At 36.5% G+C, this 144,179-nt stretch overlaps 1 long non-coding RNA gene across 2 annotated transcripts; it reads right to left on the bottom strand.

Annotated features, from left to right (window-relative positions):
* Positions 1 to 54,766: 54,766 nt before the first annotated feature.
* Positions 54,767 to 86,215, bottom strand: LOC140524181 (uncharacterized). 2 transcript variants are annotated; one of them, XR_011973595.1, is made up of 4 exons: positions 86,082 to 86,215; positions 84,637 to 84,682; positions 64,456 to 64,539; positions 54,767 to 54,989 (listed from the first exon to the last, which is right to left on the bottom strand). It is a non-coding gene; the product is annotated as an uncharacterized lncRNA (long non-coding RNA). The 2 variants fall into 2 exon arrangements; XR_011973596.1 differs by having other exon boundaries at positions 54,767 to 54,897.
* Positions 86,216 to 144,179: the final 57,964 nt, after the last annotated feature.

Below are 144,179 nucleotides of genomic sequence, written 5' to 3'. Positions count from 1 at the left end.
TTCCTAACTTTAAATGTAAATGAATTAAACAATCCAATATAAAAAGAGTGGCAGATTAGAAAAGAAAACAAAACTCCACAATCTGTTGCTTACATGAAATATACCTAAAAAGCAAAGCCACATACAGATTAAAAATGATGGGCTAGAAAAAAAGATAATCATGCATCAGATGAATCCAAAAAAGCAGAAGTTGAAATTATGCTACCAGACAAAGGAAAAACAAAAACTTACAATTTAAAATAAGGGATAAACAAGGAAGTAACATTATTCTGAATGGAACCATAGCAACAAACCAATATAAATATTCAATTTAAATGTTCCAAATGCCATAGCATCTTAATATTAAAGAAAAAATGAACTGAATAAGAAGACATAAAGAGTAACACAACAACAGTAGAAGATTTTAGTGTTTCTCTTTCAGATTTGGACAAATCTAATAGAGAGATATAAAAAAAGAGAAAGGTACGATTGAGCAAGTTAATGGAAAATTGCCATATTGTAAGAAATGATGACTATGAAGAATACAGAGGAACATGAGAAGACGTGAACTGAATCAGAGTGAAGTAGAAGAATGAAAATAATATGCACAATGATGTAATAACAGAAATATAAAGAATGACAAATGGGTCAAAATTGAATATTGTGGAACTTAATGACCAAACTTGGTCCCAAAGAAGAGTTATGAACATGTGGTTCTTTCTTTTTTTTTCACAGGTGCTCAACTCCAGGTGAGAGATATTGTTTGAAATTTTAGGCTCGGTTGCCATATCATTTAGTTTTGTTGAACTGCTTTTCTCTCTCTTTTTAATCTTTTGTTACAAGGAGTTGCTCCCTGGTGGGAGTTTATATTGGAAAATGTAGAGTGATGTCAAAACACAATATATTAATTTCTTTTTAGGTTCCTGACATCAAGGAGCTTATATTCTACTGGAAAGAGATTATACCTAACATCTCACAGAAAATAGGCCAGGTTATTTAATGATCAGCTTGTTGAAGTGGGAAATCTAGCTAGATTCAGAATCTAAGGGTCTGAGTTCTAATTCTGACTTTGCTGTTTTTTCCTGTGTAACCTTGGGTAAGTCACTCCTCTTCTCTGAGCCTCCGTTCCCTTAATTTTTGTAAAATTAAAGGGCTGTCCCAGTTTACATCCAAGAGTCCTTCTCAATCTATGGTTTTGTGAAAAATTGTCCAGCATTTGTGAATGGAATCACAATGAGTTTAGTTTTGGTTTTGACTATAGTCTAGACCTCTCCTATAGCTGAAAGCAAGCTCTAACATCTGTTCTTTTAAGCCCTAAATCCTTATATTTCTCGACTCATTTTATATGTAAATCCCTCTGGGAAAAAAAAAAAAGCTAAAGAAAATGACATCAGTAGGCTAGGCATGCATTACACAATGGAAAATGTTGGTCCCCGAGAATCCAAGCTTCATAGCTGTGGCATAAAATAGAGAGATGGACTCGTTCAGCAAATGCAGACTGCTTACTCAATAAAATTGTTGCTTTAAAAAAAAAACAGTGTCTGTGTCCACTCCAATTAAAATGTGGGCAGCTATAATATATGAATAGGCACTGATGTTTTCCAGGACTCAGAAGTGTGAACAGCCCCTAAAATAAGAGAGTAGGTTTTATGTTTGTTTTCTACAAGGAATTTAGCAACTTTGTCTAATCTTGAATTAATGCACCTCTTTATAAACAAAACAACCTAAAATAATTCTTAGAGAAATATAGTGTTTTGCAACCCTTAAAGAATCATTAATTTTAAATTCCACTGACTGATTAGTTTCTATTAAGTGTATAATTTAAAGCTGGAAGGAACTTTAAAGGCTATATAGTCCAATGTCTTCACCTCTCATCCAAGTTCATGAATGGTCATTGTGATTCTCACATTTTTTGTTGACCATCTTAGGATCATAGATCTATTAATGAAAGTGAATTTAAAGGCCACCTAGTTCTATCCTCTAATTTTACACATCAGAGATCCAGAAGAGGTTGTCACTTGCTCAGGCTCCCATATATCAAGCTGCAGAATGAAGACATGAAATTAGGTTCTCTAATGCCACAGCCATAAGTCCCATCTAGGTAAAATCTTACTTGTTGTTGGTCCTTCATTTTCAAAGAGTACTAATGACATCACAGGATGATTTCTTGACTCTTGTGTGAATTGGATTTAAGTGAGGCAAAGTTGGGCAAAGCCTTCAACCTCACTCTTTCTTCCAAAGTCATCAAAGTCCAGTGGCAAGAAAAAAACGAGGATGATTGGCAATGGCCCAGGATGCAGTAGATGACCTTGATGTCTTTGATGTCTGACCAAGTTCTAAGTCTCCATAACACCTGCTTCAGCCATCTTAATTGACTTTGGAACAAATTATTCTCAACTGCCCATTCTGCTGTGGGATTTATTTATATCCTTGGAGTAGATACCCCCTAACTCACTGACAGTTTGTGGCCTATTGTTTAACTTCAACCTGATTTAGCATTCTGCCTAGACAATTTAGCTGCTGTGCATCCCATACCTTCTTGGAACCATAGGTGAGAGTTGAGTGCCAGGTGGACACCAGAGGTGGATGAGTAGCTCTGAAAAGGGCTCAGCAAACCCTCACATCAGAGGTGTTAGTTGTTCTTAAACATGCATATACCTCAAAGTGTTACCTATGGTTGATGAGAAACATCAAAACTTTCAAAGTTGGGAAATAGTCTGGGGTGGTCTTTAAATGTAAAGAAAAGGGCCAATTTACTCAGGAATGAGTCACACAAAAGTCAATCCCTCAACTTACATGGTCTTGGGAAATTCACCTGACCTCTCATGACCTTAGTTTCCTCATGGAGGGGTTGGACTGGATGGCCTCTGAAGTCCCTTCCAGTACTATGCTGATCCCAAGATGATCAAGGTCAAATTCAGAAATTATAATGACTGACCTTGAACGCAGAGAAGAAATGAGGAAATCCACCATTTCCCTTTCATTCAAAAGATAAGGTAATCTTGTAAACACTTGTTTAAGATATTTTCTTTGTCACAACAGAAGTCTAGGGTGGTGTGAAGGGCAAAGAGAGACATAAAAGAAAGTGTTCTGACAGAAAAGCAAAGAAAAGACATCAATAAACCTTTAAAAAAATTAAGTATCAATTTTGATGGGAGACTATATTTTGACTTACTTCTGGTTCCATTGCACATTGAATCTGATAAGTATCACACTAAGTAATTATTTTCATCTGTCAATTCATTCAATAAATGTTTATTCATCATCTGTTATGTACAGACCATTCTGCTAGGTTGCAAAGAAAAGGAATTGTTCTTGCCCTTGAGGAATGATAGCTATTAGCAACAGCTAATAGCTTCAAAGAGCTTAGAGAAATCTACCAAGAAAAAAAAATATATTGGCAAGAAAGTATGGTAAGTATTGTAAGAGAGGTGTGGATAGTGTGCTATGGGATGTCACAGAAAGAAGTTACATTTGATAAGGAGAATCAGGAAAGAATTCAAAGATGGTGACATTTGAGATAGACCATGAATGAAATATGGGAAAGACTGATGTAGGAAAAGAACGGTGTACGAAAAGCGATAGCATAAGCAATGACAAAAAAGTGGTGAAGAATAAGAAATATTTGGGGAACAGTATGTAATCTCTAAAGGATCTGGCAAAAACTTATGTATATGGAGTATATGGAGGAGAGATATAAGTAGCTGGCATGATGTTGTAGAGAGCCTTGAATACCAGGGAAGAGGAATTTGAACTGAAATCAGCAAGTGATAGGTAGCCATTGATAGTTGTTGAGTAAGGAAGTAATACCATCAGCACTGTGGTATCATAAGATTGATCTGTAAGAAGATAGGTTAGAATTGGAGAAAAGTTCCTTACAAGAGAGAATCTGGTAATTCTCATCATCTGTCATTCTATAACATTCTTATACTTTTGCTCTCGTTACAAGTAATATTCCATTGAAATGGTAGGGTGTGGACAATAAAGATATTATGATTTAAGGTATAGTAATTTGGGTGAAAGAGTGTCAGATTGTCTCAATAGACCATACTTGATGTATAGTATTGGACAAGTCCTAGAACCTCATTCTTTCAGTCAACAAATATTTATTTTGTACTCATGATTGAGGAGGGTCTGTCCTAATATTCTATCCTTGTGCTTTGGTGCCTCTAAATGCAAAGGAATCACTATGAATATTTCACAACGAGTTTATGGTCCAGTGGGGGAATAAGACAAAAGTACGTAATTGTAACACACAACATTTCATGATAAGCACATTAGAATGTTGCAGAAAGGGAGGGGGGGGGGGAAGGGGACTTTGTGAGGTGCTCTTTAGGTCTCAATTTCCTTATCTGTGGGAAGAGGAAAATATGCATTTCAAAGCTCCTATTATGTGCTAGGAACTGTACAAAGCTCTTTACAAATGTTATCTCATTTGATCCTCACAACAGACCTATGAAGTAGGTGCTATTATGATCTCCACTTTATAGTGGAGGGAACTGAGGCAGACAGGGGTTAAATGACTTGCCCAAGATCACACAGCTAGTGTCTGAGGCTGGATTTGAATTCAGGCTTTCTTGATTCCAGGTCCAATGCTCTATCCACTGTGCCACTTACCTGTTCCCATCTATGTAATGGTATTAATACCATCCCTACTTGGCTCAAATAATTTTCTTGAGGATCAAATGAGATAAAAATACATATGAACGTGCTTTGAAACACACACACACACACACACACACTATATACATGCAAGGTATTAATTAGTGGCTAACTTACACAACAGGAAAAAATAGCCAAGTTCCATGGTCCTATTCACCACTGCATCCTCCACAATTTCTATAACAGTACCTCAGGCATATGGGAACTCAATAAATATGTACTGAACGAATTGATGAACAAAGAAAAATATTTAGGAAATTCACAAATTAAGTTTCTTTTAGTGTTTCTTTTCTGAAGGGTCATGTTTCTTCTCTCATAGAAGACTCACACACCTTGACTTTACCTATCTGTAGAGAAAATGATAGCACAGCTTTGTTCTTTTGAGTGAAATTCACTGTGATTTCATTTCCTAATGACATTTACTAACATGACATTTTGGTGGCCAAAATATCTTAATCATGCCAAATGACTAACCTTAATAATTAAAGTGTAAAGAGAATCCTATTCAACACATTTTCTAATGGCTTCTCCCTGCTGCATACTTTAGCCATGACCAGTCTTTCTAGGTGGCATATTCATTTACACCTGGGTACCAAAGACTAGAGGCTACACATTAAAATAAGCATCCCACTACTACCATGGGTTACCCATTCTGGCAAGGGGCTACTTTGCCTTTCATCTATTGGGATGAGATAAATTGAAATCCCTGCATGAGACTTCCAGGAAAAGTCTTTGTGATAAAGACAAAAAGGGAGGAAGCTGATTGCAGTAGCTATCCTGGGCAGAGACCTTCTGGACTAGCTGCTGTCTAGTGTTGTCAAAAGTGTGTTTCCAGAATCTCAATGTGGCTTTAGGTCCCAAGGAGATGGAACAGACAGTCTTCGAAGCACAGTGAACGACATTAAGAGGCAGATACGGTAAATTTTGGCTTAGCTTAAGCAGTTGTAGGATAATAAAGAGAGCAAGATTAAGTTGATTAGATACAAGTTAGGGAAGGTAGCTATGTGGTGCAGTGATTAAAGTGTTGAATTTGGAGTGAGGAAGACAAGTTTGATTCCAGCCTCAGAACCTTGCTAGCTGTGTGACTGTGGGCAGAACTTTTAATCCTTGTTTTCCTCAGTTCCTCACCTGTAAAATAGAGGAAGTAATAGTACTTACCTCACAGTAAGATGAAGCTATAAAATAGCATCTACTTCACGGGGTTGTTGTGAGGATAAAGTGAGAGGATATTTATTTGTAAAGTGCTTTGCAAACCTTAAAGAACTCTATAAATGCTAATTATCATTTAAACATTAAAAACAATAACAATAATTATCTGTGAAAGATAGCATAACAGACCCAAGAAACAGGTAATTAGTGATGCAAACCAGTCAGTGATCAAGGGCTAGAAATAGGGATCTGGACAATAAGTGATATAAGAATTCAAAAACAAGGCCATCAGAATTGTCTAGAGTGGTGAATCCATAGGATTTGAGCCAGAGTTTAAAGCTAGTTGGGCTTGGAAAGGTGGAAACAATGGGACATAAAATTCCTGGAAAGAATGGAGGCAGTGTGATGGAAAGGGTTCTAGATTTTGAGTCAAAGAATTGGATGTGAATCCAGATTCTGATAATAGTTACCTGTGTGACCTTGGGGAAATTATTTTTACTCTCAGAACATTAGTTTCCTGATCTGTAAAAAGAAGGGCTTAGACCAGATGACCCCTAAACTTCCTTTAACCTAAAACCCCATAAAGTGGGGACAATTTAGACAAACCCATAGTGAGAAAAGGAACATTGCATATTTAGAAAATAGCAAGTAGATAAGCTTGTCTAGAGAAATTAGTCAGTGAACACATATTTATTAATTGCTTCTCATTTGCCATGAATTGTGCTAAGCACTCATTCTAACACGGGAGGCAACATGTAAATAACTAGGTATGTATGAGTTATATCCACAGTGGATGACAGCATGTGCCAAAGAGCTCTGGGAGATAAGAACACACTTTTTGGATATTTAATTACAGTAAGAGGTATTGGATTATAATGCGCCATTCATAGTTTTTTTTTTCTTTTTATCATCATTAGCTTCTTTGGGGACCAATGGTACACAGGTTTAGTTTGTGAACACCATAGAGGTTTTCTCCCTGAAAAGAGGACAGATTTAGAGCTGGAAAGAGAGCAAAGAAGAAACGTAAGACTATGATCTTAAGAAATGTGGTCTGAATTGCTTTTTAGGAGAGGAGTATAGCATAGTAGAATGAAGGTTCACATCCCACCTTCAAGTCCTAACTAGCTGTGTGACTATGGCCAAGCCACATAGCTTCAGTCTGCTTCTGCATCTGTAAATTTGGGATAACTATACCTATAACTGTACCTACTTTATAAGGTTGTCCTGAAACCAAATGTGCTAACAGATGCAAAATACTTTGCAGACTTTAAAGCCTTATGCAATTGTCATTTTTTCATATTATGACTGGCTATTTAACTCAGGAATATCCAAACTGAATTCCTCCCCCCATCCCTACCTGTGTGATTATTTATTAACTTATTATTTGTAAGAGCTTGTAAATTTGTTATCCTCCCCCAAATAGTTTGCTTCTGTAGACAATGTACCGCTTTCGCATTTCTATTTTAAAGTTGCTCATGCATCTGTAAGAAGATGGGAGTGTTATGTAATACATACCATTTTTGTCAAAACCTCCTCTCACCCCATTGCCTGATACAGGAAGAAGTTACTGGTGTGAAATGTGCTGTTTTTTGAGTTGAGGGTGGCGCATATGCAGATGAATTTCATACCTCACATTTATAAATGGGCCCATTATTAAAAGACTATAGACACCGTGTGAAAGAAAAAGATGAAATTCACCTCCATCCCCACTAAATGAATTTCAGCAGTTAGTGTACAAATATATCCTAATGCTTGGCCCCGTTTTAGCCTGTCTTTTGAAATGATACCCTAGAGGGAATCACACAGATTGATCAACTGAAAATAAAATAAAAAAGGAAGAGGAGAGAAAATATTTTTACTTCTAACAGGTAAGATTTAATTTTAAAGTGTCTTGGTACATTAGCAATTTGTCATTTGGACTATTTTAGCTTATAAAATAAATCTGTAAAAGTCATAGGAGATATCAGAAAGGGAAAAATCTCTTTAGAAAAAAAATGTCTACTTCCTAGTTGAATGAGACCTCAATTTAAGAATTCTTTAAGATGTTCTGAAAAACCTGGTTAGCTTTGTTAATCCAATTCCATGATAATCTGGGTTAGGGTGAAGCCCCAGTTATAACCACATTGGGCCATCTAGGGCATTGCCCTAAATGAGGACACTTGGGTAACCAGGTGGAAGATTTGTTACATGTGAGGTGGTTAAAGAGATAGTCCACATTGATACAATATGAGGAACTAGTTGTATTGACTGTGGGCTCAACTTTGTGAAGTTGCAGTCACACTGCACATCCCTAGACCTTCTTTTGTTGTTAGACCAACAGAGGAAAAGGAGAGGCATATCTATCATGCACATGTCTTCTGCCACTGGCTAACTGAGCTGTCTGTCAATCATGATAAGGTGGCCACCAGAGGATACTAGTCAATTCACATACAAAAAATGCAGTTATATCATTTCTTCCAGTCCTCATTTCTTTATATAGTACCATCATTGGTACTTATACTCACCATTTGCTTTTCCTTTTCCTTTTATATTATTACAGATCCAATTATTCCAAGATCATAGTGTTTCATGACTCTATCCCAGATAGCATTATGGGCCAATTATATGCTAAAACAAAGTATGTACTCAATAAATGCCTTCTGATTGATCCATTAAAAAAATGGACTTTTGTGACAGAAAACAGTTTGGAATTATTAATAGCACTCTTTTTCTTTTAATATTGGTAGCAGTTTTCCCAAAGTGATACATCTCAACCTGTCTTCCTCAACATTGTCTACTGAGAGTACTATCACAAAGGCGGAGAGCTATACTGACGGACTAACCTAGTGGGCTGTCTATTTAGCTGTATACCATAGTCCAAATGCAACTCTAGCACACCAAATAATTTTGAATATGTAGGTGTATTATCTCTGTTAATATTTTATTTTAAAAGTTCCTATTAATATTCATTAATGGTGTTGGACTATAGTTTCCTCTCCCTCAATTATCCTTTCCTGATTTGACAATTACTTATTTGTCTCATAAGAGGAGTTTGGTAAAGCATTTTCTTTATTATTAAAAAAAAGTTTTCATAGAGAGATTAAATTCTTAGTTTGATATAATTTACTTAAAAATTCATGTGACCTAGAATATTTTGCTTTGGGAGTTTCTGGTTTACTCAAGTTCTTCTAAGATAGAGTTGTTAAGGACCTTCTTCTCCTGTTTTGATGATTTATACTTTTTATATTTTATGCATATTTACCCATTTTCTTTAAATTATCAGTTTGGCTAACAGTTACTAAATGCACTCGTTTCTGAAAATTTTCTTTATTTCCATCTTATTTCTTATGTATTTAGCATTCTCAGCTTTGGCACAATTCTTTCAATTCAAATTCACCTTAATGATTGACTGAGTTAATAGTTTATTAATTGTGTTAGTCTTTTAAACATAGGTTTTTTTCCCATTAACTCACTAGAATTTTGGTTTTTAATTTCATTTCTCTTTAGACTTCTACAATTTCTTTTGAGGTTGTTTTTAATCAATCAGTCAGTCAATATTTATTAATGGGTACTATGTGCCAGGATACAAAAAGGGACAAAAGATAGTCCATGACCTCAAAATTCAGATTGCTAATTCGTAGTTTCTGTTTTTTAAAATTATTTGCTCAATTCATTTATTATTTCTTTTGCTCATTTATTTTTTATACAATTTAAAATATATATATACATATAATATGTATTTCTTCTAAGAATTGCTATAGCTACTTCTATCTTTTGATATATTGCTTCTATTATTATAATTTTCTTTAAGAATTGTTATGTCCATTCTATTTGTCATATTATTACTTAATCAAAATTTAGGTCTGTATCTTTTGGTCATAATTCTAATAATATTTACTATTTTTTTGCTTTGTTGTGAGATATTGACATATTTATAAAGAATTGCTGAACATTTTTTTTCTACATTATTTATGAATTCTTTATATCCATAAGCATTTTATAATGAAAATGATGATGTTGAAAAAGTATATTCTTTAATATTCTTATTCAATAATCACCATGTCTATCAAAAATAACTCTATCATTATGCTTATATCTATAAATTTTCTTAGAAATTTTTCTATTATATTTTTCAAATTCCAATGTCAGTCATTTATTATTATTGTATCACTACTTTAAAAATTTCTATCCATTTTGAACTTAAATACAAAGAGACAAAATAAATTGTATCACTATTAAGGTATTTTTGCATTTACTACCTACTGTGATCATTTCAGAGTCCAGATATTTCTACTATCCCTTCTAGCTCTAAATCTATAATACTATGGTCATTTCCTTTAGCTTTTCCTTCGAGTATATTGACTCTGTGCCACTTGGCTCACTTATTTTTAATGCTGGTATTATTCCATCATCTATGGTGCCTGTAAATATATTTATGTTTCACACTCTGTATCTCTTGACAATTTCCATTTTTATTCTTGATTTATCTAAAATTATGCTTTAAATGATATTTTTTTCTATTTGCTTGAGCCATAACCAATTTTATTCTATCACATAGTTTTAAGTGTATTGGTCCTTATGTTTTGGAGGCTTTTGATGTAGGAGCTTTGGCTCTGGTTGTATGTTTTGATCTCCTTTGTCACCAAAGTAAGATTCTGTAGTCTGAGGTGTTTTTTATACTTTTTGCTCATCTTCCCAGCCAAATACTTGATTTTTTAACTCTTTGACAAAGTAGAACTCTGCTTCTAGTTGGAGTGGGTGTGGGTGTGGGTGTACTGTCCCAGGCTTCAGAGGTTTTGTATCAGACTCTCAATCCTCCACCATCTGTGGGCCCAAAGCTCTGTTAGAAGTCACTGTTTCTGCTGCCCCTGGGACTGCCACCTCCTCCTCTGCAGCAACAGGGCTAGAACTGGACCGCGTCTGGACTGTGTTCCTCTTTCACCCAGGTCCCACAGAGTTTTCTCACTGACCTTCTATGCTGTCTTTGGTATTTGTGGCTGGAGAAGACTGGAAACTGCCACTGCTGCCAGCGATTCAGTCCCCTGAGGCCTGCTCTGATGGTGTCTGTGTGCATGTGGCCCTCTCCCAGCCTAGTGCAATATACCCTTCCCATTGACCTTCTAGGTTGTCTTGGGCTGGAGATTTGTTTCACTCTGTCATTTTGTGGTTTTGGTAGCTCTCGAAGTTGTTCAGAAATTTTTTTACAAGTATTTGGAAAGGTTTGGGGAAGACCTCAAGCAAGTCCCTGCTTTTACTCCACCATCTTGACTCCACCCCCTTTATGTTTTAAGCATGCTTCTATCTTTACATTGCTGGGTTTTCAGTTCTAATCCAGTCACTTTATTCTTTTTATGGGATAGTTTAATCCATTAATATTCAAAGTTAAAATTATAATTTTTGCCTCAATCAAAATAAAATATTTAAAAAATAAAAGTATTGTTTTTAAGGTTTTTTTGTTTTAAATGGCCCCATTTCAATTTCCATTGTTCCTTTCTATATTCCTAGCTATAGCCTTTAAAAAATCAGAGTTACTTACTTGTTGCCTATTTTAATAAAAGAATCTAATCTCAGTCTTCCCTCATAGATATCTTTATCTCACTTCTAACCCTAAACAGAGATTTTTTGATTATACTTTTGTGTTTTCTCTAACATGGTCATTGCCCAGTCTAAATAAGAATGTAGTTAAATCTCCCACATAAACTTTGTTTGAATGATCTTTGTCTGTGAAAATCCCTTTAAAATAGCTTATCCCTCTTCCCACTCCTTGCTTCCTTTTATACTTCTTTAGAGGTTTCATCTATAGATTTTCTTCCCTTTTTGTTTGTAAGACCATGAATTCATATTACCTGTTTCCAAAATCATCAATTTAGGTAGGAGACATCCTAGTATAGTAAAACAAACAAGATCTCCCCAAGGTCACCCCACCCTTCTGATCCTCACATGCCATGTTTCACAAAATGAAGGAGTTATATGATTATTTCAAATGTCTCCTTCCACAATAAATCTTTTTGTTTTATATTACAGTTATTTCAGTATAAACCTCTGCATCTCTACTGATAATCTCCTTCTTATAAGATAGTTAAGCAAAGCCAACCAACACATTGGCTATATCTGATTGTCCATGCCACATCATCAGTTCTCTAGCATCAGGACTGATCATTAAGATGATATGAAATTCAGCTTCCTTTGAGTATTCTTTCCATTTATATTATCAAAGTCATTATGTGTATCATTATCTTGGTTTAGTACACTTCATTCAGCACTAGTTCTTATACATTTTCTCATTTTTCTCCTAATTCCTCATATTCATTGTTTCTTATTTTTAGAGCATTACATTTTTACAACATAATTTGTTCAGCCATTGCCCAGTTAATGGATAGACACTTTATTTCCACTTTTATGTTAACACAATAGGCACTGATAGAAATATTTTAATACATACTAGGCCATTCTGCTTCTGTCCTTCTGCATGTCTAAATCCAGTAGTGGGATGGCTAGGTCAAAGAGTAGAACATTTTATTTGTATTCCTATGATTTCATTAAGTTTCCCTTCCTCCCCTCTTCTAAGCTTTGCCATCTGATAACCCTCATGGATTTTACCTATAAATGTTCTCTCTTTGCTTTCTTAATGATCTGTGTGGAAAATGAAACTTCTAAAAAAATCTCACCAGCCTTCTTCTTTATTCAGAGACAATTAGAGTGTGATTCAGGATTTCCCCTTACCTGCCTCCATTTCCTTACCTTTTTTCTGAATGACAATAAATTGTGGCACTACATTCCAGGAAATCCTGTTTCGCTCCCATCTCACTACACCTTCTGTCTTCTAGGATATTTATATCTGATTCCTTTCATGGATGTTGTTCATAAATGTTCTCTCTTTTAACCCAATGACTGTCAGTTGAGACTTTTAAAAGACAGGAAGCTTGTCTTTTTTTTGAAATATGTGGACACGAATCAGTGTTAACCTTTGCTTATTATGTATTTAACCTTTCTTAAGTTTCTTTTATTTGGTAAATTTTCATGTCACATATTCTACTACCTCTGAAGTAAGTGGGAATGATTAAAATTCCTCCTCCCCTCTGAAAATCCATTTTTTTCCCATTGAGGATTAGGTTCAGTTTTTCAGAGTGTGTTAATTTGGGGAATATTAACAAATATCATATTTTGTAATAATATCTTAGAGTACTTTATTTCATTTCTTATAGTTTGTGAATAAAATTACAGTATTCAAACCATTTCCTCTTCTTTTTACTCCTTATATTCTTATAAACTTCTTTGTTTTATATTGAATCTCTGAAACTTGGTGCTCATCTTTCTTGGTGAGTTAAATTTGTTGTTTTTCTAAGACTGTCCTATCTAAGGCTGTCTGTTTTCTCTGTTTCCAAACCTGATTAGCAATTTTCTTGTATGATTCCCTGAATTATAGCATTCTGAATTTTTGTAACATACTGATTGTCTGGAAAACAAATGATTTTCAGATTGTCTCTCTCTAGCCTACCATCATATTCCATTGCTTTGGTTTTTAGAGATCTTATGGGTTTTCCTAATTTTGCTATCTTTTGACTTTGATCTAATATTTCTTATTGAGATCACTGTATTTGACATTCTACTTGTTTTTCAGAGGGGCTATTTCTTTATTAAAATTATTTACCCTTTCCCCCTACACCATCAATTTCCTTCTCAAATTCTTCTTAAAGGGCTATAATTTTGTTCATTATTTTTTTTTCTTTTTTAAAAAAATTTATTTGTTTTCAGTTTTCCACAATCACTTCTATAACTTTTAAATTTTCTCCCCCTCCTTCCCCAAGATGGAATGCAATCTTATATGGGTTCTATACGCACATTCTTATTAAGCACATTTTCACATTAGCCATGTTGCACAGAAGAACTAAAAAGAACGGGAGAAATCATGAGAAAAAACAAACCAAAACAAAACATAGCACAAGAGAAAATAGTCTGCTTCATTCTGCATTCTGACTCCATAGTACTTTCTCTGGATGTGGATGGCATTTTGTATTGAGTCCTTTGGGAATGTTTTAAGTCCTTGCATTGCTATGAAGGGCAGAAACAGTCCTCACACACTGTGGAACTGCTCATTTCACTCAACATCAGTTCATTTAAGTCTTTCCAGGTTTTTCTGAAGTCTGTCTGTTCATCATTTCTTATAGCATAATAGTATTGCATTACATTCATGTATGACAGCTTGCTCAATCATTTCCCAATGGATGGGCATCCTCTCAATTTCTAGTTCTTGGCCACTACAAAATGAGCTGCTATAAATATTTTTGTACATGTGAGTCCTTTTCCCATTTTTATGATCTGTTTGGAATATAGTCCTAGAAGTGATATTGCTAGGTCAAAGGTAATGCACATTTTTATAGCACCTTGAGCATAGTTCCAAACTGTTCTCCAGAATAGTTGAATCCGCTCACAGCTCCAAGAACAATGGTTGTTCATTATTTTTTTAAAAAATCATTTATCTATATCTTATCTATTCTAGGACTTCTTGAAGTTATTCCAATCTCATTTTTGGGAATTGGGTTGTAATTATTATTCCTTTCATTGTGCTTTCTTTAATTCCATAGTATTTCTTCATTTCATTGTAAGTTCTTTTTTAGTTTACTCATTTTTTCAATCTGTCCCATTTTCTATAGGGGTATTCCTAATGAATATTTCTTTCATTTCTCATCTTTCTGTTATTATTTTGCTTTATTTGGCATATCTCTTGTTATTTTGCAGTGATAAAGGGAAGCTGGGCTCATCTGTGGCATTTGTCTACCCACCTTATCAAAATTTTCTATGAATTTCATTTGTGCTTCTATGAATTTATGAATTTTTGATCGTTAAAATATGTTTAAGAATAATAACAATTAAATCATTTTTGGATAGTATAAAAATGTAAAGCAACTTTTATCTCTTTTTCTGCCACTCTGACACCATTATTGCCAAAATGAAAGGGGGCCTCACAAGACTGATAGCTGTTTTGTATTAACGTTCACTTTATTAATCTTTGTAGCCACTCCTAACCTTCCTTCTCAGAGAGTGCTGGTCCTAGAGTGAGAAAGACAGACCTCTGTTCTAATCTGGCCTCAGGTACTTATTGGCTCTGTGACCTTGGACAAGTCTCTTAATCTCTGCTGTTTCAGTTTCATCATCTGTAAAATGAGTATAATAATACTACATACCTCCCAGGGTTATTGTGAAGATCAAAGGAGATAATACAGATAAGATACTTTGCAAATCTTAAAGCATTACGTACACGGTCACTATTGTTGTTAGCTCTTTGTCTTTTAGACGTACATTCTGCCCATTATCGTCTTGGATTTTCACAAGGACTCTGTGAGGTTGGCAGTATAAGTGGTTAGAGAGAATTTCATCTGAAAAAAAAAATCTTCCTGAGGTGCCAAAGTTTCCTTAACCATAAAATGGGGATAATGATACCATCTACCTCACAGAAAGGTTGTGAGGATCAAACGAAACAACTTTTATCCAGTGCCTAGCACAGTACCTGCCGCAAAGTGGGTGCTATATACATGCTTGTTCCTTTACATGTAAATTATACACTTACACACACCCAGACAGACATACACACATATATACATATATATATATACATATACATATATGCATGTCTCTCTACACACACACACACACACACACACACACACACACACACACACACACACGCAAGCACTCTGGTGGACAACCTTCTAGAAAATGAGATTTCTCTGTGCCACCTGGCTTGGTCTTAATTTTGCAGGCCTGATCTCTCACCAGGTCACAATGGAGGCCTTTTGAGTTTGATAAAAACTGACTGAACTTGCGGTCTACCTCTATAGCCTGTGAGAGTTAAGGGTTACCACCATGCCACAATTGAATCATTGTAGGGGTCCTCCCATGGAAGATATTTAGCATACACAGAAAATAAAGAATACTTATACCTATAGAGAAAATTCAGAAGTAAGTGTTCAAACAAATCATACATTACATCTTGTTTGGCTTAATGGGTGAAATTTGAATATCAATCCATTGTAATTTAAGAGAATTCTGGCAAACATGTCAAATTAACATCTATATTAATCTTCTTTATGTTTGACACCAACCCAGTCTCTGTCCTCCCATTAAAGACAATGAGATCAATCCATTTTACCACTATGATCATCTATGAAGGGGAGACAATAAATTATAAACTTTCTATCTAGCATCAAGTCAGTATCTAATTGCATTTTGATTTGTGTCTTGACATGTAGTTGGACTGTTATGAATTGGGCATGTGAAGTTGGATGAGTCATATTTGCCTAATTATAATTTGTAATTGTAAAACATAACATAATCTAATAAATGATTTTAAAGCTATGTTGACTATGCTTAGCCAAACAGAAAGAGGTTGTCATAGCATGATATAATGGCAACTTGGTTGAGATTCTAGAGAACTAGGATTCTTTTAGTTCCATATCTGATGCCTAATAGTTATGGGACTTTATGTAACTTATTTGCTTACTCTGGGCCTGAATTTCATCATTTGTAAAATTTTAGCAAGCATTTCAATAAACTCTTACTATGAGCCAGCTGCACTGTGGGATACAAGCAAAAAAGAAAGATGATTCTTGACCTCAAGGAGCTTATATTCTAATGGAGGTAACAGGTAAAAGGAAACCAATACAGAAAGGAGTGGTGGGGGTAGAGAAAGGTACCTGTACTGTGTGGGGCATGGAGGTAAAGTCCTGAGGGTGAAGAATGACTATTCTGGGCCTTTCCTCAAATTGGAGGTGATGGAATCCTAATAAAGCTGCCCCTGGCCCCAATATTCTAACTTCCTTATAGACTCCACTGAACAGCAGGCCCACTGCCCCTACCTAATCATTCATTCACCCCCTCCCCATACATTCAATATTCTAATTTCATATATATATATATATATATATATATATACATATACATATGTATATATATATATGCCTCACTGCTCACCAGAACAACAGGTGTGTGTGTCCATGAACTCATATTTCTCACAGAACAGCAGGCGTGTCCATGCACTCAACCATAACCCTATCCATCTAGTCTCAGACAGGACCAAAATACTCAGCCAATCAGAAAGCAGCACCACCAGGATGCCCAAGCAGGATGTGGACCCCAAAACAATAGAAAGGACTTTCCCTGAGTAGGCACCGGTACAATAAGAACAAAAGCTGTCCTTTAGGTGATAATATCATTATCATACATACATGCCCCTCAAATGGGTTTTTCTATACGCATTGTGAGTAATTGCATGCTCACTTCCATTGTGGCTGGGAACCCCTTCCCTATTACCTAATCCCTTAACAAACCCCTCCTGCCTTTTTAATATTCATGTATTATTATTTATTATTAATTAATAATATTATTACAATATGTAATTTTATCTTTGCCCTATAAAAATCCAGCTTGCTTTCTGTGAAGTGGCTCCTCTTGAAACTTAGACCATTTCATGAGAGGTGTCAATCTCAATAAATGCCTATATTTGGATTAGAGGTGGTCTGATTCTAAATTCTTTGAGGTGGTTCTACCACAACACATCACAAAACCACAACAGAGGTTCTGGGAGAAATTCACCACTGGGTGAGAGAGAAGTTCAAGGGCTTCAGGAAAAGGCAACTGAATCATGATAACAAAGTCTAGAGAGAGAAGCATGGCTGATCTGTGCCCTTCCTCAAAATAGAGGTTCCAGGTGGAACTCATGAGGGGGAAAAGAGGATCACAGGATATTAATATACCCCATTTAGACTGCAGTTTATGGGTAATCAATCAATCAGTCAGGTTTTATTAAGTACCTACTATGCAGCAAGTGCTAGGCTAGGTGCTGGAGATGGAAAGAAAAAAATGAATCAGTTCCTTATCTCAAGGCACTCACATTCTATTGGGGGAAAATATTTTGTAGGTGTTATGGTAAATGCAAGTCAATAGCAGCTGGGGAGTCAGGAAAGGCATCATCACATAGGAGGATGTGCTTGATCTGAACTTTAAAGAAAGATAGGAATTCTGAGAGATGGAGGTGAGGAAGAAGTACCTTCTAGGGACTGGAGACAGCCTAAGTAAAGGCAAAGAGTCAGGAGATGGAATATGTGGGACAGAGGGATATGTAATTGGAATATTTGGATTGGAATTGGATAATAATATGGATTGGAAAGTTAAGTTGGACACAGGCTGTGAATTGCTTTAAAAACCAAACAGAGGCATTTGCATTTGTTTCTTTAGACAACAGGGAGCCACTGAAGATTATCAAGGAGGGCGATGACATGGCTAGATATGCTTCAGGAATATCATTTGGACAACGAAGTGGGAGAAGGATTGAAAAGGGAAGAAAATGGAAACAGAGAGACCAATTAGAAGTCTATTGTAATAGTCCCTATCAGAAGTGAGGAGGTTTTAGATAGGTAGTGAAAGCATTGTTTTACAAGTGAGGAAACTGAGATCCAGAGAGATAAAGCGATATACCCAAGGTAAGTGGCAAAACAGGGACTTGAATCCAAGCTCAGGACTCTTTCCATTAATTAGCTTATAGCTACTTCTCTATGCTACAGCTGGGGTGGGGGTTGGGAGTAAGAGCAGATGTAGACTTAATTTCTAATAAAGTCTTTCTCAGCTCTTTTGTTCTATAATTCTAAGATTCCCTTAGTGTTGTTGTCCTGACAGAGATTATAGGAGGTCTTGACATAAGTCTACATTCAATGAAATGAAATTCAAGTTAGCAATAAATGACTGCTTAGGTCCTAAGAGCAGATTCATTTCCTTAAATACTTACTACACAACCATCCAATTACTATGTAAAACACCTTGGGATGCCATTGATATGAAAGGTGATTTTTTTTTAAAAAATGTCATTTTGTACTAGGTTTTTTTCTTAAGGGCTACTTATCTCAGAGTGAATGCTAAGGGAGAGTACTTAATAATTATTTTGCATTTAAACAACCTGCCTATGAAACCTTGGGTTATATTTTTCTACAGTCCAACTCAAGTCTCATATGATATGGCAATCACTGTAAATGTTGACGTATTAACTGCTCCAGCCTTGTAGCTTGTACACACATGTGTATGTAATAGGTCACTGGTAAGTCATCAAACGCAGAGTTCCTGTTTACCACCCCCCACCATCATTCCCCTCAGCAGCCAATATTATGAAAATATTGCATAACCCAAAAGAAAAATGTAAGATGCTTGAACTTTAGAACATTCATTTAGGACTCCAAATTTTGGGCCAGCTCTGCAAAGAGGTAAAGAGTGGGGAGAGATGGGAGAGAGAGGAAAAAAAAGGGGAAAAATAATACAGAAAGACAGAGGATAAAGACACATAGAGAGAGGTAGAGACACAGAGACAAAGACAGAAATAGACAGAGGAAAAGATAGAAGGGGAGAGGAGGAGAGAGAAAGGGGAGAGAGAGAGAAAGAGAGAGAGAGAGAGAGAGAGAGAGAGAGAGAGAGAGAGAGAGAGAGAGAGAGAGAGAGAGAGAAGAGAGAGAGAGAGAGAGAGAGGAGAGAGGGAAAGAGTGGGAGGTAGGGAACAAGAGGGAGAAAGCCAAAGAGAGAATTGTTTCCCTCCTTATAGATGTTGGGAAGGGCATTTGTGATTTCAGGTGCAAACCCCATGAGATTTTACATTGATTCCACATGGACTGGATTGATCTGAAAGCTGGCTGGACCTCAGGGATCCAGACTTTTCATCTGCTTAAAAAGACAAGGTTTGTTTCTAAAAACTTGGGTTATGTCAATAGGGAAGAGGACGTAGACCACAGACGAGGAGGACTATGCGTGGGAGAGGAGGAAAATATTCTGCTTACCACTTATGAACCCAAACTGCCAAGCTCCATACGGCTCTAATAAGTAACCACTTGGTGTTTAACGTTTTACAGTCTCATTAAATCATAATTTAAAGGGTGCTTTTTTCCCCCAGAACAAATAAAACTCTGTTAAATTCTAATAGGGATCTTTGGAACAGCTGTTTTTTGCTATGGCATGTGTAATGACCTTCTAATTGTATTAGATGTGGAATGGAAATGTTTACACTTCCTTTCTTGTCTAAAATGTGCTAAATAACAGAAGCCAAAGAAAAGAGATTCATTACAAATACCAAAGTTATTAACCCTTGTTTTCAAAGGAATGCAGGTCATTAGCAACGCAAACCTAAAACTGGGGCTATTACTGGAAGAAGGGTTGAGCCCTGGACAGAGTTATGAATTGGGCAAGTTGGTTGCTAGCCTTTGGTCTCATAGTTCTGCCTCCTTTTGTCACTTGCATGGCATTCCCTTCTTCGTTCCCAAGCATTCATTCATTCATTCATTCATCCAGATTTTATCAAGCATACACTTTGTGTCAGGCACTGTGGTGAGGTGGAGGAGATGGGTTTGGAGTAGTAAGATATAAGACAAAAAAAGAATTCAGCTCACTGCCCTTAAGTTCAAGTTTACATTCTAGTGGGATTACATTTTAGTTCTCCTGTGCTTTACATACCTACTCCCTATTAAAATCCACTCTCAGATCTCTCATTTTGATACTTATGAAAGAAGGTATTTTGGGGAATGTGTAAGAAGCTTTCTGGGTCTTCAAACACCTTGTACTGGAAGCAATAGGAGGATCTATAATTAAATTTTTACCATGCTGTTGAAAATACATAAAAACCCTTGATTATTGAACGATGTGCTTAGTCATTTAATATTTAGCAAATTAAGCAAATCTGTTTTTTTTTTAAATGTTAGTGGTGTCTTTTGTTTTTACATGATTCTCATTTTCCAATATATCCTTCCTCCCTACCCAGAAATCTCTCTCTTATAATACGGAATAACAAACTAGAAATTATATGTTCTGTCAGTGAAATATGAAAGCATATGTACTATTTTAATCCATAACCCTCCACATCTGCAAAGAAAGGAGTGAGGTGCATTCTCATATCTCAACTTTAGGGTCAGTGTTGATCATTATAAATTACACAGTATTTAACTTCAATTTTGCTCATTCTTTTTGTCATTTACATTTTTGCAGTCATTGTTTACAATGTTTTCCTGATTGTACCTTCTTGCTTTTGCATCAGTTAGTATATATGTCTTCCCACAACCTCCTGTATTTTTCATGTTTATAATTTCTTCAGGTGCAGAAATAGCTCATCATATTTTTGTTTGATAGCAGTTCATAATTATTTGCATAATCATAGACAAGCAATTCATGTAGAGGCTGAGTGACCTGAGGAATTTTGTGTTCTGTAGCATCTGGAGGACACCTCATCTCACATAATCTATCTCTCCTTCAAGGTACCCTTAGCAGCTACTTTCCTTGCATGATCCTCTGTTAGCCCTCTTGTGTTTGTGGGTGAAACTAGAATGTTCATACTCATTGGCAGCCTTATGCTCAATGGACTAGGCAGATGACGACTAAGGGAGTCATCTAATCTTTGTGGTTTTTAAAAAGGGAATATGGAATGGTAGGGAGAGTGCTGTATTTGGACTTGGGGCCAGGAAGACCTGAGTTCGAATTCCATCTCTGATACTTCCTAGCTGAGTGACAAATTGGCCTTTGTGTGATTTCCTAGCTGAATGACAGAAGACAATTCACTGAATCTTCCTGAGCCTTTTTCCTCATCTGAAAGATGAGAGGGTTGAAGAAGACAACGTATCTTCCAGCTCCAAGTCATTGATCTAATCTCCAATGCCAGTTAGAGGCTTGAGTTTCTATGTGGGTTAATTTGGTTAACAGTGCCCCTTGACCAAGAATATCTACTTGACCCTAGGCCTAAAGCTCCCATCATTATCAAAATATCCTGCTCAAGGCCTTGTGTTATCCCTATTGGTTCACCCATTATCGGAATTGATCTAAATGAAACTTACTGTCACTAGGGAAAGAAGGGAGCTGTAAAGACCTCCAGTGAGGCAGAGGTCAAGTAAGTTTTGATATGGAGTGAGGTAAGGAAACATAGTAAAAAAAAAAAGGTGGCTTATGTTCTACATTTCCTAAGCCACATAGAAATTAGAACTTATTCATTTTTTAAAAAGGTAACAACAACCAAAAAAACTCTACAAACCACATCCATTGCTAAAGGTGACTGACTCTTTCCCCATTCTCCAGGACAGCAGCTATAAATATCCCATAAAAAAAATCAGAAGACCCCAGCCCTGCACGGTGCTGTCTGTCACTGAGGTGAATGAGAGACAGGGTATTACTGAAGCTAGCTGGTTAAAATTTTTTTAACAACATTTACTTGGTTCTCCAAAATGGCTCTAATTTCATTCACTCTTCACCAATGGGACTATCCTAGCTCCTCTGAGGTTTTGAGCTGCATCTCATTTCCCATCCAAATGACTGAATTTTTGTACTGGGCCCTGTAGCTTTAGTTCACTCTGTAACCTCAAGTTCTAAAAGAGCATTGCTTTTTCTTAGCTAAGAACCAAAGAGAGAAAATTATTGAATGCTCATCTCAGCAATCATCTGACTCAACCTGCTGATTTTATAGAGGAGAGATGGAGATTCAGAGACTTCTTACAGCCTCTTTTAAATAGAACTTTGTTGGACTCTTTGAAAAACTGAAAACCCTGAATAATTTGGCCCCAGTCTACCTTTCCAGACTTACTTCAAACATTATGCTCCTGCATGTATTTTGCTTTCCAGCTTACCTGCTGTTTCTGGTAGAGGCTATTCTCCCTCCAACCTGCATATCCTCAAGATATTTTTCTCATTCCTGTGCTGTCTCCTTTGCCATCACTTTTTGGAATCCCCAGGCCCCTTCAGGTGACACTAACTTGTCAGTCCTCTGGCCATCCTCTCCCCTACATCTCCTTCCTTACTCCCTTGATTTGTACATACCTGCAAAATGCTTTAAAAACTTTAAAGAGATATAAAACCATTGTCTATTATTATTGACTAGAGTTATGGACATGGCACATGATGCAAACCTCTGGAGGGTAGAAACTGTTTATGTTGTTGGTTTGGGTTTTGTGAAAATTGTTATTTCATGTGCTCAAGATATGGACTTGGGAAAGACCTCAGGAGACATCTAATCTAATTCCTCATTTTAGAGTTGAGGAAATAGAGGCCAAGGGAAATGAAAACATTTGCCCATTGACACACAGGTTAAGTAAGAATCAGATGTGGGATTTGGACCCAGGTCATTTATCGCCATAGTTAGGGCTCTTGCCACCCTACCACACTACCTCTTTCCCAGTGCTACAAGGTATAGTGCAAGGTGTTCCAATCTAGAAGCCCATGCATTCCCTAGACAGTACCAAAAGGTTGTCAAGGCAGGATCATTGTTCTACTGAAACTACTCTATTTCATTTCATATATACATATGTATATATACAATGAACTGTATATTTTATTTCCTTTCATATTCAATAAAGTATACAAAATGGTTTATGGAAAATCAAGGAGTCTAGAAATTAAAAATGGCTAGAAACCTCTGATGTTGTAGATAGAAGCCTGGTTTCCAACCTAGGAAGCCCTGTGTTCGAGTCTTAATTCTGACAAATGGATTTTAAAAATATATTATGTATATTTTATTTTTAATTTTTGAAATAAAACAAGTATTTCCATAATATGGCATAATAAAAGGATGATTGCACAAGGAACTGCAGATCCATTATGTACAACTTGATATTCCTTTTAAATATATAATAGTTTTCATGTAAATTTCTTTTTTTTTCTTCTTTCTTCTCCTGGAGATGGCTACCATAGACACAAATAGGCAAATATATGTAAGGTAATTCTATACATACTTCTATTTACCAGTTCTTTCTTTGGATGCAAATAAGCTTTCTTCATACGTCCTTTATAGTTTATTTAGGTATTTGTAATGGTCAAAATGACTTATTTGCTCCAAGTCATTCTTAAAATAATATTGCTGTTACTATATACAGTGTTCTCTTGGTTCTGTTTATTTCACTCTTCATTATTTCAAGCAAGTCTTTCCGTGCTTTTCTAAGATTATTGAAGTCATCATTTATTTCTGACATATATGGATTGAGTGACCCTGTCTGCTTGACTTCTTAATGCTTCAGCTAATTATCTAGGCCTACAAATTGCAGAATAACTGCCTCTCTGCATTTATAAAGGGTCTTTCCTCATTGGGAGTTTAAAGAGGCAGCAGGATATTTTGGATAGAAGGCTTGTCTTACAGTCAGAAAGACAGGTTTGAATTTCACTTATGTGATGCTGGTAGGCAAGGCAGTTAACCACTATGAATCTTAATTTCCTCACCTGTAAAATGAAAGATGGGCTTGATGAAATTTAAGGGAACTTCTCACTCTAGATCTATGATATATTAATGAAATCACAGGTCTGGTCTCCCTATCTTCCCTTTCCTCCCCACCGGCAGCTAGGTGGTGCAGTGGATAGAGCACCAGTGCAGGAGTCAGCAACACCTGAGTTCAAATCTCACCTCAGACACTTGACACTCACTAGGTGTGTCACCTTGGGCAAGTCACTTAACCCCAATTGTCTCATCCTGGGTCATCTCCAGTCATCCTGATGAATATCTGGTCACTGGATTCAGATGGCTCTGGAGGAGAAGTGAGGCTGGTGACCTGCACAGCCCTCCCTCACTCAAAACAAGTCGAGAGAAAGTCATGTCATCATTTCTATGATGGCATGGCCTTCTTCGGCAATGAAGGACGAACACACACTCTTCCCCACCCCAAAGAATTCTCAATGTCTAGCACAATGTCCTACACATAACAGATGCTTAATACGTGTTCTTCGTGTTCATTTAATTACAATGAATGAAGTTATTGACAGAAGGCAATAACTAGGATAGATTTCTAGTTTTATGCTCATATATATACATTCATTACGTATTTATATGAATGTATACACATAGGCAAATAATAAACTAAAATTACTAAGGGGGTTGAAAAGAAAGGGCATCCTCGTAGCAATAAAGGAACTTATAATCTAATTGCCCCTACTGAGGGTCATGCCAAGCCTTTGAACTCCTGGAGATGTGATGGTAACAACACTTAACTGGGAGTCAGAGAACTTGGGTCCTATATTGTTTTTGTTTTTTTTATTTAGTTATTATGTCACCTTAGGCAAGTCACATACCTGGTTGGGACTTCATTGGAAAAGGAATTCTTAAACTTTAGCATGCCATGGACCCCTTTGGCAGTCTAATGTAGTCTCTGGATCCTGTTCAAGGATAATTTTGTTAAATTGAAAATAGGATTAAAAAAGAAGCAATTATATTGAAAAGCAGTTGTCAAAATATTTTTAAAAATCAAGTTCATGAACTTAATTAAGAACCTTTGGTGTGGATGATCTTAAAGGTCCCTTTGACTATCTAACATCCTGATTTTGAATTATATAGCTGGATAACTCTGTAGCCACTGAAGGCCCTTAGCCAAGTTGTTGTCACATTAATCACAGGCAGCCTCAGAATAGGTTATTTACACTTGTGTCACTTCCTTCAGGATTCGATTACTGTAATTCCACATCGCCTCGTTTGCACAACAGGGCTCCTTATGAACTCCAGCTGGTGGATGGGGTTGCTGGATTCCTTGTGAAGATGGGATGATTCAAACTCATTTCAGCTACTTCCTCCCTTAGCATTGGTTCCCAGGCATTCAATTCCCTGATTCTGAAATGTCTCCTTACCCCACTCCTGCATTTTTGAAAACCATTTAAGCATCCCTGACCAAGGATGTTTTGGACTGAATTTTAACTCTGATTTCTGTGGTCAAATTCTGTACGATCAAATCATTCAGGGTTTGTTCAAATGTTGTGCAAAGCCTAGGCCTTTAGTGGCAAGATCCTTATTTACAGACTTTCTCATTGGAACTGTCCGATGCTGAGATTGTATTGATTTTTTAAAAATTGAGGCTTCTTGACTTATCTCATGCTGCTTAAATTGATTTTTTCTGATGGGTTATTTGGCTTCTCTACTGATTTTTCCATTTTCTTTTATTAACTTGGGGGAGGGATTTTTTTTTTCCCCCACCACCAGTCAACCTGGAGTCCCTGGTTACAATTCTTCATTCTGAGTCCCTAGTTCTGGGTGAAGAGATCCAGTCTCTTTAATATATACATCAAATCTCCCAATATTCCAAGATAAAAATACTATTTAATGTTTATAAGAATGTCCTAACTATTACTAAGTTTAAACTGTATTTGTTTTATTGTAGGCAACATGTTCTAACCTAATTCAGTTTATTTATTTTTTCCAATCTCTAGCCCCTTTATTTTTTTAATTTTAAAACATTTCTATTTAAAGTTTTGAGCTGCAAATTATATCCCTCCCTCCTCTCCTTCCTCTCTTAGATGATATGCAATCAGATATGAGTTATACATGTACAATTATGAAAAAAAATTCCATATTAGTCTTTTTGTACAAGAAGATGAAAGAAATAAAGAAAGTGAAAAATAGGATATTTCAGTTTATATTCAGTCAATGTCAAAGTTCTTTCTCTGGAGGCACATCCTTTGGGATTGTCTCGGATCATGTTGAGAATGGTTAAGTCATTCACAGTTCTTCAGTGAACAATATTGCTGTTACTGTGTTGTACAAAGTACTCTTGGTTCTGTTTGCTTCACTATACATCAGTTCATGTAAATCTTTTTAGGCTTTTCTGAAATTATTCTGCTTGCCTTTTCTTATAGCATAATAATATTCCATTGTAATAGTATACTATAGCTTGTATAACCATCCCCAATTTGATGAGCTTTCCTTTGATTTCCAATTCTTATCCATCAAAAAAGAGTTGCTATAAATATTTTTGTACCAGCCAGTCCTTTCTCCCCTTTTTGGGATGTCTTTGGAATGTAACCTAGCAGTGGTATTGCTGAATCAAAGGGTAGGCTCAGTTTTATAGCCTTTTGGACATAATTCCAAATTCCTCTCCAGAATGGTTGGATCAGTTCACAACTCTGCCCACAGTGCATTAGTGTTCCAGTTTTCTCACTTCATCTTTAACATCCAACATTTTCCTTTTTTTTTGACCAAATAACCATTCTGATAGGTATGAGGTGATACCTCAGAGTTGTCCTAATTCAGTTTTAACACTGCTATTTGACTGTTATTGCCTCTGACAAATCTGTTAGTCATCTCCCAAATTAAGTACATTTCCTTCTTTCTCATCAGTCAAGGTTAATGAGGCATCTTTCTGCAAGATTATTTACTTGATGAGACAGGTATACTCTAACAGTCTTAGTGAGCATACTATTTCTCTCAATGAGCTCCTGAGACAGGATTGAGCCAATATGCTTCTTTGAGAAGAGGAAATCATTTGCCTGTCTTATTCAAAGGAAATAATTTAATTTCTCTGCTTCCTTTAATCACCTCTCCATCTTATCCATTTGATTTTATGGTGGATATAGTAGTCTGACATCATTCTTTGCATGTCATTTCCATTCAGTATATGGAATTCATTAGAGTTTGGCTTTAATCTTGACCTCCAGTTGGTCCATGTAATACAAAGCCAGATCTGTAACTAGGGCTGGACAAGAGTTAAACAAAACACAATATGGAGATAATTGGACATAGTTAGAGATTTGGACATAGCTAGCAAGAATAAGTAGTTAAAAGAGAAATATAGAAAGCTACCAGAAAGTGTTCTTCCCTTGTCACCAGCTATAGCCCTACCTGAGTGAGCTCTTTCTTACTTTACAACTGAATTTCTCTTTTCTAAAAAGTTTATTTGAGGAGTCAAAAAAAGGCTAGCTGGTTAGTTTAGTTTTTTAGAGCACAAAGGTAGCTTCATAATACTCTATGGCCATAGACTGTACTTCCAGGTCTTTCAGATAGGTGCCATTGTTTCCAAGGGAGACTAAGCCATAGAATTCACAGAGACATTAGAACTATTGGAAAAAATAACTTTGGCAGTGATGCAAAAATTTGAGGTGAAAGCAAAGGGAACTGACTGAAAGGTGGGCAGAATGAGACTGGGACTTAATCTGGATTCTAGTTTTGGCTTTGACAGTAATACTTGTATAATGTCAGACAAATTTCTTCATCTCTTGGAGCTTCAATTTCCTTCTATATAAAAAGAAGGGACTAGTAAAACGACATGGTGTGTTGGAAAAAAAAAAGCCAATGGATTTGAAATGAGAAGACCTGGGTTTGAATTCTTTACTTCCTCTGTGACCATTAGTGAGTCTCTAATCTCTCTGAGATTCAGATTCCTTATTTATAAAGCAAGAGAGTTAGACAAGATGGTATCTAATGGCCCTTCCACTTCTAAGTCTTATAATTCTATGAATAGGACTTCTCTAATATTCTAATTTTCTGTGATTCTGTGGTAACAATGATTCAGTAGTGTCATCTTTATATGGTAGGGACAGCTTTTTCATCACATTATCTTGAAAAGTAGTATTGCTTTTAAATCATTTTCCTGGAAAACTCTTACCATCTGCCCTTGAATCTCCCATCAGTCTCCCCGTCTACACTCACTACAATACTCAATAAGGCTCTTAGAGTACACTTGTCTCATCAGGTAAATAATCTCACAGAAAGATGCCCCATTAGTCTTGACTGATGAGAAAGGAGAAAATACACTTAAGTTGAGAGATGACTTAACAGATTTGTCAGGGGCAATATCAGTCAGATGGCAGTAATTTTAATTGAATTAGATTATTTTCTTCATTATAAGGGATCCAAAGGGCAAAACAGAATGAGTGATTATGTATAGATTTTTATGATGATTATTAAAAAAACAGATACCTTTTGAGATCTCAACCCAGACCCATTACAGTATTGGCTCTGCTTATCTTTAGGATTAACCTTGATATTCCAAAAGCAAGTAATTCTTCATGGAGTATATTTACATTTGGTAATCTCTATGACACAAAGCCCGTCCCCTAACTTGGGGGAATGTTATATCTAATATACTTAATGAGGATATGTAATGATATGTAATAATTTATATGAATTGACACATGTATTGTATATAATAATGACAGCCTTTCCTGCTTACCAAGAAGCAGTCATCTCAGATGCATTTTCCTCAGTTCCAATTATTTAGATTAGTGGTTGTCTAACTTTGAGGCTGTGAAGTCTCGTTTTCTGAGTTGTTTTGATTCCTGGGAAGCCCTAGCCCCTGCTGTGTTGGAGGGGCAGGGCCTAGAAGTAATAGAGAAATCTTGAATTAAATATATCTGCAGCAAGTAATCTTCCTTTCAAGGAAACCCTAGACATGCCTTGACTAGTGCATATAGAACTTGCTGTTTTTAAGCAATTTTAAAGATTGAAGGATGAATTGTGAAAAATGATCTATAAATGCAATACATATCAACAAATAAGTGTATGCAAATCAATCACCAAAATGTTACACACAATAATTTCTAATGAATAATCTACAGTTGATTACTAGACTCTGGTATAGAGACAGTACGGTGGCACATAGAGTGCTGGACTTGCAGTCAAGAAGACTTGAGTTTAATCTTGCCTCAGACAGTTACTTATTATGTGATCCTGGGCAAGTCATTTAGCCTGTGTTTATCCCAGTTTCCTCAACTGTAAAAAGGAGATAATAATAACACCTATATGAGCAGCAAGGTGGCACAGTAGATAGAACATTGGATCAGGAGACAGGAAAAATCATCTTCCTGAGTTCAAATCTGACCTCAGATACTTACTAGTTATATGATGCTGAAGAAGGAAATGACAAACCTCTCTGGAATCTCTGCCAAGAAAATCCCAAATGGATCATGAAGAGCTAGACATGACTGAAAATGACTAAACAACAAGAGCCTGTCATGATTGTTGTGAAGATCAAATGAGGTAACACTTATAAAGCTATATAAATATGCAACATTTATATAGTGCCTACTGTGTACACACAAAGTCTGTGTACACCCATGGTAGACACTATAAAAACTTATTCCCCACTCAGCCCACAAACCTCAGTCTGAAGTGCTAAATGCTGTGATTAAAAACCATTAACAGTCCTCAGTCCAGTTTGGTTTCTCTGCAACAACTCTACCAGTATGCAATCATTCATAGGACATAGTGGCTTAAAGGAAGAAAACACAGATCTGAGAATCAGAACTGCAGGAACTCCATGTTAGAAGAAAACTCCATGTTTTAGTGCAGCCTGTACTTGAATAGTAACCCCCTCAGCAACATCCCTAGCAAATGATCATTTCCTAACTACTAATGACAGTCTATCATCCTATTTTGGGATAGCATTAATTTATTATGAAGATTTTAGGTAGATTGAACAGAAATCTGACACTGAAACTTCTACCCATTACCCCTAGGTCTGTCCTTTGGGACCAAGTAAAGCAGATCTAATCCTTCTTCAAATACCTGAAGAAAGCTACTAAAATCCTCCTAAACTTTCTCTTCTCCAGACTAAGTATTCCCATTTCTTTCAACTTGTCTCCTCTCAAGCTCTTTCGCTGTCAAAGTCCTCATCTTTGATCCAGTTTCCCAAGGTCTTCCCTAAAACGTGGTGTCCAGAACTGAATATGTTACTCCAGATGTAGTGGGACCAGAACAGAAATATAGAGGAATTATTTCCTTCCTTTTTTTGGACACTATGCATCCCTTATAATTTTACCTTTTTATAAACTAAAATCACATTAATTTTTTTGGTTCCTATGTCATACTGTTGACTTACACTAAATTTGTAGTCCACTAAATTCTTCAGGGCTTTTTAGACATAATCTGGTAGCAGTCTAAAGATGCCTTTTTTATTTTATACTCAGACAATTTTTTTGTTTATATGTTTTGTCTTAAATTTGGCTCAACTAGTTTGCTGAGATGCTTATGAATCCTGATTCTGTTGTCCAACATACTGCCTATTACTAACCCCAACTTCCTGTTATCTGAAACACTGATTCACATTCATATATGCACACACACCTATCTTGCTTTCTATTTCAAGCTCTAGGAACATTAATCAAATCAATACTACCATCGATTCAGGAAAGATATGTCCATTGATCATCCCGTAGTTCTACCACCATGCCTGTGACTTTCCAGACCAAAGCACTGTTACTTGGCCATGAGTCCTCTATATGTGCTGTTAAAATGCAAACTCCTTGAGGTCAGGGACAGTCAGTCATTCTTCTGTTTCTTTCCCCTTCAGTTCTGATTTCAGTGCACTGAGAATAGGGACATTTAATAAATACCTTTTCATTCATTAATGTAGACCACCCAATGAATTGATTTTTTATTTTTAATCTGAGTATCACAGGAACAAGGTCAGATTTCTACTTGAGAAATCCTTTTAGATTGGTTTAAATTTATTGATCATTAGGCTTTGGGACTAAACATGGAATTAGTTCTTAGTCCATCTATCTGTACCATCACTTAGCCAACGTTGCTCCAACTGATCCATCAAGATATTCATAAGAAATTTTGTCAAAGATATTGCTGAAATTCAGGTAGGCCAAATCTATAATATTCTCCTGATGTGCCATTCTAGTGACCCTGTCAAAAACAGTTAATTTATTTAACTTTATCTGTTATTGATAAAATAAGTCATATCAATTATTACTTCTACTTATAAATATCTATAAAAACTTTCTTTAATATGTTTTGTTTCCAAGAATGGAAGTCAAGTCACTGGCCTATGGTTTAAAGAATACTCCCCTTTCTTACTGCTTTTGATAATTGTGACAATACTAATTTGCCTGTCTAATCCTAAACTATCTCATTTATATTTTTAAAAAAAATTTTTGAAACATAAGTGTTAAGAAAGTCTTTTGTTTTTCTATCACAATTACTTTTAGCTGTCTAAACTACCCTCTACTCCATTCCTACCTTAGAATTGAAACTTCTCTTATAACAAAGGACAGTTAAGTAAAAATACACAATATGATAACTGTCTGATGATGCGTGCAATATTCTGTCCTAGAACACTATCAATAGGAAGCAGCCTAAATTTTTTCAAGGACTACTGATAGTAACCTAGCCATCAAACCTGATAATACTATTTCAGCACCCTGGAATTTAATTTGTACAGTCCTGGTGAGTTGAACTCATTAAGAAAAACTACGGGCTCTATTTACAATTTCCTCACTTATTTTCAGTTTAATTACCTATGAAACATTTTTGTTCTTTTTACCCTAATCTAAGGAGTGGTCTCTTTGGGAAAGAAAACAAAAGAAAGATAAGAATTCAATAGTACTGTCATCATATTAATATCTTATCCACTCCCAGGCAATAGTTCTAGCCTTTCCTCACTATTCCCTTTCCTCTTTATATAACCAAAGGATTCGTTTTTGTTATCTTTAGCATTCATCCCCAGCCGAATGAGATCTAGACTTTACTCTCTTTTCACTAAAGATTCCTGAAAGTTTTTTTTAATTCTTCCTTAGTTCCTTGCCTTTGATTTTATCTTCATTATATGACTTTCTAACAAGTTACATTGATCTCTGAGTGATTGTTACACTTTTATCTTATTGAAATTGTTTACATGTGTTCAGTCAGAATTTTGCCCTTAAGAACATGGAATCCCTCTTGTAACAACTTCCTTAGTACAAATTTAGGATATGGGATGCTACATATCACTTTCTTTGAGTTCTTTGAAAACTTTGGTTCTAAAATCGATGGTCTGCATAAGACTTACCTGATGTCCTCTCATTAATTTTGTCACTCCTTCCCAATGTTCCCATAATTTCTAATTTGGCAACCAGTACTTCCTCCTCGTTGGTCAGAATCCATTCAAAAATAGCAGGTGCCTTTTAATTTCCATCAACTCTTAAAAACTTCAATTTTTAATTTGTCTTATTGATAATTTTATCAGAGAGAGTTCTAGATGCCTTGACAGTTGGGGGGCAAATAGTGATCATAGGTTTTAAAGTACCAGATACGTAATGATTCATCATCACAACTCATTATCCAATTCCTCTTCCTGGTCAAGTGGTCTGTTCTATGAATTCTTAATTTACAAGGGGTCCTTTACTGCAACCTTAATCTCATCTTTTTCTTCTGAATAAGATATACCATTCCATAACCATATTTCAGGCATTAGAATTTAACAAGTCTCAGTGATAGCTATGAAACTGACCGTACAAAGGATATACACAGCCAGTTTTCAGAGGAAAAAATTAAAGCTATCTATTGTCATATAAAAAATGCTGTAAATCGCTATCGACTAGAGAAATGCAAATCAAAACCACTCTGAGGTACCACATCACATCTATCAGATTGGTTAACATGACAAAACAGGAAGATGATAAATGTTGGAAAAGATGTGAGAGAACACTAACTCATTGCTGGTGGAGCTGTGAGCTTATCCAATCATTCTGGAGAACAATTTGGAATTATGCTCAAAAGGCTGTATAACTATGCATACCCTTTGACCCAGCAATGCCACATCTAGGTCTGTATCCCAGAGGTCACAACAATGGGAAAAGAACCCACATGTATGAAAATATTTATAGCAGCTCTTTTTATAGTGGTGAAGGATTGGAAATTGAGGGGATGTTTATCAATTGGGGAATGGCTGAACAAGATGTAGTATATGAATGTAACGGAATGCTATTGTACTTTAAGAAATGGTAAGCAGGTGGACTTTAGAAAAACCTGGAAAGACTTATGTGAACAGATGCTGAGTGAAATGAACAGGACCAGGAAAACATTATACACAGTAACAGTCACAGTGTGCAATGACTGACTTTGATAGACTCAACTCTTCTCAGTAATGAGAGCATCTAAGACAACTCCAAAAGACTCACGATGGAACATGCTATCCACATCCAGAGAAAGAACTTCAGAGTCTGAATATAGATGAGGCATACATACTATTTGCTCTCCTTTTCTCTTGTTTAATTTTGTTCCTTCTTTCCCATGATTCCTCCCATTAGCTCTAATTCTTCTTTACATCATGACTAATGTGAAAATATGTTTAATTTGAATGTATAAGTAGAGATTATATCAGGTTGCATGCTGTCTTAGAGAAGGGGGAGGAGAGTTAGAGGGAGAAAATTTAAAATTCAAAATCTTATGAAAGTGAATGTTTAAAACTAAAAATAAAAAATTAATTATATTTTGAAAAGAAATTGACCATACCTCCTCGAATTAAGATCTCTGGTTAATCTGCATATTTCATTCATACTCTGCATATTTGTATATTAAAAGATGAGTCTATGAGATTTTGTCCCTGCCCTACTTCTTGGATTTCATCAACTGAGGATTACTAGTCTTTTTTCACTGTTATTGATTTTATTCTGTTTTATATCTACTATTTTGGGGCCTCTGGTTTCACACACACACACACACACACACACACACACACACACACACACATGCAATCTATCTATCTGCCTATCTACCTACCTATCTACCTACCTACCTACCTACCTACCTACCTACCTACCTACCTACCTACCTACCTACCTACCTACCTATCTACCTATCTATCTATCTATCTATCTATCTATCTATCTATCTATCTATCTATCTATCTATCTATCTATCTATCTATCTATCTACCTATCTATCGATCTATCTATCTATCTATCTATCTATCTATCTATCTATCTATCTATCTGTCTGTCTGTCTGTCTGTCTGTGTGTCTGACTGTCTGTCTGTCGTCTGTCTGTCTGTCCGTCCGTCCATCCATCCATCTGTCTGTCAGTCCGTCTGTCTGTCCATCCGCCTGTCCATCCATCCGTCCATCTATCTATCTATCTAACACATATATCCATATATCTATATATGTGTTTTAGATAGAGAGATGAGGTTTTTTCTTTCACTCATTTTCAAGTGAAAGTCCTCTTGATCAGATTTGCATGTCTTTGATGAATATATTTTTACTAGCCCTTGTTAGATTTACTACATCCCTTGCAAAGAATACCTCATTCCTCTATTTTAAGTAATGGTCCAGAAATTCAAATTCTATTTTCATACTTCATCTTCTTAACCAACTGTTCACTTCTAAAATTGCCTTTTTCTGTTCAATTCCCTACCTGCAATTCACAACATTGGTGAAAGCAATCCCAATATTCCCAAGTCTTCACTTTCTTGCTCAGACCATAATAATTAGTAACAATTTTTTTTAGGCTTTTTCTGGTGGTAGCATTTATACCCACGTAGATAATTTGAATTAAGTGGTAGTTGTCAGGTTTCGCGAGTATCAGGAAGCACTCTGTCACATACTAGGACCACTGCCTCTTCCTATTGTTCATGAAGGATTGCTATATGACCACATTCATCAGGGATTCACCAACCATGATGGCTCCATTGACAGGATCAATGGAGGAGCTAGCCGAGGCACAGTGCAATTCAGATGGACTGCATGAAATAAATGCAGAAAGAAACACTTCCTATCCTAAAAAACTTACATTCTAATGGGGAAGACAACACACAAAAGGAAACTGAAAGAGTAGAGGGGGCAAGAAGGGATTCAAAAGAGAACATAGACAAGCGTTGCACAGGATGGGAAGGTATAAATGAGCTGCACTGAACAGGGAAGAGGCCACATCTATGAGATCACAGATGCATCCAACCAGAGAGGAACTTGCAGATTCTTTACTCCTGATTACAAAGCATCTCATTGCTTTGAGGCAAGTGGGAGGTTGAAGAAAGAGATTAGACACATTAGCATGTGTCCAAAATGCCATATATCAAGCACTTTTAATTATTATATTTGCCCAGAGGAAAGAATACTAAACAGGGTTAGTGATTCATCATCCTGAAGTGAGGAAGTAGAAAACGCTTCCAGTCCTCACTGGTCCCGAGACATACCTGTAAGCTTAGCCTGGCCAGTATGGCACAGCTAAGGGTGGGCCCACTTGAGAACTTGGAGTTGAGTATAATTATTTAATAATTATCATAATAACTAACATTGGCAGAGCCCTTTAAAGGTATACAAAGTGCTTTATACATATTATCTCATCTGATTTCATTGATCCTCTTAACAGTCTTGTGAGATTGGTATTATTATTAGCCTCTACTCCCCCCCCCCCTTCCCAATTTTCCTACATGAAGGAACACAAATAGGTAAAATAACATAGCCAGGGTCACACACATAGTAAGCAAGTATTTGGTCCTTGTCTCAGCTAATCTCTTCCACTTCTCTGGGCCAATTTATGAGAGGAGCTGTCCCAGGTGCTACACTAGAATGATTCCTACATCCAGATCTCGGGCTTGAGGAGGGTAGATAGAAGAGTATTTCAGAGATGGAACCACACACTCTTGGAAAATACATCAGTCAGATCTGGAAACAGGACACTTCCAAGTGGAAAGAGTTATCAGTAGGGTTTGGCACACTCATTGAGTTTCATCACAATGCATTTACTATTCCTCTCTTTATTAGAGGCAAAGATTTGTGTATCCAAAAGAAAATGCTATGGAGAGATTTTGAGGAGATATCAAAAAATTAAATTTTTATAATGCCAAATCATTTTACCATCCAAGAATAATACAACTTTGGTTCGTAGTTATTAGGGGAAAAATAAGAGAAACTTAATTTGCGTGCAGTTCACTATGCTTGCCTCTTTCGAGGGGTTACAGTAGTGGTTAACTTAAGACCAAGAACCTTCACAATGTAAATTGTAAAACAACCCTAAATGAAGTTCAGAAAGATTCATATTACTTAGTGACTGTTCTTTTGGAGCTTTTATTACTTCAAATTCCCCTTTATTTGATAATTTAATACCTTTAATATCTTAATTTTATTTTTCAATAAACAGAACTCCATTTTTTCTCCCTTAATTTCCACCCTCCTTCATACCTAGTCAGAAGTATATTCTCATTGTTACTGCACAATGATGATTGGTCATTATGCTGACCAAGGTTAACTCTTTCAAAGTCGTTTGCCTTTGAAAGGTTGATGTTATTGTATATACATTCTTCTGGTTTATCAGCTCATAGAAGCCTTCCCAGTTTTCTCTGGCAGCTAAGTGACAGAGAAGATAGTGTTGGGCCTGGAGTAAGGAAGACCTGAGTTCAAATTCAGCCTTGATCACTTTTTATTGTATAACCCTGGACAAATCATTTAAATTGTGTGTGCTTCACTTTCCTCATATGAAAAGTAGTGATGATAATAATTACACCTCCCTCCCCAGGTTGTTTTAAGGATAAAATGAAATAATACCTATGAAGTTCTTTGCAAATTTCAGAGACCTTATGAATGCTAGCTATTAAACCATTTTTCATCATTTTTTTGCAGTACAATAGTATTCTTTTACATCCACACACCATAATTTCTTCAACTTTTCCCCAGTTGATTGGTACCCCTTTTGTTTTTAGTTCTTTGCCACCACAAAAAAAGATATGCTATAAACATTTTTGTACATATGTATTCATTTCCACTTTCTTTAGTTTCTTTGAGATATAAACCTAGTAGTATTGGGAGGTCAAAGGATATGCATAGCTTAGTAATTTTGGGGCACAGTTCAAAATTGCTCTCCAGTTTGGCTGTACTAATTTAAAACTCTACTAATAATATAGTTGGGTGTAAATGTGCCCCATTTCCTAAAGTCATTCTATCAGTTGGTCTTTTCCTTTACTGTCATCTTTGTAAATCTGACGGATTGAAGGTGGAACCCTTAAATGTTAGCATGCCGTTCTCTAATTATTAGTCAAAAATATATGGCTTTTAATAGTTTAGGTTTATTTCTTAAGAAGCCATATTTTCACATTCTTTGATAACTTATCAGTTGGAGAATGGTTTCTATTGTTATAAAGTTGAATCAGTCATATATATGTGTGTACGTATGTATTAGAAATTAGACAATTGTCAGATTCTTACTGTGAATCATTCTTTTTCCAGTTATCTGTTTCTCTTCTAATTTTAGCTGTTGCTAAAAAAATTCTAAATTTTATGTAACCAAAATTACCCATTTTTTTCTCTGGAACCATCTCTTTCCCTTGTTTGGTCAAGAATTTTTCTCCTATCTATTAATTTGAAAGGCAACTTCTTTCTTATTCAACTAATTTATTTCTGTGATCCTTTATGTCTAAGTCATGGACCCAGAATCTATTTAAAGCTCATATTAGTAAATGTTGTGAGCTGTTGATCTTATTTCTGCCAGCCTGATTTTCAGTTTTCTCAGTAATTTTTGTCAAATGGCAAGTTCTAACTTCAGTAGCTGAAATCTTTGGGTCTAATTTAATATGAGGCTACTGTGTTCATTTGGTTTTATATGTTATGTGGGCTCACACATGTCTGACGGTCTTCTATCCTGGTGTCACAAACTTCTATTGACCTCCTAAGTATTCAGACTGGAAAAATGTCTCACCCTGACTTTTTATGAGCTCTGCCACTCTAAAACTTGATTTGGATGTTATTTTAAAGGTTTTTGGAGGGGAATATTGAGAGAGTTCAGCTGGATTACCTCTAATCTGCCATCTTGGTCTACTGTATCACTTTTTCTTTAAAAATAATTTATTTCCTTCATTTTCCTCTTTAATTCTCTTCTCTCTCAGTCTATTCTAAACTTTTATTCTTTGATTCATGGTCCTCTTATTTTATTTATTCTTTCTTTTGTCTCAGTTTTCCTCATAAAAGTAAAGCTTCTAAAGTACCTATTTTGTGTTTCATGTTATTGCCTTGTAGATCTTGTCCCTTGATCTGTTGTTTTCATTCTCTCTCAGTGTTATAAATACCAACTCCTAAAGAAGTTAGAAAGGACAAAATATTTTTCATGTCAGAAATTTTCCTGTGTCTCTTGATTGTGGAGTCCGTTTCTACTTTTGATCCTCCCCATGATCATTTCTTTCCCATTTGATGTGGAATTTCCTCTCTGGTTGCATATTTTTCTACTTATTTGGATGTCAGTTCTCCATGGTGGTCAAATTCTACTTCTCCTGAGGCAGAATGCTATCCATGAAGGCCATGGAAGGATCTCCTTGAGCACTAAATCCCTGCAGATTTTTAGTGAATGAATTTATTTAAAAATTTTTGAATCACTATATATTAATGATGTTGATTTATAGTTCTTTGCATTATATTTCCCTGATTTAATTACTAGGACTATATTTGTATCATAAAAGGGGTCTGGTAGGATGCTTTTCTATTTTTGAGAATAATATATATATAGTACTGGTACATATTGTTTAAAAGCTTGACATAATTCCTCTGTGGCCAACTCTCATTACAGAATCTATTTATTCATAGGAGCATTCTTTGGTGGGACCTCTCCCCACCTCTAAATTGAGATCTTTCCCCTTTATTTCCTACTGCTTTACTCTCCTTGCCATCTCACCCATTCTCCTGCAGCCTCCCTTTTGAGAAGTTATTTTTCTCTTCACTGTTTATTATTGATTTGTTTAGGATGCGCCACATATTCCCTTCTATCTTCTTTCTCCATTCTTCCTTTTTATGAGCTATCCATTCTGTAATTTAGTCCCAAACAAAACAAAACAAAAAAACAAAACACAACAAAAAAAAGATTCATCTGTAGGTGGGGTGTAATGAGGTTAAATTCATATAATTTCAGGTTTGCTCCTGCTTCTCTACTTCTATTTAAATTCTGCTTTCATATTTCTTTCCTTGGATACTTTTAGAAAAAAATCCTTTTGTTATTAATGTGTTAATCTTCTTCTTCTCATTATTTCTTCTCCATAAGTGTCATTCTTTTCATAGTTTACCTCCTCTATTTTCTCTATTTGATGATATTTCTCCTGGTCTCTTGCAGAATTTATTTTTGCAAATAAAATTGTTCAATTTAACTGTTAGATTTTTCATTTTGTTAGTAGAACTTTTGTTTTTTTCTGTCAGCAATTTGTGGGTTTTTTTTCAATAAACACTTTCCCCCTCCCCTGTATTAATAAGTTATGGGCAGTTTTCTTGTATCATTTCTTATAGTGTCTAGTTTTTTATTTATTGTATTCTTCTGAGATACCTATGTATGATCCTTCAGTTGTTTCTACACTGTGAGATCACTGTACTGTTGGTAGAGACATCATGTGTTAGTTTAATATTATTTAATATGTTTTTGCTTCTTTTCTTTCAGATTGTCTTTTTCTCCTATATATCTGTATTCCCATACAGTTGTTGTCTTCTTTGTTTCTATGGAGAGACTCATTACTGTGGATTCCAGTTTTTCTATCTGTCTATTTCTACTATGTGGGCTACAAACTCTGTTCATTCTCTCAAATTGAGTATAAACATCTCCAAACAAATACTGCAAGGCAAAGGAAATGAAATAATACAGGCAGAAAATCCTATAGATTCCTAAGAGGAATGACCAATTGACCCACAGTAGAAAGTTATTAGTGGTTCAAGAGAGAAATAATGATCATGAGGGGCTAACTGGCAATGTTGTCACTCATACTCCAGAGCTGGGTCACAGATCCACTGTAGACTAAGGAGAGCACAGGTTTTATTCTGAGCAAAGGACAGAGAGAAACATGGTGTAGCTGTATGCTTCTCATTCTGGAGTACCTCTGTCTTTTTCTCTATACTGCACCTGGCTGGAAAAATGACTTGATGTGACTTTTCCTTGGATTTCCTAATTAGGATTCATTCTGGTATTTTTGTAGGTCTTCATGGAGTTGTGTGTAGGGGAGGGAGAAGGATACATCTGGGCTGTAGTGCTTCCTTTTCCTGGGCATTGCCAGTTTTCTTGATTTTTTGTCTTACCACTGGACTGTGATGACTTTGGAGGAGAGAATGAGGTTGATGACTTTGCACAGGTCTACCTCACTTAAATCCCATTTACTCACAAATTAAGATATTAGCCTCATGATATCATTGGTCCTCTTTTAGAATGAAGGATGAACAATAGGGACTTCTTCCTCCTACTTGACCATCATGGCTAGTATCTTCTTTCCCCCCCTCCCCAAGAGCACCCAGACAATCAAAATAGAATGTTCATTTGAAATATTGTCTTTGTATAACGTTCCTGGATCCCCTTGGAAAATAAAGGCCAAAAACATCTCTTTGTTCCCAGGGGAGCTGTTTGTGCTGTATTCAAAATGGAAGTGTGGCAGCCTAAGATACATGTTAGCATTTATTAACATTTCCCATTTAGGAAAAGAACTTATTTGTACAAAAATATTTACAGCAACTTTTTTGTGTGGTGGCAAAGAATTAGAAATCAAGGGGATGCCCATCAATTGGGGAATGACTGAACAAGTTGTGTTACATGATTGTGATGAAATACTTTTGTACAATAAGAAATGACAAGCAGGATGGTTTCATAAAAACTTGGGAAGACTTATATAAACTGATGCAAAGTGAAGTGGACAGAACCAGTAGAACATTGTACATAGTAACAGCAGTATTGTAATGATGATTCTACTGTGAAAGACTTAGCTACTCTAATTGAGACAATTAGACAACTAAGACATCTCCTAAGGACCCATGATGAAAAATGCTACCCACTTGCAGATTGAAGCATACTTAAAAAAACTTTCTTTATTTTTACTGTTTTATTTTATTTGTGTTTTCACAACATGGCTAATATGTTTTGCATGACTTTACATGTATAATTGAAATCAAATTGCATGCTTTCTCAAGCAGCGAGGCTGGGTGAGAGGGAAAGAGAAAATTTGGAACTCAAATTTTAAAAAAAGTATTAAAAATTTTTAAATGCAATTGGGAAATATTTAATGAAATGAATAAAATAATTTTTTAAAATTGCCATTTTTAAAAAGCACTCAAATCAACATCTTTAGTAGTAAAAGATAATAGCTTATTGCATGATGATTATGATGAAATAGCACAAAATCCTTTATAGACAAGATGATTTGCTAAGAAATTAATAATGTGGGGACAAATTCCTCTGGATACCTCTGAAAGGAGAATCTGACCAAACTTTGGAGGTGCGGAATCCAGTGGGTGACAGACTTTGACAGATTCGGAGCCCAGGTTAGAGTAGAAGGTCCATGGGAAGAATCTCTTCTGCAGGGGTGAGCCCCCAGCGCACAGCACAGCGCAGTCAGCGCAGTGGGGCGGAAGGGATCTGAGAAGCCTGAGAGTGGCGGGCGGAACCAGCAGAGCAGGAGACCAGCCAAACCGAGCCAGTGAGAGCTGCTGAGCGCCAGATATCAGCGCAGCAGCCCTTGAAACCTTCAGCCTGAAGACTAAACTTTGGTATATCAGCGCAGCAGCCCTTGAAACCTTCAACCTGAAGACTAAACTTCGGTAAGTCACCTACTTGAACTTCTGGGAGCCGGGATGGTGGAGTGATCAGTAAATGCTCTCTCCTCCCCGCTGATGTCCGTGAAAGAACCATAAAATATTTCCCCAGAAAAATCCTGGATCAGCGGGAACAGCAGAAGGGGGCAAATAGTCTCATAACACCAGAGGCTAGGAAAATAGCAAAGGGGGATTCTTCCTACTGTGGCGGAGGTGATCTGGAAGGACAGAGGACCCAGGGCAGAGAAAATTCGCACTGAGACCCAGGCAAGCCTCAGCACCTGGAGAGGAGCCCCAGGATGGGTGGGAACATGCATTAGCATCTAGGCGTGCCTCAGCCCTCCAGGGGAAAAGGGAAGACAATAGGGAAGCTGGGATCACCATCCCCTGACCTTGCCTTTGCCTCAGGTCAGCTGAGGAGATCTCCTGTGACCAGACCACTCCTCCCACACACATAACAAGCTAACCCCAGGGTTGATCTGGGAAACAAAAAACAAAAACCTGCTTTTAGCTTCTTCACACATCAGCTCAACACAAAGTTCTGTACCTTCTGACTGAAAGAACCAGAAGCTACAACACTCAGCCAATATCATGAATTGGAAAAAGCAGACGAAAAGTGAAAAAACCATAGAATCTTTCTATGGGGATAAGGACCAAAACACAAACACCAAAGAGGTCAGAGCTGAGACTGTACTTCCATCTGAAACTTCAGAAGGGACTATGAATTTCTCGCAAGCACAACTAGCTTTCCTGGAACAGCTGAAGAAGGAAATAAAAGAAAAACTGGCGAATGATTTTAAAATTATAAAAAAAGAATTCATTGATGAGAACATCACTCTGAAAAGGAAAATTGAAAAAATGGAAAAGAAAGTTCAAAAATTAACTGGAGAAAATAATTCCCTAAAAGGAAGAGTTAATCAAACGGAAAAGGAAACCCAAAACCTAATTGGGAAAATTGATCAAATGGAAAAGGAAACACAAAACCTAACTGGGAAAATTGGTCGAATGGAAAAAGAAGTACAAAAATTAAATGGAGAAAATAGCTCCTTAAAGGGAAAAATTGGTCAGATGGAAAAGGAGATGCAAAAGCTAACTGAAGAAAACAATACGATGAAGATTAGAATTGGGCAAGTAGAAACTAATGACTCAATGAGGCAACAAGAATCAGTCAAACAAAATCTAAAGAATGAAAAGATAGAAGAAAATGTAAAATATTTAACTGGAAAAACAACTGACCTGGAAAATAGATCCAGGAGAGAAAATTTAAGAATTTTATTGGCCTGCCAGAAACCCATGATGAAGAAAAGAGTCTGGACAGTATCTTCCAGGAAATCATCAAGGAAAACTGCCCAGAACTACTAGACCCAGAGGGCAAAATTGTCATCGAAAGAATCCACCGTTCCCCTCCCGAAAGGGATCCCAAACTCAAAACCCCAAGAAATATCGGTGCCAAATTCCAGAGCTATCAAGTGAAGGAGAAAATACTACAAGCAGCCAGAAAGAAACAATTCAAATATCAAGGACATACAGTCAGGATCACACAGGACCTTGCAGCTTCTACATTAAAAGATCGAAAGAATTGGAACCCAATATTCCGTAAGGCAAAGGAGTTGGGGCTTCAACCAAGGATCAACTACCCAGCAAAGTTCAGCATAACATTTCAGGCAAGGAGAAAGTCATTCAACGAAATAAGGGATTTCCAGAGCTTCCTGACCAAAACACCAGAATTCAATAGACAATTTGATCTTCAAATGCAGGTCTCCAGAGAATCATAAAAAGGTAAACAGGGGGGAAAAAACAAAAACAAAAACTTGCTACTCAATTAGGGCAAACTGTTTACCTCCCTATAAGGGAAGATGATACCTGTTAATCTTGAGAACTGTGCAGCTATTACAATAAAAGGGATATACATAGAGGGAACAGGTATAAAGTAAATGATGTCATGTCAAAAATATGATTTAAGTATGAGAAGGGATTGTAATAGGAGGTGTGAAAAGGAGGAAGCAGAAAATGGCAAATTACATCACAGGAAGAAGTACAAAACTATAGTAGAGGGAAGGAGGGGAGGGAGATGAGCATTGTTTGAGAGGTACTCTCATCTGATTTGTTTAAAGGAGGAAACAATAATCTTAAGTAGATAATCCTAACTAGCTCTATAGGTAGTAGGAGGGGAAGGAGGAAGAAAGGGGAGGGAGGCTAAAAGGGAGGGAAGAAGCAATAAGAGTAAAGGGGAGTAAAAGGGAGGGGGGCTAAAAGAAGGAGGGGAAGGCTGCAGGAGGAGGGGGAGAAAAGTGAATACTATTGAGGAGGGGAAGGGAGACGGGAGAGCTAAAAGCACAAATGGTGGGAAAGAGGATGGAGGGAAATACACAGATTGTAATCATAACTGTGAATGTGAATGGAGTGAACTCTCCCATAAAATGGAGACGGATAGCAGAATGGATTAAAAGCCATAATCCAACAATATGCTGCTTACAAGAAACACATTTGAAACGGGGGATACACATAGGATAAAGGTCAAAGGATGGAGCAGAATATATTGTGCTTCAGCTCATGTAAGAAAGGCAGGAGTGGCAATCCTAATCTCAGACAAAGCAAAAGCAGAAATAGATCTAATCAAAAGGGATAAGGATGGAAACTATATCCTGCTAAAAGGCACCGTAGACAATGAAGCAATATCATTACTAAACATGTATACTCCAAGTGGTATAGCATCCAAATTCTTAGAGGAGAGGTTGGGGGAGTTGAAGGAAGAAATTGACAGCAAAACTATACTAGTGGGGGACCTCAACCTCCCCCTCTCTGAACTCGATAAATCTAACCTCAAAATAAACAAGAAAGAGGTTAAGGAGGTAAATAAAACTCTGGATAAGGTAGATATGATAGATCTTTGGAGAAAATTAAATGGGAATAGAAAGGAATATACCTTTTTCTCAGCGGTACATGAAACATTTACAAAAATTGACCATATACTAGGACATAAAAATATCACAATCCATTGCAGAAAGGTAGAGATAATCAATGCATCCTTCTCAGATCATAATGCATTAAAAATTACATGTAATAAAAGATAAACCAAAAATCAATTGGAAACTAAATAATCTAATTCTAAAGAAGGGTTGGGTTAAAGAAGAAATCATAGAAACAATCAACAATTTCGTTCAAGAGAATGACAATAGTGAGACAACATACCAAATCTTATGGGATACTGCAAAAGCAGTTATTAGGGGAAGTTTTATATCTTTGAATGCTTACGTAAATAAAATAGAGAAAGAGGAGATCAATGACTTGGGTTTGCAGTTGAGAAAGCTAGAAAAAGAACAAATTGAAAATCCCCAAGTAAATACCAAATTAGAAATACTGAAAACCAAAGGAGAGATTAATAAAATTGAAATTAAGAAAACTATTGAATTAATAAATAAAACCAATAGTTGGTTTTATGAAAAAACTAATAAAATTGATAAACCTTTGGTCAATCTGATTAAAAAAAAGAAAGAAGAAAACCAAATTACTAATATTAAAAATGAAAGGGGTGAACTCACCTCCAATGAGGAGGAAATTAAAACAATAATTAGAAACTACTTTGCCCAACTTTATGCCCACAAATTCGATAATCTAAATGAGATGGATGAATATTTTAAAAAACACAAATTGCCCAGATTAACAGAAGAGGAAGTTGAATACTTAAACAACCCCATCTCAGAAAAAGAAATTGAACAAGCCATCAATGAACTCCCTAGGAAAAAATCTCCAGGGCCAGATGGATTCACAAGTGAATTCTATCAAACATTTAAAGAACAGTTAATTCCAATACTATATAGACTATTTTTGAAAATTGGGGAAGAAGGAGTCCTCCCAAATTCTTTCTATGATACAAATATGGTTTTGATACCCAAACCAGGAAGAGACAAAACAGAGAAAGAAAATTATAGACCAATTTCCCTAATGAATATAGATGCAAAAATTTTAAATAAGATTTTAGCAAAACGAATACAGCATCTTATCACTAGATTAATACATTATGATCAGGTAGGATTCATACCAGGATTACAGGGCTGGTTCAATATTAGGAAAACTATTAGCATTATCGATCACATCAACAACAAAGCTAACAAAAACCACATGATTATCTCAATAGATGCAGAAAAAGCTTTTGACAAAATACAACACCCATTCCTACTAAAAACACTGGAGAATGTAGGAATAAAGGGAACTTTCCATAAAATAATAAGCAGTATCTATCTAAAACCTTCAGCAAGCATTATATGCAATGGGGATAAGCTAGATGCATTCCCAATAAGATCAGGGGTGAAACAAGGATGTCCATTATCACCACTATTATTCAATATGGTACTAGAAATGTTAGCTGTAGCAATTAGACAAGATAAAGATATTCAAGGAATAAGAATAGCCTAAGAAGAAACTAAGTTATCACTCTTTGCAGATGATATGATGATCTACTTAGAGAATCCCAGAGATTCAAGTAAAAAATTACTTGAAATAATAAACAACTTTGGTAAAGTTGCAGGTTACAAAATAAACCCACACAAATCTTCTGCATTCCTATATATTAGCCACAAAGTCCAACAGCAAGAGATAGAAAGAGAAATCCCATTTAAAGCTAGGGTAGACAGTATAAAATACTTAGGAGTTTACCTGCCAAAACAAACCCAGGGACTATATGAACACAGTTACAAGACACTTTTTGCACAAATCAAGTCAGATTTAAGTAAGTGGAAAAACATTAGTTGCTCATGGGTAGGCCGTGCTAATATAATAAAAATGACAATTCTACCTAAATTAATTTACTTATTTAGTACCATACCAATTAAACTATCAGACAATTATTTTCTAGAGCTGGATAAAATAATATCAAAATTCATTTGGAAAAACAAAAGGTCCAGAATATCAAAGGTACTAATGAAAAGAAATGCTTGGGAAGGTGGCCTAGCGCTACCAGATCTCAAACTGTACTATAAGGCAGCAATTATCAAAACCACTTGGTATTGTCTAAGAAACAGAGAGGTAGACAAGTGGAATAGACTTGGCACTCAAGACGCAGTAGGCAAGGAATATAGCAACCTTCTGTTTGATAAACCCAAGGACCCCAGCTTCTGGGATAAGAACTCACTGTTTGACAAAAATTGCTGGGAAAACTGGATAACAGTGTGGCGGAAATTAGGCATAGACCCATACCTGACACCGTACACAAGAATAAAGTCCAAATGGGTACATGATTTAGGTATAAAGATTGATACCATGAATAAACTGGAGAAGCAAGGAATAGTGTATTTATCAGATTTATGGAGAAGGGAAGAATTTTTTACAAAAGAAGAGATAGAAAGCATTATGAAATGCAAAATGGATAACTTTGAGTACATTAAACTGAGAAGTTTTTGCACAACCAAACCCAATGCAACCAAAATCCGGAGGGATGTAGTAAATTGGGAAAGAATTTTTACAGCTAAGCTCGGGGATAAAGGCCTCATTTCTAGAATATATAGAGAACTGACTCAAATGTATAATCATACAAGTCATTCCCCAATTGATAAATGGTCAAAGGATATGAACAGGCAATTTTCGGAAGAAGAAATTAAAGATATCTATAATCATATGAAAAAATGCTCTAAATCACTATTGATTAGAGAGATGCAAGTCAAAACAACTCTGAGGTACGACATCACACCTATAAGATTGGCAAACATGACAGAACAATAAAATGATAAATGCTGGAGAGGATGTGGGAGAGTTGGAACACTAATTCATTGTTCGTGGAGCTGCGAGCGCATCCAACCATTCTGGAGAGCAATTTGGAACTATGCCCAAAGGGCTACAAAAATGTACATACCCTTTGACCCAGCAATGTCGCTACTAGGACTGTATCCCCAAGAGATCATAAAAATGGGAAAGGGTCCCACACGTACGAAAATATTTATAGCAGCACTCTTTGTAGTTGCCAAAAACTGGAAGTCAAGGGGATGTCCATCAATTGGGGAATGGCTGAATAAATTATGATATATGAATGTAATGGAGTACTATTGTGCCATAAGAAATGATGAACATGAAGACTTCAGAGAGGCCTGGAAGGACTTATATGACCTGATGCTGAGTGAAAGGAGCAGAACCAGGAGAACTTTGTGCACAGCAACGACCACAGTGTGCGAGAGTTTTTTCTGGTACACTTGGAATTTCGTAATAACGCAAGAACTTCTTAAAAAAAAAAAAATCCCAATGGTGGTTCTCAAGGCAAAATGCCTTCCACACTCAGAGAAAGAAATATGGAAGTCATTCGCAAAATGTAACAGATCATGTTTGTGTATGTGTATGTTTTTGTGAATCATGTTTTGATTTGTTATATGATTTCTTTCATTTATTTTAGTCTGACTACATAGCATGACTATAGTGAAAATATACTCAATAGGAAAGTATATGTAGAACCTATACAGAATTATATGCAGTCGTGGGGAGGGAGGGGGGTAGTGGGGGGTAGGTGTAGGGGGGATAAAATCTCAATTGTATGGCAGTGATTGTTAAACATTAAATAATAAAAAATAAAAATAAAAAAATAAAAAAAAATTAATAATGTGGTCTATCTAAGCAGATGTATCACAGTTTGGAGCAATGTTTGGAGCCTCTAGAAAACACAACTGAATAGTCTAAGATGGCACAGCAAGTGAAAGATCTAAGTGTGCTAACTGTAATGTTATCAACAGAATGACTTCTCTGGTTTGGTCTCCCTATTTTCAGGGAAATTTTCTATTCATTACTTTCATTAGCATAAATGTTTTGCAGACTACAGACCTCACTCAGTACAATCATAAAAATGTAAGTTTTTATGGTAATTCACAAATGAAATTAATTTGGTAAAAAGATAGAGCTGTTGAAAATAATCAATGAATTCATACATCGGTCATATAATGTTGAAAATTTCCCTGATTACATTATTAAATTCAACATTTCAACCTTTGAGTTTTGCTAACATGAAGAAATTGTCTTTTTCTCCCTCCTAAATTAGTCAAAACCTCAATATAGTTCAAATAGCAAATTCTAGACCCTCTGAGCTTCCTTTCTAAGAGCATGTATCATTCTGTACATGAGGTAAAGGAATAATATTGGAAAAATACATGCTCCCCGACCCCGAGTCAGCTCTAATGATAATAATAATGACTAATAAACCCTCATGTTTCTATGATCTCTTAAGGTTTGCAAAATTCTTTTGTCACAATAACCCTGAAAGATGAGCAGCTCAAGTATTTGAGCATTTGTAGGCTATCACCTCTAGTTTACAAATAAGAAAATTGAGGCTTACATACTTGACACTGGTAATATCACATATTAGAGGAAGGACTCAAAGACAGGTTTCCTGATCTGCAGATCAGTGCTTCTTTCTAAAGCATATTTTTAGTAAGAATGTTCCAAATTGTTTATAAGATGGCAGACTATATCCTTAAAAAAAGTATAAGGCATTAGTTTCTCTTTTTTGGAGGCGTATGCCCAGAACTGTACTTTTATTGGTTTAGAGATCTTCCAGTGTAGAATCTCCATTCCTTAATATTGATTGGCAACTAAGTCTTGGAGGGATCCCTGAGGCACTGAAAATTGAAATGGCTTGCCCATCGTCAGACAGCTAACATGTGCCACAAACAGGGTTTAAACCAAGGTTTTCTGGATAACAATGTTATACTGTACTGCCTCTCTTCATTTAGATATATTTATTTTAAAAAAGAGATGTTATACTAATTTGAAAACTTTTATTGTTTAACATTTTGTTTTGTGCGTGTGTGTTCGTCCTTTGCTGCCAAAGAAGACCATACCATCAGAGAAACATGACTTGCACTTGACTTTGTTTTGAGTGAGTGAGGGCTGTGCAGGTCACCAGCCTCACTTTTCCTCCAGGGCTATCTGAATTCAGTGGCCAGCTATTCATCAAAATGACTGAAGATGATCCAGGATGAGGCAATTGGGGTTAAGAGACTTGCCCAAGGTCACACAGTTAGTGAGTGTCCAGTATCTGAGGTGAGATTTGAACTCAGGTCCTCCTGACTCCTGCATTGGTGCTCTATCCACTGCACCACTTAGCTGCCCCCACATTTTGTTTTAGGATCATGGAAAAGACAGTCCATTTAAGGTAACTTAAGAAACACTTTATTAATGTGTCACATTTGGTTAAAATTTTTCAAAAGTCAAATTATTGTGGGACCAGACAGTTAATATCATTAATTCTTCCATATCCATATAGGGGTACTCAATCTTTTTTTGTTTGTCATGGACCACCTTTGGCAGTTTGGTGAAGCCTAATGAACATCTTGTCAGAATAATACTTTGAAACATATAAAATAAAATGTATTGATTATGAAGAAAATCAATTATATTGAGATACTACCATCAAAATATTTTAGAAATAGCAAGTTTATGAACCACAGGTTAAAGACCTTTGTCTTGGAAATTTGTTTTAAATCCATTTTGAAATAAAGATGACTGGAAAATATTGCCAGGTATCCTCTTCACAATGGCAAGAACATAAGAACGAAGTTCCAACCATTCTTTTCTAACTGCAAACTTTCTGATTTTTAAAGTGTTCTGACTTCACGTCAATGAATGGTTGCTTGTATCACCAGGAAGAGTATCTACATTAAATGACATTACAGAACCATTATAGTATCTGATTGCATAGGGCAGTGGTTATTAACATTATTCCTTATGTTATTATTATTGTTAATAATAATAGCAACAATCTTATTTTGTTTAAGCAATGTTTTCATGTTATCTAATTTTAACCTTTCAACAGTCTTGGGAGATAGTCATGATCTCCATTTGACAAATGAGGAACCAAGGGCCAAGACAGGTTAAATGATCTAAGGATGATTCAGTGGATAGTGGTAGAATTTGGAATAGAGCACAGAGCCCAATGCCTAAACCAGTGTTCTTGCCACACTAACACTGAGCCCAACTCAAGCTGCTGCTATATCCCTGCATCAGTTGAAGCCACCCAGAGGTTCTGAACCCTTGTGACCTTCCTTCCAACTCTCCATTTACCAATTTGACTTTGGGCCAATCATTTAACCTCTCTTGGCTTCATTTTCCCCTTCTTTAAAGGGGACTTGAATTGGATGAGTTATACAAGTCCAGGATTCTGGGATTCTAATTTATAGGGACCCAGCTTAAAGGTCTAGCACCCTTCTGCCACGTGACCATGACTACCTTCACTCAATAGGATTTAGATACTGACATCTAGAGTGATAACAATTCTTTGTTACACTCTGCAGCAGGACAACAAAAAATGGCACTGCCACCTACCAATAATGTCCCCAAAACTACTGCCATTCAATGGTGGTAGAGGGTTCATGCAGCTTTCAAAGTGTATGTACACATAACTACATTATTCTTCTCAGAAACAGCACAGTCAGATTGAAAGTTCATCTTGCAGGGATGAACTATAATGATCTGCTTGAAATCTGGAATCATAGTGAGAGAGCTAGTAATGAATGTGGCAGAGAAGATTGTCCCTGGCACTACACACAGCTGGCCAGTTCTGCTTTAGTCCTACTGCTAGTTGGATAGCTCTTCTCCTCATTCTGGGGTGACTTCCCCAACCCCCACCCTAGACTTGGCCAAGACCTCCAGAGTCTTGGTGGGAATGCCAGGATCTCTGTGATCTATCTGTCTCTCACATGCCCAGACACCAGCTGAGACCATCTGATGCTGTCCCCATTGTCTCAGCAGTCACCAAACATCTCACCCTGGGTGGTCATTTAGCATTATCCTTCTGTGGCTTCCTGCTCAGAAATACCAGGCAGGCTTCCGTTCTTGAAATCCAAGCCAAAGACTCCAATCTCCCTTTTCTTCTCTCTTTCTGCCCTACCCCCAATCCCCGCCTCTAACTCTCTGCTCCTTGCCCACCCCCAAACCCAAGCTTTCAAGCATTAGGTTGGCATGCAGACTATTTTTAAGTTATTGAACATCTTTGGCAAAGTACCTTGAAACATTTCCGTTGCTATTAAAAGGAGAGATAAGAGTCAGGGAGGTTAAATATCATGCCAAGGGGGTACCTGCTTACTTAGAATAAGATTCCTTTTCTTTCATTTCCTTGCTTTATGGGATCATATTATTTCCAGTTAAAACATTCAATTTCTTTTCTCTTGCCTTTTCAAAAAGTCCCTCCCCACATTGTTTTCCCTGTCTAGCACACCCATAACTAAGAAAGACCCTATAGTCTTCTTTCTGAATTTTGTATTTGGATCAGACCTCTGGTGTTCATTAGTACAGGGAACTCCTGGGGAAACAACTCCCTCTACAACTGTAGACAATCGAATTCTCTACAAAGTGTAGCCTGAGATAATCGCCAGGGATGCTAAGGTTAATTGATCTGCCCAGAGCCACAGAACCAGTAGGTGTCAGAGGCAGTTCTTTCTGACTGTGAGGTCAGCTGTTTATTCGCTATGCTTGAGTTGGCTATCTTCTGTCATGATAATAGTATTTAAAAAGCTAAGATTAGCTTCACAAGCAATTATTAAGTATTTACTACATCAGGCACTGTGCTAATCAATGGGGATTCAATGAAAGGAAAAAACAAAAGAAACTTAAAAAAATATATAGTGGATAGTACACTAAGGGATGAACACCAAGGAGACAGAACTGATCAGGTAGGCCCTGAGATATGGGGAAAAGAGTCCAGGTATCAAGACCTAGAGGCCAGCAGACTGGGAGACATGGTGTCTACAGGGTTGGCAGTCAAAAAACAAATTGAAGATCTAGAAACCAGAAAATTAGGAAAAAGGCCATAGTGATTGGCCATGGTTGGGAACAAGATTTAAAGTCTAAGAATCAAGGAGTCAGCAAGGTAAAATAAATAACTAAGTATTGGGGGTGGGGTGGCATAGGGAAGAGGGTGAAGGAAAAAATGGGTTTGTAATCCAAGCAATACAGATGAATCACCAGATAAGGATAAAAAAATAAACTTTATTTTGAGGGTAGGATCTACATACCTTTTGGCCCTTTCAAGATTTATTGCTTGGATGTGGAAGGTCCTGAGTCAACTGGTGACTGTAGGTGATAGTTATAGCCTTGGAAGGTGGTCTCTCATCTATATTGAAGCAGGAATGGGAGGGCTGCAAGTCAAAGCCATGTTCCTAAAGAACTGGCCAGAAAAGAAGATGTTCCTCAGCATTCTCCACTTGAGGCTCCCCCCTCCCCATCGAAATGTGAGTTTCAAAAAAAGTCATGAAAAGCCTGCAGGATTTGCTGACTGTTGGCTTCATTTAAGGACAGTCAATTAAACCAATTAAAGAGGTTAACTGACACTTATGAGTTACTGTGTGCTCCTTACCTTCAAGGTCATAGCTCAGCTCACTAGATCCCTGCCAAACTACAGCAAACGGGAGGGAGTAAGAAATCATCCCTGTCAATGACAGATTTCTAAGCAGATGATAAGTAAATCAAGATCCTGATGTGAAATAGTCAAGCTTAAAAACAAACAAAGAACAAGGAAGACAATATCAAAATATCTCCAGGTTAAAAACATATTGTATATCAGGCTTATTGGGAGGCAGGCATAGAAGCCCTCCTGAGGAAGTCTTAAGTCATTCTTTATGCTTTATGAAAAGACGATAGGAGGAGAAATGCATATGCTTTGAGCCAACCAATACCACCATGGAAGTCAATTCATTACTTTAAGACAAAGCAAAGACGAAGACAGAAGGAAAGATGACTGTTGTTGAGTTGCGTCAATTGTATCTGACATTTTTTTATCCCTTTTGGAGTTTTCTTGACAAAGATACTGGAGTGGTTTGCCATTTTCTTCTCCATTTCCTTTTGTAGATGAGAAAAGTGAGGCAAACAGGGTGAAGTGACTTGCCCAGGGACACATAGCTAGTAAATGTCTGAGGCCAAATTTGAACTAAGGAAGACTCATTTTCCTGACTTTCGACCTGGTACTCTACTATGCCACCTAGCTTACTGTTAGAACTAAAATGGAAGCTTGTTCCTGAATCTGGGTTTAAAATAATAGTCTTTGAGTTTGGTCTATAAATGAATGAGTGTGTGTGTGTGCATGTGTGTGCATGTGTGTGTGTGTGTGTGTGTGTGTGTGTGTGTGTGTGCATGTACATATACATCTAGGACAGAAGGAGGTCCTTCAGTGAGCATGGAAGAAAATGTATTTATTTCAAAGAATCACTGATTTCAGTCTGGAAGAGACGTCAGACATCAATGAGTCGAACTCACTCCTTTTACGGATAGTGAAACAGGCTAAGCTAGGTTAAGTGACTTGTCCAATGACACATATGTAAGTGGTAGAGCCAGAACTCAAAAGTCTTTAAACTCCAAACTCAACATGTTTTCTATTATGCAATGCTACTTGTCAATTTGTGTTATTAATGCCCTTGTTAAACTGATGTGTTCACGAACATAACATATTAATCATCACTGATGGTTTGTTTCCTCTAGGAAAATCTCCCTGATTTTCATCATTTCAGCATCCTCTCAGCTCTTGTGTAATGCTCTGTACAACCATAAGAAATCATAAATATTCCTATATATGTTTCTCTTGTATGAGTTATCTTCTAGTGCTTCTTTGGGTCTCTGCTCACTGCTCAAGAGCCTTACCACCTAGACCAGAGACCAATCCCAAGGGGGTTTACTCATTTTTATCTCTGGAACTTCTGCTCTAGGGCCCTGCTATTTTGATTTGTGATGGCTACTCCTGGACCACTATTTCAGGAAGGCCCCAGATGCAGTTCATTTCATTCCCTAACTCCTACCATCATCTTGGCAGCCTCCCCAACTACCTTGTCACTGAGTGGTCTACTTTTCACCCCAATTCTCTCTCCAATCCTGGAATCATGATTCAATCAACTCTGCCTTTGTTTCTGGAAGAGATGTGTTAATCTGCCTTGTAATGGCCTTATACACCATCCTTGAGTGTTTCCCAACAACCAAGCCCTTATATGTGTGGTTTCCTCTTATCAGAATGTAAGATCCTTGTGGGCAGAGACTTACTTACTTTCGCATTTGGATCCCCAGACTCCTGCTACACAATCCAGTGGTAGCACAGTGTTTAATAAAAGATTTTTCTTTCACTCACTGTGAGTGCTGAAGGCAGCTGGCAGGCTCCTCAAGGTAAACGCTTAGCACAGTGTTCTGCAGAGAGCAGGCACAAGGTCAATGCTGTTGACTGTCTGAGTGGATAAATCCAAAGATGTTTCTGAGATTTACGCTGTGCCTAGATGTTTCTGGGAATAAGAGTGTTCTCTCTTAGTCCAGATGAATGGAAAAGGAACATCCTTTTGGAAGACTGCTTATATGAACCCTCCCTCACCCTTTTATTAGTTGACACGGTAACAAATGAGAGTCAAATTGTTTTCTCTTTCTTTTCCTATCAATGCTTCTCTGGCCCTTATCACCATACCTTGCCCATAGGAGAAAATTAAATGAATGTTTGTTGAAATAAATCAACTGATTTGTCCGTAAGCATGGCTAGGTGAGTTTGTCCATTCTTGTTATAACTGAATTAGGATCTGAGAAGGTAAGGGCAGGGCCACAACAGCTACAGCTGTCCACTGAAGGAATATTGGCATGAGGAAAAGCAGAATAATTAACTTTCAGGTAGCTATAGCTTGTCAATGACTGATGAGCTGCTGAAAGACAGAGACTTAGCAGAATTTTACTACTTTGGTGAAGCCACAGTCATTAGTTATGGGATCTGATTAAACACGGGAACTCTATATCATTTCCCAAAATTAAGGGATTAAGTGACCAGTATTTACCAGGAGGCAGCTAGGTGGCTCAGTAGATAGAATGCCAGATTTGCAGTCAGGAGGAACCGAGTTTGAATTCAGACTCAGAAACTTAATAGCTGTGTGACCTTGAGCACATGATGTAACCTATACATGTCTCAGTTTCGTATTAAAATGGGGATAAGGATAGCACACACTTTCCAAGGTATCTGGAAGCTACTCTAGTTTTTGAAATAAAACAAAATTAACAAAACACACACAAAAGACCAAATGAAATAATACATGTAAAATGCTTTGCAAACCTTAAACAGCTATATATAATGTTTACTATAATTTTGAGTAACTAGTAGATAGTCAGCATAGTGCTAGGTACTATGGGAAATGCAAATCTATATCTGTCTATCTATCTATCTGTCTGTCTGTCTGTCTATCTATATATCTAAAAATGATCCCTGCTCTCAAAAACCATGCCAAATGACTTGTGATTATGGTTTTTGTGTTTTGTTTGGACACATCCTTCAGTGTTGAAGAGATGGGCTCACTGTTGCAGTTGGGGTAAGTAGTAATAATATTATTCTTCCATTAAATAGTTTTCCTTGTACTAGAAGGCAGTAGTATGGGCAGCTCCCTTCAGGGTCACCTTCATTCAGAGAACTTTGGAGATAGATATCTTCCCCATTATCACAAAGAGCAGGCAACAGAGCCATAAACTGAACTCAGGATCTCTAATACCAAATTCAATATTCTTTCTACTATATTACACTTCCTAAATTATACCACTTACTCAGCTAGATAGAAATAGGCTATGTATGGATAAGATTGAGGAAAATAAGTTGTCACTAGGGGATCTTTTTCAATTCAAATTGATTATCCAGTAAAGTTCTCTGGGCATCCATAGGACAGTATGGATGAATACATGAGATGACTGGCACTTGTGGAGCATGGAGGGTAAAACAAAGGTAAGTAGGGACTAGAGGGCATGGAATTCACAAACTTCACTTACTGGATGATTTGGCCTAAAGCACTGAGAACATTAATGATCATAAGTTCCTTAAAGGCAACTTTCATTGCTCACATTTCCAAATCCGAGTACATAGTTCTTGATGATCAATTAATCAGTGAGAACCCTTCAATACAAATTGTGTTCAGAGGTCTCTGTACTGTTACTGTTTTTTTAATGGAAATAAAGTATTATTAATGGAATGAGAAGATCATTCCCATCCATTAATAGGTCTATGTGATGAGCTTAAGTCACATGGAAGCCTAAGTCACATGAAGCCTGTGGGTAGAGGAGCTTGCTGAATGGGTGGAACAGGAAGGGCTGGAGCAGGAGGGGTAGAATAGGAAGAGGCAGAGCTGGAGCAGAGCTGAGAGGGAGTTGGTCAGATAGTCAGAGCTGGGAAAGACAGAGAAAGGAGGCAGCTGGGAAGCAACTAGCATGAGTGAGAGAGCTTGTCCATGATTTTGTTTAAGAGAGCTGGTTTGAGGGAAGCCTGACAGAGGGAAGGCTTGGCAATGGTAGTACTCCACTACATTGTTATTGTGTATAGATTTCTTTGTTGCTATGATGGATTTGATTTTCTGGTGTTGGGATTTGGCTTTTTAATGTCTGAATAAATGTTTTTCTTCTGCCTTCTATATGGAGTCTGTTGTACTTTGTGATTCAGAACTATGCTGGCATATTTAGTCCCCTTCAGTGCTGTAAATATTGCCTTGGCGATACAGTCTCACAACAGAGAAATATACTTAGTGTAGCTACCTATCTGACCACAGGGTTGTTCCAGTATCTTTTTCTGGACTGCAAATTGGATCACTGTTGTAAAGCCACCACTCCATTCTCCTACTAACATGTCAATGTATTTCTTTTCTATTTTTATTTGATTCCACATTTATTTAGCACTTATCACATGTAAATCATTTTGATAGAGCTAAGATTTGTTATTAATTTTTTTGAGGGGTCCAGACTTACAATGTCATCAGAGTGAGGAACTAGTCCTATATCTCCTATCCTTTGTAACTAAACTCTTCAATAAAGCCTCTGATAAATCAATATAAATAAAAAATAAAATAAATCTCTGATAATTGCTTCTACTTTCTCTCTTCTCACTGTCTTCTTAATCCATACAATCTGACTTCAAACCTCATCACTCCACTAAAACTGCTCTCTCCAAATTTACTAATGATCTCTTCATTGTCAAATCCAATGGCCTTTTCTCAATCCTCATTATTCTTGACCTCTCTGTAGCCATTGACACTGTTGATCACTGTCTCCTCCTTAATACTCTTTTTTTCTCTAGTTTTTTGGAATACCAGTCTCTTCTATTTATCCGCCTACCTATCTGACTGCTTCTTCATCTGTCTACTTTGCTGGATCTTCTTTCAGATCTGCCCGGGGCGACTCCCGGGCCTTCGCCTTCTACTTACCTATCCCTGGTCTTTGGACGTCTCCGGTCCCTCTCCCGTTTGGGGGAGGGCAATAAACAGGCAGAGCACCCGAAAGGAGTTGCAGTCAGCAAGCTTTATTGTGTTTTCTCCCCCAGCTCTCGTGGTCATCCCCTTTTATTATCCCCTGTCTCCTCCCCCGTACCTCCCATGGGCGGGCGAGCTCCTCCCAAGTGCCTCCCCGTGGGTGGAGCCAGCCTGTTACCAGGGCCATCCCAGTACCCCACAAGGGGGCAGGTTCGGACCTTCAGGCGTCTCACGGTCCTCACGGGGGACCCTGGTCCAGAGCTGTCCCCCAACACAGATCATTACTTCTAACCATAGATGTCCCTCAGGGTTCTGTCCTGCGTGTCTTCTCTTCTCCCTCTATATTACTTCCTTTATACTTGGTTGTCTCATTGGCTCTGCTGTGTTTAATTACCATGTCTATGCTGTTGATTCTCAAATCTATCCATCCTCCACTCAACTCTCTGCTGACCTCCAGTCTCACGTCTCCATCTGTTTTTCAGACATCTCAAACTGGATATCCAATAGATATCTTAATATGTCTAAAATAGAACTCATTATCTTTTCCTCCTAAACATTCACTATTTCTGTAGAGGGTAATACCATCCTCCCAACCCCTCAGTCTTGCAAAACTAGGACTCATCTTGCACTCCACACTATCCCTCACCACACACCCAATCTCTTGTTAAGGCCTGTCAATTTTACCTCACCACCTCTCTCAAACATGCCTCTTCTCCCTTCTGACACTGCCAACATTCTAATGTAGGCCTTCATCACCCCAAGCTTGGATTAATGTGGTAGCTTGTTGGGGCATCTGCCTGCCACAAGTATTTCCACACTGTAATCCATCCTCCATTCAGCCACTAAAGTGATTTTCCTAAAGCATAGATCTGACCATGTCATCCCCTACTCAACAAACTCCAGTGGCTCCCAGAAAGGAGCAAGTATAAAATGTTCGGTTTGGCACTCAAAGCCCTTTATAATTTAGCCCCCTTCTACTCTTCCATTCTTCTTATACTTTACTCCCTGATACACACTCTCTGATCCAGTGACACTGGTGTTCTGGCTGTTCCATAAATATGACATTCCTGTCTTTTGGATCCAGGCATTTCTCTGTCTTCCAATACTGAAATGCTATCCCTCCTCTGCTCTGACTACTTCCTTCCCTGGCTTCCTTTAAATCCCACTTAAAATCCCATCTTTTCCTGAAAGCCTTCTGTAATTCCTCTTAATTCTAGTGCCTTTCTTTTGTTAATTATTTCTTAGTTATCCTATATGTAACTTGCTTCCTATATATTTGTTTACATGTTGTCTCTCCCATTAGATTATAAACTCTTTGAGGGCAGGAACTGTCTTTTGCCTCTTCTTGTATCCTCAGCACTTAGCATAGTGCCTGACAGATTGTAAGTACTTAATAAATGTTTATGGATTAGCTGATTGATAAGCAGCACCTTGTTCAAGAGAAGCACACTAATACATTGTTGGCGAAACTATGAACTGATCCAAGTGTTCTGGAAAACAGTTTGGAACTATACTAAGAATGTTACTAAAATGTCTACACCTTTTGATTAGACATTCCACTGCTATGCCTATGCCCCTAAAAGGTCATAAATAAAAAAAAATAGTCAGTATACAACAGAATATTTATAGCAGCATTTTGTGTTTCAAAGAACTAGAAACACAATAGAAGTCAATCATTTGGTGAATTATATATAAAATGGTGGTAAGTAATAAAATAATTCTGTATCATTAAAATGACAAATATGAAGAATCTGGAAAAGCATAGGAAGACAGATGAATTGATGCAGAGCTGAGTAAAGTAACAATCAGAAAAAAACAATTATATACAATAACATTAATGTAAGTGGGAAGAAAAAAATGAAACTGACTTCAAAATTGGCCTTCCATCTGCAAGACGATAAAAACTAAAAATAACACAGGACTTGTTCTCAAGGAACTTACAATTTAATAGGCAAGAAAAGTCATGTACAAAAATAGCTATGATATAAGAGAATATATGAGAATTATAAAAGAGAGGTCCAAAGATAAGTCAAAAGAAATTTGAAGAGGGAGAGATCACTTTCAGCTGAGGTTGAGGAAATGTTTCACACAGGAAGTATCATCAACAGGTGGCTCTAGGGGGATGGGGAAATCCATTCTAGGTATGGAGAATGACTTAAACAACCTAATTATTCTTTTAATCAATCAGTCAACAACACTTAAATATCTCATATGTTCCATATACTGTTAGTTGCTGGAAATCCAAGGATAAAAGTGGAACAGTCCCTTTCCTCATAGAGTTTGAATTCCACTAGGGGATACAACACATAACATATGTTCATATTAAGCATATGGAAAATGAACAACAAAGGTTTTCTTGTGTTTTATGGGTGTTTGCACCAGGTTTGGGTTTGTGAGTATGAATATTTGTGCATGGACCAGAGGCAACTAGGTACCACAGTGAATAAAGGAAGATTTGAGTTCTAATTCTGCCTTTGACATTTAATGGCTAAGTGACACTTGACCTCACTTAACTTCTCTCAGTCTCAATTTCCATAACTGTTAAATGGAGATACTAATAGACCTACCTCACAAGGTTGTTATAGACAATGTGTGAGATTTTATATATATATATATATATATATATATATATATATATATATATATATATATATATATATATATATATATATATATATATATATATAATATTTTTGCAACCCTTAAAACACTACGATTGTTGTCATTCAGTCGCTTCAGTCATGCCTGATTCGACACATTTGGGGCTTTCTTGACAAAAATGATGGATTGATTTGCCATTTCCTTCTCTAGTTTTCTTTATAGATGAGGAAAATGAGGCAAACAGGGTTAAATGACTTGCCCATGGCCACATAGCTAATAAGTATCTAAAGCCAGATTTGCACTCAGGTCTTCCTGATTACAGACCTGGTAGTCTACACACTGTATCAACTTAGGTGCCTTTAAAGCACTATAAAAATTCTTAAAATGAGAGTGATGTCAATGCATTGCAAATCCTACTAAACTAGAAAGGCTTTGAACATGGGATTGACAATGGACTGGACCTGAAAAATTGGTTTAGGTAAGTGCAGAGGGGCTCATCCTCAGAAGTTTGGTTTTAGAGTGATGAGTTTTTCAGTCATAAAAAATCATCCAGAGACTGTGATTTGTGGTTGTAAAGGTCATACCCCATGGATCTTTGAAGTTTTAAAGTAACCCCCTCCACTCCCCTCTATTGTCCCTTGGTTTATCAGCTTACTATTAATGTGGTCTAGCAACAAGTGTGCAAGACTAGCAGTCAGGACACTAGGGTTCTGTCTCAGATTCTGCCCTTAACTGGCTAGATGACCTTAGGAAATTTACTGCATATCCGAGCTAAGATCCTAGAGCTGAGATAATTAGCTCCAACTCTGTCATTTCAGAAATCAGAAAAGTGAGGTCCAGAGAGAGAAAGTATCTTCCTCCCCTATTTGGGACACATTCTACCAAATGAAGATAAGAATGACTACCCAATGTGTCTTATTGGGGCATTGTATAAAAAGGCTGATGAAATAATGCATGTGGAAATTATAAATATTGTTCAATTAAATAAATGATGTATTACCTTTTATGTTCTTTTTTGGGGAGGAGGGGAAAAAAGGATCTGTTTTTATGTCATACATACACATACATTTACACATCCATCCATCCATTGGAAACCACTCTTCTTGGTCTAGACTTGGAGACCAATCTTTAAATGAGATCTTTTTATAATGAGACCTTTTAGATGAGGATCAAGTCAGAGACATCATATTTCAAATTTCTAATGAATAATACTGTTTCAAGGATATAGGGTAGTTTCTGCTTAAAGAAGGATGAAGACAAAAAATGATTGAAGCCTGAGAATCAGTGTTTAATAACTTCTACTCTGAAAACTAGGAAAATTTCCCTGAAAGTCAAATATACCAGGCAAAGTCTTTCAAGGCTCTTTCTTGACCCACAAAAGTGAGAATTGCTTTTTAAGAAAAATCCTAGAAAAATGGCTTACTACTCTTCGTATTAGTCTGACCATGCCTATGAACCATTATGGGATGGAATAATTCCAGGAACAGAATGGAAAGAGGATCAGGAATAGAAGGGAAAGTGTTGTAAGCATTTCTACCAGACAATAAGAACCTTGCAAGGAGGAAGCATCTGGAGTTGAGTAAATAAGAAGACATTTCAATAAAATTTATTTGCTTGTAACTGACTTTTTGAGATCTCCATTGGAATCTAAGGACTAGACATTAGTACAGTGTCTCTGGTGATGGCTCATTCTTGAACCTAGAATTCTGGGACTCCCATCACATAAATTGGTATCCCTGATCTTTCCCCTAGCAGGATAGTACCTACCTTCACCTACATGAATAAATTGGCTAACACTTCCCTTTTCCTCAAAGGAAGGACCAGGGCAGACATTCCAGATGGTGACAATTTCCAGAGCTTGGTGTTCAGGTTTGTTGATTGTTTCTAATGCCCCGGGTTCTCTCAGAATCTTGGGTATAAGCTATTCAACAACTCACTATTGACATCTCAGCACTGCCTCTAAAGGACAGCTCATAGCAAGTCTCTACTAAGCCCCTTCAGCTATGGCATTACACAATTCTTTCAAGAAATGAACCATTCTTCTGAGGAATTTGTTCAAAGCTCTCTAGAATTTCATTATTGTGGCAAGGCTAGATAATACATAAGCATCATCATTCTAACTGCCCTCTAAGCCCTGTTCTGCTGTGCTTTGAAGCAGGACACAGACACATGTGACTCTAAAAGTGTCCTCGCACAACACTACAGTAGTAGGTAGGTAGACTATATCACATCTTCCTGGCAATGTTTCAATATAGGTGAATTATGGGGAAACTGGAAGTAGCCCCAGTTCAATTTCTAATGTTCACCATAGTGCTTAGAGACATACATATATGTAAGTCAGTTCCAGGAATAGTCCTGAGTATTCTGTAATTCCTCAATAAGAATATGCTCACTCTAATGATAATCCCCGTGTTGTACATACTTTAGTAAGTGATGTATTTATTTGGAATTAAGTTTGTGATATTAAGGTATTTTGTCCCACAGTTTAAAGATACGATTGTTCAAAATATTCACCCAAGGCATCTAAGCATTTTGGTGAATGAGCCACTACAGACTGAAGCGCATGGTCATGTAGATGGTGAAAAAGCAATGTAAGCTCAATCAAGGTGATACATTACCTTCTAATAGTGATGGTGAATTTCTAATGCATGCAGATATGCAAAGCATACCACAGGTATAAGACTAAAACTAAAAAGAAGAGAATATTACAGGTATTTCTTCAGTTTCCCTTTGCCCTAACCATCTTCCAAGGTGTTTCCTCATCCTCAGAAGACTGACTTGGTTGTTGACCACATTGTGTCATCTCACCAAAATCATTCAATAACCTTGAAATTGTTTTTCTGGGTCAATGATCCTATTATGAATTCATATCTCCAATCTGTCAGAGCAGTATTTCTGTATCTTCTTAAAACCATGGCTAAAGCTGTTCATTGTGCTACTGAATGTGTCTTATAGGAAAGCCCACATGACAAATTTCTGCTTGAGTTTCATTCTAGCAAAGAATAGTCTCCTGGGATAAGTTTCCATACAGGCTTATGTCAGAAAATGAAAACTGCAACCCAATTTTTTTTTTATAACTTTGCTTCCAGGAAACTTGGAACTAATTTATATTACTTAGCCCATTCCATGTCCTCTCCTAGCATCTGTTGTCATTTTGGATAACAGGACTTAAAATCCAAAGAGGTTTTGGAGATGAGAATAGTGATAGATGAAATATATATAATACCTGAAGGTTCATGAAGTGAATATATAATATTCATAATCTTACTTGCTATTCACAATAACTCTGGGAAGAAGATATTACTATTTTATTGCTATTATTGTTTTATGGCTGAGCAAATAGACATAAGAATGTAAGATGAGTTATCCAAGGTCACCCAACTTCTGCCTGAAACATAATTTAAACCCATGTCTTCCTGATTTCACATCTGGTACTTTACTCACTACATTGTGCTGACCAAAAGTTCTTAAGATGGGGTCTATGAACTTAAAAAAAAATTAATAAACGTATTTCAATATTTCAATGTAATTGGTGCCCTAAATAATCCTATGTACTGGATGTCTTTGAAAATTTTATTCTAATTGAGTCCATCCTCAGGCTTCAACAAATTGTCCAAGGGGTCCAGGACACTCCCCCAAACTTAATAACCTCTAGATCATCTAGGTCCAAACTTAAATTTTTTTTTAATTTTTCTTTTAAAATTTTCTTTTTAAAATTTTTGATGGGTTTTACTTATTTTTATATTACAGCTATTTAAAACATATCAACTGTGTTGCCTACCCCTGCAAGTCATCCCTGAAACAAATATTTAAAAAGAGAGAAAGCAGTTAACTAGCTAACATGTTGGCTACGTTTGACAACACACACATTTTCTATAGACAGTACCCCTACCTCTATAACGAAGGGAAAGCAGAATGTATCTTCAGTCTTCCCCTGGGTCCAATCTTGAATGCCTTTATTCTTACAAATGAGTACCTAGAAAAGTTAAGCAATTCACTCAAAGTCAACAGATATTAAATAGAAAGTTCAGAATTCAAATTCAGGTCTTCTGACAATCCAGTGTGCTTTTCATTATAAGACTCTGGCTTTCTTTAGATCAGAGGTGTCCAATAGTGGACACCTGAATTCACACTCTGAATTGTTTCCAACACCAGATTAAAATATTATTGGGAAATGTTTAACAAAATAAATAAAAATAGAATAGAATGTACATAGAAAATATTAGTATGTGGTTTTCTAAGTCAATAGGCAGTAAACAAGGATCATTATGTACTGTTTAGAGGTGCTATTTCTTTGAGTTTAATACCAGTTCTTTAAATGATCTGTTTAGTTTTTTCCTCATCTTGTTTTGAATAATGATAGCTAGCATTTACCGTAACATTCTAATGTTTGCAAAGTACTTTACAAACATCTCATTTTATCTTCACACCCACTCTGGGAAGTAAGTGTTAATATTGTCCCCATTTTACAGATGGGAAAACTGAGGCAGATAGAGGTTAAGTGACTTGTTTGGGGGTCACAGAGCTAGTAGCATTTAAGGATGGATTTAAAAGTAGGCCTCCCTAACTCTAGGTACAGAACTCTTTCTATTATGCCACCTAAACATGTACAATGCCCTAAATCCTTTTGGAAATACATATGGCGGAAATTCCAAATAAATAAACAAGGTCTTTGTACTTAACAGCATTTTCTGATTTCCAGGAACACTTTTAGATCACTTGTTATGCAAATAGACAATTATGTGGTACAGTAGATAGAGTGCTGGGCCTGGTGCCAGGAAGACTCATTTTCATCAGTTCAAATCCTGTCCACAGACACTTACTAGCTATGTGACCTTGGGCAAGTCATTTAACCCTGTTTGCCTCAGTTCCTCATCTGTAAAATGATCCAGAGAAGGAAATGGCAAATCACTTCAGTGTCTTTACCAAGAAAACCCCAAATGGGGTCACAAAGAGTTGGACATGATTGAAAAATGATTGAACAATAAGCCATGCTAAATACTGATGTTAGAGAAGTTGAATTTTTTTTTTTATCAATCTTACAATTAAGGTGAGCATTGCCAAAGTCTGAAAATAAGCCAGAGTTCTTAAAGGCTTAGTAGATTTTACTAAGACTAAATATTATACCAGTATTTGAGGCATAGGTCTTTTGTTTAAGGGTCAGACAAGTGAAGTGAAGAGATAGCTGTTGTTAAACAGCTGACTTTTAGGTAATAAATTTTGGGAAATACAGCAACTCAAAGACTGTCTACTAGGGATGGAGGGATTGTGTACTTTATCTGTGAAAGGATCCGTATGAATGAAATCATGGGATTTTTGAATTATTGAAGCATGATACAGCACTAACATGAACCTGTCACATGAAACTGTAATTGATGACATTTCTAGCTACACTTGTGAATATCTTATCAATTTCCACAATCTGTATAATTATATTGAAATACCTTGCGCATATTTATTGATTGGCTGATTGATTGGGGTAGGAGGTCAAGCAAGAAAATGAGGAAACAACGTTACCAAGAGGTGAGGCAGAGAAAATAAAGATTAAAATTATGGAAGCAAGAAAGGAAAGAAAAATCCTGAGAAGTGGAGAAGTAAATAAAGAGCAGAGAAAAAAGGAGAGTAAACAGGTTTTTAGCAAAAGAAAATCAATGCAAAATATATAAATATAAATGAGAGAATTCAGGGAGAAAAAGGATGAGATAACAAAAAGGCATAAATCAAGTTAGAAAAAATGTATGTTGTATAATTTCAAAATTTATGCAGAAAAAAATGCCTTTAAGGGAAAAGACTCCAAAAATCAATGAGTAGAATTATCTCAAGAAATATGCCAGAAGGGAATTAAAATGAAAAGAAACAATGGGAAGCCAAGACAAAGTTGATTTGAAAAAAATATGTATTTTTTTCCATCTATAGCAAAATCTTGATTCACTACAAAGCGTAATTCCAAGTAATACAATTTTCTGGATAACTGAGAGTTAGCTTGAAAACTTTTGTTATTATTTGAATGCTTGCTGAAAATGTTTCTAATATATATTTCATTAGATCTTAACTAAATTAAGCATCTTTCTTTAAAAAAAATGACTAAAGACTTTACTGGACCATCATACATCATTACAAAGATACATGATCATTGAACAGGGTTTTTGAATCATCAAATCATACGATCTTCTAAATGAACCTCAAAGAACCACAGACTTCTTTGCCTCACCCACCCCTAATAGTAGTTATCTCTCCAACACTCCTGCCAAGTTACCATTAGACTTCCACTTGAAGACTTCCAGGGATGGGGAGCCCACTAACTCCTTAGCAAGTTTTTCCTTACATCAATCCTAAATTAACTTCCCTTCAGCTTGTACTCATTGCTCTGAGTTCTGCCATCTGGGACCAAGTAAAACAAATCTAATCTATCTTCCATAGGAAAGCCCTTCAGATAGTTGATGACAGCTACTATAGCCTCCCTAACTCTTCTATTCTCTAGGATAAATGGTCCTAATTCTTTCCATTGATCCTTATATGACATGGTTTTGAATTACTTTCCCTGGACATGCTCCAACTTTTCAATGTCCTCTCTAAAATGTGGTGCCCAAAATTGAGTACAGTACTCTAGAGACAGTGTAAGGCAGAAGAGAATTGAATTACAATTTCTTTTATTCTATACAGTCATCTGTTAATGTAACCTGAAATTGATTTGACTGTTTTACCTTAACTTTATATTTATATTACTATATATATATATATCATAATCCACTAAAATTATCAGGTTTGTTTTACATGATCTTCTAGTTAACCAAGTTGCTGGATACCTTTGATGCTTAGTTTGTGAACCTAAAATGTAGGACTTTATGTTTGTCCCTCTTAAATTTAATCTCTTTTGAATTTGCCCATCGTCCTAGCCTGTCAAGAGCTTTTGGTGTCTTGACAATTCTGTACAATATGTTAACTATCTCTTCCAGTTTCACATCCCCTGAAAATTTGATAAATGTGCCATCTATGCCTTCATTCACATCATTGATAAAAGTGTTACTAGAACAGAGCCATGAGGCACTCTATCAGCCTTCAGGTTAACATCCATCCTTTAGTCACTATTCTTTGCTTCTAATTATTGAATCTATTCCAAATTTACCTTATTCTGCTATAATCCAGACCACATCTTTCCATCTTGTTGAAAAAGTTAATGTGTCTTTGTAAAATGCTTTGATGACATACAAAATAACGATTATCCCAAAATATCAGTCTTTCATCTCTCTTTTTTCCCTCGAAATTTTCATATTGCCCACTCCTTTGGGTTGAAGGGCCAAGTTAGTTTTCTTAAGGTATTTGGTAGTCATTTTTACCTTGTTGCTAGCTAATTTATTAATAAAGATTGGTCTTTCAGTCATTTCGCAGGGATCCAATGGGAATGGAACATGGGACATGGAAGTTTTTATAATGGCAACGAAGGTAATGATGTTAGATAAGACCAAGAGAGAAGAACAATGATGCAGTGGGAGACTGCATGTCATGGAAGTAATAGAAAGGTGCTGGGTGAGCTATAAGTGCAGAATAGAGAGGGGTCAAAGACCAACCACTTATTTCATAATTTTTTCAGGGCTTTTTTTCTGGGGATGGGAGCTCAACACATTTGACTTGCTAGCTACTTAGCACTATTGGGGAATCTGAGAATGAATTAAAAATATCCATCTCAGAAATTTCTTTGACAGTGCTCAAAGGGAGAGATACAACTGGAGCACAGAAAGATGATGAGATATGCTCAAGGTAAGACAGCAGGTCAGTGGTGAAGCTAATATCAAAACTCAATATTGACATCTTTTTTTAAAGAAATTTCCCTTCATATATTGGATTTTCACTTATGAAAATGATAAACACTCCTTAATCTTCCTGAGTCACTCTATGAACTTAACTAGTCTAGTACAGGTCAGAGGGTTGGAGAGAGATTACATTGCCAGAAGGTATCTGGATCTTTGCAGGAACAAACCCCGTCTACTCCAGGGCATGTAGGATCATAGATCTTGGACCAGCATGGTCTAACACCTTTATTTTACAGAGGAGGAAAGTGAGATCCAGACAGGTTATTTTGATGGAGGTCACGCTGGTTATAAATGAGAGAGGTGAGATTTGAGTTCAGTTCCTTGGTTCCAAATTCATGCTTCTCCATGAATGTCCCTCCTCTCTCTGAATAGGAACATGGAATGATTCCCTCATTTTGTTTATGTAGAAGGTGATATAGGGAGCTAGTTATATGAGGGAAACTAAGCTAAGTACATGTAAAAATAAACCAAAAGGCCACATGAAAAGAATGGGGATAAAAGTAGTTTCAGTGTTCAATAAATATTCAGTTCAACGAATACTTATTAAGCGATTACTACAAATAGAGTACTGTCCTAGGTGTTGCAGATAAGATGAAAAACCACACAGTCTCAGCCTTTCAGGAGCTTATAATGCAATGGATATGTTTGGGTGAAAGGAATATAAATGAGTATAGGAAAATCTAAGCAGTGAAGAAATGTATAGGGAAGACCTTGGAACTGTATGATTCTAGTTGTCTCTTATTTATATGTCCTGAAATTCATTGCCTCCACTGGAACTTGGAGATTGTTCATCATTATGTCCTATAATCACGGTCCTTTCAACAGCTTTGGTTTGGTTATGAGATTTCTGCTAAGGAACGGGTTTAACTAGATGGCCTTTGAGAAACCATTCAATTCTGAGATTTTGCCATCTTAAAATAGAAATACTCTACTCAATAACCAATAAAAGCTGGCATTTATATAGAGCTTCTAGTTGGCAAAAAAAAACAAACACTTTACATACATCACTTTATTTAAGCCCTATATGGTAGGTACTAAGGCCTTATTCACCCTATTTTATAGATGAGAAAACTCAGAGGTAAGTGACTTGCCAAGATTATCCACACAGCAAGTAAAGGATGGATGTGGGATTTGAATTCTGTGTCTTTCTAACTCCATGTCTGGATTTCCAACCATATGATAACACATCGCCTCTCACCCTGAATCACATTGTCTCACGCTGACTCTCACCATCCTCCCATTCATGATTTTCTCTAACTTTATCACCTGTAATCATATACTGCCCATGATCTTAAGAGACAAATTAGAAGAATGGTTGAAAAATTTTTAAATGTTAAAATTTGATAAAGTCCTTCATTGATAAATCCAGATGTAGAGGATAACTGGATATCTATCTCATCTCCCAGTTCAGTCTTTTCTTTTGATCTCAAAATGCAAACACTGAGGTGACTGACTCATGCCCTAGTATCTTTATATTCATACTTCCACTGTGCACAAACAGAAAGAATTATAATTGAATACTTTATTATGATGGGTTAAAAGGAAACTAGGCTTAGAAGTCTCAGAAGCTGATCTGAGCCTGGTTTGGCTTTTAGCCCACAGCACCTACAATTATTATGCGATGATTTTTATTTATCTGTTTAGTGCTCCCACTAGGCAGAGAGGAAATCTAGTCGTAATTTAGCACTCATGGTTAGGCAGCAAGCTCTAAATTGAAAAAGTTATTCAAATGGATAATGAAATGTGGCTGAGTTCCTAATGTCCCACTCCATGGGAAAATTGCATAAATCATGGGGCTTTACAAATGGCTTACAATTTATAAGTGATGAGATTATTCTGGATTTGGCGGAACCATGTTATAAAATGGCATCACCCCAGGAAGGGTAGTGGACCTTTACACTCACATCCCAAAGGGGAAATGTGGTTGCTGTACTTAGTCTTAAGAAGGCTAGAGTCAACTTCTAGTTAGTATGAGAAAAGTCTTTATGCACTGATGGTCATTGATGATAGGAAATGAAAGCTGTCATTAAAATCTGAAATCCTGGCTGAATGGGCTAATTGGAAAGCAGAGGAAAGAAGGCAACATATCTAGGCAGTTAATTACTAGTGTGGCATCATGCTCTAAAACAGAAATTGACCACCTATGTCCTGGGTGTCCCACATGGCATGCAAATATTTGCAACTAGAAAGTACTTAATAAATGCTTTTTCATCCATTCATTAATTCATTCATTTCTTAATGGTATGTGAGTAGGTTGCGTTGGCATAGCAGAAAGATGCTGAATTTGACTTCAGAGGATATGGTTTTGAGTCTGGTTGGACTAATTAGCCTGCAAGGTCTCTTCTAGATCTAAATCTGGGATCCTCTTGTCTCTTTTGAGAACTGCTGGCTGTCTGATGTCATGGAAAAGTGGTACACAGACACCATGACTCCATTAAACTTGCATCATTCAGCAACCAGTTACCATCTTCCACCTGCTAGAAAACCACCCAAAACATACAAGCAGAAATGAGTTTAACAGTTTGTTGTTTCTGTTTAATCTGGTGTTTTCTCTTTGATGGACAAAAATCTATTTTCTCTGTCTTCCACCTGTCCTACTCCCCACTGCCTGACCCAAGGAGGAGAAAAAAAGAAAAAAAAATCCTTGTGACAAATACAGTTAAGAAAAAATATTCTCATAGACTGTTTCTAAAAAGCAAATGTCTCAAACTGTACCCTAAATCCATTACCTTTCTTCCAGGACATGAGTATCATTTTGGCAACTTTTAGAAAGGTTCTGGTACCATCTCTAGAAGAAGGTAGAGAGATCTTCTCAAATTGGTTCATATATAATAAGCCGTCCCTTGCCTATACTAGACTGTTCCCCTGAAGTGAGATCCCATTGAAAGAAAGTATGTCTATATCTCTATAGATCTCTATAGAGAGAAGTATATGTGTGTGTATGTATATATATATATATATACATATGTGTGCATATGTATAAACATTTTAAAATGATACCAATTTTAGCTTGCACTCAAGTTTTATCCAAGCCAGATTTGAGGGTAAAAGAGTTCTTTTGTCAGGAAATTTTCTCCTACATCAGCCATTTGTAGCTTCTTCCACATCTTCTACATGTACTTAAAATTAAATACTAAGAGAGAGTAGCCAATCTTGCAGCAATTCTTTATGGACTTTTTTGTACACTGGGGTCTCATCATGACTTTATCATCTATAAAAAGGAACTTATCATAACTGTGATGAAGCAGCTTTATATCTAGAGGTAGCTGACAGAAGCAAAAACAAAAACAAAAAACAATCATGGATTTGGAATCAAATAGTAAAGTTGCAAATCTCTGGTCTAATATTTTCTGCCAAGTTCCTTTCACTCTAGTGCTCAATTTCTTCATCTATGCAATGGGGCAACTAGACTAGATATGCAAAATTCTTTCCAACTCTAAATCTGGGATGCTTAGTTTAAAGTTTTGTGCAATCTATTTTAAAATAATATTCTAATCATATTAATAATAACCAGCATTTATAAAGCTCTTTAAAGTTTGTAAGCATTTTGCAAACATCTCGTTTCATCCTTACAACCACATAAGGAAAGTGAGGCAGATAGTTTATTGACTTCCCCAGGGTCACAGAACTAGCAACTATCTAAAGCTAGATTTGAATTCAAGTCTTCCTGAATCCAGGACCAGCACTTTATCTTATGTACCACCTAACTGCCTCTTCTAATTTTTCTTGCTGGAAAAAATGACCAGCCCTTTCTTAAGTTAGAGTTGTAACTATGAGGGAAGATATAGTAGCACAGGAACTTCAACACCAAGTCAAATTGCAAGGAAAAAAATTGCCAACAGGTCTAGTGATTTTGACACCAAGTCTGATAAGGGACAGTTAAAAAGATTCTAGGGTCTATAAGACATTTACTTGCTAGGTGTGTGACCTTGGGCGCTTCACCTCTGTTTGACTCAGTTCCCTCATCTGTAAAATAAAAACAAAACAAACCTCTTACCTCCCAGAGTTGTTGTGAGGATCCAAGAGGATTGTAATTGAAAAGAGCTTGGCATAGTGTCTGCCATATAGTAAGCACTACATAAATCTTATTTATTATGATTGCTATTTTTATCCCTTTGAAGCAAAGTACACAAAGAAAAGTATTGAAAATAATAAGTTAAAGATTAGAGAGAAAGGCCTCAAATTATACCTAAGTGATTATTTCTTGTTTTCCTTGTGTGTCATGTCTTTACTATTCTGTTCAGTAATATAACTTACAGTTGCTATACTTATATTTTTTCAATAGAGTTCCATTTTTCATCATCAGAAAAACATGTATTTTGTAGAAATTCCTAATTCTGATGTTGATTTCAGATTAAACATATGCCTTGCCATTCAGAATCTTAAGATCATAAACAAAATGTCTTTTGTCACCATACCTGGATTGTATGACAAGTACCTAAGAGGAAGGTAAGTGTTGAACTGGCAAGTCTAACTTAAGTCTAAATCCTAAGACAAACATTAGTCTTGTTAATTAATTAATTAATTAATCTTGAGTCCAGGATTGGTTACCAAAAGACCTCATTATTTCAACATCTATCTCATAAAATTAAGCCTGACAGAAAAAGAACATTCTGGTAGCTAATCATAACTTTACTTTTACTGGAATTAAGATAGAAAATAAACCTCAAATTGCATAGCATAAAACTAGAGATAAACCACAGGACTTGCACCTCTGCTTCGTGTGTGTGTTCATCCTTCATTGCCGAAGTAGACCATGCCATCAGAGAAATGATGACATGACTTGCACTTGACTTTGTTTTGAGTGAGGGAGGGCTATGCAAGTCACCAGCCTCACTTCTCCTGCAGAGTCATCTGAATCCAATAACCAAATATTCATCAGGATGACTGGAGATGACCCAGGATGAGGCAATTGGGGTTAAATGGCTTGCACAGTCACAAAGCTAGTGAGTGCCAAGTGTCTGAGGTGAGATTTGAACTTGGGTCCTCCTGACTCCTGCACTGGTGCTGTATCCACTGCACCACCTAGCTACCCCAACCTCAGCTTCATATCTAACTCATAAAATTGTTGTAAGGATCAAATGAGGTAATATACGTATAGCTCTTTGCAAACTTTAAAGCTCTATACATAATTATTATTGCTATTATTTTTCAGATTTTTATTTATTTAATTTTTAATTTATGAAATAAAACATGCATTTCTATGACATAGTATAATAAAAAAGGTTGTTGCACGTGAAACTGCCAATTTATGTACAACTTGCTATTCCTTTAAAATATATAATAAAATTATCATGTAAATTTCTTTTTTTCTTCCTCCTCCACCCCTACCCTAGAGGTAACTACCATTACACACAAATATGTGTGTATACATATCCATACATATATTCATATCTGTAAAATATATACCTATATATGTAAAATCATTCTATACATACTTCTATTCATCAGTTCTAACAATTGAAAACCCAGAAATTCTTATTATATTTCACGTTATTAGACTTAACCCATAGTTTTAGCCTGTTCCACGTTGTTTTAGACCCTGCTTCTGTCATATAGTATGTTAGCTATGCACACCAGCATCATGTTATCTAACACTTGGCTAAATATGGCATATATGATTTTATTCTAAGTCACTGATAAAGACATTAAACAGTGTAGGTATAAGGACAGATCTCTGAAGCACTTAACTAAAAATCTCCTTTCACACTCATACCAACTTATCAATTGGGTCTAGTTATTTAATCAGTTCTGAATCAAACTAATTTTACTGTTATCTAGTCTATTTCCCTCCTTGTTGTACATGAGAATACTGATCAAATGTCTTCATGGAAATCTAGGTTGTACTACAGTGAAAAAAGGGATGGACTCGGAGCCAAGAGAACACTTGATTTGAATCCCTTCTCTAATACTTCTGACCTACAACAGTTTACTTAACTTGTCTGAACCTCAGTCTCTTCATTTGTAAAATGGAAACAATAATACCTAGAATATTTATTTCACAGAGTTGTGGAAGAATCAAACAAGATGATATATGTAAAACATTTTGCAAATTAAAGCACAATACAAATGTCACTTACGTTGATAACGACAATGTGGTCTGTAGCATGCCTCTGATTGACTGATCTAGCTGGACTGTCAAAAATGGCGACGAGGAAAGGAAAATCATCATTAGATCCAGCAACTAAGTGACTCTTAGATTGTGACTGCTTGACAATTTTGTAACCTATGCCTATATTTCTTCACATGCACTGTAGCCCAATATCCTGAATTCTGGGCTTATGTAGACCTAGTTCACACCTTCCCTCTTACCCCCAAATCATACCTCTTTGACCTTCTTCTTCTCTGAAAACCTCAAAATAAATCTTGAGTCTAGACCTTCACTAATGTGCATATAAGGATTCAGAGTTCCCATGCAAGTACTCAGAGTAACTGTGCATATTAGACATAGGATAACTTTTATTGCATCCCACAGAAAGAATACAGAAATCACAAAGGACTCATGATACTCCATAAATAGTCGATAGTCCCACCTCTATCTGAAGCTCTCTCTCTCCTCACCTTTACTGCTTGGAATTGAAAGTTTCTTTCAAAATTCAGATCAAATACCGTATTCTATATGAAGCTTTTCCTGACTCACCTTGGTATTAGTGCCTCCCTCTTGCCATTATCCTGTAGCTTTATATTCATCAAGTCACTTAACCCCAGTTGCCTCATCCTGGGTCTTCTCCCATCATCCTGATGAATATCTGGTCACTGGATTCAGATGGCTCTGGAGGAGAAGTGAGGCTAGTGACCTGCACAACCCTCCCTCACTCAAAACAAAGTCAAGTGCAAGTCATGTCATCATTTCTCTGATGGCATGGTCTTCTTCAGCATTGAAGGACAAACACACATACACATGTATTTGTCAGTAAGCATGTCTATCATGCACCAGACACTATGTTAATTGCTGGGGATACAAAGATAAAAGATAGTCCCTGCTCTCAAAAAGTTAACAATCTAATGAATTTGAGTAGGTTTTACATACTTCTATATGTGTCTCCCTTGTCTGAGTACAAACCCCTCAAGAGATGGACCTGTTCAGCTCTTTTCTTTGTATATTCAGCACCTAGCTTGGTACCTAACACACCACAGAAATCTGACAAATACTTATTCAGTGACTGGTAATCCTATGATTCTATTCCTTGAGTCCTCTGAATCCTTGGAAATCAGATCTCCCAAATTCCAGTTTACATCTTAGTTATTCTTTTTAACTCTCGCTATCTTGAATTCTAAGACAGTTACTTTCCCCACATGGTTTCCACTACTTCTTCAGCAACCAGCTCCTACATGTTGGTCACATTTAGCTGTAGAAAAGAGTTCCCTTACCACTTCTTCTATGTTTTGAGGAGGAGAATTGGAACAAGTTTATATTTTTTTCTGTTTCATAGACTTTGGCGGGGAGCTCCATCACATGTCTGCAAAATTAAGTTCCTTATCATTATGATATATTTTTGTGCCAATTAAAAAAATCTATCTCCTGAAATGTTATGTATTTTCCCCTTCTGACCAGGTGGTCTTTAGTATACTACTGTGAGTATATATTCTTTCTATTTCTATATATTCTTTTTATATCTACCTATATTGGCCTTAACCTATAAAGTCTCCACCATGCTTTCTTCTTTTGCTTTAGGTTTTCTCACAAATTCTTCCTTCCTTCCTTCCTTCCTTCCTTCCTTCCTTCCTTCCTTCCTTCCTTCCTTCCTTCCTTCCTTCTTTTTTCTCTCTCTGTCTCTGTCTCTCTCTTTTTCTTTTTTACATATCCTGTTCCTTTTGAATAATGTAAGCAATTTATAGTCATATTAAGTTCCTGAGTTCTATGCCACCAAGGCTCAGTGATAGAAATGGAGAATGGTCAAATTTGCCTGTTTGCATTAGGATCTCTATCTAATAATAATTATAGCACATTAAGACTGGTGAATTGCTTTACAAATATCTAATGTTATCCTCACACCAACCCCAGGATCTAGCTGCTATTATTGTCCCCATTTTTATATATGAGAAAACTGACAGAGGTTAAATGACTTGCCCAGGGTATCAAAGCTAATGAATATCTGAGGTTAAATGTAAACTCAGGTCTTTCTAACTCCAAATTCAGCACTCTATCCACTGTACCACTTAGCTGCCTAGTTTGTACACTTATGTGTAAACATGTGAGGCCAGGAGTTTCATTTCTATCCTATAAATTACTTAGTGAGTCCATTTCTTATGCTGTAGCTACTGCTTTCTAGATCTGAGGTGATAGATAGAAGTTTATATTTTTCTAGCTCCTATTCCCTTAAGACTTTAGAGTCTTCTTGATCCAATTAGCAAGATTCCAGACAACTATATTTTATAAACTCTCCTTGACCGTGGCCAAGTCCTCATCATTCCTACATTTTAAGCTTTGATCCAGAAATTAAATTCAGTTTTCAGACAATAACTTTTCAACCAGAAGTTTACTTTTCACAATTTCCCTTTATAAATCCATACCTTAATATGTCAACAGAAAGAAATAAGAAAATCAATACCTGCAAAGTCTTATGGTTTTTTTGGCAAGGGAGGCAAAGCCATTATGGTAGAGAAAAGGCAGAAAATCACCTGAACTCTCCCAAATTGTGCTCCAAACCACATTAAAATAATGTCTCAAATCTAATTCTGGAGTTGCAGAACGAACAAAAGATGGGGTGAAACAATTTTTCAGTGGAAAACAGCAGGAAGAACACATCTTACCAATATGGTGATAGGGCTTGGAGGACAGTATAACACAAGCCATGCCCTGAAAAACTAGAAGCAGGCCTTGGAGGTGGCTGCAACAGCTGCAGCAGGAACTTTGAAACCTCTCAGCATACCAACAGAAAGGGAGTCAGGCAACTGGCCAGAAAGAGATTATAAGGGGACCCTTTGCTGGCACTGGGTTCAGGACTCTCTTGCATTGTCTATACACAGTTCTTGATCACAGTCCCAGGGTAAGGAGGAGCACTAGTGCATTGGCACTTGCAGCTATAGGGGAGCAGGGGCTCTGGTCACAGTTCCAGGGTGGAAAAGAGGGCTTGATCACAAGGAAGCAGGAACTCTGGTCTCAGGTTCAAGGCAGAAAGGAGCACTGGTGTTTGTAGCCACAAGAGAGCAGAGCCCTGTTCATAGGACAGAGAAGAGTGCTTATGGTCACTCACAAATCAGAGCACAGAACAGGAGACTAATGACCTTACTTCTTATATTATGTCACCATGGAAGAACTGAAAACTTACAGACTCCACAACCCCGCCCCCCCATCCCTGCCAGAATTAGCTCTGAAAGCAGCAGCACAAAAAACTTGAAACCTGGGACAATGCTCCCTCCACCCAGGAAGCAGATCCCAACTTTAATATAAGGTTCAAAATGAGCAAACAAAATTCGTCATGGAAAAATGAGCAAAGAACAACAACAAAAAAAGAATCTGATTGTGAAAGTTACTATGGTGACAGAGAAAATCAAGATACAAACTGAAAGGATAACAAAGTCAAAACAGCTACAAAAAGTGTCAAAATCTGTATTCCTAGAAGAGCTCAATATTTCAAAACAAATCAAATAAAGGTAGAGGAAAAATTGGGAAAAGAAATGATAGTGATGCAAGAAAATTATAAAAAGACATCAACAGTTTAGCAAATGAGGTGCAAAAAATACTATATATGGAGAGAGAGAAAGAGAGAGAGAGAACTGAGTCAAATATATAAGAATACATGTCATTCCCCCACTGTTAAATGGTCAAAGGATATAAACAGGCAGTTTTCAGAAGAAAATTAAAGGTATTTATAGTCATATGAAATGCTCTAAATTACTAATGATTATAGAAATGCAAATTTAAACAACTCTGAGGTACCACCTTACACTATCAGATTGACTAATATGACAAAAATGGAAAAATGACAAATTTTGGAAAGGATGTGGGAAAAATTGAGACATTAATGCACTATGGGTGAAGTTCTGAACTGATTCAACCATTCTGGAACTATGTCCAACAAATAATTAAACTGTGCATACTCTTTGAGCCAGCAACTCCACTACTAGGTTGGTATCCAAAGAGATAAAAAAGGGGCAGGAAGAAGGACCGCTCTGTACAAAAATATTTATAACAGTTCTTTCTATGGTGGCAAATAATTGGAAATTGACAGGATACCCATCAATTGGGGAACAGTTGAACAAGTTGTGATATAGGATTGTAATGTAATACTATTGTGCTATAAGAAATGATGAGCAGGGTGCTTTCATAAAAAGTTAGAAAAACTTATATGAATTGATGCAAAATGAAGTGAGCAGTACCAGAAGAACATCATATACAGTAACAGCAAAGTTGTATGATGATCAACTGTTAATGGCTTAGCTATTTGCAGCAATTCAATGACCCAAGATATTTCTGAAGAACTTATATAGTTAAATATGCTATATACTTCCAGAGAAAGAATTGATGGAGTCTGATTGCAGATCAAAGAATACTTTTAAAATTGTCTTTTTTTTGTTCTTTGTTTTTTTCTGTTGTCACATGGATAATATGAATTTGGATTTTCATCACTACACATGCATAATCTATAGCAAATTGCTTGCCTTCTTGGAGAGGGAATTTGGAACTCAACATTTAAAAAAAATGGTAAAAATTGTCTTTACGTGTAATTGAGGAAATAAATAAATGAACAAACAAATAAAGAATTATTGGTCAGGAATTAATTACCAAGGTCCCATCTACTGGTATTATTTGTTCCCAAATATGTCACCAGAAGTGCACAGTGGTCATAGGTTTAACATGTCTTGGGAAAATTTTGTATATCTTAGATTCCTCCTTCAGGAACTTAAAAGACCATCATATTTATTGTTAATATTTGCTTAATTAACAGTTGCCTTAATTATTTCAAGAGGTGGAGGAGATGGATAATAGCATTTTAGAGCCACAAGCAACTTCTAGGATCATCTCATGGGACACCTTCATTTCATAAAGAAATTGACACATAAGACAGTATGTCCTTAAGACCATTATACCATTCTCTACTTTTCCTTTGGAAGGTTTCTCTACCAATAACTTTTTCTATTTTTTTCTCTTTCATATTCAATCTCTCTTTTTCCATTGGTTTTTCCCTACTGCTTACAACTATGTCCAGGTATCCCCAGTTATAAAAGAAGTTCTCAACCTTTGAAGCTTTCATTTTACCTATTTCTTTCCTTTCACAAGTATGTAGAATAGCCTAGAATTGTAGCCTTTACGACTTTTCCATATGTTGATTTCTTAAGCTTTTGCCATGTTTCTGATCCTACTACCCTTCTGAAACCACTTTTTCCAAGATCACTAACTAGTCAATTGATAAATCCAATCATCTTCTCTTACTCCTCATTCATGAGAGTTCTGCAGCATTTGACATTTTTTTTTACCCAATTTTTGAAGATTTCCCTTTCCTGGGATCCTGAGATATTGTTATCTTTTCACTATCCTTTTGATGTATGTATATATATGACTGCTCTTTTAAAACATTTTTAGAAGGACATTTTTAAACAAGCAATACAAAGGAAATAAATGGAGGAAAGTATGTCTAACAAGCCTAACTTTAAATGCAAGGGGATTAAATAGTCTAATAAAATGAAAAAAGGTGATAGAATGAATAAGAAATCAAAACCCAACAATTTGTTGTATAAAAGAAACAGAGGTAAAAAGTGAAAAACACTTTTAAAAAAAAAGTAAAAAAGTATAAAAGACACTTAAAGGATGAAAATGAGAGAGAACTAAAATTTACTATGGATTAGATAAACTGACAAAAGCAAATATTCTAATGATGCTATCACACAAAGCACAGATAAAAATTTACAATATCAAGAGAGACAAGGAAGCAAATTATATTGTGCTTAAAAGAAATATGGAAAATGAACTAATATCAACATATAGAAGCTGATACAACATCTAAATTCATAAGAAAACATTAATTGAATTGCAAAAATAGATAATAACCCAATAGTTACACAAACATTTAATGATCTTTCCTCAAAGTTAGACAAATCTAAAGAAGGAAAAATTAGGAAAAAATGGAATTGAAAAAACTATTGGAAAATTTAAAGCTGAGAGGCATATAGCATCTTCTCAGTAGAACCACCAAAGAATATACACATTCTCTGTACCACATGATACCTTTATAAAAATTAAAGCATGTCCTAGTGAACAGAGAAATTTTAATAAGTATAAAAAGCTGAAAGACTAAATGTGCCTTTTAAAGATGACAATGCAATTAAAATCATAATGAAAATAGTAAAGATAAGACAGAAATTTAGCTGGAGAAATAATCACATCCTGAATAACGAATGGCTCAAAAACCAAATCATAGAAACTATAACTGTGAAACAAAATGATGATAATGAAATAACAAAATACAGAAGAAATTGAATATATATGAAAATTAAATGCATGTTATAATCACATATGTGCATACAACTACATGTATACATTATACATACACATGTGTGTATACATATATACACATACACACTCATACATATATATATATATATATATATATATATTCAAAATCCAGGAGCAAATAATAGGAAGGGGAAATCTACTCAAAATGACTACAAAATATAAATATCTGGGAACCCATCTACCAAGGAACAAAAAAACCTATATAGATAAAATTAAAAACTATTTAAAGAATTATTGTTGTAGTTCAGTTGTTTCAGTCATATGTGACTCTTTGTGTTCCCATTTGGTGTTTTCTTGGTAAAGACACTAGAGCAGTTTGCCATTTCTTTCTCCAGCTTATTGTATGCATAAGAAACTGAGCAAATAGTGTTAAGTGACTTGTTCAGGGTCACAGAGCTAATAAACATCTGAGGACAGATTTGAGCTCAGGAAGATGAGTCTTCCTGACTTCAGAGCCAGCACTCTATCCACTGCATAAACTTTCTTAAAAGTGTATAAAGTGATTTAAATCATTGGAGACATAGCCATTGTTCACAATTGACCCATAGCAGTATAATAAACCAGATGATACTACTTAAATTTGTTACATATTTAGTTCTATACCAATCAAATTACCAAGGAGATAATTTAGAGTTATAAACAAAAGAATGACAAAATTCATTTGGGGAAACAAAAGTTCTTAAATCAGAAAAAAAAATTATAAATGAAGGGAAGATACCTTAACATTTTAAATAATTCTACAGAGTTGTTAGTTAATGGACAAGTAGATGAGCAAAAGGAGCAAAGAGAATATTGTATAAAATAATACCAATATTGTTTTAAGAATACCTTTGAATAAACAATTTTGATAATTATAAATAACTACATTAACTACAAAGGACCTGTGGAGGATGCTGTCTACATCCAGAGAAAGGACTGATAAATAGAAGCAGTATGGAATGATTTTACGTGTGTGTGTGTGTGTGTGTGTGTGTGTGTGTGTGTGTGTGGATACGTACACATTTGTGTCCAATAGCAGCCATCTTTGGGCAGGGAGAAGAGAGAGGGTATAAAAAAAGAAAAAAAAGAAACTACCTTATAATTTTAATATATATTTAAAAGGAATAGCAAATTGTACATAATAGATTTGTGGTTTCATATGCAATTATCTTTTTTTAATTCTATTCTACTATAGAAATGCTTGTTTTATTTCTGAAGTTAAGAATAAAATAAATTTTAAAAAAATAAAAGAAAGAAAGAAGGTTTTTATGAAATTCTTACTATGTGCCATGTGCAGTGCTAATCACTTTACAAATATTTCACTGGATCCTTAAAATTTCCCTGGGAGGTAGGTACCATTATATCCCCATTTTATAGGTGAGGAAATTGAGGCAAACAGATGTTAAGTGATTAGCCCTGGGTTATGCAGTTCATAAATCTGAGGTAGGAAGCTGGAGTCGTGAGTCTTAGGCTGGTTTGAACTCAGGTCTTCCTAACTCCAGATTCAAGTTTTTATACCCTGATTTGATCTCTAATAGTCAATAATTAAGAACACAAGTTCCTTGCAGAAGAACTCCCTAACTGCTAATTCTTCCAAAATATTTCTGCCACCATCCTGAGTATGCTCAGGCTTATTTCTCAAATTTATCATAGCCTTTGAGCCAGAAATAACACTTCTAGAACCCCAAAAAAGACTGAAGAAGGAAGAAAAGGATCTATATATATACAAATCATATTCATGGAAACTTTTTCTGTAGAAGCAAAAATTTGGAAACATTCTCATCTATTAGGGAACAGCTAAATTATGGAATGTAATGGCTAATGTTTTGTCCAAATGTTGGCTATAATCTCATCTTATTTTGCACGTCATACCCTTTTTAGTAGATTCTAAATTCCTTTAGGAGATGAAATGTATAATTTTTCATCACTTTTATATTCTTAGTACTTTGTATAACCTAAATGTTATGGGTCTTAACAAATGTTTGTTAAATTGAATTCAAGGCTACATAACCCATTTGGTTACTTTGAGAGGGTACTGAGCATGTCTTCCCAATCCCTTCCCCTGACAGCTCCAGTTGTCATGGATTGGGTCATTTTCCCCATATTATCCCAAGGTTTCCATTTTGCATAAAATGAAACCACATTTCTGATTGTTCAATTTTTCTTTTAAATGAATGATTGTCTATGGTCACCCAAGTCAATCACTCAAACATGGTCCCTCAAGGTCACCTTGTGCGGCAGCAGGTTGGAGTCTAAAATTTTATGGCACTTAAGTCTTTATTGTTCTATTTCATTCTTGTGTATTACACAAAGCAATGAAGTATAATGGGAAGAAAACTCATATGGGAGTCAGAGAAGCTAGGTCTCCATCTCTGCCACGCCACTGTATGATATTAATCAGGTCATTTCTCATCTTTGGTCCTCGGTTTCCTTCTCTGTAAGAAGATATTGTTGGAATAAACTGTCTCTAAGGTTTCCACCTGGTCACAACCTTAATGAATAAAAAGCAAATGATCCATGAACAAGACTATACAGGGAAGACTTATAAAAGAATGCATCCTGAACATAAACTAGAAATTGGAAATTGATTAGAGAGAAATTTAAAGGCCATTTAATTTAATTTAAAGGTTTAAATCAGTAAGTCTAAAGACTAAGCTTAACTCACATGTAGAACTAAGAGTTTTTCAGAAAATAATCATCATTTTATTATCTTATCTCTGTTGTCCCTGCCTTTTAACTCCCAGCATTCCTCAGCACTGTATATGAAATGTCTGACTTTAGAAAGCAAATAACACAAAAAATATGGATTAAGCTGATAAAAAATAAATAATTCAAACCATGATTAGATTCACTCTGTTGTGTAGCCTGCACAGCAGGTGGGGAATCCTTGAGAAGAATTAGGGAAAGGTTTAGGGAAAGCAGATTAATGAAGAAAAGATTAATGTATTTCAAAAGCAGGACAAAACATATTTTTAAAATATCAATTTTTCCACATTCAACATGGGGTGCGAAATTCAAGTGCTAAGTTAAAAAATATTAGGAATGTGTCTTTGTAGAATAATATATGAAGCACTCACATGATCTGCAAATCACAGGTGGAATAGGTTTAATATTAACAAATATTAAAGGTGATTAAGTTCTAATTAAGAGGAAGCCATTGTTTGGGCATTACAATACTTCTCAAGGTAGGGAGCATTTTTCTTTATTTTCTTTGATTAGTCTTTTCTTCTCTGAAAATTCAAAGGATGCCTTGCTTACCTGTTTTCCTGCAGATCTAAGAGGATGTTTCTCTAAAATCCCTTTATTCAGATGTCAAGGAGACAGACTTGGAGTGAGGAGACACCTGAGCTCCACTCCCCTTTCCCCTCCCCAACTAGCATAAAACAGCAAGATGGGATGCACAATTCTGAACCTTACTGACTGAAAAATCTGGGTTTCAGGTCTCTTGTAGTTCTAAATCTATAGATTGTATGAATCCTGCTTGAGTCCTTTACTAGTCATAAGAAAAAGGGACAGCTAAGTGCCTTAGTAGGTAGAACACTATAATAATTATAATTACCATTTATATAGCACTTACTATTTGCTAATCAGGAAGACCTGAGTTCAGATTCAGTCTGATAAATTAATTAGTTAGGTCACTTTGGGGAAGTCTCTTAATCAAGTCATCCAATCCCTGTTTGCCTCAGTTTTCTCAACTGTAAAATGGAGATAACAAAAGCACCTACCTTGCAAGGTTGTAGTGACTGTCAAATGACACAGAATTTGTCAAGTGCTCAGCACAGTTCCTGACACATAGTAGGCCATGTAAAAATGCTTATTCTCTTACCTCACTGTGGTCTTGGGTAAATCTCTTCACTTCCCCCCAGTCTCATCTGTAAAGGGAAATAACATGTGACTTTTATAGGAGTATTGTAAAGATCAAGTTGTAACATATGAGAAATATTCTATAAACTTGGAAGAACTTTATATGTCAATGTTTTTAATGCTTATTAGGAAGGTAACATTGTGTGATGGGAACAACGCCTTTATGAAAGTCAGGGAGATCTGGATTATGGTAATGTCTCCGAAACAGACAGGTTGTATAATCTGGGGCAGGTCACAGCCTCTCAGGGTTATAAACAATCCTCAAACAAGGAGTCTATGAGCTTATTTTATTCTAAAAAATATTTTGATAACTGTTTCAATATAACTGGTTTTCTTTGTAATTCTATGTATTTTATGTTGTTCCTTTAAAACATTATTCTGAGAAGTCCATAGGCTTCACCAGAATGGGAAATGGATCCATGACACATAAAAAGGCCAAAAAACCCGAATCTAAGACCATGAGTTGCAGGGAAGTAACCAACCTGAGTCAGTAGAGAAAGTCTGCCAACAAGGAAATTCCCATACCAGTGAAATCGTAAGTCCATTTCGTTTTCTGTTCCTAATCTGCATAGATGGGAGGAGCCCTCAGCTGACTGGAAATCAAGATCCAGTCATTAGGGCAAAAGATTCATTCCCCTCCCTAGTTATCTCTAGTTTGCTATACCTGGAACCAGAGGAGGGCAATATATTTGTTCCCGACAACGCCAAGGATTTAAATGTTGCCTCCTCCTTAAAGGCTTTATCTATTCTTCTTCTGAAAATCACCCTTTGTATTTACTTCCTTATGTGTCTGCTCTAAGTCCCTTGGGGACAGCACACCTGTTTTGATTTTATCTTTGTAATCTCAGCACCTAGCTCAGCACCAGAATCCTTGAAGGCACTTAATAAATGGAATGAATTGAATACAAATAACTTTCACTTCGCTGGCCCCTTCTGAGTTCATGGGGACCCCTTCTTTTTGCAAAATCAGAAGGTTTCAGTTGAGGAAGGCAAAGCCTCATTTCAAAAAGAGTGGGGATTTCTGATTTATAATATAGATTCTGTCTATACTTGGGTCACTGTTGCTCCCCTGGCTTCTAAATATCTCCCCAGGGTCCAACCTAAGCTGAATGTTGTTGCAGATAAAGTTGCTCTTTGGTGCCAACCTATTTCCCCATCTTCATTCTCTCCATCCTCCTTTCATTCTCCTCCCTAATACTTACCAGATACCTTAAGTGACTTATAAAAGCTCTTTATCGAGGACCAGGTTAGCCCTTCCTTTTTATCCCACACCAGTAGAAATCCTATCCCTTCAGTACCTTTTACCTCAGCTAATTTTCCTAAAGGAAATGGAGATGATAAGCTAATTCTTTCTAAGGAATCAATGACTGATACATTTTGCCGGTTATTTTCCCCAGGGGCACTTACATTTTCAGAAAAAGACAGAACAGGAATGTAAGCTGCTCTTCAAATCAAATGAACATCTTCTTAAAAAGTGATGAAATTTCAGGTAATGAGGAAGATTTTAATGAGGAAGGGGGAACAGAAAGTCCTCCTGGACACCTCAGATCATAGCACAAAGGTCTTTACTATTTCTACCTTTACTGTGTTCTCCTTTCATTGTCTCTGATTGTTCTTTCTAGCCTTAAAATTCTCTGATTCTTTATGACATTGAGGAGGATCTGGAACTATCCCTTGCAATTAGAAAAAATCTCTTGATTTCTGCAACATACATCTCACAAATAAGGTGTAGAATGGGGGTCATTGCCCTGGGCCTCACATTTTGGTGAATCCTGTCATGCTGCAGGAATCAGGAAGGCATTTGGCATCTGGGCAATGACTTTTAAGGCATCAATGGGGAGAAAATGGCTCAGGAACTAAAGGCCATCATTCTGCTTTTGCCACTACTGAGTGAAATTTTTTAGGCCTTCCTCTGTCCTCTCCACATATCTTCCCTCTTCCCCCCAAAACCACCATTCTAATTGTCCCTAATGCTCATGTTAACCCTTTTATTTCATTCCTTCTATTTCCCTTCAAAGCTGCTGTAAAAATTACCCCCCCCCCAAAGAAACCACCTATAAAACCTCACTAAGGCACTCCTTTGATGCCATACCATGGTGTAAACAGAAGTTCTTAAAGACTTTTGTCAGAGAAGCATAAGCTAGGAAGGGTCTTACTAATCTAGAAAGACTTTGAACACAGAATTAGAGACATACTATGCTGGAAGTAATCTACATTAGTGAAGGTATTTGGGATCACTGTTTCTTGAAATATTCTCCTATAAAAAATATATCTGAGGACATATTGTAATTTCTTCCTGGGAACCACATGCTTCTAGGAATGGCTCCATTAGGAAAAAACACCGAGTATGGAATTGGAGGGCCCGAATTCAAATCCCACTTCTGCCATTTAATTGTGTGATTTTGAGTAAGTTACTCGAGTTCTTTGGGCACAATTTCTTTATCTGTAAAATGGGGGTGGGTGGGTGGGTTTGGGCTTGATGATCTCTAAGTTGTATATAGCTCTCTCTCTGTCCATAAATACACACATACACACACACACACACACACACACACATTTAGAGAGATAGATGCTATATATGATACTGGAAATTTTCTGTAATGTAGTAGTTGTCAGTTATTTCTTGAGGTTCAGAGAAATTAAATCTCATAATTAATAAATGTCAGGTAATAATAAATGAGGTATTTTAACCTAGATTTTCCTGATTCTGTCTAACACTATCTACTATACCGTGCTGCCTCTCACAGGGTTCCATATTCTTTAGGTATATTACATACCACTCTTTTCAGTTCTTTTCAAATAGCAAGTCCTGCCAAGAAAGAGTATCCAAGCCCAGGAAATACTTCTGTTTGTGACATGGTCTTCCACTATGAAGACTCACTACACTGCTTTGCTTTCTGATGCTTTTCCAAGGTGATTTGGAGTTAGAAAGATGGGGATTGGGACAAGCAAAGACAAAAATCCAGGCAGGCACCTCCTACCTTTGTTGTCTTTTAATGATGTAGTACAAAATAAGAGATACCTGGCAGGGGAGCAAAGCAGTAGGAATCACTAAAAAAAGAATTAGGGATTTTTAGAAAAAAAGATTAAAAACACGAAGATTGAGCATGATTCAGTTTAGCTGTGCTTGGGTAGGCAGCATGATATAGTTTTAGGAAGAACAAGATTGGGGGTGGAAGAAATCAGGAAACCTGGGTTTCCATCCCAGCTCTGACATTAAATAACTGAAGAGGCTCCCTGTTCTGCAATCACCTAACTGGGTTACCTTGGAATATTCATTTCACTCCACTAGAACTTAGTGTCCCCATCTAGAATAATTAGGAATTTGAGTTAGGTTATCTTGAAGTCCTTATGGATTCAAAGACAGGAAAAAAAGTTTTCAGAAGGATATTTTTGCTTAACTATTATCTGTGATCTTAATTTATATCTATATTTTTTTTAATTTTCTTTGAACCAAAAAGCATTGTCAAACTTCAGAGGCTAGACCTCTATCTCTTCCTTCCTGGAGGTTACAACCTCAGAGAAAAGGATCTGCTGGAACACAAGAAGAGAGACTTCTGCTAATCGTGAAGTGAGGGTTGTTGGCCTTGCTGAAAGGAACACCAACACCCAGCTGAGACACAGGCAGAAGGTGAGGAAGACTGAAGTTGTCCATCAAAGAGGGAAACTAGTGAATTATGTGTAGAGGGCCATCTAACAGAGACATACCATTTGTAGAAGAGCCTCATGGCAGAGAAATCTGCCTAATCCATTCTAGTAACAGCCAAGCTCAATGAGTTCCTTGACCCAGCCTAGAAGTAAATTGACCTATCAGAGAGGTCATGTCCTTTGTGAAGCCAGACCAATTAAACAATAGAGCAACTAGACAACCACTAATGCTGAATGGAATGAAGTTAGTGAAGACTTCTCAGTGCTTAACAAGAGGCTTTGAGTAGATGGTTAGGTGTAAGTTCTGGTTTCCCAGAAATCATGTGACTTTTGGGAATACAAAAATTAAAACTACCCCCCTTGGGTTGCCATATCAGCATAACACAACCCCCATTTGAGTTGCCACATCAACATCCACATCAACATAATGTCTCTTGGTTATTCCACTGCTACCTTGTCCCCTATTCACAGGGTAGACCATTGCGTTTAGATTGTAAGCCTGCCTCCCAGCCAATGGGAGTAAAAGGCCAGTGTGAGGTGGGGGTGGGATCTGCATTAGGGCCATATAATCTCTATTTTTGCCTTCTGTAATTGCCTCCCTCTCCTGATTACTTATCAGAGAGGAGATACCCTTTCTTGCAAGATCGTAATAAAATCTTGCTGCTTTGCTTCTACCTTGAGAAGTCTCTGATTTTTATTTGTGTCAATGGTCTCTGACCCACACAATCCTATGCAGCAGATTAACTTTAGGAAAATCCTCTGGAAAAAGGTAGGACATTAAGGTTTTTCAGCTCCTGAGTTACATTTATTTTAACCACCTCTGCTCACTATATATGTACCTCACTAAAACTATACTTTAAGTACATTCCCCCTCTTCCCTTCATGGATTCTGTGTGTATTTGTGCAGTGTGGCCAAGGTTTGGGATGATATGTTTTATAACTAAAGTTTTGGTTATGTCATTTGAGTTTGCTAAAGAAGGAGCATACTGGTGTTAGAAAAATACCCACCCAAAAGATTATTATCTGGAAGCTTGAGGGGAGTAGCAGCCACTCCTCTAAGGACTCAGTCTGCCAAAGTCAGTGTAAACTGCGGGGAAAGGGTGAGCCTAGAATGGGGGCTACTGGTATATCCTGTTAATGGTAAAGTGTTATTACTGCTACATAAAGAAGATGAAGACACTATTGCCTCCTAAAAAGAACCAATAATCTTTTAGGGATCATAAGACAAATATACAAATACCTATATAGTTAGTTTTACAATAACTCTACATAAACAGGAATTCCTGAAAATTACTGAGCTATGCAAAATCACATAAAATCACATGACTTATGGAAAAGACAGGATTAGGAGCACAACACAAAAATTTCACTAATGATATTTTTATAAAAAAGATAAGAACTCACCATTTTATACATAGTTAAATAGCTAAGAAATAAATACATACACTATAATAAATAGTGGTAGAATTGGTGGCCTTGGCCTGCTTCTTGGTTCCCAAGGGCTAAGTCTGGCAAAATTGTAGCTTCATTGGACTGAATCTCAGGGACCTTCGGGAGAGGGAGTTTTGAATAGCAGCTATGGACCAGTTCCCTTCCCCTTCTCCCACCCCAGCTATCCCTTCAACAGAAGATATGTAACAAATCTGTCACTTGACCTTGAAAATGATTGATGTTTACTTGTAGAAGTGGGCATCAGAAGGGTTGCAGCTTGTGAGTTCTCACAAAGTGGTTCTGATTTCTGCTTTCTCTCTGTTTCTTGTGGACAAAATCATGAATAAACTAACTGAAATATGTATTGTACTCAAATTGTTCCCTGATATATCAATTGGTTGGAAGAAGTTCTCATTTTCAAAATAAGTATTATAACAGAATGGAATGCAGTGTGAAACAAAATGTAAGTGCCACAAAAGAGGTTTCAGAATAGGGAAAGTTCACATCTGATGAGGATAATCAAAGAAGGCTTTGTAAAGGAAGTGAATTTGAACTGCAAATGAAGGATGATTTCAACAGGTACAGAAAGGGCAAAGAACATTTCTGGTGTTGGAAACAGCAAAAGCCACAATGAAAAATCAGTAAAGTGTAAAGTATATTTTATTCAGTTAAACAAGCATTGATGAAGAACGTATTGTATTTAAAGTATTGGACCAGGTGCTGAATATATGTCCCCTTCTTCTCTCCAACCACAAACAAACAAAAAACTAATCCTTGACTTGACTGAGTTTACATTCTAGTTTGAAGGAGTTCACATTCTAGAAACTGGTAAAAAAAAAATAGAAAGATAATTTTATGAGATGGGGAGCGCTGATAGTTAGGATATCAGGAAATGCTTCCTTTAAGAAGTCTGAGTTCAGGAATAGCTTGGTATGGTGTGACAGCAAGCAAAATAGGATTTTTTGTTTTTGTTTTAGTATAATCAAGTGCCTCTGATTGAATCTTACCTTTATCAATCAAGAGTCTTTACTAGGCATAATGTACAGAAACAAGAGTTTCTTTAACTAGAAACAGTATATGTATTTGTATTGTTAATCATTTTAATGTGTTTAAAGATCTTCCTCACACATTAATGTGCCTACCCATTAAGGGGAGTTTGGTTAGGAAAGATTTGTGAGAAGGTCCAAGCCTTTTGTTAATGAGGCATTGGTTCTCAAGGGTTGTGATGCTCTCTGGCTCTAAAAAAGGTATAAAACCTGAGCTGAGATTTTACTTTGGGGCTTGCTGGAAGTGTTTGGCCAGATGAGGACTCTGGGAATCTGCTAATGACCTCCCCTCACCACCACCACTGGAATACCCAGATGTCTGTGCTTCCCTCTCTGGTTACTATGGTCAGACAGTTGAACCCATCTATTGATGGTCAGGCAGAGGAGGCCATGTCTGTTGATCTTTGATTTCTCTGTATTTTCTTTAAAGTTTAGGGTGCTGGCTCTCCTGAACTAGGTGAATGATATATGTGTTTGGTTAAAGTGACTGTTAACCCCTCAAAAGTTGCCTTTCCTTTTATGAATGTAGATCTAAGAAGCTGTGGTAGCAGGTCCCCCTGTGTGTGTTGGGGTGCCTACTGATACATATGGTTGATTGACTGGACTGTGGAGTGTGAGAAGGAGGCTACTGTGAAATAAGGCTGGAAAAAGTAGGTTACAGGCAGATTGTGGAGGGCTTTAAATGCTAGACTGAGGCATTTGTATTTTAACCAAGAGGCAATGGAGAGATTTTTGAACCGGGGTCAGGCTGCCTTAGGAAGATTATTTTGTCAGGTATATGAGGATGGATTGGAGATCAAAGAGAGTAGAAGCTGGGAGACCAATTAAGAAGTTCCTCTAACAGTCTAGTTGAGAGGTGATGGGAACTTGAACCAGGTTTCATGAATAGAGAGACAGGGACTGATATGAAAGATGTTGAAGAACTAGAATCATTAAGATTAATTTGATATGGAAGATAAGGGAAAAAGAAGAAAGAGTTGAAGGTGACTGAGGTTGTGAACCTGGCTGACTGATAGAATGATAGTGTTCTCAGAAATGGTGATATAATAAAGTAATAAATATGATAACTATATTATAATACAATACATTATTAATATAATTATTAATAATTAGCATCAAATATAATATATATAAATATATAATATAAATATATAATATTTATATATATAAAATATATAATATTTAATATTATAATATAGTATTGTAATTATTAATGGATAATATAATAAAGTAGTAAAGTCAGCAATGTAATGAGTTTTTGGACATATTATGAATGTGAGATACTGCTGGGACATCTAGGTGAAACTATCTACCAGAAAATTGATGATTTAAGGAGAGAGATTAGACTATCCAATGTAAATCTGATACCACTACATTTAACTATATGTGTATAGGTAGGTAAGTAGGTAAATAGTTTAGGATTCATCTCCATCAGATGTTCCTAAAGTTTCATCATGTCCTCAGTGTCAGTAATTTTTTCATGGTATGTCAAAAAGACATATCCAAGAGTTCCATTTATTCAATAGTTAGGTCCAAATAACTCAATAAATATTTATATCTTAACAACTTAGCAGCCCTTTGGAGAAAAAAACTCACAAATTAATAGAAAAAAATAATATTTTATTTCCTTTTTAAGTAACCACAACTACCAATGGGTTGTGCGGGCCTGCTGGGCACTGTACAACTTCTCAAGCCTTAGAACCTTGCAGTCAGATGGATCTCATCCCTCAGATTTCCCATTCCATAGTGACTTATGTGGAGTATTTGTTTTTTAGGACAACTGCCCAAAATACAGCTTTGTAAAGATATGACTTTTCAAACAAGAAAATTTGAGAAGTTACTGGCATAACCAAAAATGCCAGCAAAGAACATATCTCAAAAATTTAAGAACTTCATTGAAAGAAATGGCGTGCAATCTAATATTGAAATTGTGAACTACTTTGAACTTGAAATTCCCTTGGTTTCCAACATATGATGAATATTGCTGTGTATTTCTAGAAAATTTAAAATATACTACATTATCCCTGTGTGTTCACTGTGGTTCCCTAGTGTGCCATGGTACACATTTTGGGAACCAGCTCTACAAAGAGGTAATGGAACCCGTGGGAACCGATGACATCACTGAGAGAGTTCAAAGAGATAAGAGGGCTCTAGACACAATCTTGGCAATAAAGAAATCAATTAAACTACAAGCTCCTTGATGGCAGGAATCATGTCACATACCTACTTTTTGTATCACCCATATTACTTAGCATAGAGTATACATAATAGTCAGTAAATATATTTTAATGAATTGATATCTGAAGCAGCAGAAGACTCTAATGTCAAAGGTTGACAGAGATCCAAGAAATGCCTGCCTGAGATAGAAGAAAGCAGCAAAGAATCATAGAATTATAGAGCCAGTAGGGACAATAATAGATCACTTGGTCCAACCCCCTCATTTTACAGATGAGGAAATTTTCCACAGCTGATTAGAAATGTCCATTTCAGTGTAGAATAATATTACTATTATAACTAATTTAGAGGAGACTGATCTCATGTAGACATGATGATAACATGCAGGTACCTACTAAAAACTGACCACCAAATATTGTGAATTTTAATATATTATTCTGTCAGGGGGAGGAGCCAAGATGGTGGAGTAGAAAGATACACATATGCGAGCTCCTAACCGACAGCCCATATTTTGCCTGTAAAGAAGAACTCCCAACAAATTCTGGAGCAGCAGAAGCCACAGAACAACGGAGTAGAGGAGATTTTTGTTCCACAGAGACCTGAAAAACCAACATTGAAAGGTCCATCACACACCAGACCCAGAGCACAGCCCAGCCTTGCCTTGGCCCTGCGGCACCAAGAGAAACAGATCCGAGCAGACTTCAGGGACAGAATTTCCAGCAGCAGCGCACAAGCTCCACCCACAAGCACCAAAGGTCAGTGAGAGAGTCTTTTTGACTTGTGAGAGGGGAGTGGGGTGCCCCCATAACCCAGGCCCCCTCAGGAGACAGCAGCAGAGGCAGCAGCAGACAGGGGCTCCCAAAGCAGGCAGGAGCTTGGATCCATTGTCGAAGGTCTCCACATAAACCTCCTTAGGGAACTGAGCTCCGAGTGGCACCCTGCCCCCACCTGAGCACCTGAACTTAATCTCACACTGAATAGCAGCCCCGCCCCTGCCCCTGTCCTGAGGCTGGGAAGCAGCATTTGAATCTCAGACCCCAAGCTCTGGCTGGGCAGAACTGGAGGCAAGGTGGGTGTGGAGAGGACACTCAGAAGTCAAGTCACTGGCTGGGAAAATGCCCAGAAAAGGGAAAAAAATAAGACTATAGAAGGTTACTTTCTTGATTAACAGATATTTCCTCCCTTCCTTTCTGATGAGGAAGAACAATGCTTACCACCAGGGAAAGACATAAACGTCAAGGCTTCTGTATCCCAAACATCCAAAATAAATATTCAATCATCTCAGGCCATGGAAGAGCTCAAAAAGGGTTTTGAAAATCAAGTTAGAGAGGTGGAGGAAAAACTGGGAAGAGAAATGAGAGAGATGTAAGAAAAGCATGAAAAGCAGGTCAGCACCTTGAAAAGGAGACCCCAAAAAATGCTGAAGCAAATAACACCTTGAAAAATAGTCGAACTCAATTGGCAAAAGAGGTATATTACTCTGTCATTCCACTCTGGCTTTTTCATCCCTCTTTTAGAAGGCTTCAACCTGACCTCCTAGTAGATCCTATTCCTGGACCCTGGCAGAATGGGACTGAGTGACAATACAGAAATTGTGGTTTAGAGACATCTACTTCATATTATTGTATAGGCCAGACTTGCCTCCCAATTTGTTAGGATGCACTATTGTTGATACCTGAATCTTCTACCTCAACACCACTTGTCTTTTCCCATCTGTTCTCCTCATCCATTCCATCCCTACTCATGTTATTTGATCTTTCCCCTTAAAGGAGAACCCAGATATGGTATTAGCTTGCCTTGGTTATCAGTGGCTCACAGTGTGAAAACTGAACTCCATTAAAGCAGCCATATTTGCTTGGTCCTATGCATGGACTTCATTGTCTCTTATTTTCCAACTTTATTTAAAGTTGCATTTTCTGTTTTAATGTCATTTCCATAGCATTCTAAATATTAATGTAGCATACCCTTACAATGTTAATCAGAATTAAAGATCTACCTCATCCATTAATGGGCCTGCCCATTAAGGGAAGCTTGATTAATGGAAGCCTACACCTTTTGTTAATTTCCTAGTGAGGCACTGGTTCTCAAGAGTGATGTCCTCTGGCTCTGAAAAGTGTATAAACACTCTGGGGTGAGGTTTTACTTTGGGGTTTACTCATTGGAAGTGTTTGTTTGACCAGACAAGACTCTGGGCAGCCGCTAAGGAGCCTCCTGGCTTTGAAAACCCAGATGCTGGTACTTCTCTCTCTGGTAACTACGTATGTATAGTCAGACAGGTATCTGTCTGTTGATCTGTGATGTGTGTATTGCTTACTGTCAGACAGTTGGAAGCCATGTCTGTTGGTTGATCTTTGTTTCTCTGTATTTTCTCTGAAGTTCAGGGTGCTGATTTTTTTTCCCCTGAATTAAGTGAATGACATATGTGCTTGATGAAAGTGATTGTCGACCCCTCAAAAATTACTTTCCTTTTAGAAAAGCAGATGCAAGGACCAGGGCCTCCTGTGTATGTCAGGGTCCTTGCTTTTACAACTGTCTCCCCCATGAACTTGCAACAATTTTCCTTAGATGATAAAGAGTAAAGACCATCACTACTGTCCAAGAGAGTCACAGAAAATTTGTGCATCTGCAAGGGTGCTGTGGAATGAATAATAAAATTACTTGGGAAACACTATCCTAAGTTGCTTCTTTGAGTAAGACTACCAACCCTTCAATTTTTTTCTCAGAAAAATCTCATCCTTTGGAGGTCATCTCAGCCTTAATATGGGTAGTCCTGCCTTTGTATATTTTCTACTCTGGCATCATTCCCTGGTCCTTTCACTTGGTTAAGCAGGTAAGTAGTGTTGAGATGGGAGAAAATTAAGGATAAGAATGAAGGGAACATTTCCGAGTTTTTCAACTTTAAAAAAAATAATATTTTTATTCACTTTTTTGTTTTTATATTATCTTCATTTATGAATGAATCCCTTACCAAGATATCATTTGTTTTTCCTTAAAAAAAAGCTAAAAAAATAGGGGAAAGGAATATTTCAGCAAAACCAACCAATGCATGATCCTTTTCTGAGAGTATATACCATGTAATCTGTAGCTCTTAAACTGTTCCCTACCACACAGGCTAAAAGCCATAGAAATCTATTCTGATCAGAGCTAAGTAGGAAATACGTGACCAGTAAAAACTTAGAAATGGTCATTAGATCTATAAAAATATAGAGGGAAAAGATCGTGCCCAATCCTTTTTTTCCACCAGTATCACAGGCAAGATGAGGTATCAATCCACATCAGGTGGGAGGGCCTTGGTTTTAATTGGTTATTGGCAGTTCTAGGGGCAGATAAGATGATGATTAACAACTCAGCCAGCCAGTTTTGGGATTACAGCTCAGTTTTTCCATCACCCATTCAAAAAATAATCAAAGATCCTGAGCAGCAGTCTAAGAAGGAAAAATATCTTTTGCTGTTCAAGAAACATTGGACCAGTTGCAGATGCTATAGAATCACTGACTACTAATTAACTTCTCCCTCACTATCTAAAAATTAATCAGAAGGGATGATTTTCAACTGGGATATCGTTGTCCCCCAGTGGATCACTTCTGTCTGTAACTTTTGATTGATCTGTTGCTTAGTTATTTGGTACTGTAATTTGCTGCTTTGCAGATAGATCCTAGTTGATTGATCCAACTTAAAGGTATCCCCTGGTTCATTCTGAACACATTATCTGCTCTTTTTACCTAACTTAGAGTCGTAGCTTTGTTCCATTTATGATTTTAATTGTGGTGAAGGTGAGAGGTCTGTGCTTTTCAATTTCTAGAAATCCCAAAAAGTCAGTGATTACCTCCCATTTTGGGGGGATTTCCCAGGATACTCTGTTGTCATTCCATTAATTTTTATGCAGAATAGACACACATGTGTTGCCTTTGACAGCTATCATGAAAAAGTCAGTAAGTAATCCTTCTAAAAATCCCACGATGCCCACGTCTTATTGTCTCTTATTGTCTCTCCTTCCTATTTGCCAGACAGGTCGTTAAGCAATCCTTACAGATCCGATCGAATGCTTTTTTATCATTTATTTTTCTTCCCCATTATAATGTCACTGGGAAGCCTAATGTTGTTTCATTACAATCCTTCCTGTCATTTACACAAATATGCGCACACCCTAGAGCTGGTAGTCAACATTTCTTTATACGGAACTCATTAATACAACAACTATTTGACAATATGAAAAAGTTTCATTATTTATATAGAGTGTTTTCAAAGACCAGGCACAAAATAAAGCATTTAGCAAAATGTCCCTTGAGAACACTAGACTGTCAGTGAGTTTATTTAAATCCTTCAGTAATAGCATGTGCAACCCTTGTGTTAGAGGCATCAGTGCTTGAGAGGGATGGCATGCTTCTCTTGGCTTCAGCCTCCATCCAGAAGCCTGGGAGAATATTTCCATCAGACATCCCAGTTGCTGGCACCACATCCCCACATTTGAACAGTTCAAGCAGTATGTGTCCTTTCATTAATTTTCTTTTCATGAAAATAAAAATCCCACAAACATCAGTGGGCAGCATGATATAGTGATAGAAAATTGGATTTGGAGTTACCTAGATCTGGATCCAAATCCTACCTCACATACTTAACTAGGTGTATTAATCTAGGTAGGTCACTACTTCTCTGAACCTCAATTTCCTCATCTGTAAAATAAAGGAGTTGGACTTGACCCCTAATGTTCCCTCTAATTGAAAATAAATGTCTCTATGATTTAATCTATTCTTCAGTGAGTATATTTCAGTTACCCACAGGTTCCACAACAAGTAGTTTTCAACAGCACAGACCTAGAAAAGGGGCAACTAGGTGGCATGGTGGTTAGAGTGAAGGGTCTGGAGCCAGGAAGATCCAAGTTCAAATCTAGCCTCAGAAACTAGCTGTGACCCTGGCAAATTGCTTAACCCTGTTTGCCTCAGTTTCTTCATCTGCAAAATGAGCTGGAGGAGGCAAGCCACTCCAGTATCTTTGCCAAGATAATTCCCAATGGGGTCACAAAGAGCCGGATATGACTAAAATGACAGAACAACAACAATCCTATAATAGAAACTTTTTCAAACCAGGATCCTTTGCAGGATACAGCTCTGGGAAGTCTTTGCACTTGATCTGGAAAGCCTTTCATGTAATCCTCTTCCCTATACTCTTCTGAGGGGCATTGCTGTCTTTCCCTTCTAGCTAGTGTGTTCTCTCAGCCATTTAAGATAAATATAATTTGGCTTGGACAGTAAAGGGAAGACTAAGTCCATTGCTTATCTTAAGCAGTGGTGCTATTTTTTTTTCTCCTCAGAGCTTACTGATATAATAATTTTAGATGAAGAAAAAGGCAGTATCCTTAGTGCAAAGTACACCGGGCCGAAAATCAGGACACCTGGATTCTAAGGGACCTGGGACAAATCACCTCAGAGAAACTTCATTTTCCTCAACTGTAAAATGAAGGGATTGGACAAGATGTCTTTTAAGGTCCTTTCCAGATAAGACTCTAAGATACTAAGGTTTTTCTGGCCTTTACTTATCTCATCTGTAAAAGAAGGATTTTTTTATCCTGAAAAAAGGAGGTTCTCTCAGGTCTTCCCCCGAGGGAATTCTCCTGAAGCCATAATATTTTGTGATTCTCTGGCTTTTCCCTGAACAAGGATTATCCCTCTATTTTATGAGTATTCTTCTGGTAAAGTTGAACAACCAGGAGTTATGAAACACTAGAGGATCTATGCATCATGGGCAAGAGGAGGTTACTACAGATTACAAACAAGGAGTTATGACAAAGAAGTGGTATGTCATGAAAGAACATAGGATTGAAAAAGAAGATAGAGCTGGCCATATGGAGAGAGCAAGGGATAATTGATTGAAAATCCATGTGCTCCATTTGTATTCCCATGACATCATAAAACCTTAAGGGAGGTTCCCCAGCAAGGAGGGTGGGCTCTCTGAGGTAAAATAATGGGGAGAGAATGAATATAAGTCACATAGGATGGACAGGTATGGACAAGCTGAGAGCTAGATTTGGGGGAGGAAACGGTGATATCAAAGGAACGATAGATTTATTGAAATGTTGCGGTAATGGTGCTTCTGCCTGTCCACATAGAATGTCTGCATACCTAAGAACAGAACTTTATGCCACTCAAAGAGAACAACAGATCCCCTCTCCTTTGAAACCTAGACAGTGTTGCAGTTTGTAGGAGAGAGAAGCAATGATTATATTCTAGATCAACGTTAAATTGATGTCCTTGCAATAGCTGGACATTATGGCTGACTATCCTTTTCTCAAAAGAAGTGACAGGTCCAAGGACTAAGAAGGCACTACAACCATATTATTGTGTTCCAAGCACTGTGCTAAGCACTAGAATGCAAAAAAAGGGAAAAACAGCTTTCTCTTCTTAAGGAGCTCTCATGTTCTAGTGGGCAAGACAACATGTAAATAACTATGTATCATTAAGATACTTAGATAATTAATGGGTTAGGCACTAGCATTAAGGGGGATCAGGAAAGACTTTCTGAAGAAGGTAAGATTTTAGATGGGACTTGAAGGAGTTCAGGGAAACCAGAAGGTAAAAATGAGGAAGGAGAGAATTCTTGGCATAGGGGATAGCCAGTGAAAATGCATAGTGTCAGGAGATGGAATATCTTGTCCGAGGAACAAGATCATTGCTACCTAATTGAATAGTATGTAAGGTATACGGGGGAGGAAGGTGTAAGAACACTGGAAAGGTAGTAAGAGAGCAGCTTATGGAGAGCAATACGAATATCCTGGAATTTATTAAATGGAGAGGTTGGGGAAGGAGTTAACAGACTTTCACTTTAGGAAGAATAATTTAATAGCTATGTGGAGTATGGACTTCTGTGGAGAGAGATTTAAGGCATGGGGACTAACCAGTAAGCTATGACAATAATCCAGACATGAAGCAATGAGGGGGAGCCATGGAAGGTTGGAGGCAGGTTGAAAAGGTTAAGGAAAGCTACTGTAGTGAGTGGGATAGATAATAAGTCAGTTAGGGAGTTGTAAAAAGATTGCCTTGCCTTGGTCACAGACCAGTTGAGGCCGTGTAATATAAATTTGTGGTAGCCCCAGTGAGCATGATTTCATGACTTTCTTTAGCTCTCTTCAACAGTATGCAAGTAGGAGCAAAGGCAGAGAATGGCAGGAGGACTGATCCAGTGTTGAGGTTTAGCAGGGCAAAATAAGTGATAGGACAGGAGCTAAGGGACTCAGTGAAAAAGGACAACATAGAATAAAACCGGTTCATTAAAAGGCAGAGATGGGGAAGGAAGAGTGTCATCTGTGCAGGGGTGATGGGTAGAGGAAATGGAGGTTGTGGTGAGAACAAAGAACAGGATTTGGGTCTGCAAGGCAGAGGGAGAGCTAGAATAACAGCAGATTGTAATTAGATAAGGAACTTTCAGAATTCATCAAGATGAAAGTGGAATGCTTGTATGTGACAATGAGATCAAAGGTATGCCCATTTTTGTGTATAGCTGGTGTGGAGTGAAGGAATAGGACATGGAATATGAGTATGTTAGAAAATTAGGAGGTTAGTGTGAAGGAGAGAGTATCATGATGCATGGTGAAGTCCCTCCTATAGGAGCAGAATTTGAGAGGAAAGAAAGACTGTGAGCCAGGTTCTGAACTCATTGAAGATAAAAGGGGGAATGTCTGGGAGGTTGATAGATAACTACCAGAATTTTAATTGAGTGAAAGATATGGACTGAGTGAACTTCAAAGGAGAAGTTATTGAGTAATGATGGTAGAGGGAGAGTCTGGAAGTGGAATTAGAGCAAGGGATATTCCAACTTCCTTACTTTGACCAGTGAGTTAGGGGGGATGAATGAAAGTGCAATTAGTGCTAGAAAGGGTATGTCACAGAAGCTGTGCTCCAGGAGGGAGTCAGATCTCAGTGAGAGCCAGAAGATGAAAGGAGTGGGATGAGAAAAAAATTTAAATGAAAGCAAGATTGTTACTTATGGAGCAGGCATTTCAGCTAGAACAGTGGTAGGGGTGGGTAGCTAGCTTTAGAGTGGGATATTGTGATTGTGGAGGCCAGTTTGGTTTGAAGGGAAAAGGAATAAGGTATTAGAAAAATAGGGATGGAGAACAGCTGTGGGCTTTGGAATCACTTGGATGGGAAGATTATATGAAGATGGAGTTTGTTAATCACTGAAGAATTAGTTCATGTTGGTTACCATCATCCCTAGGGGTTCAGCCTCAGGGTGAAACTCTATCAGAGCATTAGGTAGCAATGTATAACTGAAAAGGGAGGCAGATACCCAGGTGGGGGCAGATTCAGGCAGGTAACCCAAAGAATGTGCTCCTTCCATAGTGGGCAAGCTATGCACAGAAACTTGTGTTTTTTTAGGACCATTCTTTGAAACCCTCTTTTAGTTGAAAAACAAAATACATTTGGATTAGTAGAAATCTGGTTTCTTGGCCTAATTCTCTCTCAGTATGGATGGTAATCTTAGGGACTTAGAGGTACCTCAAAGAAGACATTCTATCAAACTCTGTAGAAGACACATATGAGTCCTCAGGGAGTTGCTTTATTTTTCTAGAGATGCTTCTATCCTTGCTAAAGGGTATAAGGATGGGAAGGAATTGGTAAATTGGTAAGAATTCCAATTCTACTTATTTTGCTCTGAGAAGGGGCATTCAATCATCTGGCCAGCCATAGAAACAGGCAAGCAAGGTGGATGGTACCTAGTGGGTGTATTTCTGTAACTAGAATGGACCAAAATCCATTTTGTACATTTACCAGGAAAGAACACAACTTCCTGATTTTCCCACTTCAAGAGAGTAGATGACCCTTGCTCCAGGGAGAAGTCCCAGTAGGGCCAACATGATCTTACAGTATCTCAAAATAGTGCTCCCAGTTTTGTTCTAGCTGTTTTATTAAATTTCTTATTATTAGCATTTATAAAGCACCCAATGTATGCAGAGCTGTGCACTAAACTCTGTTGTAGCTTTAAATAAACTCATTTTTACTACTATAGAATTGCTAACTTTTGAATCTATTCAACCAAATTGGTACCTTGCTCTATCAATCCTTCAAATTTAAGATTCTGTGCTCTTAAAAATGAGTTTATTTAAAGCAAAGTATTTTTGCTACTCTTTTAATTGTGCCTAGTATACTACTCTGAATACAAGAGACGTCTTTGCTGAGACATATATATACTGAAAAGTGAAACTTTATTTATGAGACAAGACCCATTTTCTCAAGCGGTTCTAGAAAGCTCTGACTTTTCCTATCTGTGTGCCTTTTGGGAGACTATTGTTCATATCTGAAATATTGTCCTGTATATGTTGATTTCCATCTTTCCCTCTTTAAAGTCCAATTCATCGAATCTCAAGAATTGGAATGGACCTTAGAAGCCATCTACTTCAAACTCATACTGGAACAAAAAACCCCTGAATAACATACTCAATAAAGGGTCATCTGGACTTTGTTGGCATGCCTCCAAGAAAGAGGAATTCAACATACCTTGTTTGTTCACAGTTGTTTGTAAGTTGTCTCCCCAGTGAGAATGGGGGAGCTTCTTGAGGGCAAGAACTGCCTTTTATTTTTCTTTAATCCTCAAGAGGTTACCATAATGCCTGACACCTAGTAGGCACTTAATACTTTTTGACTTGACTTCTTCAATATCGAATTCACCCTGGATAGAGCAGTTTTCCTTCAAACCATAAATTTTCCACTTTTCAACATCTATTCGTTGATCACAGGTCTGTTTCTGGGGCCAACTAGAACAAGTCTAATGTTTCTTCCCCTTGGGATTAGCCTTCCAAACTCTCAAAATATTTAAAGACATCTATCACATTTCTGCTAAGTTTTCTTAGTAGAATGTAAGGTCCTTGAGGGCAAAGAACTCTTTTCCTTGTTATTTTTGTATCCTTAACACTTAGTACATTGCCTGACATACTGTTGTCATTCGTCCTTTATTTTTCAAAGAAGACCAATGACATCATGAAATGAGTGATGTGAAATGGATTTAAGTGTTTTCACTTTTCACATTTCAAAGTCATCAGCCTCACTCTCTCTCCTAGTGTCATTGAAGTCCAATGGCGAGTCAAAAATCAAGAATGACTGCTGATGGGATTCAGTGGATGACCTTGACATCTTTCATGTCTTACCAAGCTCTCAATGCTCCACAGTGCTTGCTCCAGCTGCCTTCCTGGCTATTGCTGCTGGAAAAAGTCTTCACAAGATTGGGGTAGGAATCCTCCTAGCTCCTCAATGGGTTTAAACCACATCAGCTACTCTCAATCTGGTTTAGCTGTCTGTGGACTGGAGTGTGGCTGCTGCACATGTTACAACTTCTTGGAGCCACAGGTGAAAGTTGGGTGACAGGTGGACACCAAAGTTGAGTGATCCACCCTAGAAAAGGCTCCACAAGTCCTCTCACTAGAGGTGCTAATCCTTCCTGAACACCCCATACACCACATTCTTTTCTTGTTAATTTTTGTATCCTTAACACCTAGCATAGTGTCTAACATGTAACTGGCCCTTAAATAGTTCTTCTCATTCCTCAGACTAAAATACAATCTTTGTAGACCAATTTTGTGGTCTTCTCTTGTCTTCCAGTTATCATTGCTCCTCTCTCTTAGGTCTCACATAACACCTCAATTTATACCACTTAATACACCTTTTGAGGGGGAAGAGACCTGTGTTTTCTTTGGTCAAGGGGACTCTCATTGAGGAAATTGCCTTTACCAATGCAGATGGGCTCATACTCAGTAAGAGTTGCTTAGGACACTAAGAGATTAAATGATTTGATTAGAGTTCAATAATTAAATTTGGATCAGAGCCAGGACTTGAACCAAGTGTATCTTGAATCTAAGACTAACTTTCTATCCACTACTCCACGCTGTCTCAAACATGTTTATTAAATAATTTAGCATATCATAATTAGATGTTTTTGGGTAGTTCTCTTACTATTACTAACAACATTTATATATAGTACTTTAAGATTTATAAAGCATTTTATATTATATCACATATATATTAGATATTGTATCTGAATATCATAATTATTTATTTTTGTCATTATTTTATAGATGAGGAAACTGAGACTAAGAGAGTTTGGAAGGCATACTTAGAGGTACACAGTAATGAAATGGGATTCCTTCCTTCTTCCTTCCTTCCTTCTTCCTTCCTTCCTTCTTCTTTCCTTCTTCCTTCTTCATTCTTCCTCCTTCCTTCTTCCTTCTACAAGAAATCATATTAAGGCCTTAGCTTTTCCTCTGAAGTGACCCATACTTTATATGTATCTTGTTTGCACATGCTTTTTTGCTTGTTGTCTCACTTATTTTAATGTGAGTTCCTTGAGGGCAGGGACTGTTTCATTTCTGTATGTGAATCCCCAGAACTTAGAATTGTATCTATCATGTGGTGGGTGCTTGAGAGTAGGGAGTTTTCCTTTGTCTTTTCTTTGTATCCTCAGTGTTTCACACAGTGGCTGGCCAATACTTTTTGTGGTTCAATCATTTTAGTCAAGTCCTATTCTTTATAACCCCATCTAGGGTTTTCTTGGTAAAGATACTTGAGTGGTTTGCCATTTCTTTCTCCAGCTCATTTTACAGATAAGGAACTGAGACAGGTGGAGGTTAAGTGACTTGCCTAGGGTCACATAACTAATAGGTGTTGAGGCCAGATTTGAACTCAGGAAGATGAGTCTTCTCACTCTGGACCTGGCTCTCTCTCTATCTTATTATATTACCTAGCTGCTGACAAATAGTAAGCACTTAATAAATATTTATTGACTTGACTTATTGACTTGAATTGAATGACCTTGAACTAGAAAATAGAGAACAAAAATGGTCAACAGGGACTTGAAACACAAGATAAGTAAGGGGTTAGTTAGAGAGGACCAATTGTACTTGATTATTTTAGATCAAAAGTCCAGAAGACATTCATCTCAAGATCCTGAAGGAACTGTTAGATGTGATCTCTGAACTACTTACAGTGATAGCCATACCGAAGAAGGGAGTCTGGAAGAAAGTAGGCATTGACCAATATCTCACATTATATACAAAGATAAACTCATAATAGGTACATGACTTAGTCATAAAGGATGATATCATAAGGAAATTAGGAGAGCACAGAAAAAAATTTACTTACAAGAGCTATAGATGGGGGAAGAGTTCACAAGCAAATAAAAGATAAAGAGAATAATAGAAAGTAAAAAGAATAATTGATTATATTTAATTAAAACGATTTTGCACAAACAAAACCAATGCAGCTAAAATTAAAAGCAAAGTAGGAAATGAGGGAAGGGTGCAGATTAACAGCAAGTTTTTCTGATATAGGTCTAATTTCTCAAATATATAGGGAACTGAATTAAATTTACAAAAATAAAATCATTCCCCAACTGATAAAGATGTGAATAAACAATTTTCACAAGAAGAAATAAAAACTATCAATAGTCATGTGAAAAATGAAATAAATCATCAAAGTTAGAGAAATGCGTATTAGAACTATTCTGAAGTACCACCTCACATACATCAGATTGGCTAAGATGACCAAAAAAGATGTGGACAAATGTTAGAGGGGATGTGGAAAAACAAGTATTGCAGTGCACTGTTGGTGGAATTGTGAACTGGTCCTATCATTCTGGAGATTAATTTGGAACTATACTTAAAGGGCTATAATATTATATATTTATATACCCTTTGACTCAGAAACACTGCTGATAGGTCTATATCCCAAAGAGATCAAAGAAAAAGGACTTATATGTCCAAAAATATTTATAGCAGCTCTTTTTTGGTGGCAAAGAACTGCAAATTGAGAGGATGCCCATCAGCTGGGGAAGGATGAATAAGCTGTGATATATGAGTGTAACGGAACACTATTGTGCTATAATAAATGATTAGCAAAACGGTTTCAGAAAAGACTTGGGAAGACCTATGAACTGATATAAAGTGGAGTGAACAGAACATTAACACAGTTTCAGGAATATTGTGACAACAATCAACTGTGAAAGACTTAGCAACTCTGATCAGTACAATGATCCACATTTCCAAGGGTCTCATGATGAAAAACACTATCTACCTCCAGTGAGAGAACTAATGAACTCTGGACGTAGAGCAAAGAATATTTTTCTCTTTTCTTATTTTTCTTGCTTTTTTTGACAATATGACTAATGTGGAAATGTTTTACATGATTTCATATGTATAATGGGTATCATATTTCTTTTCTTCTCATTGGGTAGGGGAGAGGCTAGAGGGAAGTAGAGAACTTAAAGCTAAAAATTAAAATTAAAAAATTAAAAAAAAAGAAATTATCAATAAAACAAAAACAAAACAAAAACCCCCAAACTGGAGAAAGAAAAACATTGTTTTAATCTTTCAGAAAAGGGAAGAGAAGGTAATAGTCCTACAGGACACTGAAGATGACTGAATTCTGTCCAAAATTCTAGAGTCTATCACCAAAAGAATTGTTTATTATTATTAACTTAGAGAAAAAGCAATGACCAAAAAACATGACTTTATCAAGAATAACTAGAATCAATTAATCCTATTTCTTTTTTAAATAGGGTTACTAGATTGGGAAGGATATTAGGAGAATATTGAAGATCATGATTTATCTACATTTCAGAAAAAAAATATTTGGTAGTCTCTCATACTATCCTTGTAGATATATTGGATAGATAGTAGCACAGTATGGTAGATTTTGAAACTTTTTGAATTACTGGACCTACGTCTAGTGTTAGACCCTAGGCATGTATGTCTTTGATCCTATGCTGGTTAATGCTTCAATCAACTACTTATATGAAGGTCTCACATTTTTAGAAGGTACGAAGTTGAGTGGCACAGCAAATATGTTTGATGACAAAGTCAGGATTTTAAAGACATTAGACTAAGAGGTTGGGGTGAATCAAATAAGATGAAATTTAATAGGTAAAGATGAAGTCCCATACTTGGGTTATCTTGATTGACTGAGCCCATATGGCAAGTTTAGGAGAAGTAGATGGAAGCTGACCATAGAGAAAAGAATCTTGATATGGGGTGGGATTTCTAGAGTTGTAGTTTATTTATTTATTTAGAAATATTCCATATCATCACCCAGTTAAATTCTGAACTCAACCAGTGTAGGTCTAAATTACTCAAGCTGTTGCTTGAAGTCAAGTTCTAGGGTGGTAAGAAGGCTGCCAAGGCGTTTTCAGGCTGAATGCCCTCTGGTGGCAAGAGAAGATACTGCAGTCCTTTGGGACAGTATCCCTGGCATGAATCAGAAACTGAGGTTGCTACAGTAGGGACAGGCATACCTAGTTTTATTGTACTTTGATTTATTGTGCCTTGTAGATATTGTGGGATTTTTTTAAATAACAAACTGAAGGATTGTGGCAACCTTGTGTTGAACAAGTCTAATGACTCCATTTTTTCCAACAGCTTATGCTTACATTGTGTCTTTATGTCACATGTTGGTAATTCTCACAATATTTCAAATTTTGTCATTATTACTATATCTGTTTTAGTGATCTGAGATCAGTGATTTTTGATGTTACAATTGTAATTATTTTGGGGTGCCATGGGCTGTGCCCATATAAGATAGTAAACTCAAATGATAAATGTTGTATGCATTCTGATTGCTCTACCAATGGGCAGTTCCTCTTCTGTCTCCCTCTTCTCTGGCTTCCCTATTCACCAAGATACACCAATTTTGAAATTAGGTCAATTAAGAAGCCTACGATGTCCTCTAAGTGTTCAAGTGAAAGGAAGAGTCAATTGTTGAGGCAAAATTCATTGTTGTCTTATTTTAAGAAATTGCCGCAGCCACCCCAACCTTCAGCAACCACCAGACTAATCAGTCAGCAGCCAACAGCAAGGCAAGCCCCTCCACCAGCAAATGATTATCTGAAGGTTCAGGTTAGTGTGTTTTAGTAATGAAGTATTTTTAATTAAGGTATATATATTGGGTTTTTAGTCATAATATCATTGCATACTTAATAGACTACACTATAGTGTAAACATAACTTCTATATGCACTGGGAAACCAAAAAAATTGTGTGATTTGATTTAATGATGCGGTCTGGAACTGAACTAGCAATATCTCTAAGGTATGCCTGTAATTCAGTGAGGCCACCACCTGGTGGACAATTCAGATATCACACTCCCTCAAAGGATAATTAATAAAGTGACACATTGTCATTCTCTAGGCTTAAGCAAAAACAGAACAGGAATTGATTGGGATTATTGTTACTACTATATTATCCCAAATGTCACAAGCAGGGCAACAAGGTCTTTCACTAACACTGCTATCCTATTACCTAAAGAGGCAATAGATTCCTCCTCACTTGAGGTATTTAGTAAAATGCTGGATTACTACATGTTTATTATTCTATAAAAGGGATTCTTGATGAAGTATAGATTTTTCTGAAGTTCCTTCTAATACTAAGAAAAATGACGAAGAAAAGATAAAAGAAGGGAGGTGTGGAATTTGTTGCAGTTTAATTGTTTCAGTCATGTGACCCCATTTGGGATTTTCTTGTTACAGATGCTGGAGTGGTTTGCCATTTTCTTTTCCAGCTCATTTCACAAATGAAGAAACTGAGGTAAACAGGGTTAAGTGACTCACTGAGGGTCACATGGCTAGTTAACATCTGAGATCAAATTTGAAATGAGCTCAGGTGTGGAGTAGTTAAAGAAAATGAGGAAGTAGAAGGTTCAGGGGAGGAACAGTAGAAAAGACTCAGATCCATTTGTCAGGATGACTCTTTGTCATATTCCCCAGAAAGGAATTGCTTCTTTTGGGTTATTCCCTTTTCTTTACAATTGCAGAATGCATTATAATACAAATACACACAACTTAATGAAATGAAATGAAATAGACCTTTATTAGGTACCTACTATGCCTGGTGTTATGTTGGTGTTGGAAATATAAACACAAAACATAAGAGAATCAAATAAGGATGGAACTGAGCAAGACCTTAGAGAAAAAGAAAACAGGAAGAAGGGAAGAAGATTTTAAAAAGGCAACACATATTTATTAAGTATTTTCTGTGTGCCCAGCACAGAGTTAGTGGTAAATATAAATATAAGAGAAAGGCAACCCATGGACTCAAGGAGTTTGCATTTTAATGGTGGAAGGCTGCACAATAAAGAGAGTGGAGAAGAGGGATAGTAAAGGAGTATGGTGGAGATATTTTAGAGTCCTTAGTATAGTCCTGACAGAAGCTAGGTGGTACAGTACATAGAGCACTGTGCTTAGAATCAGGAAGGCTCAATTCATCTTCTTGAGTTCAAATCTGGCCTCTGACAATCCCAGGCAAGTCAGTTAACCCTATTTGCCTTGTTTTCTCATCTGTAAAATGGGCTGGAGAAGGAAATAACAAACCACTTCAGTATACTTGCTAAGAAACGACCCAAATGGGGCCATGAGGAGTCAAACAGACCCACCAAGAGTCAGATATTCCTGAAATGGCTCAAGAACAACAAAATAGAACCCTGAGGGAAATGAAGACATGGCTGGCCCAGCATCTTTCCTCAAAATGGAATTTCTGGGAGAAACTGACCAATCAGAAGAATGGAGCACAGCATACTTCCAAGGTCAAGAGAATGCTATGGCATGGTAGAGAATGTCCAGAGATGCAGGAATGGAGCCCAGAAAGGAAGAAAGAATAAGGAAAGGACAGAGAATGAGGAATCTAAGAAAGAAAATAGACTTTTTATTTGATTGAATCAGGTCTTATCAGCTCTTAACTCTGTCAGCATTAGGTGCCTAATAATGAAGATAAAGATTCCTTTGGCTTCTGTCCCCATGACTGCTTTGACACAGAGCTCTGCCTCTGACTTTTTTTTTTTTGTTCCCAATCATTCATATTTAATGTTATAGACACTGGACCTTTTGACACATGTTAATTCTTTGTTCTGAATCACAAACACATTTGTCTGACAGTTTTCTTTATTGAAGCTCATTATTACTTAGCTAAATAGATTGAACTCCTTTTGTCATTCATTCACAAGTCTTTAAAGGGTCACCTCATTCTTAAGTTATTTAGCTGTTCTGCTTTTTCATTACCGATCTTTGGCTGGGAGCAGCTTTCCTTTTCCAATCCACACATTTCCCCCAGTCTCTTGAATTGAACTTCCAGCTGTTTGGCCTAATTACCAAATGCTGGAATATACATTTCCATCAGGGACTTTGGCCCAGTGTGCTGCCTCCTGATTTTAGAGACCAATTTGACTTGAAAATTTACTTATTTAACTCTGACTTTGGCTACGAGAGAACTGATTTTCATTTTTAGTGAGAAACATGTTGCCAAACCTGAGAAAGATCATAAATTTCTGCCATTTGATAACCTCAGTTGACACAAGCAGTATGAGACTGGCACCTGGACTATCCTACTTTGTAGTCGTCAACTGGCATCTTTTGTGGTTCAGACCTGCTATTACCCTTAGAAAGATGGTTCCCAAAGCAAGTTCTCTTGGATGGAATGGTGGAGGAGTTCCTTTGTAAAGGGCTTGAGGAGAAAACAAATGCTTGTTTCAGGGTTCAAAGAATGGCTACCATAGGAAACTAAACACCATGCAGAGCTCACTTGGATGTGCTTGAGCAACCTTGACACTAAACAGCATTTGGTACATGCTCTGCAATGGTAGCCACTGATACCCCGCTAGCAGACATGTGGTCTGAGAAATGTAGAACAGAAAGACCCCTTGACCATACACAGATCAACAGGGAAGGGACGTAGAAGTTGCTTCTCCACTAAAAAGTCTGCATTCAACTGGGGCTATTATCCAGAACAAAAGCTCCATCCAGGGCTAGTCCAAAGAAAAATTGTAGAGACTGTCATTGTCATCTTCCCTCCTTTGGTTTCCATCAACTTGCTATTCTCAGTCACAACATTCCATCTCCACTCTCTGGGACTTTACATAGGCTATCTTCCAGGCTTGGAAGGCATTCTTTCCTTACCTCTGCCTCTTGGGATACCTCCCTTAAAGAACCACTTTAGGAGCTACCTCCTAACCAAGACCATTCTTGATCCCTGCCCCTCCACCTTAATAGTTAGTGCTCCCTCCTTTCCAACATTAATTTACATTTTTATTATATTTACTTTGAATTTACTGATTTGTTTACTCAGGATCATAGAGCTACAACATGAAAGAATCTCAGAGACCACCTATGCCAGACTCTTCATTTGATAGTTAAAGAAGCTAGGATTTGGGAAATTAAGTGACCTGTCCAGGGTGAGAAAAGGAGTAAGCATCAGGGGCAGGATTTGAACCCAGTTCCTCTATCTGTAGACCAAGTGCTTTTCCCCCATGTACCCCACTGCTGGTCTCTCTTAGAGTCCACAGTTTCAGGGCTTAGCTCATGTGCCATCCATGTGATATAAGAATCCTTTTCTGATCCCTCCAAACCGTTTTAATATCCACTTCCTTTTGGCAGTCTGGAGAAACAAATGTCCCACTTCTCAAAATAATGTTTTTAAGTACATAAAATAAAACAGGAAAAATTTACATTGAAATAGTTATAATTTTTTTTAAAAGCTCATGAACTTCAGGTTAAGAATCCCTGCCTTAAATCAAATCCGATGGTGGAATTGTAGACACCATGGCAGGCTACTGAAAGAGAGATGTTGGGATGAGGGATTGGGAGTTTTCAAAAGGGTCTTTCAGGGTAGGTACCCACCCATATTGTCTAAAGGTAAGGCCTGATCTCACTAAACTATTTGAGTTTTAAGCAGCAGAGTCTGGGATTCTTTGGATATTAAAAAGGGCTAGCTGGAGATCGTATGCTGATCTGTTTCCAGAGTATGTCCAGATTAATGCTAATGCAGTATAAAGATTTTCATGAAGATCCCACATTAATCTTCTAAAATCATTCTCTAACTTCAATGAATTCAAAGATCTCAGGGATCTTCTTCCCCTCTCATGTTGACTGACTTGCTCAAGGGTCACATGAGAATGGAACTCAGGCTTCCTGACTCTCAATTCACCACTCTGTGTATTACATTGTACTATAGCATCCATTGGCTACTGATGTCATTTTTGATCAGGACATAATCATTGGTGAAGAGTAAACTCATGAGATGCTTACTACCAATCATATTTCCATTTTTCCACTTAAGATGCCACAAATAAAACACTTCAAAGTACTTATGAATAGTTTGGGGAAGATGATGTCTTCTTATCCATCTTCTTTGAAGATAACTCTCTGATACTTCTTGGCCAACACTTGATCTCAGTCCTATATCCAGTATTTGTCTCTCCAACAATGTCAACATATTTTGAATTTACGCTGTAATATGGAATATCATCAGCAAAGACTGAAGTCAGTAAATACAAATTTATAAGTCCACTTGACACTCTTATTTAATATATATTAATGCTCGAGGAGAGAAAGAGAAAAAAACAGTTATTAAGAATCTACTATGTATCAGGTACTCTTAACAAATATTCTCATTTGATGCTCACATCTCTGAAGAGATAGGAGCTCTTAGTATTGCCATTTTATAATTAAAGAAACTGAGCAGACATAAGTTAAAGTAATTTTGTCAGGGTCACATGACTAGTAAGTGTCTGAGGCTGGATTTGTACTCAAATATTCCTGACTTCAGGCCTTGTGTTCTGTGCACTGTGCCACCTTGCTGATTTCTGACTTATGGAAAGGTAAGTTGGGGTCAGGTTACATAGAGTGTCCATGAATTTTAATAATAAGGATTTGTTACCACCATTATCCAAAACTTCTCAAGCCACAGTCTGAGAAAGGTTTTACAGTATGGACATAGAGGAAGATGTGAGATTTGTATGGAGGAAGAGAATTCAGCTTGAATGAACTCCATGTAGGAGCACAGATTTATTGTTGTTGTGTTCGTCCTTCGATTTCAAAGAGAACCATGAAGTCAAAGATATGATGATATGTCTTGCACTTGACTTTGTTTTGAGTGAGGGAGGCTGAGCAAAGTCACAAGCCTCATTTTCTCCTCCTGAGTCATCTAAGTCCAGTGACCAGATATTCATCAGGATGACTGGAGACAGCCCAGGATGCAATGGGAGACCTTGGCCTTTTAGGCTAAGGTCTTTTCAGGTACTCACTTAAAGTGAGGTAATGCCCATTCAGTGAATAGACCTCTTTAAAAGGCAGTCAAGGGAATGGCCCCTTTAATAGAAAAAAAAATAGATAAATCACAATGGGAGGGGAAGACATAGATTTATATTTAGAACTGAAAGAGACTCTAAAGACATTTGAGTCCAAGCCTTCATTGTACAAATGAAGAGAAGGAAATAAACATTTATATAGCACCTACTATACATAGCAGACACTGTCCTAGTGCTTTGCAAATATTATCCCATTTGATTCTCACAACAACCCTGAGAGATAGGTTATTATTCCCATTTGACAAATTGAGGAAAGTGAGGCAAACACTGAGTGATTTGCTCAGAATTACACAGCTAGTATGTCTGGGGTGATATTTGAACTCATACCTTATTGAGTCTTCTATCCAGCAGAAGATGATGTTCTATCTATTGTGCTGTCTAGCTCTCAAGTCCAGCACTCAGTCAATTACAATATTTAAGACTTAGCTGAGAACTGAACATTTTATCAGATCCATTGTTTGCCTTGCTTTTATGTTCTATTCCACAACTTCTAGCTTCAAAATGAAGGGCCTAATCTCTTCATCAAACCAATCAAATCAACTAGTTATTTTGATTTTTTGTGGAGATGACTTCAATGTGAAAGATAGCATGGTATAATGAAAAGAATGCTGAACTTAAGTTAATATTCATTCAAATTCTGGCTTTGGAATTTGCTAATTTTGTGACCCTAGGCAAGTCACTTAAGTTTTCTAAGTCTTGGTTTTTTCATCTATACAACATGGGTTATAATAATCATTATATTACCTACCTCAATGTGTTGTTATGATGGGAGTACACTGTAAATTGTAAAGTGATATATAAATGTAAAGTCATGTAGTAAGAATGAGATGTAACAATGACCCAAATGGTATACTGATTTCAACGGAAGGTCAAGTAACCATTGGGAAGTCCTCCAGCCTGCTGGGTAATTTCTCTATGGAGGATTTATGGGATAACCTAGAAAAGAATCATGTCAAATGAGAAGATACAGATTGATCAGAGTCCTACTGGTAGAGGAAATACTGATATCAAAGAGATCATGCATCCATTGAAATACATATCTGGAAAATCATTTTTACTTTATTACACTAATTTCATCTCATAAAATTAATTTGGGGATCGCTTTTGTACATGTAAAAATACCTACTAAAACTAAGGTGGAGCCAAGATGGTGGAGTAACAGCATGGAATTTCTAGAGCACTCCTGTCAAGCACAGACAAACACCAGTAAAAAATGGCTCTAAACAAATTCTGGTGCTGCAGAACCCATAAAATGACAGAGTGAAGCACATAACCAGTCCAAGACAGGCTGGAGGGTCACTGGGAAGTGTCTATCGCACCATAGAAGCAGAGTGCAGTCCAGTGTGGGCTATTTATACATGCACAGAGGGGACCTGAGCAGGGCTTGGGGGGACTGAATCTCTCACACATGTGGTGGTTTGTGGACTTCATGACCCCAAAATGCTGTGGACAAATTGGAAGGTCAGTGGAAAAAGGCTGTGGGACCAGTGAGGGAAAGTAGAATGGTCTAGCCCCAGCTACAGTGCAGCAGAAGGTGTTGGGGATAGAGGAACCCGTGGCAGCCACAACAGCAGCAGGGGCAGCTGTTTCTGGAGGTCTAGGTCCACAGATTGTGGAGGGAGAGAGTGACCAACAGTACACCCCCACCCCCACTGGAAGCAGAGAACTACCTTGACAAAAAGCTCAAAAGTCAAGTAAATGCCTGGGAAAATGAGCAAAAACCAGACAAAGAATCAGACTATAAAATCTTACTTTAGGGACAAGGAAGACCAAAACATGCAAAAAGAAGAAAACAAGGTCAAAGCTTCTCTGCTCAAAGCCTCCAAGAAAAATATGAATTGGTCTCAAGTCATGGAAGAGCTCAAAAAAGATTTTGAAAATCAAGTAAGAGAAGTAGAGCAAAGATTGGGAAGAGAAATGAGATTGATCATGAAAATCATGAAAAAGAGTCAACTGCTTGCTAAAGGAGACCCCCCAAAATGATGAAGAAAATAACACTTTAAAAAATAGACTAACCCAAATAACAAAAGAGATCCAAAAAGTCAATGAGGAGAAGAATGCCCTAAAAAGTAGAATTGGCCAGATAGAAAAGGAGGTCCAGCAGCTCACTGAAGAAAATAATTCCTTAAAGATTAGAATGGAGCAGATGGAAGCTAATGACTTTATGAAAAATCAAGAAATTGTAAAACAAAACCAAAGGAATGAAAAAATAGCAGAAAATGTGAAATATCTCATTGGAAAAATAACTGACTTGGAAAATAGATCCAGGAGAGACAATTTAAAAATTATGGGACTATCTGAAAGCCATGATCAAAAACAGAGCTTAGACATCATCTTTCATGAAATTATCAGGGAAAACTGCCCTGATATTCTATAACTGGAGGGTAAAATAAATATTGAAAGAATCCACCAATCACTTCCTGAAAGAGATTCCAAAAGGAAAACTCCTAGGAAGATTTTAGTCAAATTCCAGAGTTCCCAGGTCAAGGATAAAATATTGCAAGCATCCAGAAAAAAACAGTTCTAGTATTGTGGAAATACAATCAGGATAACACATGATGTATCAGCTTCTACATTAAGGGATTGAAGGACTTGGAATATGATATTCCAGAAGTCAAAGGAGCTAGGATTAAAACCAAGAATCACTTACCCAGGAAAACTGAATATAATACCTTAGGGGAAAAAAATGGTCATTCAATGAAATAGAGGACATTCAAACATTCTTGATGAAAAGACCAGAGCTGAATAGAAAATTTGACTTTGAAACACAAGAGTCAAGAGAGGCATGAAAAGGTAAACAGGAAAGAAAAATCATAAGGGACTTACTAAAGTTGAACTGTTTATATTCCTGCATGGAAAGTTAATATTTGTAACTCTTGAGATTTTTCTCAGTATTTGGGTAGCTGGAGGGATTATATACATATAGATGGAGGGCACAGGATGAGTTGAATAGGAAGGGATGATATCTAAAAAAATAAAATTAAGGGGTTAGAGAGGATATGTTGGGAGAAGAAAGGGAGAAATAGAATGGGGCAAATTATCTCTCAAAAAAGAGGCAAGAAAAAATTTTTTCAATGGAGGGAAAAAGAGGGGAGGTGAGAGGGAAAAAGTGAAGCTTACTCTCATCACATTTGACTTAAGGAGGCAATAACTTGCACACTCATTTTGGTATGAAAATCTATCTTATGCTAGAGGAAAGTAGGAGAGAAGGGGAGAAGTAGGGTGTGGGGGGATGCTAGAAAGGAGGGCAAATGGGAAGATGGGGTAACTAGAAGTAACCACTTTTGGGGAGGGACAAAGTCAAAAGAGAGAATAGAATAAATGGGGGGCAGGACAGAATGGAGGGAAATATAGTTAGTCTTTCACAAGATGACTTTTATGGAAGTCTTTTGCATAACTACACATGTATAACCTATGCTGAATTGCTTGCCTTCTCAGTGGGGATGGGTGGGGAGGGAGTAAGGAAGAGAAGTTGGAACTCAGAGTTTTAAAAATGAATGTTAAAAATTGTTTTTACATGTAACTGGGAAATAAGATACACAGGCAATGGGGTATAGAAATCTATCTTGCTCTGCAAGAAAATAGAGGAGATGGAGATAAGGGAAGGGAGAGGTGTGATAGAAAGGAGGGTAGATTGGGGGAAGGGTTAATCAGAATGCAAGGTGTCTTGGGGTAGGGAAGAGAGGAGAGATGGGAAGAAAATTTGGAACTCAAAATCTTATAGAAAAGAATGTTGAAAACTAAAAACAAATAAATATATTTTTTAAAAAACAGCTGAACTAAGTCCTCTTCTAATTACAATGACATTTGGCTAGTACTCTGAATACTGCTATATTCCTTAACCTCAGTTAGCCTTTTCCAAGCCATTTTTTCTATCCCCTACCCTGAGAGGCAAATACATTTCTCATTTCCTTGGTGCTAGAGAATTATATCTTATAAGGGCAGATCCATTTGTAACTGAATCATTGGCCATTCCTTACAGTCTGAGGTCATCTCTGAGGTACCTAAGACAGCCTTCCCATGACCCTCTCTAGTGCATGAAAAAAATATCCAAACATCTTAACCATGAGAAGTCCTTCATAAGCCAAAATGACATGTGTTGTCTATATATACACAACTGCCTCATTCTTGGTGTGTATCCCAGGAGTGGAAGCATTAAAAGCTCTCTTCAAACCACTGAAATAACCCCTCCCTCAAAGTCAAAGCATATTTGAAATGGCATAAGCCTTGTGAAAGTAGGAATCGTTAATGTATGCTGATGTCAGAGTCAAACAGGGATCTACAATGAAGGTGAATAACACAGCCAACAGTTGTGTTTAGGACGTTCTGTGCAGGCCTCCAAATTAAATGGAAATGGCAGGGATTAATGAAAGTGGCCAGAGCTGGAATTGTAAAATGACTTCTGGCAGCAGGCACAATATGCTTCCTTTTCTGCCACAGTGACATTGTTCAGGATTTATGAATTTTGTTTCCTCTAGGGATTTTTCCTTTTTTTTTAAAATAACTACCACAGTTGCATGAGGCTTAATGAGCTAAAGTTTCAAGATCATCAAAACTTTGGGATGGAAATAGCAACAGGAAAAGGAAGGGTTAAGAATGGTTATAATTACTGGTAATAATATATAATTATATCTGCATATCTATATGTATATTTATATATAGCTATGTATGTATATATTGTATACATCTATCTGTATGTTTTTATATCTATATTGTATGTATATTTATATATTTACCTATATATATTTGTATACATCAATCTGTATATCTCTATATATTTATAAAGGTTTATTTATATTTATGTCTATATGTGTTTATATACGTATGTATTTATATCTATATCTGTATATGTATCTCTATATATCTGTATGTGAATTTATATACATTGATCTGTAGATCTGCATATATTTTATATATCTGTAAGTATATCTGTATCTGTATTGTATCTATCTGTCTATATCTGTCTATATATTTATACACATGTCTATATCTGTATTTATATGTATATTTATACATATATTGAGCTGTATATCTATATCTGTATGTATATTTGTATATACCTCTGTATCTGTATGCATACACACATATAAAGATAGAATTATCACACTGGGAATTCTCATGTCAATGAAGTTCTGACATAAAAGCAATAATGATGATTATAATGATAACATTTTTGAATATCAGGGTTCTTAGGGTTATGATAGATAAGTACTGTGGCCCACTATATCTATAGTTATAGATATCTATATCCATCTGTATATTTATATCTGTTTACATATATGTATCTATATTTCTGTATGTGCATATATTTCTATGTATATGTGCATATGCATATATGACTGCATCAGTGAGAGTCACACAATGTGACTCTCCTTTAGAGTATGAGTTCTTTGAGGGCAGGAACTGTGTTTATGCCTTTCTTTGTATTGTCAGCATTTATCACAGCCTGACATACACATAGTGTACATACTAACTACTCACTGAGTGCTTACTGTTAACCTAATACAGGTCATCATTTACCCTGCAATTTATAATCTTAAAGAGTTACCCAAAAGTACTGAGAGGTTAAGTGAATGGATGCCTAGGTTATATAACTGAATTCAGATCTTCATGATTTTGAGGCAGTTCTCTATTCATGGAGCCACTTTGCCCCTCTAAATTACTTTACTAATTAAATAAATTATTTAGCTTTGTTGCTCTTTCATTATCTGTGTTTTGTTTGGAATAGTTTTCCCTTTTTTTGGAGGGGGTTGCTATTATTACCCCCATTTTACAGATGAGGAAACAGGCAGGTTGTACAGCTAGCAAGTGTCTGAGGCCAAATTTGAACTCAGATCTTCCTGACTACTCCAGACCCATCACTGTTTTGCCCAGGGTGCTGCCTTCTGGTTTTAGAGCCTCACAAGTGGATAGAGTTATCATACTTCAAATTCTCATATTAATTAAATTCTAAATCTCTGATAACATCAAAATGCTAATGATGATAATGATACGCTTGGATATCAGGATTTTCAATGTTCTGATAGATAAGTATACCCTGTGGTCCACTATGTCTAGATTAACTTCATCCATGATTGACTTATTTCCTAGTTATTTTCCCACTAGCCTCCTTGCTGTTTGAATGCGAGTACCCTCTATCTCTCTGAACCCTCTGTATTCCATTTTTGGAACCATAAACAAAGCAATACTGCCATTGCCACTAGAAAGGATTTGCTGATGTACTTCCATATGGCTTTAATCTTTACAACTTTTCAAATCAAAATGTCTGACAGATACCCCCAACCCCTCAATCACCACTACTTTACATGAATGGTCTCCCACTATGAGAAGGTAACTTCCTGGAAATTAGGAACCATCTTTGATTTTCCATTTATCCCTAGCACTTAGCATGGTGCTTGGTATATTATAAGCAATTAAAAAATATTTTTTGATTGATTCATTTATTTGTATTTCAATTAATCTGGCATATAGATAATGCCTCCACTGGTTCAGATTACAATGTATATCCATGCCTTCTCATCCTGTATAATTCTTGCCAATTCCATATCCTCCCATAATTCTACTTACGAAGTTTTATTCAAAATGCTAGAGGCCTTCTTCTAGGACTTTTAATAAAGTAACATTTGGATTTTCTATTATCTTGCCCTGTGTCTAGCTCACTCTTCCACTCTTCATTACACATTTCCTAGATGACATCTTTTCTGTCACTTCTTGTATACAGATCATCAATTGCCACAGGCGGGTTATGCCCACCATGGGTTTCCCTTTGAGTAACCTAGCACTTACTACAGTGCCTGTCACAGAGTTGGTGCTTGATAAATACCTGTTGATTTGACATGATCCACAGTACCGATTCTTTAGAGATTGTGCTAATCTATGTTTTGTAGCCATACAATACAAGTGGAAGAGTATTAGTGCTACAAGGATGGACCATTGGGTTGTAAAAAGCAATCCATGCAGCTGTTTTCTTCAGTATTCAGCTCTAGGCTCCTTTCCGTCTACCTGTAGAATATGTCCAAAATAATGGCAATCTCAAAGGACTATCCATTCAACTACACATTATGGTCCAGGTGGGCAATAGTTATTCTTCATCCTTTGGGATAAGGAAAAAGAATCCCAACTGAATGAGTTTGCTCTGATTCTACATTTTGATGTATCCCAGGAAGTGTCACTGTTTGCCAATTAGGGGTAACCAGGCTGGTCCACTGATAGTTTAGGTCTGAGATTAGAATGAAATGAGATCCTCATAAACCATCATAGCAATCAACAAGAGGAAATTTACTTAGTTGTAGATAGACAAGGATATCAATAAGGTTATAAAATGAGGACACTGTGTATTGACTCAGCTGAGCACAGCTCCTCTTGCCCTGGGTTACTTACAGTGGTCCATAGACCAAGCATTACTGAATCTATAGAATTCCTCCTTGCTTTTAATACTTACAAGGTTTTCCTCACCTAAATCAAATCTTTAGGATAGATTCAATATCTTTTAAGGAAAATAGCTAGCCAAGAACACATAATGAGGAATTCCAGTAGATATTCCTCCTATCATATGATCCCTCATGTTTATTTTAAGATATAGCACTGACTTAAGTGGAACATGGGAGACTTTGTGGCTATATAATGCCTGGGATAAGTTTTTATCAAATCATCTGGACTAAATTGTGTAATAAGATAATTCCAATATCTACAATCCTCACTCTTCCCTACCCTGCTCAATTGCCATGCTGGCAAAGCAGGGTCGTGGTAGTACCAGTAGAACCTAGAGCTTGAGTCCTAGTCCAAAAGATGCTCAGTAATGAATGCTGCTATTGAAATCTCCCTAGGGGCTCAATATTACTTAAGTGTGTTGTGTTTGACACATTTTTCTATGCTAGCGTAACTTGCCAGCTACCTCCAACACTGTACATTTTGTTGGTTTGGTGTGATAACACCCTTCTTTTCTCACCCCTACTCACACTCAACTAATCAAGGGATGAAAAGTTACCTCCTGTTTTCTTGGTGAGAAGTTACAGACCTGTGAAGCCTGGAGTTTACTGGGACTAGGAGTATCAGTTAAAGCAATTTTGATATCTTTCAATGCTATAACTTCTCTATAAATGGTTATAGTCTATGAGATACTTTCCTGTGCTGGGAATGTATTCCCTTGCCACTCTTGCCCCTTTGAATCCTTAGTGATATGCAAAGATGGTGACAGAGAGTATTCTAGACATATTTAACAGCATAAGCAAAGACTCAGAGGTGGCAGGATAGTATAGAATGTATTCAGGGGACAATGAGTAGTTCAATGGTTAGAGTATAGGACATATGAAACAGAAAAACATAAAATAACACCAGAAAGATAAGATGGGGCAAGATTATATAAGGACCTCAAAGATTGCAGAAGATTGATGATAAAGCATCTTATCCACCTCCTGATGCACTCAGGGTACAGAATTAGGCATATATTTTTGGACAACTCCAATGAGGGAATGTGTCTTGCTTGACTATGCCAATTTGCTATACAGAATTTTTCTGTCCCTCCTCTCCCTTCTTCCTCTCATGGGGTTAGATTAGGTGGTAGGAGGGAGATACAATTGATTTCTTTTCATTAAAAAAATAAGATTTTTTTAAAAAAGTTTCTCACTAAGTCATTAAATATTTCAGAGCAAGAGTAATTTGATCAAGGATACTGTATCTGTGTGGAAGATTAAGCCAACAATGAAAACAAGGATAGATTAGAATGGGAGAAGGTAAAGTCATGTTAGGAGATTATTATAAGGTTCCAAGAACATACTTGTGCTGGCATCTCTACTAAGTGTGGCAATAGAGGAACGGGATAGTCACAAGAATTATTTTTGGAGGTAGTAATGATAGAACTTTTAAATTAATTATCCAGGAGAGACAGAAGAAGAAATCCCACTGGGTAAATATTTTGACTAAAATAATACAGTCAGAAGGATTAGAAAGTTTGTGGGGAAAATAATAAGTTCAGGTTTGGAGTCACTGAATTTGAGGACATCTCCATTCAGGTGGATATGTCCTGTAGGTAGTTTGCAATGTAGCTCAATAAAGAAGTGAAGGCTGGTGCTGCATATTTATGGATCATGTGTCCAAAGGTGATAGTTGAAGGTGTGGGAGGTAATGGACTGCCAAAGAAGAAATTCTAGAAGACAAAGTGAGCAAGGGCAAGATATTGAGAAAAACCTACCCTAAGGGGTTAGAATGGAAAAAAAAAAATCAGTCAAAGAACTATAGAAGGAGTAGTTAAAGAAGATGGCAAAGTACCAGCAATATGAAGAGATGGGGGTAATCAAATTATAACCGTTAAGAAGATAGATGATGAGGAAGTTGAAAATGTTTGTAAGAAAAGGAAGAATTCAAAGTTATTTACTAATGACTTTACCTTTGCTTTGTTTTCTCCAAAGAGTATACATTGTAGGCAAAGTGAGAGACAGGGATTAGATCAGACATTTTACTGATACAGAAAACTCTCAGATGAGGAAACTCCTTTTACCAATTCAGAGCAACACTTTCTCTGCAATATATAGTCTTAGAAAGTTGCCTAGGGCACTAAAGTTAAATGGCTTGTCCAGGGTCTCTCAGCCAATATGTGTTAAGGATGGGACTTGAATTCATATCTTCCTGGCTTGGAGACTGACCTTCTGTCCAATATGTCATACTATCTAAGCAGAGGGAATGAAATAAATTATCTGAGTCTCATGACTCTCTTTTCTGCTTTTTTATCCTTTGGGTCAAAATGAGACGTATATTCCCCTTTTACATCGTAGAAGAAGTCTCTATCAGTCTGCATGATTAAAAAATCCCACAGAAATGAAATCTTTTACACAGTCATTAAAGGAACACAGGGAGAATTCTCCATTATCTTAGCATATGTATTCTTTTAATAAGCTGCAATACAAGTGCTATTTTTTAAATTCCTTTTAACTTTTAATATGTTTCTCTTTCCATGGAGTATGGGTAATGTGATGAACTATGAGAAAAAAACCATTTTTAATGAGAAACAATCTTTAACTAAAAAAATTATCTGAAGAAATGGAAAGTGCCATGACACATTTATGTAAGTCTAATCATCTTTATGTATAAGGATCCATTTGACAAAAAATATATAGGCTAGAAGGAAGAGAAGACAGACCAGTTTTCATGTCACTACTTTTCTAATGCTGTCTATCATGTATGCTTCCCTCAGTTCTTGATACCTTATTCCTCATTCAATGGTTTCTGCACAGAATGTCTGAGGAAAAGAATATAAGGACCCAAGTTCAGTCCATTTTCTAACAGTTTGCCATATTATGGCTCCAACTATACTCTGAGGTGTTGAATTACACAAGAACCAAGGGAAAAAAAAGAAGAAAATAGTCCCCAACTCTGAAATTTGAAAGACTATGGAGTGAAATTGATGCATGTCAGTTCTGGGTAGGGAGAAAGAAAAGAAATTGATTTATGAGAGCAAAGAAATGCGATACCCTAGAGATCCCTGATACACTAGGAGTACTGCAACAGGACAAGAGGTAGTAAGGTAGGCTGGATACAGAACTAACCTCCAACTCAGGAAGCCTGGATTCAAGTTCTGTCTCTGACACACACTCACTGTGCTATCTTGGGCAAGACATTTAATCTTTTAGGGCTTCCATGTAATAAGAACCTAGGTAATACAAATTGTCTAGTTGTTTTGCTGGAGAACTTTTCTACCCTGGAAGTTTTCCATACAGAAGAAATCTGGACCACTAAAGAACAAACCAAAAAAGTTGTAATGGGGCAGAAGATAAGGATGTATAAGCATGGAATTAGGATCTCATCCAGACTACTTTAGCTCTGATAACTAGTTGAGAATTTATCAAAAGACCTTAGATCAAGAGTTCTTAACCTTTCCTGTGCCATGGACCTCTTTTGGAAGTCTTGTAAAGTCTGAGAGCCTTTCTCAGAATGATATTTTTAAACATACACAGACAAATACATAGGATTACAAAGAGAATCAATTACATTAAAATATAATGGGAGTCAAAACAGTCCCCTAGCATTTTCCACATGGGTGACACCAAAGATGGTAATGTAGGAATGAGCCAAATACTCATTACATTCTTATCAAAATATCCAAAACAAACAGAAACACTTTTAAGGACTTAAGGATAAGAACTTCTACTCCAGACTAAGTATGAAAAGTTGTAGAAAGCCTTTGAATGAAGTGAAATGATGATAGAAGTCTGTTCTAATATGTAAGGAAATGAACATTCTCCAAGGATCATCAAGTGAATTGAGAATAAGGGGGTTTTAGCAATTGGATTAAGTGGCTTTTCAGTACATTCCTGAGAAGGAGTTACCTGGGAGTGGAAGTTGGGGGGCAGGATATACAGAAGATGAGGGGAGTCCTGGGTTTCTGCCTTGGGTAGATCTCTTTCACTCCATTCTCCTTTGATCAGAGGAGGATTTTCTAGCTTTAAAGGGTCCTTAAGATTGTGGAATTGTTATTTTCCCATTGGTGTTCTCGTAGTTTCCCTGGGTCAACTAGCAGTACTGTCTGCATTAGGAACCAAAGACACAGATTTACCATATTTTAAGAAAACTTGAGCATCTCACCAATTGGAGAAAAAAGACTTCTAGTAACTGAGATCTGAGTTGCTCTTTGTCACATGTATTCTTATTTTCCCTTGGACTTTGTTTGTACTTAAAGGGAGCACATGCCAAAGATGATTGGGGTGAAAGATATTTTGTATGAACTTTTTTTATTTCATCACCTTAATAAATATCACTTTATAGAAGCTACTGCCTAAATGGAATCTCAACTGCCAGTCTTGGTGAGAAGCACCATGCTCATGACATTAGAGTAGTGTTTCTCAGAGTGTGGTCTAAGGAAGCCAGGATGGAGGGGTATTGAGGCCCTTTCAGGAGGTCTGTGAGATAAAAACTACTTTATAAAAATACTAAAATATTCTAGTTTCTAATATGATACATTTGTTGTTGTTGTTGTTGAGTCATGCAACCGTGTTCAAATGAATTATTTGTGACCCTGTAGACCATATCACACTGATATTGTCTATAGAGTTTTTTTGGCAAGGATTCTGGAGTGGTTTGTCATTTCCTTTTCCAGAGGTAAATAGAGGTTACTTGAGCTGCCCAGGGTCACATAACTAGTAAGTTTCTAGGGCCAGATTTGAACTCAGGTCTTCCTTACCTCAGATATAACACTCTATCTATTGAGCCATCTAGTTTCCTTTAATATGATAAATACTAGTAGATAAAATGCATAACAAAAGTTCAATAAGGTTTTACTCTCATTAATAGTGTAAAGGGGTTCTTAGACCAAAAAGGTTGAGAACTGTTGCTTTAAAAAGTCACTGCAGACCTTCAAAGAATGAAGGGGAGAAGTAGAAAGCCAAGCTCAGGGTACCCAGCTGATCACTGGGAATCAGCTAGGATGAAAAATAAAGATTCTCAGAGCTTATAGAGGCTACAAAAGGAACTTGTTAACAGTCAAAAGGGGGAAAAAAGTAAAATAGAAGATTCCTTCATGAAAGTGACACTTATTTAGGAAGCTTGGCAGAATGACAGAAGTACTAGATAAAAAAGCTGCAAAATAAATACTGTAATCCAAATAGAGAGGGATGAGAGATCTGGCAAGAACACACATTCTACTATAAGTTATTATAGCAAAGGAATTAGACAATGTGATGTTGAGCAAGATAGAGAGGGAAATATGATAAAGGATAAAAATAAGATGGTACCACAGGTAGGAGAAGGTAGAAGATTGCATTACAGAGACAGATGATATCTGAGCAAGATAGCTTAAGTAGGACATTATGATTGGCAGAAATGAATTTAAGTAGGAATGGTCTCTGGAGGAATACTTTGCTCAGTCATTTAACATAACTTATTTTAACTCTTACCATGCAGATGTAAGGCTCTCAGTCGGACTTTCAAAATTTTATACCTTAAGAGATATCAATTTTCCCTCTGTCTCCTTTACCATGGTTTTGAACAAGATTGTCCTTTGGGATTTTTTTTAATCACCCAAAGTTCACATCAAAGAACAAATTGGATTACATAGCTTTTAAAATTCACTAGGGATGTTTTCCCAAACAAGTTTATAACTATTCACTATTCCTAGATTAATGCTAACTTTTGTAGCTCTATTATGAGGAGAACATAGGCCATTTAGGATACCATTATTGTATCTATTTCACTTGTTCCAGCCTCAGAGTCATAATAGTATAGGCAGGAAAGAAGTTTTGAGCATATACATTTGAAAACTGATCTGTTTCTTTGCTATAGTAGTAAGAGTTCTAAACTTGGAAGTAGAGGCCCTACATTTTAAATTTGCCTCCTATATGACTTTGGGGAACTAACTATTGCCTAGAACTGATGCCTCATCTATAAAATGAGGTTTGAATAGATAACCACTTAAGGGTTCTTCCATAGTTTCGAATTTCTAAAATCTGCCATCCTACCATATTGCTCTCTGTGTACCTATCTGTTTATCTATCTCCACAATTATGAATTTGGAGATGTTCTAGAAGTCAGGGAATAATGTCTTATGAATCTGCCTTTTATTTGTCAACATTATAGAATTGCAAGCAACTGAGACCTGGCAAATTGTAAGTGTTTAATAATTTTTCTATTTATCTACCTAAGAGAGATTAAGTAATATTCTAAAGATTACTTAGGTCGTTGTTGGAAAAACAAGGACTAGAATATGTCTTGATCTGCAATCTAGGTTTCTCTCCATTACACTATGCCAAGGCATCTCATTCATTTGTTCATTCAAAGCAAAATTATTGTATTATCTAATAGTGCCAAGCACTGTGTTAGCTGTAAAAAAGGACACAATGCTTACCCTTGGGAAATTTATGTTTTACAAGAAGAAACATCATAATTACATAAAAGTAAATATAGAAGGCATACAAAGTAAATAAAAACTAATGTTAATAGGGCTATAGGGAGAGCCACGGTCAACTGGGAGAATAAAGAAAGATCTGGCATAGGAGATAGTATTAGAAATGACTGAAAAAGCTAGGAATTCAAAGAGCCATACTTCAAGTCAAGCATTCATTAAGGACTTCTATGTGCCAGGTATGGTGTTAAGTGCTGGAAACACAAATACAAATAAAAAGACAGACAATTCCTGCTTCCATTGTAGCAGACAAAGACAGCACATAAAAGGAAGCTGAAAATGGAGGAATGCAGCCCCATACAGACAGTCAGGGAGCACAATAAGAAATAAAGCCTTGAGAAGAAAGAAGAACAGGCATCCTTCTGAAAATGGAGGTTGTGGGAGGAAGCAGCCAATCAGAGGGACAGGCCACAAGGACAGAGGGTAGCTCCAATGGGGTGGCTCTGGAGGAGAACGTGAAGCTGGTGACCTGCACAGCCCTCCCTCACTCAAATCAAAGTCAACTGCAAGTCATGTCATCATGCTGATGTCATGGTCCTCTTCAAGAATGAAAAACAAACACAGCTTCCAATGTGTGAGGTCTGGGCCTGGAGTGAGCTTCCAGAGCAGAGAGGTATCTGGGCCATTTTAAGTATAAGAACAATGAATAGTGCAGCTGGGGGATGAATGGTCATTCCCATGTTGTATCATGTCGTTGTTTCCATGTTATCTCTCCATTAGACTATGAACCCCTTGAGGACAGAGACTGTTTGTACTTTTTCCCAGGACCTTAATAAATTCACTTACTTGAAGCACTCATTAAGCACCTACTATATATGCTGGCAATTTGTTAAGCATTGGGATGTAAAGAAAAAGAGAAAAGTCTCTGTCCTCAAAGAGTTTGCAGTCTAGTGAGGGAGACCTTTATGTGTGCATATGTGTGTATGTGCACAGATAGGTAGATGACAGATAGATATAGCTATATACACACATATTAGTATCTTGTATATGTATGTAAATGTATATATATAAATATGTTTATAAATACGTATATGCAAAATACTAATTAAAGTAGATGAAAGATTACCTTAGAGAGGAAGGCGTTAGCAACTGAGGGAACCAGGAAACGTCTCCTTATAAAAGGTAGTTTGTGTGCTGAATGATAAAGAAAACCAGGGATTCTAAGAATCTGAAGTTTGGAGGGAGAGGATTCCGGGTATGAGGGATAGCCAAAATAAAGAACAGTATGGAGATGGAACACAGACTGTAATATGTAGAGCAAGCAGGTTAGTATAACCATACTAAAGAATGTGTGGAGAAGAATGTATAAACAGACTAGAAGGTGACAGGTTGTGAAGGCTTGGGTTAAAATTCTGCATATGACCCATACCAGCTATAGGACCATAGACAAATCATTTTACTTTTCCCAGACAGCTCTTTAAGACTATGAATTATTTTTAAAATTAATTTTATTCTGAACTTAAGAAATAAAGCAAGCATTTCCATAACATAGTAGAATAGAAAAAAAAAAGATGATTGCCCATGAAATTGCAAATCTATTATGTATAATTTGTGTTTCCTTTTAAATATATAACAAATTTATCATGTAATTTTCTATTTTTCTTTTTTTCCTTCCCTTATCCACCCCTAATCCCCAGCCCTAGAAATGGCTATCATTACACACACACACACACACACACACACACACACACACACACACAAAATCAGTCTATACATACTTCTATTTATCAATTCATTCTCTGAATGTGGATAACATCTTATGCAGGAATGGTTTAACATAAGTAAAATTATGTTATTTATATCTATATCATGTAATATTATATGATTATATGATATATATCTATATTATAAACATAATTGATTATATCAATAATAAAAGTAATAAGAATCATCTGACTATATCAATAGATGCAGAAGACTTCAAATTACAGATGAATTGGAGACTTAAATGTAGGGAATTATTATTTCCAGTAAAATGATAAGTCCACAAGAAAACAAAACAAATTACTAGTCCTCTAAGAGAAAGGAAGGCAATTGGTTGATGAAAAAAATGAAAATCTGATTCCCAGGAACTTTTCCCTAAAATGACAAACTCCAAACTCATATGATTCATTTCAAGACTCTGGTGGCCATATGAACAGGGAGGCTTCAGGACTGGCCTTGCTCCCTGCAAAAGTATATGAAACAGAGAAGCATATGAGAGAGTGGGTAGGTGTTTGAAAATTACTGAGGGAAGCATGACGACTATGAAGAGATACAGCTTGGAAAATGACTCACATACTAATATTAATTAAAAGGAATATAACACTTGGACACTTGAATAGAATCACTCAAAAACACTGAAAAAGTGATGAAAATAACTACCAATACAGATTCCAAATAGAACACTTTGGACAGCCACCACACAAATCCTCAGATAACTATTTCTTATTAAACTGTCAATAGGTAGATACCAACAAACTCATCCCCATAAAGGAGAATCTGGTATGGAGGCTAAATCATGAATTGCAATATGATGAATGCAGGTCCTCTGGTCTAATGAATTTTTATAGCCTTATAGTATAAAGATCTTATTTTGTGACCATTCCACTCAAAAATCTTCAGTGGTCCCTTCTTGCTTGCCAAGTCAAAGTTTAAACTCTCTGACACTCAGGGTTCTTTGCAACCTAACACAGTTTCTACTTTTCCAACCTTCTACATATTCTATCCTCCAACCTGGAAAAGTTTTGGGCTCCCAACCACACTGTACCCTCTTGTCTTGGTACATCTCTTTAAGCTGTGAACTTTATGATGAGAACGACCTTCTTCCTTTTCTAAAATCTACCCAGCTTTGAACCTCTAACTTGTGCTATCACTTCCTTGAAGCTCATGATTTCTTGCTTGATTATGAAGACATTCTCATCCATATTTTACATAGAGCTTTGTTTTGTAACTCCCTAAAGGATTTACCAGGTGCTAATAGCAGTCTACCTGATTCTTCCTTCCAAGTCTAATGGTTTTAGGTAGCCATCTCTCATTTGCTTTTTCCTAATTACACTTTAACAATTATTATAGTTTAATGTTCTCAAATTCACAGGCATAGAACTACATATAGTAATCTCTGACAATTTTCTTGATTTCCTTTGTCTTGGATGCAATGTCCCTTTTACTCATTTCTAATTTTGGTGATTTGAATTTGTTCTAAAATTAGATTTGCTGACTGTTTATACATTTTAGTCTTTAAAAACAAACCTTAGATTTATCTCTTCAATTCTTTTCCTCATTTTCAGTTTTCTTGATCTCAGCATTGATTTGGGGTATTTACTTAACTTATAATAAGGCATAGTATGATTATCAGTTTGGGCATCAGATTCCACGTTTTCTCGACACTGTCTTATTTAAAAATGAGTATCATCCCTCAAACCCAGAAAAATGTTCTACATAAGTAGATGCTTAATAGATAATGGTTGTATTATTGTACTATGTAGTTATAGAATTGTTCATGTACCAGAGCTGGTATAGTAATATCTGAAGAAAAAACCCATCAACAATATTTTATTAACATATTTTGTCTTTACAGGGTAGTCATTTCACAATTCTCTGACAACCAATTTTATGATTAAGAAAAACAAACAAAACATCCAATACTTTGTCTGGCAATGTATATAATCTATCTTGTCCCCCATCACTCTGCCTTATGGAATGAGGTGTGAGGTCATCTCCATAACTTTCATTGGTTTTTCCATCATGCAGAGTTCATCTTCCTTTTCAATATTGTTTTTTCAATTATATCATTGCAAATTTTATTTACATAGTTTTCTGTTTCTATTTATTTTGTTCCACTTTGTTTCATATAACTTTTCCCAAATTTCTCTGAATTCTGCAAGCTCATTTTAATTTACTGTACAATAATATTCCATTACATTCACATGACATGGTTTTTTAACTATTCATAGATCAATAGACACCAACTTTGTTAAATTCATTTGCTGACATAAACAGTACCATTATCAATATTTTGGTATATATTAGCCCATTTTCCTTTTCTTTTTTACTTTTTTGTATATAGCTAGTGTAGATTTGTTAGGTATAAAATTGTTTAATTACTTCTCTCACTTAAATTCAAATTGAAATTAAGAGTAGTTGGACCATTCATAATTCCACTAATAGTGGATCAATGTGTCTGTCCATAGCCCCTCCAATGATGAATCCATATTTTTCCCTCCTTGCCAATCTACATAGAGTTAAGGAAAATTTCACTATTTCAGTTTTCATTTCTTTCAGTACAAAATATTTTGAGCATTTTTTTATGTTTATTTATAGTTTGAAAGTCTTCTTTTCCAAACTATTCATATCCCTTGACCATTTATCCACTGGGACGTGATTCTTGATGATATGTAGTTGTGTCAGTTCTTTGAATTTTGGATAGCAGAATTATATCAATTTGATGAAAATATTTTCCCTACTCAATCATTCCTCTTCTGATTTTGTCTATATTTTCTTTATTCATGGAAGAACTTTAAAAAATGTAGCCAAATTTTTCTGTGTTACATCTCATTTCTACTTTATTTGATTAAAACACTCTCCAAGTCATAGTTGTGAAAACTACTTCCCTTCAATATTCTATTTTTTCCATAGAGTGAATTTTTATACTCAAGTCACATATTAATTTTGACTATGTTGTAGCATACTATAAAAAATGTTGGTCTACACTGCTAGCTCTATATCCCAAAGATATGGAAAAAAGGGAGGGGGGAAGACCTATTTGTACAAAAATATTTATAGCAGCTCTTTTTATAGTGGCAAAGAATTGGAGGTCAAGGGATGCCCATCATTTGGGTAATGGCTAAACAAGCAGTAGTATACGATTGTGATGGAATATTATTGTGCTATGAAAAATGACAAATAGGATGATTTCAGAAAACCTGAAAAAGACTTACATGAACAGATGCAAAGTGATGTGAACAGAACCAGGAGAACATTGTTCACAGTAACAGCAATACTAAGGATGACTTAGCAATTTTCAGCAATGTGATGATCCAAGACAAGCCCAGAGAACTATGATGAAGTTTTGCTACAATATTTACTACAATAACAGGGTTGGGGGATAGGAGGTGAGTATAGTGTAGTAAATAATAGTAGTATAGGTACAAGAATCCTTAAGTCATTCCAGACCCTGAAGTCCTCTACTGATTGACCTATCTGAACTCACTATCGGACTAACTGCTCTTTTTATATAAAGGCTCAGAGGTATATACATACATGCATACATACATTCACACACACATAAATATGTATGTATATATACATATATAATTCTTTCAGACAATCATATCTCTTTGTAGCATCATCTGCCTTCATCCAGTGAATAAAAGTTTTTCTGACTTTTTGATTGAAGTTCCAAATTGTTTGCCAGAATAGCTGGACTAATTCAGTACATTAATGTTCCTAGATTACTGCCAACAAGCATTTGTGGCTGTTTTCTTATCTTTGCCTATCTGATGGGTATGACATAGAACCTCTGAGTTGATTTAATGTGCATTTCTCTAATTTGGAACTTCTCTAAATATATCTTTTGATACCTTGAAAAATGCCTATTCATATCATTCAGCTATTTATCTACTCAGGAATGGCTCATAATCTTATAAATTTGAATCAGTTCCATATACATGTATGTGTGTGTGTGTATTCACATACACAATATATATTAGAAATTAGACCTTTATCAGAAAAGTTTGATGTAAAGATTTTTCTCCAGTTAACTATTTTCCTTCTAGTTTTAGTTGCATTGTTTTTGTTTATGCAAAAACTATTTAATTTTATATAGCAACATAAACTTTTCACAAATGTCATTTGTTACAATGAATCTAATCAGCTGAAGTGGTCAAACAGTGTCTATATCAGATTCATATTTTTACTAAATCCATGCTAAAATAATGACCTTACTTTTTAAATTTTCCTTCCTTTTTATATGCACTTTACCATACTCCTTTGTTCTTTTTATTTTCCTTCTTTTTTTTTTGGCTTATTTTTCTAGTTCTGATATCCTTCCTGAATGTGTAAAGATATAAAACCATTCTTAGAATAAGGGTAGGGAGGAGGGAGGAAGAGAATGCCTAAAAGAAGAAATATCTACTTAAGTTTGTTTCTGTGACCTCAAAATCTCTCAGACATAGAGAAAGTATATGTGGGGGCACACGAAATGAAGGGTCTCCTAAAGACACCCATTTTTCAAGGTCTCAGACATAGTCACTCACTGGTTACAAAGTGGAAATTTAGCTACCTTTTACCCTATTAGTAATGTGTCAGCTGTAATAAGATATTCAATAACAATGCCAGAACACCCCACCCATCTTCCAAGTTGCAAGGAGCTATTTTAAAATTTTATTTCAGAGTTCCATTAGGTTGCAGCAGGTAGAGACAAGGCAGCTTATTTTATGGTGGAACTAAAACTGTTTAACCAATGAGAATTTAAAGTAATCTGTTCCATTTTGTCTGTTTTCAATGGTATCTCTGTACAGTTCAACAAATGTGGCAAGATTTCTAAACCCTGGTCTAATGCTAGAATGTTTAGCAGTGATAAACAATAGAAGAGTGTTCAAGTGTTCAGCGAACAAGTACTTAGTCATGGCATCTTGTTTTGTCATAAAACCTTGATTAACTGGAACGCAGTGAGCTGGAAAACTCAGCTGATGAGGATTCCTCTCCACTCCACCTTCTGCCCGCCCTACTGTACAGTACTAGGAGGAACTGAGTCACAAAACAAGCCAACTTCCAGAGAATATTCTAGGCTAATTCCCAGTCCTTGACAATGAGTTTTACCTTTTAAGAATGGTAACCTTTAGGTATAGAAAGCAAGATCCACCTACATGCACCAAAATATTTATAGCAGCACCTTTACTAGAAACACAAAATAAGATACAAAGAAGATGCCTCTTGTTTGTAGGATGGCTATAGAATAGCCATACATGAACAAAATGAAATATTACTATGACATAAGAAACAACTGGGATGAAAGTAGGAATTCAGAGAAGCATGGGACAATTTAAATTAAATGTTGTGAACTGAAGTTAACAGAATCAGAAAACAAAATCAACATATACAATGAATACATGATATACTGTTAAGAAAGTATAGTGACAATGAGAAAAACTAAAAAAAAAAAAACACAAAAAGAACTAAACTCTGGTGATTTTGTGTTATTCAGTTATGTCTTACTCTTTGTGACCCCATAGGGTTTTCTTGACAAAGACACTAGAGTGGTTTGCCATACCCTTCTGCAGCTCATTTTCCAGACGAGGAAACTGAGGCAAACAGGGTTAAGTGATTTGCTCAGGGTTACATAGCTAGTAAGTGTCTAAACCAAATTTGAACTTAGAAAGAAGAGACTTGCTGACTCCAGGCCTGACATTTTACCCACTGAGTCACCTAGACTCTCCCAAAAGATAAACCTGAGCTACTGAAAGAGTTTCAAGGGGCAAGGAGAGACTTGATGTTGTACCTCAAGCTCTGCTTCATATGATAAGAAAGTTGGATGATCTCTTTAGGGAGACATTCCACAACAAAACTGAAACAATTTCAATTCAATTCAATCCCCTAGGTATTTATTAAGTTTCTACTTTTCTCAAGATGCTGTATTAGATAGGAAGGAAAAAAAAAAGTCTCTGGGAGCATTTTTAAGATACCATTGGCTAATTTGATTACAAAGAAGTGGAAAACCAAATTATCAGTGCAAAAATGAAACAGAATTCACAACAAATGTTACACAAACTATTTTCAAAGAGAGCAAAAGAAGATCTACTGAAAAAGAATTTGATACGTAAACTAAGGAATATTAAAACAGAAAAAAAAACTATTGACCAAAGTTTGTAGTCAACATTGATACAAAATTTTAAAATAAAATATGAACAAAGAGCTTAAAATAACATCACAGAGATAATGACCAAGTTGGATTTATACCAGAAATTCAGTGTTGGTTTAAAATTAGGAAAACTATAAGCTTAGATAACAAAATTAGCAAAAATAGATACAGAAAAATCTTTTTACAAAATATAATATCCATTTCTTTTAAAACATAAGAAAACAAAGGCAAAAGTGGTCCTTTCCTCAAAATGATGACTAGTACATATCTAAAATCAAGACCTAATGTTATTTGCAATCAAGATGTACTTGAACCCTTCAAACTAACTCAGGGGTGAAGCAAAGATGTCTCGTTCACCACTTTTATTTGACATAGTGCTAGAAATAAGACAAGAAAATAAACAATGTAAAATAAACTATAGGTAAAGAAGAAGCAAACTTTTCACTTTTATAAAGATTATATGATGTTTTGATTTAAGAATTCTAAAGAGTCAACTAAAAATTATTTGAAACAACAACCTTAGCAAATTTATGGAATATAAAATAAATCTACATAAATCATCAACATTTCTGTAGACTAGAACCTAGCAGGAAGGGATTGAAAGAGGAAATTCATTTAAAATACCTAAAGAATGTATAAAATACTTGGGAGTCTACCTACCAAAATACATATGAGAACTACACAAATATAAATATAAAACTGCAGACCACTACTGTTCATAAAAATACAGACTTAAATAACTGGAAAAAAATACTTGCTTGTTGTTGGGACTTGCCAAGATAATAAAATGACAGTAGAATCTAAATTAATTTGTTTATTCATAGTAATCACATTACCAACAGATTACAAAAGTATAAAAAAATAATAGAAAATTCATATGGTAACATAAACAGTTCATGAGGAATAATAAAAAGGAGTAGGAATGTAGGGGCCTAAGCAGTCCCAGATCTCAAACTAATTCTTAAAACAATTTGTTATTGGTTAAAAAAATATAGAAATCATTTCACAAAAAAGAGGGGGAATACAACATACAGAAGTAAAGGAACCTAGTAGCCTAGTATTTGACACAATGAGACAGGTACTGGGATAAAAATCCACTATTTGATAAAAATTGCTGGGAAAATTGCACAGTAATGTGGAAGAAATTAGATTTAGATCAACATTTCAAGATTTAGACCTTTATAAGTTCTAAATAGAGACAAAGCTTAAATATGAAAAGTCATATTATAAACAAATTAGTGAAATGTGGGGGGAAATGTCTTGTCAGAGCTATGGATAGAAGAAAAGTTCATGACCAAACAAGGACTGAGTGGGTCCTAGAAGATAAAATTGATCATTCTGATTTCTAAAATTTTAAAGTTCTTGCACAAACAAATATAATAAACCTAGGATTAAAAGGGAAATAACTAGTCAAGAGTTTCTGCAGGAAGTTCTTTTGATAAACATATAATTTCTAAAATTTATAAGAGACTCATTAAAATTTATAAGAAAAAGAGTCATCCCTAATTGATAAGTAGTTTAGGGATATGAACAGGCAGTTTTCAAGTGAAGAAACCCAGGCATTTTATAACCATATGAAAAAATATTCAAAATCATTACAAATTGAATAAATACAAAATGAAGCAATTATGAGATTCCACCTCACATCTAGACTAGCACATCAGATTGGCAAAGATGGCAAAAAATAAAAAAATGATAAATATTAGAGGGGCTATGGAAATATAGGCACATTGATGCACTGTTGGCAGACCTGTGAATGCGTACAATCATTCTGGAAAACAATTTGGAATTATATACAAAAAGTAAACAATGAATGTCTTTTAACTCAGGTCTACCACTACTAGGCCTATACTCTCCCAAAGATCAAAGAAGTAGGAAAAGGTCCTACATGTACAAACATTTATAGGAGCTCTTTTTATGTAACAAAAACCAAACAAACAAAAGAAAACAAAACAAAATAAATTCTAACAACCTGGAATCTAATGGGATGTCCATCAATTGAAGAATGACTGAATAAGCTGTGGTATATAAATGTGATAAAATACTATTGCTCTGTAAGACATGAAGAAATACGTGACTTAAAAAGATACAGAAAAACTATATGAACTGATGCAGTGTGGCATAAGCAGAAAGAGAAAGATTCATGCTATATTATTCTTAAAAATCCGACATTTTGAAGATTTTTATAAAATGATGAAGAGTGAATTGAGCAGAAACATAACAATATTTTATACAATAAACAACACTGTAAATACAAACTAAATTGAATTGTATAAATACAATGATTATCTGATTCTAGAGGATAAACGATGAAATAAACATTATTCACCTTCTCTCTGAGAGGTGATAAATTCAGGGTTCAGAAACAGAAATAGATATACATATACATATATACATACATATCTATATCTATCTGCATCTCTATATCTATCTACATCTACATCTAGAATAAGTGATTGTTTTTGCTTGATGGTGCATATTTGTTACAAAGAATGTTTTGAATTTTCTCTTTTTTAAATAGAGTTTGGGGAGGTGGAATGGATATAAATTACATTTTGGTTAATTTTTAAGCAACTGAAAATAAAGAGGAATTGCTATACATGTTGAATGTTGTATGCACTTTCAGATGAGGTCACTATATTGTTAGTTTTACTTAAACGTTTTATTTTATTAAAAGAGATCTCTCACAGAGAAGGGGTGATCCATAAATGTTAGTAATGTATAACAAAATACATAGATCATTTTTAAGTCCAGTAAAAGAGTTTTAGCTTAATATAGCAAGAAATAAGGAAATGATGGAGGATTCTGGGTAGTGGATAAAATGATGGATACAATGTTACAAGAAGATGAGTCTGATTTCATAGATTAGAAGGGTAAAAGTGTAGACCTTCAAGGAGCCAGGGAGGACAATTAAAAGGCAGAAATACAGATGAGAGGTATAAATTAATATGATACTGGTGGGGATGAAAAAAGAATGAAAATGAGAATAACTGCCTGGACCCAATAATTGGATATTAGTAACGGAAGATATTGAGTGAAATCTGTAATTTACCTACACAATAAATTAACATTAGACTAGGAGTCAAGACACATCTGTCCTTATTGTGGGTCTCTCATGACCTTGCTAAGTGACCTTAGGTCATTTAACCCCTCTGTGCCTCAGTTTCCCCATATAGAAGATGAAGGGTGTTATGGTAGATATCATCTAAGTTTCCTTCTGCTTTTAAAACTATATTTCTAAGAATTCAAGGTATCACCACCACTCTTCTTCACTTTTCCCCCTTTTTCTCCTCCTTTTCTTTCCCCACTCCCAGCCTTTTAAAAATTGAAACAAATTAAAGGGAATCTGATTAGTCTCATGTGAAGACTCAGAACCTTCTGGGAGAAACACAGATGAAAATGGTCATACCATTTTGGAGACAGCTTTTGAAACTTCCAGTTAGATTCTAGATACTCTGGTTCATTTCTGAATGTGTCTTTTACAATGTGGCCAAGTATTTGAGGAATTCTTCCTTCTTCATATTCCATTTGATTAAATGTGGTAGATCAAATTCTAAAAGTGGTCATTTTGATTTCTTTTTCTTATCTGCCTTTAATTTCTCATCTGGTAATATCACAGAAGAGCCTAAGTGTTACAATACTTATGCTATGTGAATTTATCTATTTTGCATTCTGTCAAAGTAGATAGGCCTCTTTTTTTTCTGCATGCCCCCTCAATAATCTAATTTTGCAAAACTCTTTCTTGGTCCCTAGCACACTTCCTTCTTACCATGATCCAAATTCCACATTCTTCAGACTGCATTGCCAATGGGAATGCAAAATGGGGTCCTTTTGTACATTGAACATTGAAAAAACCCAAACTGACCTAGAAAAATCTTTTTAAAAATGCATTCAATATTTCAGTGTCTTCTGAGGTTTGATAAGTTTTTTGCAAGGTGGTTTAGGTAATAGCAGGGTGTAGAGAGAAGAAAGACGGAAGAACCCAAAGTCATCTGGGGAAATATGAAACTATGATTGGACTAGATGCACAGTCTATTCTAATATAACACCCTGCCCCTAAGGCCATTCTGTTGTCAGACAAGACCCAGCATTTCCAGCTACTCAGACATCTTTATTTTTCTAAACAAGTCCATACACTTAAATCCACACAATAGGGGAGAAGTTTGCCAGTGACAGTTTCATTTTTCAAGCACTTTTATGGAAGCTTAAAGAAGCCCGACTGTAATATATGTATCAATGAAAACTGTTTACAAGGCAGGAGATTGCACCCAGCCTGATCTCCCTGACATATTTATCACTTTGCTCCAATGCTGGGTGGGAAACTGACGACCTTCCCTTGACAGCAGATGCCTGGCAATAAAAGATGAAGAAAGTGTCAGAGATTTTATGAATCTTCTCTAGGCAGTTATAATAGTGAAAATGATCATGATTCTTCCCCCTATTCCCCATTCATAAATCTCTGTCAACACCTGAAGATAACACTGACAATTTACTGTAGTCTTCCAGCATTGGGTACCAGTATAGGAACTTAACTTAGGAGCAAAGTGTGGCAGCAACAAGTCTGAAACTGACCATTGGTTTGGGTAGTGGATCGGTTTGGGTGCTGGTTTCATTGGAAAGGAAATAACAATTTTCTTCAGTCTCATCATAGTTACCATGAAAGTGTACAAGAGCCGGTTCTCTTTAGTGATGAATTGGTCTGGTGGGGTATTCAATGCACTGTGTTTTCTCAGATATAGGCCTGATCATGTTATGCTATTACTTAACTCCAGTGACTCCCTGGTACTCTAGGGTCAAAAACAAACTCCTCTGATATTTAAAACCCTTTTCAACCTGGCTCCAATCTATCTTCCCAGGATTATTATATAAGACGCCCTTACCTTCATTCTTTAGTCAGGTCCCTATCACCTTCTTGCTATCTTCCACACACATATTCCATCTCCCTTGTCTATGCCTTTGCCTGAGAAAGTGGTGGAACTGGGCAAACTAGTGGAACACACTTCCTGCTAAGGCTTTCACCATGTAGAGCCCTTGGTTGCCTTCAAAACTCAGCTCAAAGCATCACCTCCTACATGATACATTTCTTGATATCCCCAGCTACTCACACTTCCCCCCTCCAGAAATTATTTTATTTATTTCATATATATTCCATACTTAAATGTATTCATGCTGATTTCCCCAAAAGAATTCAGATTCCATGAAGGCAAAAATTATTTTTTAAAATTTGTATCCTTACTATGTAACACAGTGTGTGACACACAGTAGGCACTTAGTAAATACTGATTGGTTGGTTTTATACATCACTATGACTTAGAATTCATTACGTAATGGATGTTCTGATGGTGCTAAGCCTATATGGTTCTTGAATAGTAGGCACAGCTTACTAAAGTACCAGAATGAATAAGAATAATAATAATAATACATAAAAATAATCATAAAGCCAGCATTTATAAAGTTTAAGCACTTAGCACATTGCCTGGTACAAAATAAGTACCTGATAAGTGTTTATTGACTAATGACTTAATTTCAAGTTTACAAAGAGCTTTACAAACTTTCATCCTCATTTTATTCTTGCAACAGACCTGGGAGGTAGATTCTATTATTATCTCCAGTTTGTAGATGAGGCAGACAGAGGTGAAATGATTCGCCCAAGATCACATAGCTGAGAAGTAACTGAGGCTACACTTGAACTCAGGTCTTCCTATCTCCAGATCTAGACTTTAATTCATTGTACCACCTAGCTGCTTTACCTAGGATTTATGAGAGGGCATGGCAAGGAATTCCACAAGACAAGAAGCTATGAATGAGATGTGATGTGAAGTAGAGGAAGTGAGGTTACAGATCTATCAAAGTAATCAAGAATGAGTTCCCTTCCTTTTAAACTTGGAGGAGGATGTTTTGAGGTTTTGACTTCATATTTTTATTCTTTACTAAGAGCAGAAGCTTGTTGTATGCCTGTAGGGACGCTGAAGGCTTGGTAAGAGCAGTCAAAGAATTGTGAAGGACCCAGTATTTGAAACTTAGAAGGAAATTAAAAGAAACTACTACTCATAGCTCCCTACATTTCATTCCAAGCTATTTATTTTAAGAAAATGGTTTTTGTTGCTGTTGTTGGTAAGTCCAGACCTGTGATTTAATTGGCATGAGGATCTTCTAGTATGTAAACTTCATCTGCTGATTAATATTCCAAACTTGCCTGCAGTTATGATATTGGGGATCTATTTAAAGCACTGGTGGATGATTAAGTGATTTTCCCAAGGCCACAGAACCATTATATATGTATATGTCTCAAGTGGGACTTAAATACAAATCCTCCTCACTCTGAAATGAACCTTCTATCCAGTAAGTTATAAGTGTATAGAAAAAAATTTGGCATAGTGATTGAAGTATCTTAATAAGACATTTGTCACTAAATGGTCTGTTTAGTTCAATCAATCAAAAAAATACAGATGTGCACAGTTATTCTTTTTAAATTTTATCATTGTGTAAAGCAAATGCATCTAACTCAAATGAAAATGATCCCTGTGGACACAGATTGATTTTAAAAAATACAAATTAACATTATATGTTGTGGTGTATTTTTATTATTTTGTTAAATATTTGATCTGATTTACTTCTGGTCTATCGCATCTGTTATAAAACTATCATTCTACTTTTGCTCAGTTTTAGTCTATGAGCTCAGTTGAACCATAGTAAAACGTTAAATTAGCATACCGTTAAGAATAGCAGAACCTAGCTTCACTTCCTGTCTCTATCACTTACCACATGTGTGACCTTGAACAACAAGAACAAGTCACTTCAGCTCTCTGGGCCTCAGGTTCCTTACCTGTAAAGTGATATGGTAGTAATAAACAAGATATACTCTAAGATTCTTTTCAACTCTAAGTCTATGATCTGAATGAAGTAAGGTTTATGAGTTCAAATTCATAATGACAAAGTTTGTTCTTTTGTGTAGCACTAAGCCCAGTCACCTATCCATCTACTGTGTGTTCCTGGTTACAAAAGGGACAGATGAGGAAGTGTGGATGACTCAGTACAGAATTATCCTCACCACAGGAACATAGTACCAATCATTTGCCCTAGGCTTGTAGGTCATCAGCATTATTTTATAGATAGATAACAGAAAGTTATTTAAACTGCCTGAATAATCATCATATTGGTGTTAGCTCTGTTAGGTTGTGAAGTATGAGAGGCTAGGAGCCATATCAGTTTTTACTGTCCACAGGACATATGTCAATATTAGCATTTGACAAATTCTAAGAAATGCTCATAATGGCAATATCTAAAGCAGATTGTTAAAAAAAGCTTCAGTTATTATGATTATTAACTGGTATCTACTCATTTATAGCTATTTGGAAGTGAGCATGATGATTTATATTTCTTAACTTTCACGACTTCACCCCATCACAACACACATACATGCATATACAACACCAGCTAAGAATAATGGGTCTTTTAAAAGGAGTGGTAATAGGACATATGATAGGATTGAGGTCAGTTTTCTGTTGCTAACAGGATTGAACCTTCTAGGATCAACATTGATCTGTCTTTTAAGAAGATGCAACAGTCCCAATGACCATTCAATCTGTCATGATTTCAAAGGGGGTGTGTTTTTGTCTCAAACCCTTAGGTAGCACTGAGGAGCAGACTACAGAAGCTCTGAGTGTTTTTCCTCCAGAGTAGTGAAATGGAAAGATCCACCCTTGTTTATGATACTCTCACTGCCTTCTGATCAATAAAACCCACTTATCTCCCCCCTCCCTGACCCTTTTTCCCTGTTTGCACCCCTCTTATTTTCTTTGAGGGGTTGATTTCATCTCTTGCCTTTTTTCTTTGGCTCCTTGCTAGAGGCTACAACTCCGTTTCTCTCTTGATAGTTTGAAGTTGTCAGCTTGTATGACCTTGAGTCAAATAAGCTATCGTAATGGAGCCTTAGGAAAGGTACTGATTTGTAATCTAATTTCATCCTATTTGCATGAATGCTTGCATGTCTGTCTCTTTACAGCTATTGTTAAGAATTATATTCCAAATTATAGAAGTTGTTTTTGATAGATTTACACGCTTGCACTAGACTATAAATTTCTCTGAAAATCCATGTGCTTCCAAGTCCTTCTTAAATACCCTCTCTGTAATAAATTGGTGGAAACTTTGTCTGTATAATATGAGAATGAACTAACCTAATGATCCATTGGTAACTTGTTGAGAAGCCCCCAGAAATGTTAGCTTGAAAAGGAAGTCAGCTAAACCCTAGAAGGATCTCAAAGTGTCTCTCCAGATCCAACGGAGGCTGGCTGTCTCCCTCTCATCTCTGGCCTTCTCTAGTTGATCTTCCAAATTCCTTTAGAATTTTCATCCCTCCTGCTGTATGGCTATTTGGAACTATTTTCCTACATGTTTTCTTGTAGAAGCTATGCAAATACTTCTTCAGATGCAAAAGTTAGACAAAAGCCTCTTTGATACTAGTATACTCTAAGAAATGGTATATAATTATGAATACGGAATGTTAAGACCTTGGAAAAACTCTTCACAACATTGTCCAAGAGCTCTTCCTGCTTTCAGTCCAGTGTCTGTGTCTATATACTTCAAGTATGTGAACTCTCTCATTTCTGAGGTGTCAGATTGGCTATTTTCACTCCTGCTGCAACTGGAAAACTGTGAACTTAAATTAGTGAGAAGGAAGTCCAGGTCAGTGGGACAATGAGGCATCAGGACAAGTAGAATTCACACCTTGTCCAAGGAAATTACACTTTGTACAGGAGTCTTCACTGTTCTGGATCCCCTCTATCCAAACAGTTGCTGACTTGTCAGTTTTAGTTTCAAAACATATCTCCCTTCTATCTCATCTCTACTTAGAGGCCATCCCCATAGCTCATGTCCTTTTCACCTCTTCCCTAGAATATTGCAACTTCTTCCTAATTGGACCATGGCTCCCTCCACATTCCAGTCTCTTCTTTTCTCTGGTCCTTCCTGACCATAGCTTTCAAAATAATCTTCATAAAGCCTGTTCAACCATATCCCCCTTTTAAATCAAGAACACTCAGGTGATATATTTAGAGGGGAAGGAGCCCAAGATGTTATCTAGTACAACATTTTCATTTTATAAAAAAGGAAAACGAGGTACAAAGGGATAAAGTGTGTTGTCTTAGTTTACAAAGGCAGTACAAGGCAGAGCTGAAATTCAACTCTATGTTCTCAGATGTCAAATTCAGCATTTCCTCCCAGTATACCATATTGCCTCCTTTACCTTCTAGGATAACATACAAACTCTTCAAATTTTTGTATGAAGCATAAGACCCTTCACAATCTAGTTCTAGCTTACCTCTCCTGGCTTGTTCCACCCTACTGTAATTAAAAAACTCAACATTCTAAC

This window comes from Notamacropus eugenii, chromosome 1 (assembly GCF_028372415.1).
Source record: "Notamacropus eugenii isolate mMacEug1 chromosome 1, mMacEug1.pri_v2, whole genome shotgun sequence".
Taxonomy (NCBI): Eukaryota; Metazoa; Chordata; class Mammalia; order Diprotodontia; family Macropodidae; genus Notamacropus; species Notamacropus eugenii.
This window is presented reverse-complemented; position numbering and strand designations above follow the sequence as displayed.